The 144179-nt window shown below is 37.4% G+C and overlaps 2 protein-coding genes across 5 annotated transcripts in view; one reads left to right on the forward strand and one right to left on the reverse strand.

Annotated features, from left to right (window-relative positions):
- Positions 1 to 5930, forward strand: part of arhgap10 (Rho GTPase activating protein 10) — an 87777-nt gene extending 81847 nt beyond the window's left edge. Inside the window, exons 21-23 of one of the 3 annotated variants that reach the window (XM_081362066.1) lie at positions 1 to 91; positions 3176 to 3267; positions 4775 to 5930. The exon at positions 1 to 91 is cut by the window's left edge and continues 14 nt beyond it. In XM_081362066.1, the coding sequence (XP_081218192.1) occupies positions 1 to 91; positions 3176 to 3267; positions 4775 to 4863 (272 nt within the window). In that variant the 3' untranslated portion in view covers positions 4864 to 5930. Of the gene's footprint in view, positions 92 to 3175; positions 3268 to 4534 lie in introns of all 3 variants that reach the window. The other 2 variants (XM_081362067.1, XM_081362068.1) reach the window with 2 other exon arrangements.
- Positions 5931 to 17973: 12043 nt separating this feature from the next.
- nr3c2 (nuclear receptor subfamily 3, group C, member 2) lies at positions 17974 to 101713 on the reverse strand. Of its 2 annotated transcripts, XM_081362073.1 has the most exons (10): positions 101418 to 101713; positions 99893 to 100026; positions 96850 to 98632; positions 52288 to 52415; positions 40898 to 41014; positions 37711 to 38028; positions 35488 to 35632; positions 33309 to 33439; positions 26557 to 26714; positions 17974 to 23756 (listed from the first exon to the last, which is right to left on the reverse strand). In XM_081362073.1, exons 3-10 carry the CDS (start codon positions 98610 to 98612, stop codon positions 23601 to 23603), a joined length of 2916 nt encoding a protein of 971 aa, XP_081218199.1. In that variant the 5' UTR covers positions 98613 to 98632; positions 99893 to 100026; positions 101418 to 101713; the 3' UTR covers positions 17974 to 23600. The 2 variants fall into 2 exon arrangements, with proteins under 2 accessions (XP_081218199.1, XP_081218198.1); XM_081362072.1 differs by lacking the exon at positions 99893 to 100026.
- Between the last annotated feature and the right edge of the window lie 42466 nt (positions 101714 to 144179).

Here is a 144179-nt window from a genome sequence, read left to right on the forward strand (position 1 = left end):
CGGCTTCATGGATGAATAATGCCTCCCCTGCCTCACTTACACCGGTGAAACCTGGATCAGTAGGAAAGGAAAAGAATAAACCTGAGGAAAGGTAAGATGTAAACACACTTGTCCCTGAAGAACATGTATTATACACACATCCATTTTCATAGAATCTAATTAATTTGTTCAAGTCTGTTGATTTAAGTGTCAGGTTGGCCGGTTTTGGCTCAACCTTTATCGCATATACTCTCTCACTGTCTCATTGATTCTTTCACTCGCACTCCAAGCTCACAGCCTCAGGCTATTAACTCAATCACACATGCATTCATGCAAAGACGCAAAGTCTTCATCTGTCATTGTTTAGCCTCCGACTCACACACTCGCCAACATCTCTGCTTCCTCAGCTCTATTTGTGACTCTACACCTGTACACACAAATGCACGCACACGCACATACTTTCTCTCAGTCTCACACTTTCCAGGCAGGGGCCGTTGCAATGATCTATAGTTCTGATCCAGACACAAAGATGCATTAACTTTCCATCGTATAAAATGAATGATGCCCAATGGCAGGTGATCAGACTCATTCAATTTAAAATCTTTTTAATCTGTTAAAAAGCTGTTGGAAAAAAATGACTGACCTTCAGGAATGACGTCTTTGTTATGTTGCAGTTGTATAGACCTCCTGCTGTAACTTCTGGATTCTGGGTGTCTGCCTGGGTCGTATATTAACTTAAGGGCACGTTGTTCTGAGACAATATATAAAACATTCTGCCGACTACTAGTGAAGAGAGTCTAGAGCACATTGTTGCTGTATCTTCTTCAATAACCGCACATTGTTTCCAATAAATGGTTATATTTAAAGGGCACCTATTATGACTCTTTTCACAAGATGTAAAATAAGTCTCTGATGTCCCCAGAGTATGTATGTGAAGTTTTAGCTCAAAATACCCAACAGATCATTTTTTCCAGCATGTTTAAATTGTAATTTTTTGGGGCTCAGAAAAACGCGCTGTTTAAGTGTGTGCCCTTTAAATGCAAATTAACTGCTGCTGCACGGCACAGGGGGCGGAGCCTCACGAGCTCGCACTTCAGTCAGGACAATCTCATCTGATAATATCAGAACAGAAACTCTCAGTTGCGGTGTTCATTTCGACCCGGGTCGGACAATAATGCCCACGGAGCCAGAGAATATATGCTGTATGGACATAGAACAGGTATAGTTTAGTTTAATTATGGTTATAACTTATTTGTCATCTGCTTTTATCGACTAATACAAACCTGCTGTAGCAAAACCCGTCCGAATGATGACCAAAATATACTGACGAGTTCAGTGAAGTTTATTGTACATCACACAAAAGATGAGCGTTAGTTTTACTCCAGAGAATCTCTGTAAGAGCTGAATAAACATAGTATAAGAAGTGCGCATTAAAATCTTATCCATAAACTCTCTCTCTCTTTCCCTTTCATTATCAACAACATACACAGCGAAGTACACAAAACACTCGTTACAACTAACAGTACACATATATACAAACCTTTTCAGTGGGTGCTAAATAAACTGGTAAACCTTATATCCGTAAAATGACTCGAAGAGCTGTCATAAAGAGCGCGCTCACACTTTCATTTCTTCCGTGTCCAGTCACGTTAGGCCTGTTTCTCCGGAGACTGTAAGCTTGATCACAAACAGTACAGATGCATCCTTGAGTAACAACAGAAGTAAATGAAGACTGCTATGTTGTTCATTCTTACATCCATCAACAACACACTTCAATCGCTTAGGAGACATTCTTGTCTACAGCTGCTCAAGCGTCGAACAATGGCGGACTCTGTGTCCAGCTCACTCAGGGCGGGTCTGGGCTCAAACTGAAGTGTCACTCAACAGTCGTGGGTAGGGCTGTCACTTTACGTTCGAAAATCGATTGCACAGTCGATCGGACCAACCACCGCAAGTTTCGAAAACCAAAATAAGGAATCGATTTTAACGGCCTTCTCTCGGAGCGCGTCCAGCTCGTCACGATACACACACACAACAGCAGATTATACTTCTGCATAATGTGTCTCTTTTTACTACAAAACTGTGAATTCTGCCGGTATTCAGACAGTCTGATGCATACAGACACAGATTCGGGCTACGGTCTACAATCGCCTTCGTAGGCGAAATTTGTTTGACATTTCTAACCGTAAACACAGCCATGCTGAATCCTGCAGTGATGTTTCTCATTGATGTTATGGCAGTCCACTCTGCTTATTGTTTTTCGAGAATGTTGCGCTCCTGTTTGTCATTGTGCACGAAGCTTCACAGGAATATTGCTGACTTGTGCGCGTCTCAAGTGCCCTCTTTACGTTTGTCCTAATGGCTGTTAGTCGTCCGTGGATTTGCCCATATTTGGCGTTTAAAATGGAAACGTCTTTAGACAGGGAAAATCGATTTTACAATCGATTCAATGAACACTTATGTCTAAAAAATCGAACATGATTTTTTCACAAAAGTGACAGCCCTAGTCGTGGGAGGGGCCTGCTCAATTCTACGTCACATTGCGCCGAATCTGAGAACAGCTCATTCTGAGACAGTGCTTATTATTTATTGAGATCCACTGGGTGGATTTTTATCATTCTAGGGTGGTTTTGCTCACACACTGCCAACACACATTTATGTAAAAGTGAATTTTGCATAATAGGTGCCTTTTAATAAAATCTCAAGTCATTACGTTTTTGGAATCAAAAAAGTCTTTAAAACCATTGCACATGATTGACTAAAATTGCTCTTTGTGAGTACAATTACAATTTGTATTTTATAAGATTATTGAAATTTGTATGCAGTAAGTATAAATGTTGTATAAAATCATGGAAAAGCCATTGAAATGCATGAAAAGGTGTGGAAACGGTTCTTTGCTTTGCAGAACATGCTCCAAATTTTTGAGTTCTAAATGGCAGGATATGCCTGGATGCTGCCCACACTTGCTTGAGAATTTCTCTCTGTTTGAATCATATCTACTCTTTGATGACTATCATACTTCTCAACTTCTTCAAAGCTCAGTTCTGGGATTTTTACGGACAGATGTTAATCACACAGACTTCTTTCAGTGATAACTTCGGCTGAGTCCACTTTACAGCTAGTTGGAAAGTCGTGTCCTAATCCCCACGCTTCCGAATAGCGAGAGATCCACTAACTGATTGCCTCCATTTTTCAGTGTCACCCTCATGAAAGCCAAGGCTGTGTACCCCTGTGAGGCTGAACACGATTCCGAACTCTCTTTCCAGGTTGGCGCAATCTTCCATGACGGTAAGTGTTAACGTTATCACTGCCACAGGCACTCACCCGAATCCACAGACATATTGGATTTGGTGGGTCCTACCAGCACAAAAAATCTGATCTTATATCGGCATAGGTGGAGGGAGGAAAGTGGGACAGGGGTGTAGCATCCCCTAAAATCAATTCACATTGAACGAGACAGAGCTAGAATGACACGAGGAAATAAAGGCCTTAATCACTATCAGAGCTCCTGTTTTCTGAAACTATTCTCAACTACTTCAGCTGAAGCCTCTCAGCAGTCTTGCTGAATTTGATATACAATTGAGTTGATTTTGAGCCAAATCAATGGAACCAATGGAATCAAGTGGTTTTTTTTTTTGTTAATTGGCTTCCCAAATGATATGACAGATTGCTTAAGTAACATTTTGTTACATTTATTAAAAGTTTGTAAAAAAGAAAAGAATATTTAACCAGATAAACAATATTGCTCAACTTTTTTTTAAACCAGCAAAAACATTGGTGGTCACATTATGGGCATAAAACATGAAAGCCAGGAAAGGCAAAAAAAAACGTAAATATATTTTGCTAGACATTAGTATTATACTGTACTCTTGCTTCCTGCAATAAAAGAATGAAAATATTGGATAGAATTTTTAATTCTGTCTATTTTCTAGTCAATTTGTATAATTTGTGATTGTAAATGTGATTTTGGTAGCACAGCATCCACATGTTCCTTTTTCATTTTTGTGTTTTTCACAATTTTTCTGTCATTCACTTGGACTTCCTGCACATCCAATTATTCATCAGAGTGTTCTAATACATTACATTTATTGAAATGATAGGTTGTCCTTCAACAAATAATAGTAACTAACTGTGCACGGGCATCCCGCTGTTTGTTCAAGCAGGCCTGCACACGTCACCGGTCAATTGTTCAGTATGTCTTTGCCAGTATTTCCTGGCTTATGTCTAATACAGCATTCAGCATCTTCAGTATGCAGTGATAATTAACATTCACAGTTATTAGTGTCCTAAGTTTAGACATAGACTTTCAAATTATTCCCAGAGCCTCAGTACCCTTGGATTGAGTCATCGCTGCTCTCATCAAAAAAAAAAAAAAAAATAATAATAATAATAATAACAATAAAAAATGAAAAACTTTTCACCCATTATTCACAAATCTCCCACCTCTTCTGTGTTTGTTTATTAACACTTTGGCTATTAATAAATCAATAATTCTATCAGCTCCATTTACCACAATGTCCCATTTGCCTTTTTTTTTTTTTTCTCCCCAAATTAGCACAGTAAATGCTGAAAAAGCAAACTTCATCAGGGCCTGGCTGTATCTCTCTTTTTTATTTTTATGTAAACGTTCCTAACTCCTACCCATCGTGGTGTAGTTGACATTCATCAGCCATGCTAACCATCCACATAAGAAATGCCTTCCATCCGATGAGGAATTCTTGCTTGTCTGACGTGCAATGTGACAGAAGAGCTGCAGTAAGACTTTTACCTGTGTGTCCGTGGTTTTGCTCTGCAGTGACACTCTCCAGGGAGCCCGGATGGCTGGAGGGTGTGCTGGAGGGAAAGCGAGGACTCATCCCTGAAAACTATGTGGAGATACTGTAACTTCGAAAAGAAAAACCCTCTTACTTCTCTATACATGGTATCCATGGTCTCGGCGGCTCTTTCACAATGGCACTGCTTGTCGCTCCTCCATCCTTCTTCACACTAAAGACATTGAGAGAGTATATACTGTATCCAAAAACACAGATGTTGCTAGCACAAGAGTTAAGTTCAAGTATAAGCTAAGAAGTGCTATATACATATAAAGAGCCTGCACTTTTAAAGTTTGGAAATGTAAATATAGTTTTGCCTGGGAAAGTATTCGTACATCATTGTGACCGTTTGTGTTGTCTTCTTTTAAAATGCATGTCGTGATTTTAGTAAAGTAGTTTGAGTTGTTATGCATTAGTTTCCTCAATACTCAAAGATACCTTGAATATCTTTTCTATTTAATATTAGTAAGGGCATGTAATGATGTATAGTGGTAAATATGAGGAAACGTGTCGAGTTATAAAAGTGCAGTGATCATTATCACTTTGAAATAAACAGTTTGGCTTCTTGGAACACTTACTAGACAAAACTATTGAATATTGAAATTGATATGTGATATATGCGTTCGCATCGAAGTGCCTTAAATTTATGCATGGCATGTGTGACGCTGTTCAATAACTCGAACAGAGCAACCTTTTTTTGCTATTCTGTACATAGGTTATAATGTTATGTTGAAGAACAGAGACCGGTAAATAAATAAAAAAAATAAAACATACAATGACTTCAAATTAAATATTGCCAAAACTTACATTGGTGTTGTGTACATAGAATTATGTTTGTTCAAGGACACTTAAAAGCAAAGCACTTTCCCTATCTTTTAAGTGGTTAAAAGTTTTAAAGACATCACTCACACAAAGACCTTTAAAATGGCAGGACTTCACCGATGTTTAATGAGACCATTTTCATTTTTCTAAGAGCCCTTGTTCCAAGGGTTCATTTTTGTGACTGATTGTAACGGCGGTTATTTAAGACAGTGATTTATGACCTCTGCAAAGGTCTTGGCATTGATGTAATTTTTGTGATGTTGACTCTCTTGTTGATCAATGTTAAATAAATAAAGTGTTTTATTCTTATATCTTGGTTTTTATTTCTATTTATGTGTCAAACTGTGTCTATAAATAATGTAAGCCATATGCTGCGCACTCTCTGGACCCCCTAATGTGCTTTCTGAAAAACAAACTAAAACATTTGTTAAATGAAAAATAAAGTAACATTGTGTGTAGTTTATTAATGTCAATTAACTTAATTGTGTGGATGTGCTCTCATCGAGGTTTAAAAGACTGTCTTTTTTTTAAGGCTTCTGCTGAAAAACTTTAGCTTGAATAAATTCAAAACTATTATTTTCTTCTCATAAATGTTTGCATTTGTTTAATATGAATATTGCACATATGAATGATAAACAATAGCCACTTTCACAAATGAAATCCGTTAAATTGCAGTAAAAATAGCTGGATATATTTTCTGGTAAATGTACCACATCTGCTGTTCACACATGCAGTGTCTTTCCATCATTTATCTGTTTTGCTACCATTTAAACAACAGCACCAAAATGCCATTAAAACTTGCTGATGCATTTGCCGGAAATCCATTTGGAAAAAGAAGCTCTTTCGTTTCAGTTAAGGTTGGTTATGTTTCGTTAACACATTTTGTTTTAGTATATGTCCCATTTAATGACATTTCTTTCCACAATATAAAGATGACTCCTTGGATATTGTGATAGATTTTTAAGGTCTTTGGGATTAGCTCAAACTCTGATAGATAGATAGATAGATAGATAGATAGATAGATAGATAGATAGAGAGAGAGAGAGAGAGAGAGAGAGAGAGAGAGAGAGAGAGAGAGAGAGAGAGAGAGAGAGAGATAGAGAGATAGATAGATAGATAGATAGATAGATAGATAGATAGAGAGATAGAGAGAGAGATCGAGAGATAGATAGAGATAGTGTCACCAAGTGTCTAATCACACTTTCAATATATATTTAATGATTTTGCATTGTATGTAAATTAACTGTTGTCTATTGCATTTAGGGTATACTGGCTTATTCTCTCTTCTACACACTTCTAGCCCTGGAGCTGCAGCTTTTACATTGAACCTCTCTCCATTAAGTGGATTAAATCCTCATTTCCTTGCATATTTGGACTGCCACCTCATATTGGGCTTGAACTGTAGCACACTCCAGTCTAGGTCTTTACCATACACTGGATGAAGTGCTTGAAAACAAGCTATTTGAAATAAAAATAGACTATTTTGTTGGAGCCACAGTGCAGTGGTTAGCACACACACACTGTGATTGGAGTTTCTGGGTCTGGCTTAGGTTATTTCCTGTTCCCGTTCCCTTTCATGATCGTACACACATGATATGTGGACATTTCCTGCAGCACAACTGTAGTTTGTTTAAGTACACTTAAAGGGATTTTCGAGGTTCTTGATCCTGTCAACATAAAATGGTATCCACATCTCATTTTACTTCTGTAATATGATAGATTCTTTTGTGAAACAGTATGTTTAAAAGTGTAGATCACCCAAAAAAATAAAAACATAAACAATAAAGGCATAATTTACAGTAAATCCTCATGTTGTTCCAAATCTGTATTACTTTATTTCTTCTGCGGAGCACAGAATATATTTTAAAGAACGTTTGTTTCCCATACAATGAGACTTCTATATATATAATATCTAAAAAATCTAAATATCTTATTTTGTCTTCCAGAGGAAAGTCATACAGGTTTGCAACAAATGCTGAACAAACCTAAATTTCAAATAGGCCATAAAATCGGTTTCATAAATGTTGTTTCTTATGCTAAAAAAATAAATATGCCCATGTGCAGTCCTAAGCACAAGTCTTGGGTTTCTATGAGAACCAGAGCTGACAGCAGCTTCAGTGATGAGATAACTTTACCCATTTGCTATTGGCTCTTTTATTTGGAAGGCGGGACTTGCATCTCTAGAGCCGCCATATTGCGTGTTGCAGTTTCTTCCATTCAACAACAGCACTGTCTTGGTGTATATATTGTGTACATGTCTTTGGATTAAATCCGAATCTGATTTCACATTCTGAAAGATCTGTTTATTTTATCTGTAAACATTGCAATCTGATTCACATATCCGTTTGCATGTGCGTTACATGTATTCCAAACAAAACAGTGCATACGTCCTCATTTGTCGTCTTCAGAATCGTGATAATGTCACCGGAGCTACCACAAGTATAATTGTAATTTTTGCCATGATGACATCTTATAAATATTTAGTAAATATTCAGAAAATAGTCAGATTTAATGGTTTACATGCTTTTTTACATGCCCTCCGGATTATTCGAGGTCTACACCACCCCTTTCAATCGGATCAAGATTTAATTCAGATCGAGCTCAATCTTAACATTTGACGTGTTAACAGTACTTGAAGACTTTTAGTCTGATTGAGCCATCAATCTTGGTTGCATGTAAATGTAGCTATTGAGAAATGTAAATTGAGTTACGAACAGTTCATTTTTGGGTAAACTATCCCTTTACTGAGAAAAAGAGGAACTGATTGGATTTTGAAAAGTGATCTCTTTATGCCAGGTGATCGAGTGAAGGGGTCAAAAAATAAGTTCAAAAAAGAGTTCTTGGTAACATCACCCATAAGATAAGTCATTTCAGAGGAAGATAAAAGATTACCAACTCAATTTTTGTCTTTGAAATTATGTGCGCTGAAACACAAAAAAAGTAAACAGGGTAATTTCTTGTAGAGTGAAGTATAGTCACAGCCTCTGTCTAATTAGCTTACAAAGCACCTCCGGCCTTTGCCGTGTGTGTGTGCGTGTTGTCACACTTCAGTGCACTGTACACATCATTAGCGCGCAAATGTCTTCCAGACTGCTGTGAGATGTGTGCCCCTGAATGGGTGTGTTTGAGTACCACGTATTACATAATTATCATGACATGGCGGAGTCACAGACATCCAATAACTAATAGAGCAGATGATAGGACGAGACATGGGAGCGGGCTAAAAATAGGCGATGTGTCGAAGAGCCGGGTGCTTACATAATCAGATGAGTCCGAGCTAATGAGATGGGCAAACTCACCCTCCTGCCATCCCTGTCTGCTTCATCTCACTTTCTCACCCTCTGGCTTTTTTTTTTTTTCTCCTTCTGTGTCTCCCTTTCACTTCTGTTTCCTTGGATGCCGTTTAACCACAAAGTTACCCATCTGTCCATTTTTTTTTTTATTTTTCTGCATGGTCATGAGACCAAATCACTATTTGAACCGTGTTGCCTGCTCCACTGTCTCTCTGCCTTTAAAGAGTGAGATGGCGCAATGCAGCACTGGATCTGATCTCAGATGTAGATGATGCTGTGTACTTTGGTATTATCCACCAAACTCTGAATGTTTTCATTTCGTTTCCTCCGGCGCATTCGGTTTGCGGCCAGCATCTCCTCCCTCCCCCGTGTTTTGTACTGTACCGTAAAAGATACTACACTTTCTTTGTGCTCTTTAAGAATACTCACATCATGCTGCCCTGGATGCAGCTATGTATGAAATATAAGCAAACTGTTATGTTTTTGTATCTCGGATGAATGAGACAAAGAAGGTGGGACATTGAAAAACAAAACTGAAAAGGATTGAATGTCTGCGAGCAGAGAATCTGGGGCACAGAAGCCGCCATGTGTGAAGCCACAGCCCTGAAATCTGCCTGATCCAATAGATTCTGTTTATCTGGCAGGACTACACAGCTTGCGCTATTGGCAATCTGTGAGAGATTTGGAGTGGGCTGCGGATTTGCGCAAAAGAGCAAAAGTAATACTGTCTACTCTCACAGTCTGGCAAACAAGCACATTTTTTAGATCGGGCTTCTAACGAGGTTAATGGCGAATTTTCTCTCTGGGGACGTGGAGGTGTTACATTGTTAATGCTTATGTTCTTTGTCAGAAGATCTTGCTCTCTCGTGCTGTTTTCAGAGGATTTTTTCCATCGCTGCTGCACCAGTAAATACAGACGAGACTTGCTGTTTTCCTACTCATATTACCATAATTACTTACTGCCTCATTCATGCTCACTTCCCCAGGAGAAACATAATTTTCTAAAACTGAAATCTGCCACAGATGTTTGAATTATGATTTGGTCACTCAAACTTATTCTCCTGTTTTAGTGTGTGTTCTCTCTCTCTTTCTCTCTGTCTCTCTGTTTTCCACTGGGCTTTGCCACATACTGTATCCAGGTATTTTTTTTTCTTCATCCATTCCCTTTTCTTCCTACTGCTGCTGTTTCTTTCCACTCACTCAACACCCACTCAGATGTCTGCAGCATCCCATGATCTAATTCACTGTATTTCTACTGTTATCCACAACAGTTAACGTCTAAATATTTAAAACATCTAGAAGAAAATACAGTAACACATAAAAATAAGGTTTAATGAATTAACATGAGTTAATGCATTAGACATCATCAACTAGCAATGAACAATACGTTGTCAGCATTTTAAAGTCACCATAAAATCAAAATTGTCTGTAGCGCTTTTGACCTTTTGCTTTTTAGATGCACTGTATAAGGGAGCCCCCTAAGTTCTTAATAAGCTTTGTATTTTCCCATTTGTTGTGAGCTAAGTGTGGTTATTTACTAACTGAAACTTAATTTTTGTAACTGTGATTGTTACTACTTTCCTTGGGTCCCTTAAGCTTAAAATTTATTAAAAGATCAATTACAACCTTCCATAAATTCATTCTTTGTAAATATTCCTTTAGGTATGTACAAATATTCCTAAATGTATATACACCTTTAAAGTTGAGTCATCCAACCTCTTTCTTAAAACTCAAAGGACTCTTTAACCAAATAATAAGCTGCCAATATGAGCTCACCCTTCAATTAACTCAATATGAAAGTCTCAAAGTTAATATTGCAGGCCTGTTTGATGCTGGGATGCATTGTGGTCAAAAAAATAAAAGAATGCTTTACTCATCAAAGCCCCCGGCTGAAATAGAAAGTAATACAGTCAGCGGACTAATGATAAATGACATCAGTGATCATCTTCCAGTTTTTGCATTGTATAAAAATGAACATAAAAAAAATAAAGAGGAAAACAAGTATTGGTTTAGAAGGGTAAAAACAGAGAAAACTATTGAAGCATTTAAAAATGAACTATTAATTCAAGATTGGAGTATTATATACAGAGAGAATGATATTAACAAGTCATATGATGAGTTTGTGCGAGTATTTCAAAAAGTATATGATAAAAATTGCCCAATAAGAAAATACTGTAAAAAAAGAAAGTGCAATGAAAATCCATGGATGTCTAAAGGGCTGCTGAATGCATGCAAGAAAAAAAATTTACTTTACAAAAAATTTATAAAGGATAGAACAAAAGAAGCGGAGGATAAGTATAAGATATATAAAAATAAATTGACAAGTATTATTAGAAAATATAAAAAGGAGTATTATAATAAATTGTTAGATAATAATAAGAATAATATCAAAGGCTTGTGGAATATTTTAAATAGTTTAATTAGAAACAAACCTAGAATGATCAGTTATCCACAATACTTCAAAGATGAGGATAAAACTATAAATAATATGAATGAGGTAGTAGAAACATTTAATAAATTCTTTATAGATGTTGGCCCGAACCTCGCGGCAAAAATTGCAAATGTTGATAGCTATAACTGTGAGCTAATAGTCACAAATCCTAAGACATTGTTTCTCAATCCTGTTGATGAAAAAGAGATACTGGATATTGTTAGAGAGTGTAAAAATAAAACCTCGACAGATTATTATGATATGGATATGAAGACCTTAAAAAGTGTTATTGAAAGTATCTGTAAGCCGTTAACATACATTTGTAACTTATCGTTGCATACTGGCCAATTTCCTGAAAGTATGAAAGTAGCAAAAGTGATTCCTCTGTTTAAGGTAGGAGATAAGCATCTCTTTACTAACTACAGGCCTGTTTCCCTTTTACCGCAATTTTCAAAAATCTTAGAGAAGGTTTTCAATTCTAGACTTGACAGCTTTATTGAAAGAAACAAATTACTCTCAGATAATCAGTTTGGTTTTAGGAAAAATTGTTCAACTTCGCATGCACTCTTTGATATAATTGAGGAAATAACTAATGCTGTAGACAATAAGAAATATGCAATAGGGTTATTTATTGACCTAAGTAAAGCATTTGATACAATAAATTATGACATATTAATTAATAAGCTTAAACAGTATGGAATTAGAGGGGTAGCACTACAGTGGGTTACCAGTTATTTAAAAAATAGAAAACAATGTGTGATAATAGGTGATTATCAGTCAAGTTGTCAAGAAATTGTGTGTGGCTTACCTCAAGGGTCCATTTTGGGCCCAAAGTTGTTTAACATGTACATAAACGACATTTGTAAAACTTCTCAAATACTTAGATTCATCTTGTTTGCAGATGATACAAATATCTTTGCATCAGGAGACGATTTACATCAACTGTGTCAAATTGTTACTTTGGAACTTAAACGTGTTAATATGTGGTTCAAACAAAACAAATTATCACTAAATTTGAGTAAAAGTAAAATGATGATATTTGGCAACTGTAATTCTAATGCTCAGGAAGCCATTCAGATAGAGGGTGTGGTTATGGAGCGGGTGCATGAAATCAAATTCCTTGGAGTCATTATTGATGATAGAATTACTTGGAACTCTCATATTAAATATGTAATCACTAAAATATCAAGAAGCATTTCAGTAATTTCAAAAGTAAAGCACATTTTAAACATCAAAGCTCTGCATACGTTATATTGTTCTCTGATCTTGCCCTATTTACATTATTGTTCAGTGGTATGGGGTAGTACTTATAAAAGCACATTAAAACCAATAGTAATGCTGCAAAAAAGAGCTATTCGATTAATTCATAAGGTTGGGTTTTTGGACCACACAAACTCACTATTTTTAAAATCTAAAATCATGAAGTTTTCTGACATTGTTGAGTTTCAAATAGTACAGATGCTATACAAAGTAAGGCACAAATTGTTACCAAGTCAAATACAAAGAAGGTTCCAGGAACGTACTGGTTATTATGAATTACGTGAAGAATTAAACTTTAGGATTCAGAAACATAGTACAACTTTGAAAAGTTTTAGCCCAACAGTTAATGGGGTTCAATTGTGGAATAATTTAGAGATAGAGATGAAAAAATGTCCAAACATCATTCTTTTCAAATATAAATACAAACAAAAGATTTTTGAAAAGTACAGAGAAGAAGAAATGAGTTGCCATTAGGGGTATTTCTAGTATTATCAGATACTGAAAGTGTGTATAATCCGTTTTTTGTTGTTGTTGTTGTTGTTGTTTTTGTTTGTTTCTCTCTCTTTTTTGTTGTGGTTTCCTTGTTGTTGTTTTGTTGCTTTTGCACTATGATTCTTTGTACTATTGTGAAATGAGTTTTTTATTGTATTAATTTGGGGTGTGGGCGCTTATAAGCTCTTTTGCTTCGGCCCACTCCTTTTGAGCAGAATGTTTACTGCTCAAATAAACTAATAAACTAAACTAATCAAGAAACAAACATACCTTAAAGTCTTCAGTAAGAAGAGCATGTTTTACCTCCCGATGTTAGATGTCCGTCGATCGCGGTGATTTCCTCAGAAAAGCATTCCCGTTAACTTAGTCAACCCTAAGACACCATCAACTCTTCCTCAACCTGATCACTTTTCTTCTGATCAGTACCATGAGCTCATCTGCAGTGTCATAAGGAGATATTTTCCTTGCCATTCTACTTTTCAACTACTTGTGCATGTATGCATGTATGACTCTGAGGACTCTGAGGAAGTGGTTTTGGGGTGTGTTTTGTCCAAGTTGTGTTTTCTTGCCTCTCCAGCATTCTCACAGACTGTCCAATGGGTAAGAGGTGATCACAATGAATCATCTTGACTCCTTCTTTACCATGTCTAGGTTTTACCTTATACACTGGCAAGTTGGGCGTTTTGTCAACCACAACATATTGCCGAGAACTCCATCGACTCTGAAGTTTGCATTTTCCCTCTCAGTCCCAGATTCTTCAGCAACACACTATCACCATTCTCCAAGATCTGGAATTTCACTCTTCTGTCAAATACTTTCTTGTTTCTTTGGTGCACTTTGTTCTAAGCTTTTGAGGCTAGTTGATAAGCTTATTTTAGATCTCTTTTCAGGTTGGCAACATACTGAGAATGTTGCCTTTCCTCTGTTCCATCAGCAGATATTTGAAAACAAAGATCAACAGGCAGTCTTGCTTCCCTTCCGAACATTAAGTAGTGGGGAGAGTACCTTGTAGCATCACATTTTGTGATACCAGATACCGCGCATGCGGACTCCACTGATGCATTTTCTCACTTGCCAAGGTTCCCAACATTGAGAGCAAGGTGTGATTAAACCTCTCAGGCTGAGCGTCACCTTGAGGATGATGCAGTATGGAGTGGTTTGCGGATCCTCAAGAGTAGCAAGAGCTATTTTATTAAATGACTCAGTCATGCCCTTTATCGGAATGGATTCTTGCTTGGGCGTACCTAGAAAATTGGTCTGTGACCACCAAGATGTTACTTATTCCATTGGAGTCAGGCTCAACTTAGGGCGCTTTCACACTAGCACTTTTGGTGCGCACCCGGGTTCGAATGACGTCAGAGTTTGGTTCGTTTGGATGATGTGAACGCTTTTTTTCGAAACTCGGGTGCGCACCCGCGAACCGTACTCAAGTCCGCTTAAAAAGGTGGTCTGGGGTACGGTTCATGTGAACTAGGGTACGGTTCGCTGCTGATATGAACGCAATCGTACCAAATCGCGGAAGTGAACCGCTATTGATGACATATAATGTGGTGCGTGCCTGCGTGCGTGTGTTTAACAACTGTAAAAGGGTACTCTTACCTTGACGAAAAGCGGGATATACGCACTGCAAGCAGAGAGATAATTTCTGCTTGTCTCCACAAAAATTGTCTTCGGCGGACATCCCACTGTCTTTAGAACAGTTTTAATACTTTTGCGGCAGGCAGAAGCAAGTGTGTTTCTGTATCGTTTCTTTGAAAACAAAACCAAAGGTTCAAAAAAAGAACAAATGTGAAGCGAGCAATTCTATCCATTTTGACGCCTTTTCATAGCGGTTACCAAGCAACACGAGTTGCACCAGCTGCAGCTTGATGACGCAAGCGTACCGCGGTTCAGATACAAATAATATAATGTGAACACAGTCCATCGGGGACAGGGGGAGGGGGGGAGCAATCGAACTCGGGTTCGGAACAGGCAATCGAACCAAGTGTGAAAGCACCCTTAGAGGAAATCTATGCAGATTAGATCCATCGATCCATTGCTGGTAGTTTGGTGCAAAGGAGCTGCTTAGTGTTTTGCGAGTAATGCACTCTAAAGACCTGCACGGGCTTCAAATTTTGAAAAACACAAGCTGCGTGCAACACAACACAAGACAAAATATAACAAGAAAGCATGAGGCCAATGTAAACATGAACCGCGTGCTACACAAAGCACAACACACGCGGACAGAAGAGCGTACTGCCCTAGCGAACTCAAAACCGCATGCTCACACAACAATACAAGGGCGCACGTGAACAAGCAAATATTCCCAGCAAAAAAAAAACGATATATAATCCCGGCACAAAACCGAAACCAAACTAGACTGAGGTGCCGAGATCAGAACACCACGCTCCGCACACAAAACAGCTCACATGGACAAAAGAGCTCACACAAGACAAGACAATACAGTAGAGTCAGGGCTCTGTCACAAAACCAAGAATAAACTAGACCGAAGTGACAGAGCCCTGACAGAGATTTTCAGGCCAAGCCCGGCCCTTGTCTGACAGCTTATCAGAATTGACTGGAGCCCATTTTTTTTTTTTTTTTTTTTTTTATCCTCTCCCATTACACAGCCTATACTGTTGCAGCCATTAAAATAGTTGTTTTGTTTTTAATGGCAAAGTAGTTATATTTCTTTTCGTTTCTTTATTAGGTCAATTTAGAAAAATGTTTGGACAGAATCCTCAGAGTCTGAGTGTGTAAGGTTCAATGTCCCGAAGCCCGGCCCTAGGGGTGTAAATAAGGTGGGCCCCGTCAGGCTTGGGCTGAAATGCAGGGCTCTACTACACTCCCCACAATTCTTGATGTATTGTTTAACCTCACAAGCCATTTTGGCCCAGTAGAATCTACTACCAGGGATCTGTGGTTATTTCTAAGGCCAGAAGACCCATGTTATTGTGAGTTCCATGGACAGGATGAGCTGGAAATCTTAATCTCCAGTGGGTATTTTACTGTTTCACTAAAGCAAATATTTCATTATAAGCCTGTTCTCCTCACGTTTCATGAGCCACAACTCAGAATTCACTTTCACATCGGTCGGCCATGTCCCTTTCTTCAACGCTTTACTCAATTACTTTCCTCAAGACAACATCATTCTTTTGGGCTTTTGCCAACTCGGCCATGGATTTCTGCTCCAAGAAGTCACATTTCAGTTGAACGGGGAAAGCATACACATTAGGAATGCACTCAGGTGAGGCTCCTTGTTGTTCCACATACCTAGGTGATTTGTTGAGCTTTAGGTCAATATGAACTCAGTGGCATATGGACCTTTGGTCTCAGACATGCTTTGCCAACCCACCAACCTACTCTTGTACCAGGTTTCGGGACAGCAAATCTGCATCAGTATTATTCTTGCCTGGCAGGTACAGCACATCAAAATCGTAGGTGGATAAGGCAGCCAGCCAATGATGTCCAGTGGCACTGAGTGATAAAAATGTATGTAAGTGAATTATTATCACTATGTGCGGTGAATTTGTCTCCTAATCGTGTAATTGATCTATGCCCGATTTCAAGACAAGAAATTCCAACTGGTGGATAGGATATCTCTGCTCTGAATTGCTTCATTTTCTACTGGCAATTGCCATAGGTTGCAGACCGGAAGAATGCTCCAGATATAATACAGCACCATAGCCCTTTTAGACAGGCATCTACATGTAAGATGTAGGATGTGTTGGGGTCTGCAAAAGCTAGGACTGGGGATTTAGTGAGACTCTGAATGATCTGCTGAAAGGCAACCGTGCATGACTGGTTTCATCTGTCTCCAAAGGGCTTCAGGTACAGTAGGTTTTGGATTTATCTTTGTCCAACTTTTTACCTCACTAGGTAGGTTCATAACCCTTTGTGAGCTCAGTAAGAGGTTGGACAATTGCAGCGTAGTTGGGTTTGAACCTACGGTAATACCCACAGAAGCCAAGAAAAGATCTCAAGGCCTTAAGGTCCGTAGGCTGTGGCCAGGCGCTCATTGCCTTGACCTTGTCAGGGTCTGTTGCAATGCCTTCAGCAGATATTATATGTCCATACTTTACTTTGGTCTGGCAGAATTTACACTTGTCCAATGACACTTTTAGCCCTAATTATTCGAATCTGTCCAGGACCTATAGAAGTTTTTCCCCGTGTTCTTCCAACGACTTTCCAAAGACAGTCAGGTTATCCAGGCAGACAAGGACCTGAAGCAAACTCATATCACCAACAGCTTTTTCCATCAAGCACTGGAAAGTCACAGGGACCCCAGTAATGCCCTGTGGCATACACTCAAACTAATAGAATCCTAAAGGGCATATAAAGACTTTTTTTTTCATTATCCTCTTCAGACAGAGCTATTTGGTAATTGCCACTTCAGAGGTCAAGGACAGAAAACCATCTACTCCTTGACAAACAGTCCAATGCATCGTCAATGTGAGGAGTAGTATACTGGTCAGGCACTGTTTGAGCATTAAGTGTGCGATAGTCTGTGCACATTCTTACGCTTCCCTTTTTCTTCCGGGCTATTACAATAGGGGAGGCGTAGGGGCTTTGTGATTCCTTGATGATGCTGACTTTCATAATCTCCTGAATGCATCTTCGAACATCATCAATATCTCTGGGAGCCAAATGCTTGGAACGCTCATGAAAGGGCCTAGAATCAGATAGCTAAGATGCATAAGGATGTAGTGTAACGACGCCCAGTTCCAGGAATGCACTAATATTTTGTTGGTAGTACCAGTTTGCAACAATTATTAGTTAACACTAAGTTGTTAACACTTCGGAAAAAATAATAATTTGTTGTTACACTACATCCTTATGCATCGCTTTCTGCCAGGACTTTTACGTGCTTTTCCCAAGTCACTGAAGTGACGTCGACGTCCGGGTTAGCAGTAGCATGAGCCGTTAGGCAACTGTTATTTAAATAAACTCCTGATGTACTTACAAACTTTCCAATGCCTCGTTTTATGAGTACAGAACCTATTTGTACTACTGTGTAAGTTTGGTACCATTCTGGGCATATTTAGTGGGGTAGTTTATGAGATACATCGTAGGATCCATTAGTGCCTGCACTAAGCCATCTGGCTGATTTCTCTAAATAAGCTCTAACTTTAATAATGTTCAACCAAGGGAAAAAAGGCTTCTGGGGGGTGTTTGGTTCGGGGTCATGGTGCAAAGGTCCCTAGGTTGATTGTACTCCGAACCATCCCTTTAAGTGTCCGTTCTCTAGTTGGGATTATCTTTTACATGTGTTCTCTGTCTTATATGTAGAAGAGTCAGTTAGTTTCGAAACTGAATGGTGCCCAATTGACAGATCATCTGATTTAGGGTCCTGAATGTTGATTTGGAATTTGGCTCTTTTTTACAGTCTGAAGGAGTCATTTCGCTCTGTTACTACATAAACGCTTGAAAAGGTTGGTATTGGTGTCCAAAATAACAGTTTTTTGGTCTGGGCTACATGGTCATGGATAGATCAAGGCTAAGACTGAAAGTGTTTCCTGAGCCCCTGTGATTTTGGCAGGGAATTCAACGTCTACCATCACATAACTGGAAGCCCCAAATGACCAATCCTGAGATGGGGTATATGGAATCTTCTGACAGATACTATTTGTACCAGGCTTCGAAGATGTTGCCACTGTCTAGTAAGGCATCACATGCCTGTCTGCTGACTTTCAGCTGGACAACAGACATTGTGCCAACCAACCCTTCTGGAAGTTGCCTTTGTTTTTGTATGTCTACTGCACTCCTCTTGACTGAAGAGTCAGTTGTGCTGGCCTTTGGCTCAGGTGAAAGCAAGTCTCTACCTTTTGCTTTTTTTCAGTGACTGGATTAATCTTCAAATGACTTTGGCTTGATTTTCAGAATTTCTGCAGCGAGTTGTCCACTTTCTCCACAGTGGTAGGAGTAATATTCATTCACATCACTGGACATAGTCGGCTTATATATATACACCGGGACAATTTCTGGAAGTCTCCACAGGTAAGGAGGCAACAGGAGCAATGGGCTTTTTACTTTGATCTTTCTGCTGTAATCTTTTGACCTGTTTTTTTTTTTTTTGTTTTTTTTTTCCAGTACTGTCACTACATGGTCAGGACAACTTTCTAATGTTGTAGCTTTCATGACTGGACCTGCAAACACCTCTACTTCTTTCACAGCTCCATGAGGGGTAGATGCCATGTAAAAAGTTTGTCAACAAGAGTAAGTTTGAAACTCAAAAAAACTGCTGTCTGTTTCAGAAAAATGCCTGACAACATTTACAACATTTCACATATTGACCTTTTTGTAAATAGTCCACTTTTTCAGTCTTTTTGGGTATATACCTGTACATTGGAGTGCTCAAACTCTTTCTTACATTATCAAACTGAACCTACGTGTAAAACACTTCACAATAAGTTAGTGCCCCACTAGCCAATTCTTTTGGCAGATTTGTATTGTCATTTACATACAGTAGTTGTTTGAGAATCAGTGGAAGTTAGTGAGTGGCTGCTGGAAAAGTACTTTCTGACAAGATCCATTGTGTCTGAAATTTTCGCCGGGAGTTGCAGTTAAAAAAAAATATCACAAAAGCAATGCAAAAGTATAAACTTAAGTTAATCCTGAACAGATGACCAGACTGTGTAGAACTTATAGACTTAGATTCAAATATATCAAAACTCAAATACACTTGCTAATACACTTGAAATACTTAACTTACTTGATGAACATTAGCAGATATTTTAAAGCCGAAATCTAATATATTTGTGTAGTTATACATACACTGAAATTCACAGTAGAATTAACACCAATTCCTGAAAGAAAGAGAGCACAGAAATGAATTGTTAACAGGTTTATTGGAATCCCTTGATGTTTCTGCAAACACAGTTATGGCAAGATTTGCAACAAGATATACAGTTTAGAGGAACTAATTGCATCTGTCTTTTGCTCACGTTGAATATTTCTGTACTGAGGAGATTTGCTAACAAATATTGTACAAAGCACTGATTTAAAAAAGGGAAAAATCAAAATATGAACAGGAAATGCTCTTTTGTCACAAAAGAGATATGGCTTTGTCACTTCAAACATATGTATAGCACACAGATTCAGGTTTATCCCAAAAGAAAAAAAGAAAAAAAAAAGAAAAGTCAAAATCCATTAACACATGAGTGTTAATGTTCAAACACAAAATGAGATCTGTGGGTTTTCACTAGTAAGCTGCATTTTATTCTGTTTCAAAATATTGGTTACCTTGACCATGCTTTGCCCTTATTTTGCACAAAGGTGCTGCTTGGTGGTAATGTGATTTGTACAAATGCATAGTTTTACATGTTAGACTCCCCAAAAACATCTAAAATGTCTTATGTAGACTGTCAAAGCTGAAGTAACAAGCAACCCAAAAGCATCCAGTGGATCCACACTAACTTTTAGTATTTCAAGCTTCATCATTTGGTGATTTAGTAACGCAAATTGCAAACATGCTGCAACAAGCATGGCATTCTATATTCTCTTTAAGTTGCTGATAGACATCTGAATTAATATCAGGCTGTTCAGGTTCAGTTGTGCTCCCTGCCCTAGTTCTGTCTTTACGTTTTTCTTACATAAATGTTGATTTTTTTGTATATTCCGTATATTTTTCATATACTGTTTAAATAATAATAATATAGAGCATTGCTAGTTCACAAGACATCAATGACTTGTGAAACAGATGGAAAAAAAATATTTTCTAACAGTGCAAAACTAAAGAGTTAATTTTCAATGTTTTCTTGCTTGGTTTGATTTTTCTGTATGTATTTACTTAAAAAATTCTGGGAAAAACATTTTTTGGCAACCACAAGTACTTTTCCTTTCCGCATTATCTAGCTAACGTCTGAAGTGAGCACTGTGTTGTGTTTTTTTTTTTTTTTTTTTTTTTTTTTTCGTATTTTGTTTTGTTTTGTTTTTTGTTTAGATTTGTATGCGAAGCGATGGGTAAAAAAACACAAAAACATACAATTAGTTCACATTACTACAGACCAAAATGACAAGTTTAAAGTTAGTGACATTCGGGGAGTAAACAAGTCTCTCTTGCTGTGAAAAGTAAATAAATGATGTGAAAAATAAAATAAAAATGTGTATCCATCATGCTCTCTGGGTCTTGCTCTGGATTCTGATTGACTGCGGTCAGTCAGTAACTGTTAAGGGGGAAATGTGTGACATCCCGATGGCCGACAAATATTTAATATAGAAATGTTCCATACAACTCAACATCATAATTCTGTGATTTATTTACAATAGATACTGTAAAATGGTAACTTTTGTGAGAAAAAAGGCACAAGTTTCCCTTCTTAAATACACTGTAAACATCTTTTCAAAAAGCATGCATAAACATTTCACTTTACAAAAGATCTCATATACTCTTTTTAGACAAATTACTAATATATTTGTGTCCAGCAAAATAGAATCTCTCAAAAATACTTCACATCCTATGAGCCTTTTAACATCTATTCTTTTATATTTATATATCTGTGTATTTAAAAAAGGGAAAGGTTGGTTGGGGTTGTGGGGGAGAGACTACTGTAAATACCTTTGCAACATCTAGTTTGAGGTCCATAAAAAACTTTCAACATACAGTGTATTGACAGGTCGGTGAAAATAGGGTTTGCCTGGGTACCACAGATTGATTGATTTGTTCTTTTTGAACTATTATAATTATGATTTTTGTCCTCCAACAGTCGCTTACCACCAACCAGCTACATCACAAAAGCAAACATCAAAAGTTATTGGACCTTTCCAGTTCACAAACCTTCCATACTGACCCCCACCCCCCACCCAAAGCATAACCAACACAATAGCAGAACATCAAATATACCAATCATCACATTATCGTGTCTGTGCAAATCAAAATCAGCCAATAGCATCATACTAATCCTATCACAGAGAAAACCAACAATGCCCTCTCAAAAATGAAGCTTTCTTGTGGATTTAGGGAATTTGAGAGAAACAAGAAAACAAATACACACACACACAAATGCACAAAACGCACACAAACCTTCATTGTCCTCAGACTCACAGCATTTCAGAACAAGCAGTACCTCTTTTGATTCCATCAGTAGCACAGTGGGGTTATGAAACATGAAACAGTGGTCCAAATTCCTATTTTAGATATAATTCACTCAAGTACTCTCAAGTCGAAGTCTGGTATTTTCCAAAAATAGCCAGGTTTTAATCGCAAGGTGGTTTAAATCAGAAACTTCCTATGTACAACGTTTGAAAAATATGCCTACAAGCCACAATTATAATCATAAGATACACATATATTGTGTTTATGAGCAGGTTACTGTTATTGTTGTTTACTAATATGAAAGCTGTATGCTTCAAAAAAGCTGATTAATCACATACTGTATCTAACTGTACATGTGCTGCTACTGAAAATCGTCTACTTTTTACGTTAAGAAAACAGAAGCACCTTGTTAGAAAATGGCTTCTAGCTGGATTGATTCTTTGAAACAAAACAAAAACTTTACAATCGTATAAAATGCTTTTCTCCTCTGGAACTGTAAATTAGTACTGCGTTTTCCTTAACGTCAAAAGGGAGCTGGTTTAGTAACAGCTTAGGTACAATTTACTAAATTTGCTACAGTCCTAGCTCGCACACAAAATGTGGCATGTGTGTCTGCGTGATCGTAATTTTTTTTTACAAGACGAGCTATAATATTTGCTGTATTGCAAATGTAAAAAATAAAATAAAATTCTCCTATCCAATAGCATTTTTGTCGAGCTGCCATTTTTCAGCTTATCAATTATCGGGCCACCACAGCACTCCATCAGCGTGGCCAGGTCTCTCCGTGTAAACACTTCAAGTCATCAAAATATACATTGATGCCATTTTTGCAGATAAATTTAGATTTGATTCTTTCTACAATAACTTTTATGCACCAATTAGTCACAATTCAGCTTAATTTAATGTATTGTAGCCCTTGATTATGTCCTTTCTCATTTCGTCTTTGCAAACACCCCAGTCGAATCTTCTGTTTCTTGAAAGTGATGCGGTTGTGGAGATATTTCTGTCTTAACCAGCTATAACGAGCAGTTTTGTTACTGAATCTTGAAATTTGAGAGAGTTATATAAGAATGCAATGGCATTTACTGGCAGATTGACAGGTCTGGGAGTCAAGGATATGTCTAGTATGTGGGCCCATATTACTGTGTGTGTGTGTGTGTGTGTGTGTGTGTGTGATGTATTAACATGTGACTGTGCACTATAGCTTTACCAAAGAATATGGCTTCATATCCATATAGAACATTGTCAGCATTGTCTTTGGGGGTAAGAAACGCTCAGTCACATGAAATATGAGTTCTTCTCTGTTGGCCGGGTACAGAGATCACTCTTTGCCTTCCCTCACTACGCAAGCCTTATATGGCTTTAAACCAAGCCTCACGTTACGCCTTGCTTTTGTGCATAGCGGGCTTGCTCTTTTTCGCTCTCTGAGGGCTGGGAGTCCTCTCTTTTTCCTCTCATTTGATCCTTCATTTTTCCCTCCTTTTGCAAGCTTTCAGTCATTTCTTGTGAAAGTAGAGGGTGTTTGTTAGGCCTGACTCCACCTTTGGTATCTGGTCACTGATAATTTCCACCAACATCTCGGGAAACTCGACTTTTAGAGCCTGGGATTCACGGAAAGTGTAGAAACAAAAGTCCAACAGGCTCCCCACAAGCTGTAAAGAGAGAGAGAGAGAGGACACTTCAGTCAAGGGAACTGTCATATTTAATTCAAGATGACAGTGCTTATCATTAATGCTCTGGTGAAACATGAGTCTGGGTAAACATGTATTGATGTATTAGAAAAGAAAAGACAGTATAGCGGCTGAGCTCATTTATGGATGCTCCGTCTAACTGACCAAAGCGCTTTTAGGCAGAACTTGTTTCTCTTCATCTTACAAATTAATAAATCAACACTGCTGTCAAGTGTTCTTCGCCCTCAAGTGCAATTCAGAACGTCTTTTCCAGTACTTTTGTGTGCTATTACAAAATGTTGAGCTGGCAGCAATGCAGAAAGTGATTAGAAATGAACAGCTCTCAGAAATGAACTGCGGCTCTCATCTCACAGTGGCAACATGAAGGATGGCAGTTTTTCATTTGAATGCACACTTGACATAACTCTTTAATAATCTGTAATATTAATATTAAAATAAATATGTGGAATATACTGTAATAAAGCTGTAATATTTTAACATCCAGTGATTTTAAACATTAATGTTTTTCAGCTTCTAATCACAGAAACATTTGTGAGTCACTTCTTGAGGATGCATAAATATCAGCTCATTCTGATTTTTTTTTTTTTCCTTTGGACAAATATTTGAGGTATTTGATTTAAATAAGAACAGATTTATGTATTTAGATGTCAATTTTTTAGTCAGAATGGGGTCTGCACTTACTACAGACACTATTAAAATAAAGCTGATGATTTCTACTACTAGAAACAAATTCTATAAACTGCGTCCCTTTTATTTACATCTGGGGTTTTCAAACTGAGGTCCAGGGACCCCAAGGATGTCAACTTAGGATATTAAATAAGTTTAGTGCAAAGAATGTATCTTGTCATAAATCGTGAGCTTAATTACAACCTATTCTATTCCAATGACAGCCTTAAAAACAAAGCTTAAATTTCTTAGATTTAATAGTGGGTAGAAAAAAAGATAGTCACCTTAAAACAAAGTATTTTCAGGATAATGATTTAATTTATTGTGGCTTTAGTGAAATGACAATACAAAAGCTGATTATTTAGTTTAGTTTAGTTTTTTTTTTTTATAATATCTTGCTTAGCATTTTTCTCACACAGATCTTTTTTTTTTTTTTCAAGAACCTTAAAACTGCTTTGCTTGAACGTCATTTAGAATTAAAATGTTCATAATTATGACAGACCTTCTGGAAATCAAATGAGGTATATCTTACATGACAGAGATTAGTTTAGGGAGGTATAGTTAGGATTTCTAGACGTGTATGAGTGCCTTTAAAGTGAACCGTTGTAAGAAACCAATGAGCTTAATTAGGGGTGTGCGATATGACGATTTTTGATCGTGGACGATTAAAATGTCTCCACGATCTGCTTTTGTAAAAATATCGTAGAATCGAGCATTAGCCTATCTGTTCTGGCGCCTCTGTCCCAACATACTGAACAACGCGACGTATATTCACATAAAATGTTAACACAGCGGAACGGGACACTGCAGTTCACAAAAGTTCATAATTTGCATGTGCTTTAATGCCTTGTCGGTTAAACATTTAATTAGCGTGCTGATGCGCTGTTCTAACGCATGCATTTCTCAGCGCGTAGCCTACATGTGAAGCTCACACACATGCACAACGCCTGTCTACCAGCGCCTGGATACTGGACTAGTTAAGTTATCTTTCGACACTTATTGTGCTTATACTGTTAAATACACAAAAAAGGTTTACATAAACAAAGTCGGTTATGTCTAAACTGAAAGTAAACTTGAGAAAACTGAGAGAAAATCTGCTTGTCAAATGCGTGTATATTAAACGCGTCGCGCGCAACTCTTAAAGAGACAGTAGTAATAGTAAACAGACACGCTGCCGCTTGTCTTTAAAGGGATAGTTCACCCAAAAATATCTCATCATTTACGCACTCTAATGTTGTTCCAAACCTGTATTAATTTCCTTCTAATATATTCTAATATTTTTCTAATATTTATATTTTGAAGAATGTGGCTATCCAAACTGTAGCTGGTCCCCATTGACTTCCATAGGAGAAAAATATACTATGGAAGTCACTGGGGTACATCAACTGTTTGGTTACCCACATTCTTCAAAAATAACTTTTATTTTCAACAGAAGAAAGAAACTTATTCGAGTTTAAAACAACTTGAGAGAGTAAATTATGATAATTTGAATTTTTAGGAGAACTATCCCTTTAATGTTAATAAAACAACAAAATGCAAAGAGAAAATCACTCACTGCTCTTGACTGATAACTTTAATAGTAGCTTTAATAAGTATCAATGTATAATTTATATAGTGAAATCTGTTCTGTTTTATTTTCATATTTGTTCATTTACTTTCTGCAATGCTACTGTTAAATACACCTACTGTAGCTGAAAACATAAAGCACTGTTAGCCTATTTAATTTTTATATTAAGTTGTTTATGTGTAATGTGTATCTTTAATCTTAATATTTAATAAAGAAAATAATGACAAATATTTTTATCTTTGCCCCTGTCCACCATTTTTTTATTTTTTTTTATTTTGTTACCTAAGGCATTTTTTTTTAGAATATGGACATTAGATTGGCTGTAATGCTCAATCACAAAATAGAACAACCAACATAAAAAGAATCGTGATAAAATCGTTAATCGTGATTTTCCCGAAAAAAATCGTGATATTATATTTTTGCCATATCGCCCACCCCTAAGCTTAATAAACTTACTCTGGATAATTAGAGCAGATTTGCATATGACTTTGATCTATTAGCCGATAACAGAGGAGTGTTTCGACTTACTTCATGCATGGCGTCCAGTAGCTTGGTGAGCTGGAAGAAGCGCTGCCATGTCTGGCCAGAATTGTTGGTGGCTTTCCCAACTGAGCGGCGGAGCTCCTTGATGTAATTCACCCGCATCTCCTCAAATGCCCCTTGGTTCTTCAGACCATCTTTGGGCACTGTCAATTAAAAAAGGATGTCACTTTGTTACAGTGGCCAGTACTCGCTATATGAAAGTGAAAATGACATGAAGGCCAAGTATGGTAACCCACTGAATAAGTCATTTAACCCATCCAAGTTAGTGCGCACACATTAGGAGCAGTGAGTAGTGAACACACACACACACACTGCAAACCAAGGACAGACACACACCCAGAGCAGTGGGCAGCCATTTTTGCTTTTGGGGGTTAGGTGCCTTGCTCCAGTCATTTCCTGCCGGTATTGAGAATCGAACCCGCAACCTTTGGGTTAACAGTCCGACTCTAACCATTAGGTTAGAGAGTTTAGGATAGCAGAGAGTAAAACAACACTATTTCCTTTAAGATGCCTCTGTCTCTATGTCAGTCTCTTTATTCATCCTTCCATCTAATCTGTCTGTCTCGCAGTCTACCTTCTCAGGTGATTAATGTTCCCTTGTGTAAAGTTATTCAGGATTAACTCAAAGTACTAAAAGGTACTTTCACTTTTGGCAGATGAGAGATAGAATCTCATTCAGGTTGAAGGGAGTAATTCTCTCCTATCGTGTAGAGAACAAATGCACTTATGGCCAACAGCCAACCACGTGAAATGACATTCAGCTTCTGGACAGCTGAAAAAGAAACAGCTCGTCCTCACCCTCTTTCTACCCACCCTTCAACAACTTGCAAATAACGTCTATTCTGATGAAATTAGTAGATTTGTTGCACCCCATTCTTTCATTTCTGTTTGTCTCAAAGTGATTTTGATAATAACAATACGGTTTTGCCAGCCCGTTCTCATCCCAAGGCGTCATATACTGACGCTTTTGACATTCCGTCTACATCGAACGCACATGGCACCCTTTAGCGTCAATATGAGACGCAGATAGATATGAGCCAGAAGGCGCCTCCTAGCGGTCTAACCCTAACCCTACACCAGACCTAAACCTACCCATAACCGAACAAAGCTCTGTGCGTGTCATATTGACGCTAAAGGGTGGTATGTGCGTTCGATGTAGACGAAATGACAAAAGCGTCAGTATATGACGCCCTAGGATGAGAATGCGTTGGTTTTGCAGACAAACCAGTATATGCTAAAAAAGCAATTACCTAGCAGCACTGTAAGGTTGTAGTGATAATTATGGAAATTATTAAAATGCAAGAACCAACATCATTTAATAATACTCAGTGTTGCCTTAAGGCACAAACATGTTCCCAATTCTTAGCACGGAACTAACTAAAATTCTGGCCAGTTGATAATACCTAGAATATCAAAATCAACTGCTGGCGGTAGATCATTTTCCTATTTAGCACCTAAATTTTGGAACAGTCTCCCTAACATTGTCCGGGAAGCAGGCACGCTCTGTCAGTTTAAATCTAAACTAAAAACGCATCTCTTTTACCTGGCATTCATATAGAACATTATACATTTCTATTATTCAAATCCGTTAAAATGATTATTAGGCTGCATAGATTACGTACCCGATCCTATAACACCCGATGTACACGTTACATCATAAGAAGAATGGCATCTACGCTAAAGTTAGTCTTTCTGCTTATTCCGAGTTTTACTGAAATCAGCCGGATCCGGGCCGTATCCAGATCAGGCGGTGAACCTGCGCCTGGACACGACCACAACGCATCCCTGAAGTACCAGCCTCATCAGCCCTGTGAAGGCCTAACGGACACCTCAACAAACCCGTCTCCATACCGGCGTGATGACTCTGACTTCCAACCAGATGGAACTGGATAAATATTGTGAATGTTCTGATCTAATCTGGCTTCTGACCTGTAATGCTGCCTGAATCATAATCATACACTGCTCGCTCATTGGCCAGAGGAGAACTGGCCCCCCGACTGAGCCTGGGTTCTCCCAAGGTTTTTTTCTACATTCTGTCACCTGATGGAGTTTTGGTTGCTTGCCACTGTTGCCTTGGCTTTTGGCTTACTTAGTTGGGGACATTTAATATTCAGCAATATTACTGATCTGTCTTACTTCAGGTGGACGATGACGCAATTTTCTTCTAGAAACAAACTTTGTTGTATTATTTTCATGTTATCAGTGTGAAGCTGCTTTGATACAATCTGTATTGTAAAAAGCGCTATATAAATAAAGGTAATTTGACTTGACTTAAAAAGATTACACATTTTGTTAACATTACCAAATTACAACAAGAAGTCCTTCAGGATGGTTCAAGCTCTCGACCCTGTGTGTTGAATGAAAAGCACCTTCGTTCATCAGCAGGTGTGTGTTAAACCCACGGTCACCTCCCCCTGTTTTCTTCTCTCCCACTGACCCACATCCAGCCTCTTTAGCCACAGGCTGCCATTTAGAGCCCCACTGAATACAATGTGGGGTGATTACGCCACGCTAATTGGTGTCTTGTCAAAAGAAATACATTCTTCTGCCAGTAGAATCTGTCATTTTGTTGACGTATCTGACAGGAAGAGTCAGTTAATGAGGCGACGATGAGTCAGTACACTGATTAATACACTGTTCTGTAGATTAACTTAAAACGGATGCTATTGATAGTAACAAATTTGGTGTGGAGGTACAATAAAATTAAGGTCAATCAACAACACTTGTGGCATTATGTTGAATACCACAACCAATATCTTTGATTTGTCCCTTTTTTACTTTAAAAAAATAAAATAAAATCAAGGTAATGGTGAGACACTTAAAATTGAAATGAATGCGGCCTTTTTTTTTCTCTCTTTTTTTTTAGGTTTTAAAAACAGAAATGTAAAGCTTACAATATTATAAAAATATTTTGGATTTTGTCATGGCAACACTAAAATTGCGCATATGTCTTTACACAGAAGATTAGTAAGCTTTTTTTTTCTTACTAAAGCTATGTGCATATTGACTTGCTTATTGTTTATGTCTTGATCTACTATTACACAAGTGAGTATTTTAACATTCGCGGATTGGCCACATTAACTGTAAATGTTTTTATTATTAATATTAATTATTAAATTCATTTGTTAAAATAAAAAAATAAGTGTTGTCGAATGAGCTAAACTTATATTAATTTAACTTAAAATTTGTAATTTCATCATTTAAAAGCTTAAACAGGTTGCCTGTCCTATCTCTTTCAAATTAATGCTACTTAATTTTATATTTTGTTGTATAATGCAAAGACATAACATAAAATAAATAGCTGTCCAAATACTTTGACGTACACGGTGTAATTGCTGATGAAAAAGAATGTAAGATTCACTCAACAAAAGACTTCTGTCAAGGAAATTAACACTGATAACAATACCATCACAATGACACCTTGAATTTTAGACATATTCTCACAGATGCTTCTTTTGTGCAAAAAGCAATATTTCTTTCCTAATGTCTGGGTCAACCACAAGCCAAAAAAAAAAAAAAGCTTAACTGGACTTTATTAAAAAAAAGAGCCAAAAAACAAGAGAGGATTTAGTTTAGTGACTTACTCTTTAGCAGGTCAACACTACCATTGCAAATAAGGTCATGTGAGAGCCTGCAGGGCTTCTGAAACCTTAGCCAAGGTCAAAGAGGAATAACAGTCTCTCTCTCTCTCTCTCTCTCTCTCTCTCTCTCTCTCTCTCTCTCTCTCTCTCTCTCTCTCTCTCTCTCTCTCTCTCTCTCTCTCTCTCTCTCTCTCTCTCTCTCTCTCTCTCTCACTCACTCACCCTCTCTCTCTTTCTCTCTCTCACTCACTCACCCTCTCTCTCTCTCTCTCTCTCTCTCTCTCACTCTCCCACCCTCTCACTACAGCACAAAACTACAGCAGCCCTGGAGCCCCACAGTACGAGGCATGACACAATAGCTTGATAACAAAAAAAGGTTGATAACACATTAAAAAGAACCAAAATAAAACATTTCTTAAAATGCTGCAATAATAAAATAAAAGCATTAAGCTGTAATCATACCATAAGATAACATGTACACAATACAACAGCATTAGTAGAAACAAAACATTTGCATATAAAGTAGATCATAACGATGCGCTCTAATCCACAATGATTTGTGTAATGGGTTGATTTTCCAGTGAAATTCAAATACCAGTTTATTTATAAAACAAAACAGCTCTTCCCAGCAGATCTCCTACATGTTGGACAGCACAGCATATGTCATTACCCCTTAAAACAGTAATGACATACATAAGCTCCATCAAGGGTGTAGTCCGCAAAGGACATCTACTGTAAGTTTTATTTTTTGATTTTGTTTCAGGAAAGCTTTTTTTTTTTTTTTTTTTTTTTAAGAATTGCTCCATCAAAACCCTCAGCTCTTCAATTATGTACCATCCCTGACTACACTTCTCCCATTCTCTCTCCTTCCATGAAGCTCTCTTTTTGGAGAGAAAAACACCAGCTCTTGGAGCAATGCCCATCTCCTGACTGGATTTTATTAAGTACAGCAGGGCTTTCTGGAAAGGCTCCAAGGGATCAGCAAGTGGTTGTGGATCCTAAAATCAGAACTCAAACTTTACCTCAGTCTCATATGCTGTAAGCCATGGGTGAGTCTACCTGAGTGTGTGTGCTGATCTTGTACACTATATGAGAGCTAAACTGATCTAGCATCCAAAAGGCTGTATATTATATTATATTATATTATATTATATTATATTATATTATATTATATTATATTATATTATATTATATTATATTATATTATATTATATTATATTATATTATATTATATTATATTATATTATATTAGCCTAGAAATCTAGACGCACCCTAGCGGCAGCAAATTTTATTTTGCAGCCAGTGTCGTCTAGCAACTCTCCGTTGGCTTGCGAGCTGGAAAAACCAAACTCTAGTCAGGCCAATCACATCGTGTATAGAGTTGGTGGGCGGGCTTAACATGATGACGGCAGAGCTGCTACTTGAAAACAAAGAAGATGGGTCTTTCGAATCGGCTTTGGCCACGACTCTGGAAGACTTGGAGTTAAAGGGATACTTCAGGATTTAGCATTAAGCTTTGTATTAGTAGAAAACCTGTAGTATTTTCGAATTACCATGCTTTCCACCCTCATATCCCCCTGAGACAAGAGATTTATGTATTTTTTGTCTGGAAAAAATCCTTCCTCCATCGGAGGATTTTCTGGCCAGAGGCTAAAGACTACAGCCAGTAGGAGGAGCTGTTCCGCATGTTTTCAGCCCGCCCATAGGAGGTGGGATCTCACTCACAGAATGTACACAGTGTCAGCGTCTTTCTTTGGAAGCTAAGCTAGCAGGCTCTTGTTCTGTGGAGAAAGCTGAATAGTAGGAGAAAGCTGAGTAAGTAGGGGTTTACCAATTACCATCCTCCTTTTCCCGGACTTGTCCAGCGGGCGAGATCGTTCAAAATGTACGGGATTCAGCTTTTGCTTTCTGCGGTCGCCATTCATTGTTTACATGCACACCTTTTGTTACAATCTAGCTGAATTCATTCCGATTGGTGAATCTGAATGTAGTGTTTACATGAACGCTAAACAAGTGATCGGTTGATGTGCGTTTTAACATTGCTAAGAAAATTCCTGCTCCTCCGTGAGCGATGCGAGACCCGGCGCGTCTCAGTAATGACGCCACCGGCCTCGCGCCGTTCTCCCGCGGCCGTCAGCCTCGTCCTGCTCGCCACAGTAAACATGATGAATGAATGGCGACTGTAGAACGCAAAAGCAGAATCCCGGACATTTTGGGCGATCTGTAAATCCCTGGCAAACTCATCACGTAGACTAGCTAGCCTTGTTGTTTTCAACTGTACACTCTTACCGGTAGGCGTGGCCTCCTAAGGCAGCGAAGCAAGTGCATTCTGGGAGTTGTTGTCTTTCATCCACATAAGCCAAAAATAAATTTTCTGGCTTTTCTCAGTCTAGAAAGCTCCAAATTCAAAAAATTCTTCACATTTCTTCTACTTAAATGACTTATTTTAAATACACATTCATCTTCCCAGAGGTGAAGTATCCCTTTAAGCTTTTCTTAAACTCCACTGAAGTCATTCTTAAAAAAGGAAGATGTGTTCGTAGTTTTGCCGACCGGATATGGCAAAAGTTTAATTTATCAACTAGCTCCGCTGTTGGGAAAACGCTCTGGTTGGTTGAAGCGCTGTCCTATTGCTTGCAGAGGGAATTTGAAAGACAGCCGTTTATCCCGCCCCTCGGATTGAGCCGTGACTATGGTGAGTTGCCAGACCTAACATCTTGATGTGGGTCTGGCTTGTCAGGTTAATAATCTATTATATTATTAAATAATAATTATCAATAATATAAGTAATAATAATCATTATTATCATTATTATTAATGAATTGATTAATTATACTTACTCTTACAATGTCCTCATTATATATTGTCAATTATAGTATATCTAATATGTGTGGAACACTTTTTATTCAGTATTAATTATGAATATGCCTAAATATTATCTCAGCCACCCACGCTTTAAGGAAAGAGAACTGTTTACAATTTGTTGTCTGAATTAATGTGATCCATCAAATGTCTCTTACCTCACACACCCACGTGCTCAGTTAGGGTACTAAAGGTATTCATGCGTTTGCTTATTTCCCTCTATTGTTGGCTGGCTCTCGGTATGTTGTGGCTCTGTTTGAAACACATGTGTTAGATCTGTGCACACAATCTCACCTGTGCTGAGCAGCAACAGAACCTTCATGGCAAGGAACTCCTCGTAAGTCAGCTGTAGACGGACAAACTCCTGGCTCACCTGCCGCATGCCCACACACAGATCGTACATGGCCGACTGCCGCATACGTTCCCTGGGAGAGAAATTGAGGGGATCTGTAGTAAACAACCTCATTGTCACATTTTCAAAAATTGCTATGAAAATAGTACCTAATATATAAAAGCTGTTTTCAACATGGATAATAATAAGAAATGTTTCTTGAACACCAAAACAGTGTTCAAAAAGTGAGGAGCATAGCATTGCAATGCCAAGGTCATGGGTTTGATTCCCAGGCAATGCTTTATACCTTGAAGTCACTTTGGATTAAAGCCTCTTCCTAATTCATAAATGTAACGAATTCTATCTTTGTGGCCTGAAATAAAGAAAACTATGTTCACAAAGGCTTCAATAGGTATATTTTACTTACAACTTTTGGTTTCATCTTGACACTTTCTTGGCTGGTTAATAATTGACTAGATAAGATTTGCTGATCTGCCAGTTTGTTTGGCTCTAGGTGTGTGTCTGTCATTCTGCATACCTGACTAGGTGAATGCATGTACAATATCTGTCTTCCAAAGCCGTCTAACCTGCAGTCATTCTGTGATCAGGTTTGCCAGAACTGATTCTGTCTTCCCATTCTTCTAGTCCAGAGAGATTTTTATTTAATATTCTAACCTTCTGTTTTCAGATGGAATGAGAAAAGAGTTCAGTTCCTCGTTTCAGCAGCTGTAAGAATCTCAGTTTATGGTTTCGTTACAATTGCTTTTCTTATTATTCCTTTTATTTACACCATACACATTCTCACACAAATGATCGATTTTGTTGAGAACAACAGAAGAAAAATGTCTTTTCTTCTTTAAGTTGCTATGGAGAGTTTTTTTATTTAAAATGATGTTAATGAATGTTATGAGAGGTGTGAAAGTTGGAAGCAGTGTGCATACACAGCAGATCACCATACATATGCGAACTTATATTTCTGGCTCCTTTTGACATACTTTTAGAGGACACTGAAAAGTGTCGCAACTCGATACCTGGAAACTTTTGCTTCAAGGTAGATATACAATGTTTTCAATCAATATCTTTTAAGGGCACTGCTGCGCTAGTCCTGCATTGCTTCTCAACTGGTTTTGATTCAGGACCTAGATTTTACATTGGACATTTGGCGACCAAAATGTCCTTAAAACCAAATATTAAAATGTAATAATAAAACAATGAACTGCATATATATATGCATGGTATTTACAAACCATGAATTTGTTTATATATGGCATATATATATATATATATCTTTTTTTTTTTTTTTTTGCAAATATTGTGGAGGGCTACACTCTGCTGCCTGCAGTGCATAGCTTAAATTACCTGGAGAACAACCCTTGGATTGTTGTCACAATCCCATATATAAACAGATTCATGTCAGGAGGCTGTGCTGAAGGACCGCTAATTGTTCAAGATTTAAAGCAACAGAGCTCGTTCAGAACTGTGTCAGCATGCCAGAAAATTAGTGTGACTGTTTGTCATCAGGATGTGTGGAAGTCGCACATAAGGTGCTGAGCATATATTAATATGTTTTCATGCCAATTAATTCAGTAAAGACAACTTTTGCCCAAGTTCTTTCCAAGTAATTTGGCAAATACAATGAAGTACTCCAATTTACCTGCAGGGGTCACTGTGCTCTATTTTTCCTCTTCTCACACTGCATTCAATAAATGGACATTTAGCTTTGAAAAGCACACAATCACACTCTTTCCACTCAACACTTCTTGTCGATTGTCCTGATTATGTGGCCCATTGACCTAACTCTGCCCTGATAAAATGTTATCAAGAAGCGTTTATAGGGAAAATGTATTTCCTAGAGGAGTAATTGAAGTGACAGGTTTGAGGTCACAGTCATAGGCCTGCTGGGAACATGCTTATTAAGTTTATCATTTTGTATCATTATCTTAACTTGTGTAACTTGAAGCACCAAATTCCATAGACAGGGTTAATCTAAAGCCAATGCTTGTCTGTGTGTTGTAGTTTATTGAAAATACGATTTTTTTTTTAATTTGGTTCCATTTACTTAAAATGTTTGGATGGATTTTGAATATTATGGAAATCAACATCTCTAAATGAAGTAAACATGCATTGTGTGAGTTAGCTTACTCGTTGAAGATGAGGTCAGGGGAGAAGTAGAGCATTTGGGCGTTGGTGTGTTTGTAGGATCTCCAGCTGAGGGAGAAGGAGGAGAGACACATCCAGGAATACTGGATCAGCGTGATTTGGTCCTCAATGGGTAGACTGCGGAAACCTGGGGAGGGGGGAGGAGGGCAAGTTAACACAGAGCAAAGAGACATATGGGATACTCGGGGGCATGACTTGCCCTGAAGCAGAGCTATTGAGCCATAACTGTAGGCTCTAAGAAACAAAATAGAATCTACTATCCTGTGCTTTTGTTATTAATAAAAAAAAACAGCTCTTTGTAACTATGAACGTTTGTTACATGGCAAAAGCTGCTTCAAAAATTGTAATTGTTGTGTTCCACAGAAAAATTACAGCATAAGGGTTCAGTATGATATGAAGATGAGTAAATAATGATAGAACATTCATACTGTTCTTTTAAAAAAAGACCTAGAGGGTGTGGATAGTAACATTATTTTTGGAAAGAGCAAGTAAAGTCTAATTTACTTATTTAGTTAATGTAATGCGTGTGACTGTTGAGGATTTAACAGCGTAAGGTCGATTCTAGAGCTGCTGAAATTTGTCCACAAATGAAAAAGTCTTGCACTCGGCACAATCAGATTTACATGAATCACTGAAGGTTTCCACTCATTGTCCTGTTGTCAATGACTGTTACCAATACAGCAGACTGGAGTCTTGCCAAGACTCACATTGAGAGCTGTGAAGTCACCCACAAGCTATAATTTTAGCCACACGAGGACACACTACAGTATAAACTCATCGGTGAAGCATAGACTATTTTTGGCTTGCCTGCAATATGCAAATTCAGTGTAATATTTCTTTTTTACAGTAACGTTCCAGGCAATCTCTCAGCGTCCCTTGTGTTATCCTTTCTTATAAATGATCATTTTCTTCCATTATCCATTTATAAACTGAAATTATTGTCAATGAAATTTGCACAAACTTAAACTTAAGTGTTGAAATACGCCCTATTTTTTTTTTCCCCATCAAATTCTCGTCCTTATCAGCTGTTTTTGACTCCTAAAGTGGATTAAAATCACATGTGAATCACAGAACAATGTGGAAATAGAACAAAATAACTAATAATGAACATCTGCAAGTCATCACTTGTAGATTGGCTGAGCGTGTGATGCATTTGACTGCCCAAAGCCTGACTGGGAAGTCTTTGAAAGTCAGTGAGCCAGTTTGCCCTGGTGTGTTTTCAGCCTTCTATTTATATATCCGGATATAGCAAGCAGACACCCTGGTATCAAATAATTGCAATACAGCAAATGACTGTCTTGTAGCAAGGTACCTTGAAAACTTCATTTGGAAAGGCAAAAACAGATTTTTATCAAATATTTAATATGAGTTGCATGGGATGTTTTGTTGCATAATATAGTGCGATTTAGGCAACATATGCTAGTGATTCTCAATCGATTACTGTTACCACAGACAAAATTAACCTTTGATTCCTCTATATGATAAGGCAACCTACTTTTGACATGATTTTAAAAATTAACTCGGAAGCTTGTGGACATACACTACCATTCAAAAGTTTGGAGTCTGCAAGATTTTTTACAAAATAAATTCATATTATTATTATTGTTCAGAAAGGATGCATTAAATTGACCAAAAGTGATAGTAAAGATGTTATGAAAAGATTTCAAATAAATGAGGTTCTTTGTAGCTTTCTGTTCATCAGAGAATCCAGCGTATTGGAATGATTTTGGAATAACGGCCAGCTTTGCCATCACAGGAATAATTACATTTTAAAATAAAATAAAAAAGTTATTTTAGACTGTAATACTATTTCACAATATAACTTTTACCGGATTCTTGATCAAATTATCACAGCCATAAGAAACTTTCAAAAGCATGAACACACTTTTGGATGGTGAATATAAAGGTCAACCCTTTCATTTTTCTCAAGTGTCAGTGCTTGTTAAAAGCATGAAGAATTAAGCATGGGCTCAAGACATAGAACTTCTTGATTTATGTAAACTGTCTTTTGAATTTGAAGATGACCACCTTACTAAACTATACCAAAGCACCTGACAGGTCAAGGATTGTAATAATGGTTTCTAAGCACATTTCAGAGACTAACAGCTCAACGAATACTTCACCTTGAATAACCCTGCCAATCTGAAAGTGCGGAAGACGAAGACGCAATCTGAGAAACAACCAAAATCTGCCTTGGAATCGTACCTGGAAGTACTTTGGCCCACTTGACGACTCGGATCATCTGTTTGCCGGCGAGCTGGTTGAGGCTGGTGAGCAGGTGGTCGGTTGTGTCGGGCTGTGTGTTGTCATATCCAGCGAACACAACTTCAGGCTCTATGAGCTCCAGGACGCTACACACGGTTGGGGACAGAAACGGCGCCACCGTGGGGACGTGGGGGACGAGAGCGGTGGATGAGCTCAACTCTTTCTCGGAGGTCAGAAACGGAGGCCCTTCCTTCGAGTTCTGCAGGGAAGAATCCTCGCTAATGCTTTTCATCTTTCCCAACTTCTTCGACTTCCGTGCTGAGAAATAACAAACGTGTATTATTAAAGCTGTTCGCTTCAGCAGCCTGATCCATTTTATGCATAATTACAATTAATGTAAAGGTTCTTAAAATGATTTATAAGAGAGATAAATAATTTGAAATGAACAAGATATTAATGAAAAGACCCCCAGTGTAGTCTGGGAGCAGGACTCTTGCAGTTTTTCATATCTGAAAGGAGCTGGAGCTGATAGAAGTAATTATTGAAGTAGAGATGGATCTTATAGCAGGGATCACAGTTTAAATCCCTGCTGTATAGATGTGACCTCTTATGTAGTTCAGCAGGATGCTGTTAATTGACTGTGTGTGTGTTCCAATTTGATATTAATTGCAAGATTCCTGTGCCAACAGATTTCATATCACATCAGTAAGTGAGACTGAAGGTGGCATATGTGCTAGTCCCAATAAATGTTCAAATTTGGTAACTTCAATCAACATTATTAACTAACGTTTTCAAATCATATGCTTATATAAGAAAAAAAGATATATATTAAATGTGTCAGTAAACTCCATAGGTATAAATACATATATAGTGTCATTAAACTGGTTGAAATGTTATTTGTATACCCATGTTATTTGTCGTCTATCCAAATAGGTAAAAAAGCAGAATGACCACTCTCAAGTAATGACATCAAAGAAACGCCACAATTCTCATTCTATATTGGAACTATATGTAATTTTTATTTGTATTGCTGTCAAGATGCTCTTAAAGGACAGGACATAGACTGCAGGAAATCTTGTTTACTGAACTAAAGCTATTTACTCTGTTATTCAGAGATGATAGCTGGTTTAAGATAAACTATATATGAGACACACACATTTTTTAAACTTATTTGTATTTTATTTTATTTATTTAAGAAACTTTTCCCCAACAAACTGACATTTAGCAACCCAACCATGTAGACACGTGGCTCTGATAAGAGCTGGCCAAATGACTCTACTTACAACTTTTTTGTTTCTCCTGGTCTTTGTGTTTTTGTCCGTTTCTAAATTTGGAATCACTAGTTAATCTTTACCTAATGTGTCGTTTTCAGGAGTTTACATGGCCGTAGTGATGTACACAGGAAAACCCATAGTTAGTTGGGTTCATACCTGTCAACACTCCCGTTTTCCCCGGGAGTCTCCTGTATTTCACGCCCATCTCCCACCCCCCTCCCGTTTTGTTATTTCTCCCGTACAACTCCCGTAATTTGTATGGCCCAAACGTCGTTATATGAATAATCAACCCGTTCCAAGGTTGTCCAGTTGCCAGATCTTGTATGAAACCCATCCTACTCGCGCAATCAACACATCATACAAATTTCAACCCATTTGTGAGCTCAATCTGGCAACCTACAACCCAGTTGTGCCGTCGATATCTGCGCAGGTAGTAGACGCGGGAAGTTGAATAAGCGTTACTGGTAGAAATGGGAAAAGACTCAGTGGTAAGTGAATATTTAACGCAATTAACGCAGCATCCGTTTTTTTCTGTCATCCTTTGGCTGCGTGGCGTTACATTATGCGCTTTTATTCTTACTATGCTTTTAAACCATTCAAGCCATATCTTACTTATTTTTTAAAACTTTAAAAGCGGAAAGCGCATCACTCATTCCTGGGAATACATTTGACATCACAGCCTGACCTTGACGGAAATAAATATCCTACGCCAAAAGTACCAGAGAAAACGTCTCAGCTGTGCTCAGATTTGTAAACCGTACAGTTGGTTTTTCAATCCGTACCCGTTTCGCCCCGTGGCAGGGACACAACAAAAATAGGGACACACGAGAAAGCCAAAATAGAATGCAAAATTTATTAACAAAATAGAACTAAACAGAAAAAAACCTAAGTAGGCTACAAGGTAACAGTGAACAAATTCATAATCCGTGCACGCTTTCGCAATCGTTGTTTTGTAAATCGTTCTTTCGCAATAGTTGTTTGTAATATTCAGTTCCTGTGAAAAATTGTGAAATACTGTTCCAATAGGTGAAGTTACACAACAATATGCTGATTGATTACATAACAATATTTGGATGTAATATTCAGTTCCAGTGAAAATCTGTTCCAGTTAATGGAGTAGGCCTATGCACAGGTGATGTGTAATATTCAGTACCAGTAAACTCCACCCGCTGGAACAGTTTCTTACAGTAACTGAATATTACACAACATCACCTGTTCAGTTTTGCAAACTGTAGGCTACTCACAGATTTGTGGCCTATACCTTATTTTAGAAATCTGATTTTCTGTATATTGATTTGTTGTGTATTGTTAAGATAAATACAACTGTCTTAACTGAATTTTTCTATGATTTGGCGACAGGGGTGTGTAATGTATAGATGACATGAAACCACATGTGGTTGAACTGAACCCCCCCAGGTCTCCCGTATTTTGGTGCCCAAATGTTGACAGGTATGGTTGGGTTTAATAATAAGGTGGCCCTAAGTTTTCAATAATATTCCAATAATAAGGTGGCCCACAGTGTGACCCTTGTCTAGCATTTGTTACACCAACAACGAAAATCTTTTTGAAATCAACCACACTATCAAAGTTTTAAACAGCTCCCCAAGTACACACTCATATTGTGTTGCAATTATATTGAAAACACAGATGTATGTGAAGTACTTTTCAATATGTTTTTTAAGTCACTTACCTTTTATTAAAAAAAAAAACTAAAAAAAATGTTTCTGTGGAACATTGTAAAGCTTTACTACAAAGGCAGTGCCTCTTATTATACCATTCACAATAATATATATTTTTTAATCTCTTGGATATGTTTTATATGTTTTAAGATTTATGATCTCAGGTGTGACGGTATGATTGTTTCATATCATTTCACAACAGATTTTAGTCCCATAGTAAGTAAATTCAGTTACCCCCAAGATTCATCCCAGCTTGTAGACACTTCCGTACTCTGCAGGCTGGGCAGTTTTTCCGCCGAATCTTGTCAATGATACAGTCATTCCTCCCAGCACACAGGTAGTTGTGCTGACCTGCAAGAAGAATAGAAAGTGTTCAAGATCTCTGTAAAAATCTCTGTCTGTATCCTTTTTTTTTCTGTCGGAATTGTTATAGAAATTAAGAATTAGTTCTCTCATGTTCAGATGAATAAATTTAACACCTTTTTAAAAAAATATATATATATATATATTTTGGTTAATTTGAATAATTCATCAATATAATATGAATTGAATTCAATTTATTATGGAACACAAAAAAGAAAGATGTCAGTTACATGCATTAGTCAAAGTGGGACCTTCACAAGGACACAGTGATGCATTCTGGTCATCTCTATGCAAGTATCAGACGAAAAGAAGACAGCTGTCCTACACTTTACGCCCCTCACTATTATCATAGAGCACAAATGAGCCATCCCAAATAGTGTTTTTGAGTGTGTCATGGGTTGGCTGATGTCTTGGCGCGGGATACTACGACAGAGACCGTAACAGCCTGAGAATCCCTCATGCGCTGCCTTCATCAGCCAAGGCCACAGCTCTCGTTTCAGAGCACCATTCCGCTCCACTGGCTCGCCGCACACCCACGCGCTCCACGGGCCGGAGCAGCGCGCCGCAGGGCCGCATCCAGGCACTGTGGCCATGTACATCTCTCTTTCATTCTCTTACCCATATTCCACCCCCTCTTTCACTCGTGCATCATGGGAAGGACGTGCTACCTACATGAGGGCACTTTCCTTTAGCGCTTATGCACCGTGTGGCTGCAGACAGGCACAATGAGTGTTTTCGGTGGTGGGGAAAATGCTCAGCGAGTCTGTCTAAAAGCTGCCAAAAAAGCCCAGGATCTGCAAACGGAGCAACAGCAGCTGTAGCCTCGCCACTATTTCTGGCTAAATCACATGACCCCTTACATAAGCCCATTTTTCTTGCTCTAAAAAACCGTAAACTGCGACACAGGAAACACAACGAAGCCCTCCTCCGCCTCACCACCCAAACACAGACGCAAATCAGACCTGAAATCTGTTCGGCCGACTCTCTGACCACTCTCCGCAGCTGCCCCACAAATCCTGTTAATCATTATCCCAACAGAAGCACTTACATAGACTGCATCGTGCTCTGTGTGTCTGTATCAGCGCACGTGTGTTCGTTAAGGTGTTTATGGACAAAGGTAGCAGAGAGACTGTTTGTGTGCCTGAGGACGAGAGAGGAACGTCAAGTATAGTAATAGAGTTTCAGCACACTGTAGGTTGTGGATCTGTATCTGTGTGGTGTTTATGTTGATTGCCTTAAAGAATCACAGCAAGTTTAGTTTAGGATTTTTTTGATTGTGTGCTTTTAGTGTTGAAAGTTTTAAGTTCTGTTTCCTTGGTGAGACAATACTAAAATTCAAATTGAGTTTGAAAATATCATATATCATTTACTATCATTTACCCTCATATCATTCCAAACCCAACTTTTTTTCTTTCTTCTGCAGGACATAAAAGGAAATATTTTAATGATTATCCGTTTGGGTGAATTTAAAGGTAGGGTAGGTAGGATTTTTATATACCAATACATAATTAAAATGTAAGTGCTCTGAAAAAGAGAGTATAAAAATCGAGTGACTGTAGACCTTTTAATCTGCAATAAACACAGCTCATTATCTCCATTCGGGACGAAACAATTGATTGGTTTGGGCGACTGTCACTCACTCTCGCAACCATGGCTACCACCCCTGTTGCTAGATCTGCCCATATGCGTGCGCAGATTTGAGAGGCGCAGAACCTAAGAAGAGTAAAATCATGGCAGAGAAAGAGCATTCAAAATTCAAAGCACCTGCATATTCAGTCAGCAAAGGCAAACAAGGCAAAAACTACTTCCTCGGACCCTGGTTGCCCACACTCTTGAACGACCTCCTCTGCTTCGCCCTCGACCCCGGACCTGTCCTCGAACCGACGATGCGGTACTTGTCACCGGAGTGTAACGTTAGTCCTCATCAGAGTCAACAATGTTTTCATCATGGAAACTCTTACATGAAAAACACCGTATGTTATGAATCTTACACGAAATTCACCTTCATCACAGTGTAACTGATGGTAATGGAAAAACGTGTATCAATGAATGCAACCTGTTTTTAGCTTTGCCTTATAATAGCTCGTTACCAAATCAAACAAAATATAATTTAAACTTTACCAGTATCGATATGCTAGCTTGATAGTGAGTACTAAAAGCCATCTTATTTGTTTATATTTATAGTGGTAAAGTTAGGTATTTTATTACATGTGATTCTGACATGATGTCACTGCATGCACTGCGCTCCTTCCTCTCCACTCGTCTCAGGTAAATAAATGCGTCTTCCAGCTGAGCCTGAGCGGTCGGTGTCGCGCGTTCATGTGTTTTGGGGGGAGTGGCTTTGGAAGGAGCTCAGAAGGGAGGGGGTGGAGTGAATAGCAATAATTAGCTGTGTTTACAACAGTCGTGAGAGGTCTACAGACACTCGATTTTTATACTCTCTTTTTCAGAGTACTTACATTTTAATTATGTATTGGTATATAAAGACAGTTTAAACAAATTTGGAATGTTTTTTTTTTTAGAAAAATCCTACCTACCCTGCCTTTAAGACAATGACAGTACATTGCGCCATAAGATTGCCTGTGCGTCAATTATCTTTTCACACTCCAGTCCAGTAAGTGGCGGAAATGCTCACCTGCTTCTTCTGGTGTTTCTGCACACCAGTGTAAAAGGTGCTTTTTACCACCATTTTTTTTTTTTTTTTTTTTACTGTTAAAATTGCTTGCATATTGGGCTGTTTTTTCACCAAAACCAATCGGAGCAATTGGAAAATGTTTAGCGAGCCACATACACTTTTCCTGAAATTCTTGGGTGCTTTATTAAGGGTCAAAGTGAGTCACAATGTACTATATTTGTATTGAATTAACCCAACTTTTTTCTTTTCTTTTTTCCTCCTTTGTGTGTGTTCCCCAGAAGAAATTAATGCAGGTTTGAAACGACGTAAGGTTGAGAAAAGTTTTACTGCTGATTTCTTTAGCCACTTCTAGCCTGAAATGTTGTGGATTCTTTAATCCAACAAATTCAACTCCTCATACACATTGTACCAAATGTCATTAGTTTCCACAAAAGTGAGTTTCATTTGTTAACAAACAAGTATTAATTTTTTTTCTGCCTTAAATTATTACATTTCTAAAATACATAACTTAGACAGTTACCTCTGATAAGAGATCACTCTAAATTGTAATGTCGATACATGCATTTTCTGTAAAGCTGCTTTGAAACGATGTGTATCGTGAAAAGCGCTATACAAATAAATGTGAATTGAATTAATATTAAGGCTGAATTTGGAATACTATTTCAACCATTTCAAATCAACCTAAGTGTGTGCATGTTAAATGCTAACACGAGGGTTCCTGTACAAGCTTTTCTACTTTTAGCCAATTACATCATTCATGATAGGGCGATGTACGGAAACCCTAGCCAGTCAGCTTATAAATGAAGCAGACATTTACAATGTATGGAATGGATTGTGAGACTCATATAGTGCAGTATTCACAACTTTTTTTTCTGCAGTTTTCCAGCTTCCGTGTCCTTTCTGGCTTTAACTTGGACACATTAAAGGGGGGGTGAAATGCTATTTCATGCATACTGAGTTTTTTACACTGGTAAAGAGTTGGATTCCCATGCTAAACATGGACAAAGTTTCAAAAACTAAGTTGTACGTTTGAAGGAGTATTTTTGTTCCAAAAATACTCCTTCCGGTTTGTCACAAGTTTCGGAAAGTTTTTTTCGAGTATGGCTCTGTCTTACGTAAGATAGAGCGGAATTTCCTTATACGGGTCCTAGGGGCACTTCTATCGGAAGGACGCGGGCGCGCGCGCACTCGTAGAACAGAGCAAGAGAGTGAAAGCAGTTCGCCATCAAAGCGCCCTGCCCGGCTTTAGGGAAGTCAATGTCACCAAAGAAGTGTGTTTTTGGTTGCCAGGGCAAGACAACCCTGCACAGATTCCCAAAGAACCCAGCGTTAAGGCACCCGTGGATGGAGTTTGTTTTCCTGAGCATAAACGGAGTTGTGTAAGACTGTTGTTCCCTGCATTTCGACGATGATTGTTTTATAAACAAAGCCCAGATCGACGGATTTGCAGATCGTCTAATGCTTAAGGATCGAGCAGTCACAATGATAAAGGTTCGCGGTCGTGCGTTGGAACGGTGAGTAAAACTGTTGAACAAATGTCTCTGTGTGTTGTTAGCTCGGCGCGTTAGCACAGCTTTAGCTCCGCCCACACGGCCCGCCTCCAGCCGCTCGTTTTTTTCCGGAAAGACTCGGTACAGCCTATCTTTCAATTAAAAATATAATAAAACAAACGACTTTTTGGAGATATGAAGGATGCAATATTACTCTATAGGTACTCAAGATTAACAGGAGATTGAGTGAAAATGAGCATTTCACCCCCCCTTTAACTTCTCCTTCAAAGTGGCTCTCCTTACGTCAAGCTTTCAGATCTAAATGTAGGCTAGATATGTGACACTGTATTACCATGAAAACTCATGGTAATACAGTGTCATATATCTAACCTACATTTAGACCAAGATGAATAAGCCGCCCCTTTTCACATTAGCCGTTAGCTACAACATGTAGCATAGAAAAACACAGGCCAATGAATCAGCATCTGTCTAGTTCACTTCAAATCTCTTCCAAACATGTGACTCACTGCATCATTAAGGAAATCAGGGGTGTTCAGACTGCCATTTTCAATGAGACTCAGTGACCTCTGACCTTTAACAACCGTCAGTGATGCGATAAAAAGTTTATCTGAGCTTGACTAGCAAAGGGAGTTAAGAAAATGATCCACCAGCCAATGCAGCACTTGCTTTAGTAGCTTATACTGTAGCAACCAACAGCTCCATGACCTCCACCGATTAAATAACAGTGTGAATCCCCTTTCAGTATATGGCATTACCAATTTCAATTTCTCAAGTAAGAGACTGACTTATTTCTGCTAAATGTTTCTTTTTTTTTTTCTTTTTTTTTTATATAAACTGCAGCTAATAACTCTTGTTTTCTGTGTTCTTCCAGCACGACCAGATTCAGCCTTCAGAGGGATTATTGTATGAACAGACACATGAGAGTTAAATTACAGACCATAGCGCAGCTGTAATCATTTATGAAAATACTTTTTTTCCAGTTTCCTCTCATCATTTGTTATTTCCACACGTGTACTTCCTGCACTTTGCAGTCCTCTGCTTTCCTGTTAGAAATTGTATCTGGTCCAAGGTTGAAAAGCTACAGCTTTATCTGTGTAGAACGTCAAACAGTGCTTTAATTTCCAGTGGAAAAACATGTTATATATTTGTACTGTACATGGAAATGAATCTTTTTTGCTGTGCATTATGCTTAGAGCTGCCTTGAGGGCAACATACAGATTAATAAACTAAGATTGTTCAGAATCAGAATTGGTTGTTGTGGTTGCAATGCTAAATTGAAACAGTAAGAAGCAGCTGTCATCAACTGACCAGAAAACACCCTTTTGTAACCTCAGACATATAAAAAATACAGGGTCATGACCTATGTCCTAAAATATATTGATGTTGGAAACACAGATGCCAATATGTGATAGCCGTCATCCGATTTGCTTAAACACAAAGGGTGTCTCGTTTTGCATTGATGTCAAAGAACAAAGGTATCACCCAGAAGACGGAAGAGATGGCAGATACTGAAAGCAGCGGTGCATAGGCAAACACAGAGGGTTATTTGAGGTGAGGAAAAAATGACACGTATGACCTGTTTAGTGGACTGTATTGTTGTTCGACCTGTTAACACTACAGTGCACGTCACTGACCAATGAAAGCGCTCTGAATTCGGCCATGTTTCAGTACGTATGTCTGTCAAACTCAGTTTGTGGAGTTTCAATTTTTGTCATTAAAAGCTTATTTCAGATTCATCCTTAGGGCTGTAAATTATGGAAGCCATTTCTGCTTTAAAAAAAAAAAAAAAACGATATCTCACAATTGTGACTTTATATGTGACTGCAATATACAATGTACAAAAGTTTGATTAATAAAGCAATGTATACTCCTCTATTTCAAATAAATGCTGTTCTTTTGACATTTTCTATTTATCAAAAAACCTTGAAATGTATCACATTTCCCCCAGAAATATTAAGCAGTATAACTTTTAAATATTGATAGTAATAAAGCATGTTATTTGAGCACCAAATCAGCATATTAGAATGATTTCTGAAGGATCATGTGACACTGAAGACTGGAGTAATGATGCTGAAAATTTAGCATTTGCCATCAGAGGAATAAATTACATTTCATTTTAAATTGTACTAATATTTATGAAAAACAGAAATATATTAAAATAAGTCACATTATAGTTTTCATATATATATATATATGTATATATATATATATATATATATATATATATACATATACATATAAAAACTATAATGTGACTTTATTATTAGCTTATATGGAAATTATTATTATTTCCCTTGCAAAGAAGTATCCTGGTAATTTGTACTTATTGGCATCATCAGGTGCTGCGTTTTGTTGTTATTGTTGTTGTATTTCCATGAGTTTCTCACTCACATACTGATGCATGTTTCTGTTCTAAATACACAAATAACTGTCATATATGGACCCATACATCATGTTAAAACCACTGAAGTAGATCATCAGTATTATAATTACAAAGTCACAGAAAAGTTTCAAAAACTCCTCTGAAATTAGGTCTCTTGTTTCATTATGGTCTACCACAGCGTTTCTCAAGCCTGTCCACCCACCACCACTGGGACCCCCTTTAATGGTCTAGCAAGTTCAATATAAGCCTATAAATGGTGAGTTGTGAAGGACTGACACTGAATATCATTAACATGATGACATGCCAAGACACTGATGGCTTTTGAATAATAAGCATCTGCTGAGCTGTCTGAAAAATAATCACTGCACAACCCATATGGAAATCACAGCCATGCTACAGACTGTGGTTTGCATGGGAGTTTGAAAATGGACAAGTGATGAGGAAGTGTGTTGATGGGAAAACTGTAGATAGAAAAACTGCCTTCTTTTTTTTTTAAATCGAGGAAGGACATCTCAAACATTAAAAAACCTTGATGGTGTGGCAGTACCTATATTTATATGTATGCCAATAATCTGATAATTGACAATTATAAGAATAAGAAATTACTCGCATTAAGATTTTACATGACTTGAGCAAACCTCTTTAAATCTGTTTACATGCCATTATTTTGATTATACTCAAATAAATGTGGTTGTTTTATTGGCATTGTACTGCAACTGTGAAACATTTCACATCCCACAATACTGTTAAATTGAAATGCAATAGACCAATTTGCTGCAAAAATTGCTTTCATTGCTTTTTATCCGCGCTAGGATATCGGGCCTCCTTAATTTTGTAGAAAATGCTTGAAGTGTATCCATTCTAAACGTTTTTGATCATCAATAATACGCATGATGTCCATGGCCAGTAAAACTCTTAAGCATAAGCTTTATTTCCTGAGCTCCCCAGTTTTCAAAGCATGTGCATTTCGGTGCACAGGTTTTTTGTTTTGGAAATGCACAGAATGGTTCCAAATTGGGTACTAGCTCTAACACCAGCACAGTCAAAAAGGGTTGGAAACATGCCTTTATAAAGACGTCTAACACCAGGAACAGCTAAAACACTATAAACATTGTACGTGGATTCCTTTCATTTAGCGGTTGTCCCTCTGCATGCCGGAGGTCCCAAACCCTACAGCTAAACCAACACGGTGAAACACGTCTATCCCTAGAGCCAAATGTAATTACAAATTCTTATAATAAAGGAACAAATATTTTAGTGCTCAGACTGAACAGCTGTAGAGCTCCTAATAAAAGTCTGTTGAGAATTAGCTAGTACCATATGGCCACTTCACACTATTCCCACAGAAACAAGTGTTTATGATGCTATTAGTTATTATCTGAACAACTCAGCAACTACACAACAGAGGTTGTTAAGTGGTGACTGCAATATTTTCCTTTTGCGGTTTTCTTTCGTACCAGAGAGAGCACTTCAGAACTTTTCACACTTCAAAAAAGTGTGAAGGGTGAAAAAAATGGTCTATCTACTTCCTCCCAATAGGAAGGCTATTCCAAAAGGTAGCCATCTTAATTATGCTGCCTCCTAAGATGCATTGTTTTGGCCAAATTCTAAAGGTGTGGTCACATTTAACATTGTTAGTTAAATTTTACCAGTGAAATCCAGTCATTTCGAAAGAAATCCATGCGATCTGGAATTTCATGTGAGGGGATTTCAGATTTCAGAACAGGCTGACATTGGTCACGCACATAATCTCTGTGTTGACCAACAGAAAAACTGCTTGGTTTAAAAGTGACCTCATACATTGCTACCACCATTGATACAAAGCGACAATAAAAAAAAATTAATTCACAGTTGTTTTTTTTTACAGAAATTTCACCAAAAGTTTTCTAATGTAACCACACTTTTAGAAAGCATCACGTTTATACTTTGTGGCAAATGAGGCAAGAGAAACTCGTTAAATACTAAAGTGAATTGTTAAAAATTACAGTGTAAATAAGATCTTCTTTTTTTGCCAGTATTTGTGTTAGCTGAGTATTTAGAGAATGTTTTTTTGAGGCACACCAACAGTACACATTTTCGAACAATTCCTAACAAAAATAAAAAAATAACTCATCAGCTCAGTAGTAGAGACTCCCAGGACCTTAAATGGATGGCTCAGATAGGTGAGACTTAATGTGTACTGTTGGTGTGCCTCCAGGAACAGGGCTGGAAAACCTTGTGCTGTTAGCTTAGCAACATGCTAATGACAAATTTCACTGAAATCAATTGCCTGTCGAGTCTCCCTTGTGTGGAGCGTTGTTTGTGTTAAATTACTGCCAATGTAAAGCATTCAAAATCTTTCTCTTATAACAGTTAGGATACTGCCTTAGAAGGCAGCTGCCCATTTAGGCATCAGGCAGCAAGGCTAGGTTTTAAAACAGACCTGTCTCTGTCTATTCCCTCACCGTGTCTAACGTTTTATCCGTTTCCAATCTTACTGCTCACTCTCCTTCTTCCCCTAGCTCACTCTTCATAATCGCTCTCTCTCTCTCTCTCTCTCTCTCTCTCTCTCTCTCTCTCTCTCTCTCTCTCTCTCTCTCTCTCTCTCTCTCTCTCTCTCTCTCTCTCTCTCTCTCTGCCTCCTCCCTCCACCCCCACTCTCTCTCTCTCTCTCTCTCTCTCTCTCTCTCTCTCTGCCTCCTCCCTCCACCCCCACTCTCTCTCTCTCTCTCTCTCTCTCAGATGGTAACTAGGCTGAGGTCAGGTAAGGTAATGGAGCGCACACTCTTACACAGCACTACCTCTGCTGTGGTGTCGGGAAAGCGGCTGCACTTCTGAATGCCCTTGAGGTGTGACCTCATTCAGGGCTCTTAGGAACAATCATGACATGAGAAAATGCTTGATATAAACACACACGCTTTTCAAACGTTTCATAACTTCATCTATTACTATCATTAACTAATAAATTACTAAATTTGTGTAATAGGGAATGTTACAGCATAATGTACATTCAGCCGGTCATTATCTCTGAATAAACCCTGACAGGATGAACAAGACACGACATGAAGAGTAAGGGTCTTGTATCACCCTGGAATGTTTATTTTGCAATAACGACTGTATTCATGCAGCAAGTTTTCATGCTGATTTACAAATAATAAATAAATGGACATGAAATATCTCACAGGTAATGTGAAACTAGGTCATTATACAAAACTATTTGACCCATCAAGAATTCCAGAGAGCCACGTATTGACAAAGGAATAGTGAATTCCCCTAGCCCCGCCCCCAAAATGAAAATTAATTTACTGATCCTCATGTCATTCCAAGCCCAAACTTTTGATAATCTTCAAAACAGAAGATATCTTTAATGAAACCTGAAATTTCTGTCCCTCAATTGAAAGTCCATGCAACCAAAATGTTGACGCGTAAAAAAGTTCAGAGAGAAGTTGCAAAAGTAATCCATATGAATCATGCAGTTTAACTGAAGTCTTCTGAAGAGACATGATCGCTCTATGTGATGAACAGATTTCATTTTTATTCACATATAAATATTAGTTAACACACATACAAATATGGAGCACATCAAATATGGTAAGCGGATAATCAGCTGTACTTGCTTGATGTACGATGAACAAACCTCATTGGTTATTGCAGAATTAAACTGCTTGATTCATATGGCTTACTTTTGCAATGAAATGTCTTTATGAAAATTTTGAAGCATGACAGTTTTGGTTTGCATAACCATTCGATGGACGGACTGAAATATCTCAGGTTTCATTCAAAATACCTTTGGTGTTTCGAAGATGAAGGTGGTTTTGGAACAACATGATGGTGAGTAATTGATGACAGAATTTTCCGCTAGATATAGCTTACTGTCTGCTATATGAAAAACATGGAATATTCAGGGTTATTTTCAAATTAACATCTGGTTGTTGTTGTCTGTGTAATCGGCAGCATGCCACGGATGCTGTCTTAATTTACACTTCAAATGAAAAAAGTAGAAGTTTTGACAAGGTTTTTACCTTTTTTCTTTAGCAACAATATCTAGAGTACACACAGGTGTTTCATAGACTCTAAAGATTTCTCTAGTCTGTTTGGCTGTTATAGATGCTCCGTGGAGTTTGGATGTGTCTGTTTGCTTAATCAGCAATTTGCACCTTTCTGAAGAGGCTGTGATAACAATGTGTTGGTGCTAATAAACTGAAAAGTCCACTGAAAGTCCCTGAAAGTTTCTTGATAACATTAACGCTATTTCACTCCTCTTATCATATGTGAATTATCCCATAGGACATTGTTACCTGAATTTAGAGGGATACAAATCCAGGCCTGGGTCTACTTTACCAAGTATTGTGCAGCAGTATATGGTTAATATTAGTTTATCTCTACAGTATATGGGATTTTTTTCCCCAGATATCCTTATTTTCATTTAGATTAACTATTAAAGAGTTGTATAGTACATGTATAATCTATAATTAAATGCATCTCTTATAGATCTAATATATATATATACGATTATTTACGATTACGAATTACGATTCAATTATATATATATAATTGAATTAAAACGCATATCTCGCCATCCAGAATGGTTGCAATCTCTAGAACTCTATGAAATATTATGCATAAACCAACCAGGAATTCATACTGCTTTAAACTGGCCTTTTCAGCAAGGATTCATCCTGTTAATATGACATAAAGACATTTCTCAACAGCAAGAGAGAAATATAAGTGAGAATACAGATGAGAGTCTTACCTTCTACGGCTCTTTTGAAGAAGACTTTGCAGCTTCCACATGTAACAACCCCATAGTGACATCCTGACGCCTCGTCTCCACACACCAGACACACTTTGGCTGTCGAAGACGTGTGTCTCAAAGACGCACTGAAACAAGAGAAAATAAAATGATACCTGTAAATTGTACTTGAGACATTAAGTGACAAACCACATTAATGATATAACGCAATGTTGTCATGATTAGAAATGCAGTAGTTATGTCGAACGTGTTGCAGTGGCAGTTCATGGGTAACTGTAGAAATAACCAAAACAACTTAAAGATTTTGATGAAAATCCGAAATAAGATAAATGGAAGTACTGTAAATCAACACACATTTAATCAATGAACTGCATATTTTATTTCAGACATGGGTAAAAAAAAAAAAACAAGATAGGTTTCCAAGATAAAAAAGGGATTTTTTTGTAAAACCTTTATACCATTGTAAAGATTCAATTTAATAACTCTAAAAGGTATTGTGATAAGTATATGATAAACATGTTATTTGACACTGAATACTGTACATGGGATGGTAGACATCTTAATCATTATTTTCAATTATTAAAAATATTGCAAATTTCAAGGTATTTTTTCTGCATGTTGGTTGCACAAAAATTATTCAATTATTATTATTATTACAAGTAGCCTAGTAGTAGGAGAAGTAACAGTAATAAACAATAAATTACTGTATATTATATAATTGCATAATTCTAATTAATAGATTCAATTCATAAATTAACAGCATAGGACAAAAAATAAATACCGCCATGTCATTGACCTGCCTATTTCAATAAAATAACCCATAAATAACACCCCAGGTTTGAGCTAAGTTTGTCCTGCTCTACAGGGCGGTTTGAGCCCAACTATTTTAGCACTGCAGAAATCACGTAATTCCCACATTGTTACTGGGCACCCAAAGGGCACGGCATATGTCACTGACTCATAACGTATGTCTCACAATTTTGCTCCAGATCATTCAGGAAGTCTGACTGTACAATATCTAACACAATTGCACCATATATAATATTCCGCTTTCAAAACAGTCAAATTATAAGTCTTAAAATACAGAAATAAATAGTGGCAGAAAATGGGACAATGTTGGAATCTCAAAAAGAGAGATTTTTATATCCACTGCCCTCCAAAATGAAATTGAAACATTGAAAATGAAGCACATACTCCAAATAGTCTGGCTGACTTGGCAGAAATCTGATTAAATTGCCCAGTGAAACCTGACATAGCCTGAGTGGGCAGAGCCTCATATAAGGATGCCCTGCGGAGCGGGTGAAAGTCACCCTTTGAAAGACTCCTAGGCGTGCATAAAAAACACACATAGCAGAGCTCATTTAAAACGAACAGTAAGGCTCTAACTATACGTTAACGACAAGATAGGCTTAGCACGTACCTCCCCCCGCCCCAACTTTGATAATGAGTGTGCTCTCGTTTTAATCAGTAGTGCACGGTAATTGTCTGGTTAGCATTCTGACAACATCCTTGAGTCTTAACAAGCCTCTGGGTCTCAGAGGCACGGCCCCTCTCAAGGCCTGGTGCGGGTAGTAACTTCACAGCGTCTTTCTGACACAGTCGAGAGAGCTGATCTAATTCTCCCTCGTCCATCTAAACACACATTAAATTTGTTAGCCGGTTAGCAGGGGTCTCCTGCGAGGGAGTCGATTGGCAGGCCCCGGTGAGCTAATCGCCCCGGCAGCACCGCAACGCTCGCTGTGCATGATGTGGAGAGGTCTAGCTTTATTAAACTGTTCAGCGAGCCCCTCTTTCTCTTGTTCTGCACCAAACGTTCTTTGCCATGGAGCAAAAAAAGAAAAAGACAAAGCAAAGGGCTGACAAGGTGACTGCTTTTGCATGAAGTAGGTCAGTGTTCATTGTTATAAAACAGAGCGCCCTTATGACCGGCATACTGCGAGACTGCTGCTGGTGTGTTTAGTGCTTAAAAGAAAAACACCAATTAATGATGACAAGTACTTTAGCTGGTGGATTTTTCATTGGTATAGATAATGAACTGAATGCCTGACCTGCCTCCCCTCTCTTAGAAGTTAGAGAAGTTTGATTCCAAACTTCACTTCCGTTTTCGCCGTCTACTCAAGTGTGACTGTGTGTTATTGAAGTAACCCTTTGTGGTCAGTGAGTGAGTTTACATGTACAACAAATGCTGATAACTATCAAAGACCTGCTCGATTAAGAAAACCTGACAAACAGAGTTTACTGTACGTTAGATGTTGAATGCTTTGAAGAATTCTTCAAAACATGAATATATTGGCCTTTCTTTGATAAAATTATAAAATGTCTTATATGTTATGTAAGATTGTGCATGTAAACAATGCTTGAAGTGATTCTCTGGAAACAGACAGGTAATAAGAAAGGTAATAAAAAAAAGGTCTGGGGTAAAGTGAGGACAGATGCAACTATCATTTCTCATCCATCGTATGTACAATTGCAGTCTAACTAGAGTAGGCTTACCATGAATTGAGATCATATGGCAATTTTTCTAGCTTTAGGTTTAAGGGTTTTTTTGTTTTGTTTTTGCAAGAAAAACAAGAAAAAAGCAGTAGATATGCCTTTTCCTCTTCAGATTTCATAAACAAAATATTCAGAGATACCTCTGTATAAGCGAGTGGTTTACTCAAAATACTCAAGGATTCCGAAGCCCTGTTTTGATTACATTATCAAATTGCCCTGCATTAATATGAAAACTGGGTCATTCCTGTTATGCAATGCCTTTTGAACACTGTAAACTGAATATATATATATATATATATATATATATATATATATATATATATATATATATATATATATATATATATATATATATATAATACACTCACCTAAAGGATTATTAGGAACACCATACTAATACTGTGTTTGACCCCCTTTCGCCTTCAGAACTGCCTTAATTCTACGTGGCATTGATTCAACAAGGTGCTGAAAGCATTCTTTAGAATAGTTGGCCCATATTTATAGGATAGCATCTTGCAGTTGATGGAGATTTGTGGGATGCACATCCAGGGCACGAAGCTCCCGTTCCACCACATCCCAAAGATGCTTTATTGGGTTGAGATCTGGTGACTGTGGGGGGCATTTTAGTACAGTGAACTCATTGTCATGTTCAAGAAACCAATTTGAAATGATTCGAGCTTTGTGACATGGTGCATTATCCTGCTGGAAGTAGCTATCAGAGGATGGGTACATGGTGGTCATAAAGGGGTGGACATGGTCAGAAACAATGCTCAGGTAGGCCGTGGCATTTAAACGATGCCCAATTGGCACTAAGGGGCCTAAAGTGTGCCAAGAAAACATCCCCCACACCATTACACCACCACCACCAGCCTGCACAGTGGTAACAAGGCATGATGGATCCATGTTCTCATTCTGTTTACGCCAAATTCTGACTCTACCATCTAAATGTCTCAACAGAAATCGAGACTCATCAGACCAGGCAACATTTTTCCAGTCTTCGACTGTCCAATTTTGGTGAGCTTGTGCAAATTGTAGCCTCTTTTTCCTATTTGTAGTGGAGGTGAGTGGTACCCGGTGGGGTCTTCTGCTGTTGTAGCCCATCCGCCTCAAGGTTGTGCATGTTGTGGCTTCACAAATGCTTTGCTGCATACCTCGGTTGTATCGAGTGGTTATTTCAGTCAAAGTTGCTCTTTTATCATCTTGAATCAGTCGGCCCATTCTCCTCTGACCTCTAGCATCAACAAGGCATTTTCGCCCACAGGACTGCCGCATACTGGATGTTTTTTTCCTTTTCACACCATTCTTTGTAAACCCTAGAAATGGTTGTGCGTGAAAATCCCAGTAACTGAGCAGATTGTGAAATACTCAGTCCGGCCCGTCTGGCGCCAACAACCATGCCACGCTCAAAATTGCTTAAACCACCTTTCTTTCCCATTCTGACATTCAGTTTGGAGTTCAGGAGATTGTCTTGACCAGGACCACACCCCTAAATGCATTGAAGCAACTGCCATGTGATTGGTTGATTAGATAATTGCATTAATGAGAAATTGAACAGGTGTTCCTAATAATCTTTTAGGTGAGTGTATATATATATGTATATATAGGGCTGTCAAAAGATTAATCGCGATTAATCGGATCTAAAATAAAAGTTTGTGTTTAAATAATATATGTGTGTGTACTGTGTATAATTAAATTTGTATATATAAATACACACACATGCTTGTATATATTTAAGAAAAATGTGAATTTTTTTTATAAAAAAATTATATTTATATATAATATAAATGATAAATAAATATATACAGTATATGTATGCAAATATTTCTTAAATATATACATGCATGTGTGTGTATTTATATATATAAAATAATTATACACAGTACACACTCATATATTATGTAAACACAAACTTTTATTTTGGATGCGATTAATCGCGATTAATCTTTTGACAGCCCTAATATATATATACAGTATATATATATATATATATATATATATATATATATATATATATATATATATATATATATATATATATATATACTGTATATAAACAAAATGATTTGCACAAATTATTTAGGAACTGCCTTTTTGGAATGCAGAATAACCTATCAATAGATAACAAAATAAAACAAATGGGGGGAAATTAAGAGATACGTGAAATATTTACATAATAGTTAATGCAAAGCCTGAAGGGACATGACAAAAATAGCAACATCCACTCAAAACAAGTTTTATTTCTTGTTAATTTAATTATGATGTAATGATAAGAGATTAATCTAGCACTTTCTATCTTTTAAATTTGTAAATTTCATAATATAAATAAACTGCACAGTAGGAATGACCCAGTTGCATTCGTTCAGCAGAAACTGTAGTTTATGTAAATGTCAGTGCAAGAGACATAATACAGTGCTTAATAACCAAATTTCAAGGACAGACGGGAAGGATTTTTTGTTTTTTTGTTTTACGATGCTACACCCTTATACAGAATTACTTATTGTTCCCTGTGCAATTATACAATCTAAATTATTTGGAAGGAAGTAATTGTGAATTGAAACTGTAGTGACCACTTACCGGTCATGTACGGAAATAAGCATAATAATAATTCAACATGTTCAAGCCCAACTTGAAAACTACGAGAAGACATGGAGTGCAAGGTTTTGGCATTTGCTATATTATTTGGATTGTGAATATTTATTGCTGCTTACGTGCTGCTGCATCAGCTGAGATCTGCAGAAAGATACTGGCAGGGTTGAGAAAGAAGACTGACAGATGGATCAGGAATGCAAAAATAACAAACCATATAACCGCTCGAATGCACTGCGCTGGAGCTGTCACGTATCAATCTCAACAGAGCGATAAAGCAGCAGTCTTTCTCCTGGCTCTATGCAGAGCAATGGGCAGAAATAGAACATGCAGCGATAGTTACGCTGAATCTCTATCAGTTAAGGTGGGTGTTAAGTTATCAGACTTCACAGCACACAGATGTACAGATGCTAACCAAAGCCAGAGAAAATGAGTCCTGCTCAGCTTCAAGAGGATCACCGTTCATTGTGCAAACAGTGACCGCTCTTACAGACAGCCACCTCCTCTTCGGTCTAGAGTATTTATGTAACAAAACTTGGAATGCGGCAAAAGCTAAAGGTAGATTAGGTAAAACAAACAGGATAGAGGACAAACGGCTTACATAACCAAAGTGAGACAGCCTAAACATTATCACCGCACCCACTCCACGCACTACGCAGAGCGGCCTGCAGAGAATTATGGGTCCCCGGAGTGCTATTAAGACCTGGACCTACCAAAAGGGTCAACTGCAACGTCAGTGAGTGCGTGTAAAATGCATTTACATTCTCTTAATATACCATGACCTGAATTAATATGTTCTTCATCTGAAATGAGTTGCCCAATATGGCTGCCGCACTAATTGTGTTGAAGCTGTAAATTATGAAGAAGTGGGAAAACTGAAAGAATCTGTGAAACAATTATGAAATAGATTTCTTGCAAAAAGAAAAAGAAAAAAAGAAGCTAATTAATTAAGGCATCCAAAAGAGCAAGTGATTTCTTTTAGGATTTTTTTAAAATGAAAATGAATACAATGTAATATATAGTAGGTCTATACTAGTTTGTGCATGCACAATTAGGAATTATATAATATGAATTATGCAAATCATTAATTACAGCAGGCAAATAGCACTGCTTTGTGAATCATAAACATCATTCTTAAGAATAGAATTCTTCTTAATTGCTATTTTCGTCTAAATATAAGTAAAGAATTGTACTTATATTACTTATAATATAATATAAGAATTCAAAAATAGGGTCAAAAAGGTAAATAACCTCTTAAATTTTGGATATCACACACACACACACGTGTTTTAATGTTTTAAGGGGACTTTCAATAGACATAATGAATTTTATACTGTATATTATATCCCCTTACACTAACCCTACCTCTAAACCTACCCATTACAGAAAACATTCTTTATTAATGGTGACATACAAATGTCACCACAAGAACAAGGATTTCAGATATTGCCATCTTGTCCCCATAATGTAGGGTTTACCAGGCCACACACACACACACACACACACACACAGGCAAGACACATGCACAAATGAATGCAACAGACCGCTTCATCTTCAGACAGGCTCTTAAAACATACCTATTTAAAATGCATGGTACATTAAAAAACACAACACAGAGTGCTGAACTCTCGTCAAGCCAGCTGCAACGAAAATAGTGTGCATGCTTATTATGATTATTACGGTAATCTGCAGGCAGAGCAGAAAAAAAAGGACTTTGATGTGTTTTTCATTGAGTTGATCAGCAAGTCTTCCGCAAGAACCACCAGATAACATCAAAGACAATCATTTTCTCCTTGAGAAAAACAAAAAGATGTTTCTAAGAAAATATTTGAGAACGTCTTAAGACTTTTTCAAGAACTGCACTTAGAATTCCTCTCATGTACTTCAATGTGCCTCATTAGAACAGAAAGGGTGTAGAAGCTGTTATTGCTACTATAGCACATTGATTATTTAAATGCATGTGCTCTGTAAGATGTTCAGAAAGATTTGAGTAATAATTTAGTAATATATTACTCTTAACCCAAACAGTATAAAACAGTGTTCATTTACAGTTAGTCAGATGCACAGTGCAAGTGATTTTCAAGGCATGAATATTCACCAAAATATGAAGCACACTTGATCTGACATTGGGTGGAGAAACATTTGGAAACATGCCGTTTCCTTTACAATTACAGTCTGTCCACATGAGCCCTGCAGGTATGGCAAGACTGACAAACAAGTAAACCATGAATCTGACATTTGCACTTGGACGCCAATTATTAAGTTGTGTACTTTTATTCATGTAAAAAAAATGAAGAGAATATAGAAGAACTGGATAGACAAGGATTGTTGACTGTTGACAGTGCCACATGTTTTATCTTCCCTAGGGCAGACAGCCTCAGTGAACTCAGTTTTATAACTTTGCTGATATCCAGTCTTCTTTTTATTCCCATCAGACACAACAGTGTAATTATTTGGTTCTGCGTCCTTAAGTGCGTGGTCCATATAATTAAACTATAATGGATTATTTGAATAGAAAAAAAGTGATTGCTTTGAGCTAATCTTGTGCTTGTTTCCAGATGCTGTACACTGGTTATTAATGCCCTCTATAACAAAAAAAAAAGGTTTTGAGATGTCCTGATCAATGACTTAGGGCAAGTTTATCTTGTGTTACTCACCTTACTAGTTCATCTAAATCAATTGATGTTCATTAGCATTAATATTATTTCCCTAGGCGTGACGAAGCCTGACAGAGAATGAACATCCATCTATTAGCAGAGTCACGGAGACAGAATCTCATATAATACCCCAGTGGTCAACACCAGATGTGACAGTCTGAAAACATCAACAATGATGCAATGATGTTTTCTGCTGCCAACTTTATCTGTCATTATCTCTATTATCACTATGGGCAACATTCAGTATATTAACTAAGACAACCACACAAATTTTAATCTTATATACAAATAAAAAGAAAAAAATCTTTTTAAAAGTCCTTTTAGTCCATGTCTGGCATTAGATTTAAGGTAACCTACATGACAGTTTTATCCAATCAGATGCTCTCTAGAATCACAATGCTCCTCTCACTAATACCACCAGTAGCCAACAACATGAAGTAAATAATTTTCAGTTTTTTTTTATAGACTAGCCCTTCAATATGTATCTTCCAAACTTCTTGTTTCAAAACGAAGTACATAAACACAGAACAGACTATAAAAAAGAGCTTTCTTCATCTATATGAAAGCCCATTTCATAAGAAATAAAAATATCATGCTTGGACATAAAAAGTTGAAATTATGAGATGCTAAATCATAATTATAACCATAAAAAATGGTTGAAATGATGATATACTTAGTAGTACATACTTGTAGCATACTAACTACAATTTTGAGCTAAAAAGTTAGGATATAAAAAGTCATAATGACATAAAATAAAAATTGTCATAATTATTAATTTTTATCTCATCATTTCAACTTTATTGATAAATAATTTAGACTTTTTAACTGTGACCTAGTATCTCATAATTTTGACATCTTATGTCACGATACTAAGCCTGTTTTTTTGTTTTGTTTTTCGTGGCAGAAATGGGCTTCCATACTTCACCAGAAAGATTAAAAAAAGATAATCAGTGTTATAAAACTAGTGTTATACAAAGCAACGATTACGTTTAAAATAATCAGATTTCTGTCTGATTCAGATAGGGGTTTACACAAATGTTAGGATCTTTCTAATATTTATTTTTTTCTTTTTTTTCTTCAGCAAATAGCTGAGATTCTCTACCAGCCGTGGCACCTAATTCATGCATTAAACCCCATATGAGGTCGTGTTTTCAGCACCTTTGGAATGATATGCTGCACAATTTACACTAATCTGGCTTATGTTGAGCCTGGAGATATAAACAGACCTTCGTGAAAGCCTGTACACATACAACTGTGCAAAAATGCCACAAATCCGTTGTGTTGGTGACATGGGTGAACTTGTAAACTCACAATGAGCTGTTTCCACTGAATCCAGTGGCCACCTCTTTGCCTCTGGTTGCCTAGTTTAGGCAGAGACTCAGAAACATGGCCCTGATTCACTAATGACCTCCAGACTGGGTTTATGTTGACTAGGACAAACAGGAAGCTAAATCTCTGAAGTGTGTTAGCTTACCTGAAGGAGACATACTGATGGTCCTCTATAACTAGTCAGTCACTAACAATAAAAAAAATGGTCTGTTATATTAAATCCAGACGGATTTATATTTCATTCTACTGAAAGCTATGCCAAAAATGTCCCTATAACAACTGTACAAAAATTATTCCTATAGTAAATAATGATACAAGTAAGCAGAATTAATTGGCCAAGCCAAATCTGGCAAAATATTTCGTTGTCTTTTAACCATTTTAATCTCAAATGGTCAGGAAATTATACTGCAAAAATGCTGTAGATAAAGTAACCTTTAAAATTTAAGCCATGTGGGCAAACTTGTAGACCGCTTTTTACAGGAAGAAGAGTGACCCTGTCCCAAATGGCACCCGAAACACTAGCAGTCTTCCACACTTTCATGACGTAAAGCCGCTTTGACTGTCGGCATATCGACACGCGCACACGGCAGCCATTGTAAGTCCACAAGACCGAAAGTGCTTATGAAGTGTGCCATTTGGGACAGGACAATGTTAATGGCTTCAAACAGTTCATGAGTAGTTGAAAAATGTCTCCCAGTTTGTTTGAGATTAGGTTCAGTAATTTCACTTTAATGGCAACGAAAAGGTTATTAGTCAGAATTTGAAATCTCTTATTTTGAAAAACGTCATTTTAGTCAATTCAATGGTATTTAACAAATTTGATTAAGCTAAGTCCATGTGTGCTTTTTTACAAAAACAAAAAAACTAAGTTCACCTCTTTGGACAAGACATAGTAAACAGTCTAACCTTGTCATGTGTAATAGAGCTGTTCTTTAATGTAGATTATGTCTGTTTCTGACAGTTACAGCAGCACAAAAAACACTGTTGTGTTTATATGCTACTCGCAAAATCATGTCATTGCCACTTTAATGGTTTTCTTTAGCCTTTTAGAATGGGCAGAATAATGATGTTTATGATTCATTTTGTCACTGAAACTACCACAGGTTCATCCATACTCCTCCATCTTGTTTAATCTAAAACAGGATAAAAACTTGCAGCTCGACAACTTAACGCATACGCACGCCGTCATTCATCTTGAAATTATATGATTCAATTTGCATCCTCTGGTTGGTTGAACTTAGAGGCTTTTGCTGGCAAAGGGAAGTGGTGTTTAGAGGTTTCTGCCAACGAACCGGTATTTCTAAATGGCCTGAGGCTAGAATTTAGCGGGTTTGAAGCGAAAGTATTTGATGAACATATCCTATGTGCGGAGAGCATTCGCGTTCAATATCGTTATCTCATTTTTGATGGAGGTGGAGTTTAGCGGCTTTTGCATCTGAAGTCTTCAAATATTCACTATAGGGTTCAAATCTGGACTCAGTCTGATGGACTTTTTCTCAAACCACTTCTTGGTTGTCTTTGCAGTTAGGGCAAGAGCATTGTCTTGTTGAAAAATATCATCTGATCATTCCTCTTTAGATAAAAACGTTTTAATAGTGGGAAACAAATCATTCTGCAATATTCTCCTGTACTCCCAATGCATTGAATGACTTTTCACAGTAAAGTAGCTAACCAATACCAGCAACTAAAATGACACCTCTATGTTTTATTGTGGTAGAGATACATTTATTATTATATTTTCGCTATTCAGCATCACCATGGAACTTAAGTTTCATTGTGATTCATCACTCCACACCCAACTTTCCATATTGCGACAAAAACTTCATTCTGTCTTTGAAGTTTTTCTGAGACAGCAATGGCTTTTTAAGTACAGGTAGTGCATTTGCTTGAATTCAGCTAATTTCCTTAGCAATAATTTGCGGTTAAGACCATTAAAAGCTTAGTGTTTATAAAGTACACTCCTGATCAAAAGTTTGGGACCTGTGATGGCAACGCTGAAATTTCAGAAGTCACCATTAGTCTAGTCTTCAGTGTCACATGATTCATAAGAAATCATTCTGATATGCTGATTTGGTGCTCAAGAAACATTTGAAGACTGCATTCTGGCTGCGTGTTTATGTTATGAAACAATAAACAATGGAGTTCAGGCGGGGCCATGACTCTGCTGGAGTCGTCTGACAGCCGGCCAAACGATTCAGTGCTGCATTTGGACAGTGTAGCAATGCAACATTCTGTGCGTGCTCACCGAAAACCGTCCGGCCGGAGGCCAAAGTCACACAGCTGTAATGACACACTCATTGAACAAGGCTTGCTCGAGGGCAGCAAGTGGACACTTCAACTGAGTTATGAGGTTGAGTTTGCCGTCTTACTAAGAAGAAGAATCAAAATATCATACCAGCCCTTATCAGCAACAGATGTGCTTTAGAATGCTTGAGTTATGAGTCATTTGACATGCTGAATATGTCTTTGCAGACATGACAGGTCAAGCTGTTCAATGAGATACTAATTAACACCTGCTTTTGGTGTTCACTCCTCAAAGAGTTTAATTCTGCCTATACAAATGAATGATTAGTCACCTGCTTTTGCCTTATTAACTCAAAGAAATAATCCTGGGTTCAGTACAAATTAAGCTTACTTAAAATTTTGATTACCACAAAAATAATTTTGATTTGTTCCTTCTTTGCTTTTTATTTTATTTTTATTTTTTAAGCAAAAATCTTGAGAAGTGAAGGAATTATAGAGTCTGTAAATGTTTTCAGAAGTATAGCCACAAGAAGTAAACAAAATATGTTAACATGATTTTAGTGTGGGAAAAAAAAAAATTGCCAACATTTTCTTTGTAAAGTTATATTCAATTTTACAATGTTTTTGCCGTGACAACGGTATGGCACAACCCCTTTAAAGGGACACAATTTAAATTCTGTCGTAATTTAATCTTCGTGGTGTTCCAAACCTGTATGGCAGAAAGTTTATGTGGAACATAAAAGAAGATATTTTAAGAATGTTGGTAATAAAAAAATAAAATAAAAAAAACCCCAAAGATTCTTCTCAAGATATCTTACTATTTTATGTTCAACAGAAGAAAGAAAGTCATAAAGGTTTGGAAGGACATTCGGGTGAGTAAATGGCTGAACTATTCCTTTAAACCCTCAAATGTCAGATCTTCTTTTTTTAAGCTAAGGGACGAGTCAATTCATTAAATTTTTCAACCAAATTATGCCACATTTACTGTCGATTAAGCTTGTATTATTGAACCCAGAAGAAGCTAAATTGAGCTCTATCTATATCTCAACCCTCTGCCAACTGTGTTTAAGGCATGCATAGATAATGATCAGTGCCTTGCTAAGAGTTACTGCACGTGAAACCATGACACCCCCCCCCACACACACACACACACACACATAAACATAGCCGTGAGAAGGAGCACCATTGGACTTAAGCCATCTAATTCGCAGCATGTGAGCCAACTGGCTGTGTACAGTCTCAAGTTCGACTGTACTTGACTATATAGCCACTGGGGCGAACAACCAGAAATAAAAATGTGCCTGATAACCAGGTTTATTATTAAAATTGGAAATAGGATTTGGTCTCACAAGTTAATAAAAGCATGTGTGGATATCAGTCTTGCAGAGATGAATATCAGCTCTACAGATGTAAAACTATAATTTATGTTTCCCTTTGTATATATTTGTCCCATGAGTTATGATTTTTCTCATTGCTGTCTATATTTAACACAATTTCAGTCTGTAGCAAGATGCATAAATCCTAATGGGGTATTGTTTGAGTCGAAGCACAAAGGGTTCTGAGATTACGGTACAAAACGTAAAAGAACATTATCAGAACATCACACACACATGTCACTTTAGACCACCAGTGTCCTTGTTTCATGACCTTTTTCAGATGTAGTATGTGCATGATGGAGGATTACTGCACCATATGGAGGTTTAAAGAACAATGCTACACCTGCACAAGAAATCTCATGAAGCATATACGTACAGACCACTAGAAAATCTCAAAATAGCTCTCGTTGCTTACTAACAACAATAAATACCTTTTTGGTTTAATTAAATCCTGTTCAATAATCATTATTTTGAGGACAACATAATTTGAAACCGAAATCTTACATGGAGAATCAACATCATTGGAGATTTCATTGGATCCGAAGGACTTTTTACAAAACATTCAGTGATATCATCTAAGACAATTTGCAACAAAAATCATTTTAAAGGCTAACGTAGTTAATGTGTGCACTACAAAAAATATAAATGATATATGTTTAACAATGATTTTCTTCACCAAACTGAATGATACTTCTGTTCATTTCTGCTTTTTAACAACTGGCCAGAAAACATGATGATTTTAATTATCTTATTCTATTAAAAAACATCTGAATATAGTTCCCTTCGAAAGGGAACTCGCACTGCGTCGATGACGCTATGGAGAACGCCCTCCACGTGAACCGGTGTCTGAAAAGCTATCCAATCACAGCAATCGATATTAACCGGCGACAGCCTATGACGTCACTACTAGTGTGACCCGGAAGTATAAAAGGAGTGCCTAGAGAACATGTCATCCTCTTTCCGTCTTCAGGGACTGTTTTGTTTGTAAGCTTCAACCTGAAAACTTCAAAAGGAAACCATTACCAGAAGGACCATAGATCCGTGTCTAAGATATTGACACTTGATGACACAAGCACAATCAGTTCTTGTCGGGTACCGAACACGGGTATGTGTTGATGCCTCAATTGACGAGAGGTTTGCGAACTATCTCGTGGTTGGAGAGGCATCGACATTCTGAAGTGCTCTGGCCCTGCCTTTTAAACAAACATCACACTTAAATGGGCTATGCATACCCTTCCCATAGGCCTCCTCAGATTTAGAATCATCAGGCTTGTATAGTGGGTAGTGCCAATCTGTGGTAGTGAACAGGTTGGCCTTATTATACGAACATTTTTCTAGTCAGGCCACCATTCATCCGAGCATCAAACAGACATTTCTGAGTGAGATGGCTTCCTCCCTATTGGGAGTTTTTTCTACTGAGGTCACCGCTCTGTCAAGCTCCAGATAAAACTACAAAATCAAGCGTTGGCCTTCGTCAGGCCACCGTGAAAGCCACCTTATACTAGAGCAGTAGTTCTCCTCTCACTTTAGAAAGTCGTTTTGAAATTATAGCACTAACCTTCAGACATATAATATTCGCGTGCCTCAATATCTGGCTTAGGCTTAGTATCTAGGATTTTAGGTGGCGGTCTGCTAAGCATTCTTGCCTCGAGCCTCTCAGTATCTGAGTGTAGGTTCCTTAGACCATCAGGATATTTAATTCCTGTAAATCTAGAGGTCTGTTCTAAATCTGTTTTTCCTAGTACTAGCCTCCTCTTACTCAAGAGTCGTCTGGCCAAGACCCGCCTTTTTCATTATGCTAGTGGTGTAACAGGGTAGCTAGCAACATTCGAAAAGCCTCCCATGCAGATTTATATGGGTGTTGTCAGGTCTTTCTCTCTACAGAGTAAGAAGGAGTGTGCTCAGGCCTCCGCTCTTTACAGCATCGAAAGTAGTAGCTGGCAGCAAGGCCTTTAGTTAAAAAGGATTTTTCTTCTGAGCCGCTTATATATAAGAATTCAAGTCATAAGGTCGAATGTCGTTGGCCACTTACTGAGGCCTCCCTTGGGTTTAGAAGAGAATGTAAAATCTGTCTAGTAAAATTACAAGATAATAGGCCTCGACCCTGGTACATCCTTCAGGGTCATGCTGATAGTGCTCCCCTTGTTAGGGTCACTAATTAGAGTACTTTGCTGCTCGTACGTTATCACCTTTCACCACCCAGGTTCAAGTAGAGACAGATTGGTTGAGTATGCTCCCTTAGAGCCAAAGCACTGCCTGGGCTGACACCCATGTCATTCAAAGCTGTAGGCCTTACAGTAGGCCTTCTCAATACTCCGGTAGCGTAAGATTGTACTCTCCTTGCTTTAAAGGATCGATAGCACTTCTGCTGAGTACACTGCCTGTTGGCAGTATAACCAGGCCCATAAAAATGTCTGTGAGAGCACCTAGGCCTCTGAAGGCTAGCCCTGCTAACATCCTCGCTATCAAGTAGTTAGGCCTTAACAGGCCTCCTTGAAGGCGGCTACACAACGAGTTGGATGCTTAGCATTGCAAAGGGCTTAATGCCTAAAGGCCCCATGGAGCCTCCCTGATTTTAGCCCAGAGCCTGGTCGGTCAATTTGACCAGGTCAGCCTCCCTGGTGGCATGTGGAGTTGACTTGAGGTCCCCCTCAGAAAGTGACTGGACAGGACTCCTTTCGGACCTCCTGGCCATATTCCCTTAAAGGAACCCCTTCCATGGAAGCTGTTGGTTCCAATCCTTTGAGCGGCCTTGGTAGGCCTTCCGTTGTTCGGAGGCCACTTTGAGGCTTATAGCTTGGGCAGTGACCATAGGGAATAATGTCATTGACACTGTACTGTATGTGACCCGAAGGGGGAGTGTTTCTTGGCATTTTCAGTGAAAATACTGCTATTTCTGACGTTTCTGTCACAAGCCATAATTGGCATGCACTCCCCTCAGCATGGTGGGATTGTATATCGTTCCCCATAGCGTCATCGACGCAGTGTAAGTTCCCTTTTGAAAGGAAACGTCTAGGTTACGACTGTATGAACAGTCTCTTCAGACAATGTCTGAAGTGGATGACATGTTATCTAGGCGCCCCTTTTATACTTCCGGGTCGCACTAGCAGTGACGTCAAAGGCTGTCGCCGGTCAACATGAATTGCCGTGATTGGATAGCTTTTCATACACCGGTTCATGTGGAGGGCGTTCCCCATAGCATCATCGACGCAGTGTCTCGTTCCCTGTTCTCAGGGAACAGAGGTTACAGTCGTAACCTAGACGTTTTGTAAAAAAAATAAATTCTCACTCAGATACGCTGTCAACTTAAATATCTTCCATATTTTAACAGTTTGCTTTAGTACAATATAAAAGCTAATTATTCTATTTATTTAGTTGTCTTTACCATGTGACTCTAAATATTTTCCCTCACATAGTATAAATGTTTTGTGTTTATGCATAAAAATATAGCTGCCTTTGTATTTTATGAAAGATAAAATCATATTTTGCGATCCTTGGTATCTAAAAGTGTTTTCTGAATTTAGAAAATGTTAAAGTCTACTTGCTGCCTTAAATTTTTTATTCAAATAAAAGTGGGTCCATCACCGACTGTGGTGAGTTCATTAGACTTTTTGACCACTTTGATTTTAATGCTTTTGATTTTTGATTTAAACAAAATGAGTTGAAGCCAGTGTGCAAATTATACCATGACTTTCAACAGGGTCAGCTGTTTTAAAAGATTTTTTAACGGCATTTAAATTACATGTAATACATGTTTTACCATTACTGAACATTGAACCCCCCTGTTAAAATGTAATACAGTACTTAAAAAAAAGAGAAAAAAAAAAAAGATTTCACCAGGACCAAGGTTTATATATTACCACATGAACCACAATTTTACAGTGAGGAGAAAATAACAGAAATTACTGTGGCAAGTTTAACATTAACATTAAAAAAACTATAGCAGCGGGAGATCTGTCCTCTTGCAGCAATGCCACCCAGTCTGACAGGCACTAAGGTCAATGCCCCATCCAGTGCCCGCAGCAAACCAACTCCACCTGATGTGTCACGCTCTGCGTCACACACTAAGACACGTGTAAGCCATGTGCCTGAGACAGAATCTGGATGCTTTCTAGGAACATACTTGCTGCTCTCCCTCATTTTTTTCACTCTGATTTAATGATTCTGGTTTATTTTTCGGTGCATCGTTTTCTCTCCTTCTCTGTCTGTTTTTCTTTCTCTGTTTGAAGCATAACTCTCATTCAATCTAAAATTGTAAAAAGTAAAACAAGTTACACTGCCAGTGTAACCTTGAACCACCTTAAAACTCGAGCCTGTCGATGTATATTTAATAAGGTGAAATATTTGCGGCAATGCACTATCTGCCCTTTGCTGGGTAGACATGTCACCTTGGATAAGCAATTTCTAGGTGATGTCAGCACCAGAGCGCCACTAAATCTGAGCATGCTCACTGAGCCCCACTCCATATAATGCCTCTGTAGGTCAGATTGCACCAAAACCTACATGGACAAATTCACATTGATTTTGCTGTGAATACATGGTTGACTTTCCGGCACATTTCTATAAATCATGCACCCATATAGCCAGCAGTAAATGGGAGCTGTAATGAGAGGTTGCATGTTTAAATGCTTATACAGACATCAGCATCTGCTAGTTAAAAGTGACATATTATGCCCCATTTCACAAGATGTTATATAAATCTATGATGTATAGGTGTCCCCAGAATGTGTCTGTGAAATTTTAGCTCAAAATGATGTGAACAAAAACGCGCTGTTTTGTGTGTGTCCCTTTAAATGCAAATGAGCTGCTGGTCCCCACCCCCCATTCAGAAGACAGCCGATCCTTTACACGAGCTTCGGATACTCCGGCAATAATAAACAATTAAATATCAGTCATCCAAAATCTCAGAAATAACCAGTAGCAGAGTGCAGCCTTACGGGGAGACTCAGGAAGAGGTTGCAACTTTTAGACTGCACCTGGACGTTTCTGAATGGTTAGTGGATACATTTTTTAGTTGTTGTGGAGTTACATTGATTAATCTCATGGACTTGCATGGACCATCATGTTTAACTTTTACACAAGTTGACACAATTCCCTGATGTCTTTCTAAGACAGCTGTGACATTTTTTGGTCAAATAGTGTTCTGTGCTCGTCTGTGCAGCCAACGACAGAACTGTTTGCATGCTTTTGCTCAAACTTTTGTCATTGCGTAATTTGCGTTACACTGTTGTCGCTTTTGAAAACCAAATGGCGGCACCATGGGTGGACAGATATCGCAAATCTGACTTTATCACACAATTCCGAGTTTATATCTGGCAAATCTGACTTTATATCACGCAATTTCGAGTTTATATCTCGCAATTCTGACTTTATACCATGTAATTTGGAGTTTATATCTCATAATTCTGACTCTATATCTCACAATTCCGAGTTTATATCTTGCAATTCTGACTTTATACCATGTAATTTGGAGTTTATATCTCGTAATTCTGACTTTATATCTCACAATTCCGAGTTTATATCTCGCAATTCTGACTTTATTTCTTGCAATTCCAAGTTTATTTCTCACAATTCTGACTCTTTTTTTTCTAACTCAAAATTATGAGAAAAAAGTCAGAATTGGGAGAGAAATTCGCAATTACACTTTTTATTCTGTGGTGAAAACAAGCATAGCCCACCAGCTACTACTACATACAACGTTTCTTGTCAAACCACATTTAACAAGAGCAGGATGCATTACACAGGATATTTTCTTGCGTTAAAAAGTAGACAGAGCAAAAACAAAAAGGGGTCTTGAGATGCAAGTCAAACTACTTTTGCAAATGTGTTCATGGTGCAACATGTACGGAGCCTCGCACATGACATGCGGTGGGGAAAAAAAACTTTTCTTGTGGCCATGAATTAACTAAATTAAAACGAAGTAACAAATTAGTACAATGCGGCCATGATTTACATAAAATAAGGGAACAAACAATGCCACAAATGAATTAGTTGTGGGAACAAATTCTTAATTCATGGCCACGGTATCTATTTTTTCTTCAGCATTTCATGCGCGGGACTACGTAACCGTGCACTCTCAGAAAAAAAGTACAAAAGTAGCCTTTCTTATTTAAGTACTGTTATGCACCCTTTAGCAGTAAATAAGGTACAAAGGTGTACCTTTGAAAGGGTACCGCCCAGTGACATCTTTTCTGACGATAAACCACAAATAATGCAGATGGAATGCAAACACACATTCTGTTTTAGCATCCCCTAAGTCTGCTTCAGAAAGACTGACAACTAAATTGCTAAATGGATTATTGTGGACTTTGTATGCACTTATTCACTTAATTAATTAATCAACACCGACACGCCTTATAATAATTTAGCATGCAGGAGTCTAAGAAAGAGAGAGATACAAATGGTTAAGATCAATTTTGAGAAATATTAACTACAACTGAAATGGCGGCTGAAAGTAAGCCGATGTTCATACTAAAGAGAGGCAGTTAGCTCATATACATTGTGGACTGAGATAAGTTAATGCAGTAATGTTACGTAATGTTAGTGTCCTTTGCTCTACATCAGATAGGACAGGTAAATGATCAGCTAAATATACTCAGATGGGTTGGTTTACAACAAGGCTTTATCATTTTGAAACAGTTTAATAGTCTCTCAGTACCTGTACCTAATAACGTTGAGCAAAACTCACATGTGTCGTATGTCAACATGATAGAAAGGGGAAGGATAGATAGGTGGAGAAGCTCTGGTTGCAATAGCACTCTTATCTGACTCTAGACACCACAAATAGACTGAGTCAGAGAGACCACAGGAGGGCCGGTTACATAACAGAGAAGGGAGAGATGGGATAGCTGCAGATTGCCTCTCTACCCCTCCATCTTCAAGGATGATTCCATCGCCACATATTCACTCTGAATCACGCTGAACTTTTAATGAATCCTAACATGGGAGCACACAGCTCAAACAAAGAAGAGCCCAACCAAATACACTCCAGACTTTTAAATATTTCCCCATATTTTCCATCCTGGAGGATTGTGGGATGACCTCCAGCCTAGTATAGTATACTGTGCTAACACTGTGCCTCCTTGTTTGAGGTATACTAAAGCAAGTCTGCCAATGAAGGTAAATACACAGCATCATCCGCTCCTCTCATAAATATTTAGGCACCGGGACAGGCCTTTGGTACGTTTCGCTTTGTTTTAACAGAGTGGAGGAAAATAAAGCATGGGCTTTGCTCTAGACACCCAGCACCAGGCTTTTAAATTCCAACCTTTTTAGGAAAAGGAAAAAAAAAAAAAGAGGAAGAAAGTTCCCCTAAAAAAAATTAAATCTTGTGGTGTAGTGGTTTATGTTTCTTTTTTATTGCCTTTGTAATTACCTTTTGAAGGTTTGGAGCTATTTAAAGTGCTAACATAAACAACAATAACGGGTTTCTTTATTTGATGGTGTATATTATTTTCCTATATATTTTCCCTTAAGGGTAAATTCCCAGTGCGAAATGAGGTTTGAAAACAAAAACACCACACATTTCTTGTTATCTCCTTGCATGCTGCTTCTTGTATACTGTGAAATCCCCTGTTTAATTAGTAGTTGTACAACAAGGTGAGAAGTATCACTATTAGACCAATGCTGTAAACACACAAAAAATGGGAACATGAGACACTTATCTTTATGCAGCTGTTCCCTAACCTTACGCCACAGGCTTTTTAATGTAGAATTAAAAAAATATATATATATTTTTTTTTTTTTGCACAGTTGACCACGCATCAGTCTGTGGACTCATTTTTGGTGTATTTAGCCTCATGGGAGCTGCCCACACCCACAGACTTTTATAGGAAAACCTAACACATTTCTTGAGGAAAAACAGCCAATTTCTCTGTGAGGTTCCCTGCCAAAGAACACACTGGTAATGACCAGCCTCCAATGAGGTGAGGCTGCCCCTTGGAGCACATCTCCCTTTGCCAGTCTCCAGGGATCAGACGGGAATTCTTTTCATTTAGCACCTCCAGACAAGCTTTTACGTTAAACCTCAAGTCTGTCTCATGCATACGGAACTGGCTGTCAGGTCTTAATCTCTGTCTTTGGCTAACTACGGGAGTCTCCTGGGATATGTCTCTAGCATATGTGACAGCAATTCAAAGGCAGATGACCTGGTACTAGATCTTTGGGTACTCTCTAAAGCTGGGCTGTGCACAGGCAGCCTTAAAGCCAGCCTGCAGGATCCACTGCAGTACCTATTGTCATAAATAAATAACCAACTGGCTAGACAGAGTCAGAAAAAAAGAAGGAAAAAAACAGCATTGACTTTCTAATTTCAGTCCAAAAATGATATATAAGAATTGAGATGCGATGTGAAATGCAACATTATGTAGTTCCTTAAAGCAGCACTCAGTAGCTTCGGGATTTCTTCGCTGTATTCTCGCTTTTTGCTCGCAGGTTTCTCTCTAGAGCTCCCTACACAGCTTCGGAATAGATATTTGACAACACTGTTGTAAAAACTCGTTGGTGATTCTCAGACACCAGAGGCTATAGATCAACGACATCAAAGCAGATGGGACATTCTTTAAAACGTCTTCTTCATTCGGGTTCGGACAGCGTGAGGGAGCGCAATAATGACAGCATTTTAGCAGATTTCTTTTGGCCGTAAAGCAATTGTTTACATCGCCAGACCTGATATCACGCGAGACTTCCTGACGCGGCGGCCCGCCGGCTCAAAGTTGCAAGTGCGTATTTTCCGCTCTCGGGCACCAGGGGGGTGCGAAACGACCACCATTCAACCCGAAATAAGTAATATAACCATTCCAATGACTCCGAAGCTGTTCAGTTAAGGTTAAAAAGTTACTTAGTTCACCTTTAAAATTGACATGAAACGGAAGTTGTGATAGTCTTGTCTTCCCTATTGTAATGTATTGTTATTAGAGAGAAACGGCTTCTTGAACAAGAAAAAATGTTGGACGGGACTTGGTTTTGTCCATCGGGAATTGATTGGATCGTAGTGGTTTGCTATTGCTGATTCATGTGAGTGACAGGTTGTCAGGGTTCTGTCACTTCTGTCTAGTTTATTTCTTGGTTTTGTGACAGAGCTCTGACACTCCTGTTTTGTCATGTCTTTGTTGTCTTTGAGCATTCTCGAGCCGTGCGCTCTTTTGTCTGTATGCCTTGTTATATGTGCGGGGTGTGGTGTTTGGATCCCGGCACGTCAGTGTAGTTTGGTTTCGGTTCTGTGTCGGGATTCGGACATTCATGCTCCGCATGTTTGCATCCTGTTTTGAGCGCACAGGACGAGCTTACGCTCGTTCTCGTACGCTCTGTCTTGTCGTGTGAGCGTGCGGTTTCAAGTTCGCTCGGACCATGCACTCTTCTGTCCCCGTGTGGGGTTGTGTTTTGTGTAGCACGCATTTCGTGTTTACATCGGCCGCATGCTTTCATGTCATGTTTTGTCTTGTGCTTTCATGTTGTCATGTTTTGTGTGAACACGTGGCTTATGAGTGTTCTCATTGGCTGCGTGTTCATGTCATGTTTGGTGTGAGCACATGGCTTGCCATGTGTTTCCTTGTACCATGTGCTCTCCTGTCAATTTGTCTTGCCCCGCCCATCTTGTTACCTGATTATTGATTAATTTGCTCCATCAAGTCAAGTCAAGTCAAGTAAAGTCTGTGTTGTTTTCCACCTCGGGGTAGTTTTTGTTTGTATTTTGTTTTATTTTCAATATTAATAAAAAAGCCCTTGTTTCCTGCACTTGAGTCCTCACTACTTCCACCTACCCAAAACCTTACCTGACACAGGTTGCATCATCGGAAAAAAAAAGAGAAGAGATGACGTTGCAAATGTGAGGGAAATTATTTTGATTAAAGATTACTAGGGCACATGAAATAAATAAACAAACAAAAAATAAATTAATAATGATGTACACAATTATATACATTGCTGTCAAATATTGGTCTTTCAACCTTTGACTCTTTAAGGGTGATATGGGAAAAGGACTTGGGGTCTATTTTTAGTGATGAGGAGTGGCTATCTGTCTGCTCAAATATCTATCCCAAAAGTACTTCAATTTCGGTTCATGAACAAAATTATAAATGTATTCACAGGATTTATCTAACCCCAGTTCGCCTCCACAGAATATTTCCCAATTGTTCTCAGCTATGTTTTAAATGTAAGGTAGACATTGGCACAGTGATGCATGTATTTTGGGACTGCGACAAAATCAAAATGTACTGGAAAGAGATCCACAAAATTACTCAAAAAATAATTGGAAAGACTTTTGTTTCGTCACCAAAAGTATATCTTCTGAATTGTACAGTGGAACTGTGTCTTGATCGTGATAAAGAATGTGTATTGAATTTTTGTATATATTTAGCCAAAAAATGTATACTATTATTATGGTCAACTGCTCAGATACCTTCAATCAATATGTGGCTGAGTCAGGCGGCAACACTTTTACCACTGGAAAAACTAACTTATGATTTACATCAAAGATCCGAGGTGTTCTGGCGCATTTGGTCCTCCCTCTGGAACTTTCTTAAGGGTACTCAGTGACTATGTCTTTCTAAATTTGGTTTATAATTTCCTTTTATTTATGTCTTTGTTTCTAAGCATTTGTATGCATTTGAATGTCTTACAAAAATTGCTGTACTTGTTGTTATGAGATACCAGTACCACTGTTGTTTTATTAAAAAAATTAATAAAAAAAAAAATAATAAAAAAAATAAAAAAAATAATGATGTACACAGATAAATAATTTTCAATAAATAATGCAATATTCTATAAAAAATTAAGAATGGTCAATTTAGATTCCATGTTGACTTAAAATTGCATCTTTCAGTGCAGCATATTAATAGTTACAACAGAGTAAATTTGACACTAATTGATGTTCCTTCTAATGCACTCCAGTATATAATAAACGCTGACCTATAATACCAAGTGCATGCAGTTTCTCATTTTATTTTATCTAAATAAGGGTCCACTGAATCTAAATCTGTATCTGTGCCTGATAAGTCATGGCTGAACTATTTTAAAACCTACATTCTATTGATTCTTCCATTTTTTTTTTTTTTCATTTCCATTAAAGTGCCAATAAAGTTTTTGTTGAGCAACTACAGCGTTTCTTCCAAAATGTGTTCCACTTCTTCGCTCCAATTTCTACCCTCTCCAGCTTTGCTGTTTTGTGTATGTTGCATCTGTTTTGACTCTGCCGCCCCTTTCAACCCAAAGTCCTTAGATATAGCACGACTAGCATACAGATCTTCTTAAAGTTGCTTGATCAGACCAGTTTTCATTTTTGCATTTAACTCTTTCCTTATACTAAACTCACTGAAGTGCTCTGAATCCTTTCATAGTTCATTCAAACTGCTAACTTAGACCCATCCGACCCAAAGCATCAATAGCATCATACGAGATCACAATAAATTAGCGGTCAACTCTTGGTCAGATAATAATGGTGAAAACTCCATTGAAGTGAAAATCAATGGTAGGAATTAACTGCCTTGAGTTAATTTGGTATAAATAAACTCGCTGATAAATCATATTCCAATATATTAAATACCTGCAATAATTTTTTGTAAGCGAAAAAGTTCAATTTCAATGGCCATCATAGGAATAACAGGCAGTGTGATGATGTAGTTAGGGCAGGGGCAAACTATAGAAACTAACCAAGCAAACTATTTGTTTCCATTCTTCAGTTCCTCTCTCTCTTTCTCTCTCTCTCCTTCTCGGCCATTCCCTTCCGTCTCTTTTTCTCTTTGCATGCTAAAGGAGTGCAGATTCTCACGAGAGCCGACTAAAGAAGGTATCAACTCTGTAATTGGTTTACATGCATAATCTGCAAACAAACTGAATAAGATGGAAGACAAGGATCAGTGTGGAATGCTTGTGTAATTAACCTGTGTAACCTGAAATTTAAAAAATGATAAAGATAGTTTTATGTTATATGTTAAAGACAGTCACAATTTCCATGTGATTCATACCAAATTTCTGTTTTAGATTTATGTTGAAAATGTTTTACATTCACATTTTATCAGCCAACAGAAATGAAAATGTCCTCAAATTTGCATAGAAGTATCTCTCCTGAGTTGTATAGTTTTGCATAAATACAGTGTGCACGAGAGCAGCACTGAAGACAAAATAAACAGTCTTACATAAACACTTTAAGTTAACAGGCAATAATAAAAGCTAGTTTCTTCAGCATAAGTGTAAAAAGTGTAATGGTCTTCTATATGAATATTTCCTTTAAAAAATGTTTTGTGTCAATTAAGAACAGCACATATTGATTATGATCTCACATTTAACTCTGTCTTGTAGCGCAAATGCCTCTAATTTGTGATGCACTTGTAGATTCTACAATGATTTTTGATGAGACTAGACGTGGAAAACAGCAATCTTCATGGTGGCACCCATTGGTTGTTCAAAAAAAGGTGTGTGTGTGTGTGTGTGTGTGTGTGTGGTCCTGGTAAACCCTACATTATGGGGACAAAATGTCCCCACAAAGATGTCAATATCCAAAATCCTTGACCTTGTGGGGACATTTTTTGGAGTGTGTAAAAGGCTTCCAGGCTCGAGGTTTAATTCCACTTTGTTGCGTTCCTCCTTCCTGGCTAATTAGTTTGCTCATACCCTTGATAAGAGATTATAATCTCATTTCATAGTCATTTCAGTGCTGCAACTAATCTATTCCTAATCTCCTCAAACACAGTAATCTAGACAAACACGGCAAGCCCTTTCATGTGATAGGTTTCAAATACTCTCAGCAGCCAATCTTCATACAGCCCATTTTTACTGTGATTCATGCTTAGAGTGAGAGGAAATTAAATATGTCTTATTGAAGGCCAAAGGAGTGTCGTTTCTTTCAAAACTCCTGTAAGGTGGATTTTTTTTTTAGGTCAAGTGAATAAGTATTGTCTCGTTCTAGAATACCTTCAGATGAAAGAGAGAGTGAAACTGGATAAAGTTTCCTTCCTTGAGTTGTCGAAGAATCATTAAAAAAAAAAAAAAATCTCAGTGCAAGTGAGTAAGGAGAAAGTCAAGGCGTTTAACAGATGGAGATAAAAACACAATTGACTCATCAACAAACGCTCTGACAAAGTACTACAGCATCATTCTGTGGTTGTAGCCCACCCTCCATCTTTTCCCAAAGCCCTTCACAACAGCCCGATGGATTTGAGAGCTTAAATGTCACTCATCAGATCAGTGTCATTTGCATTAAGCGTCCTAAGCACAAAACAATGCGTATGTAGGCCAACGAGTGGGCTTCACTCAATCCAATTAAGTGCAATGAATGAAGTCTCAAGATATTTGAGATTTGTATTTTCATACATTAAATAAGAACTGGCACCACTGGTGATTTGTGGAGCTATTTGTGTGGGCTTGGCACATCTGGAGCCTGGTAGCATTTTTATTGATAATGTTGTGCATGGTTCTTTTCTCTCAAGGTATGTAAGTGACTGCAGGTGGACTAAAGTAATAAGACCCTCCTTGTCTTTGTCTTATTATGTATTGAAGTGATATGGCCATCATGATCACTTCATAGGCCTGTCATATGCAGTGGATTCAGAAAGCAGAAAGGGTTTTTATTTTATTTACTTTTTTAGGTACTTCAGCAAAGTACTGAGTTAAGGGTTACTTAAAGGTCCCATTCCATGGATTTTTTTTATTATTTTATCATGTTTCCAGGGGTGCCCTTATAATGTTAGTATGTTTTTTAGATCAAAAATTGTTATAATTTAGAAATAAAAGGCATTTTTCCTAGCCTGATTTTAGCCTCTGATTTGAACACTCTAATTGAAGGGGCGTGTCTGCTGTGAGACTTCAGTGTAAACGCCCTCTGCTGTGATTGGCTGACATGCTTGCATATGAAATATCTGGCATTACATGTGGAACTATCTGGAAAACTTTTACTATTACAGCTATTATACGTTTTTACTATTACAGCTATCTGGATTAACGAATCGTGAGAAGTTTTTTAAGTATTTAGATCTATTCCCATCACATAAAAAATTGCAGTGATAAGCATTGAGCAGATGACAGTGTGTTGATCGTGTGAAAAAAGATCTTATCATTGCAACTCAGTTTCTGCACTCACTAATGATTTCACCAATGCAAACATGAGGTATATAAATACAGTAAGAGATTCGTTGTGCAGTGTAACAGCGTCATTGATTTCAAAACGAGTTTTGGCAAGTGTCCAGATAAACTCGCGCTGTGTGATTGACAGCTTGGGCGATTGGAAAGGGGTTGTTCTGTGATCGCTTTCTGTATATTAATCACAGTTTAAGTAAGATTATTTTCATCCTACTAAGAGAAACGTTGTGAAGTTGATCGCTACTTCCATATTAAATCACTACTTACCGCTTGCTGGAATATAGTTGAAATTGCCCCCTTCGTCAGTATGAAACGCTGAGAGAAGCCTGCTTGATATTATCCCAGGTTAGAAAAACAGTCCGTGGTGAAATGGACAGAGCAAACTAACAACTTCAAATTAAACTTTTGCGGTATCCGATTATAGATAAACATCAACCACGTCTCTTGACATTTCGCCATCAATACGCCTGTGTTCCTGTGGGCGGAGGTTAGTCTAAACACGGTTCTAGTGACGTCATTAAAGAAGGAAGTAGAGGGATGTAGTCCAAACGGGCCGTTCGATGTAGGCGACTTCTGTTAAATAAAATATCTCGCTTGGCATTGAACTTTGAGCTTTATAATTTTACAGATATTATTTATACTCTAACAACAACATTGCACACTAACTAAAGTTTGAAACATGGGATCACGAAGAACGGGACCTTTAAGAATAAGAATACTTTTGTCAATGTGATAATTTAGTTTTTATATACTGTATGTAACCCCTCCACCCAGGTCCCACTCTCCCTGTTCTGTGTGGGCCTCGAACCCGGGTCTCCGACGTGAGAGTCTGAGGCTAAAGGAGGCTAAAGAGTGTAGCCTCTGCTTTTGTGTACAGGGTGTAGCTTGATGTGATGTGTAAATTGCTCGTACGTCATACTCCGGGTTCCCTTGCACATTCATACACATGCACACTCCTCAAAATGGCACTGATTGTTGACATGGTAAAATGTATACAGGGTGGGCCATTTATATGGATACACCGTAATAACATGGGAATGGTTGGTGATATTAAAGTCCTGTTTGTGGCACATTAGTATATGTCATGGTCACCACCCATCTTGAGGAGTTTGCCCCCTCACATACTAATGCCACAAACAGGACTTTAATATCACCAACCATTCCCATGTTATTACGGTGTATCCATATAAATGGCCCACCCTGTAGATTAAAATGTATTGATATTTAAATGGGGTGAAAAATATTGTGTCCAAAAGCATGATCTATTTAAGTCCACATGTAATTTCACCTAAAAACTATGTTTCTAACCACAACCCAGTTTGCGAATGTTCGTTGGAACTATGGTACCAACATTCTTCATAATATCTTCTTTTAAGTTCCGTAGAAGAAATAAAGGTTTTGAGATGACACAAGGCTGAGCACATGATGTCAGAATTTTCATTTTTGGTTTTGGCCTTCTTGGATTTTTGTGACTGACCTTGATCAAAGTGAAATTGTATGATTGTGAGTGTAAGGATTGTAGTTTAGCACCTGTTACTAAGGACTAGTTAAAGTGGATTATCCATTGACTTTGACCTTTATCAATGCATGACTCAGCAGTTGTAATTTTATATACTTTGCAATGCTATTTCTATTCATGCCAAACTATTGTTGTAATGCTGCTGATAGACACACACACAAAAATGTTCCTTCCAATTATTTAAAAAAAATTAGCCATAGACATAATCTATGGATGAACAGCAGCAGTATAGGCACATTTCATCTCTAGTGTTCCGTCTGTTGGGCATTTGCACTAGATCTAATCTTGTTAGTGCAGATTTAATGAACTGAATGCCCAGATGGTTGCTAAAGAGAAATGCGAACAGTCTGATTTGCTCACATAAGGCAAGGATAGCTGGCCGTACTCTTTATTTCCTGGCTAAACGTCTTGTTGATTCTATAAATAGATTTAAGGTCTGTACCACACAGGTTAGTTAGAGATGACTTGCATGTACAGTAATCCATGTCAGGTTGTGAATGATTATGTATATTGTGACACGGCTAATGCTCTAAATTTCATTTCCTTCCCTTCACCACATTCACACAGTATAAAAGAAAAAATAAATAAATAAACAATCCTTTCTTATTTTATAACAATTATAGGCATAGGTTTGGGAAATAGAGGTTCAAAAACCTTGCCACTGCTTCCTATGCCTCAACCATGGTAGTTTAGTTAACTCATGTGTGCACCAGGTTGACTGAATTATTATGAGATATTAAATGATTATAATATTTCAGTTCAAATTTATTTTTGTTTTCTATGCAAATGCCCTCCCTTTTTTTTCCCCCAAATAGAGCCATTCAAGTCATCTGTTGAAAATTCCAGCATTTTTTCATATCGTAATATACTGTTTATTGCAGAAAAACTAAATATTGCAATGTAATTTTTTTCAATCTGTACAGCAGATACTGCTGTTAAATACCTGGCAAACTTGTACAGTACTTCACTTTGTATCTTTGTTTTTGTTTCGCATTGTGTTGCTTGTTTTTTTAATTAGGCTACTTACTTAAAAATTACTATTACTGAAAAAAGTTACCTGCCATTGTCATTTATTTATTTATTTTTATATTTGTATCTATATTTACCTTTTCTAAAAAAAAAGAAAAGGAAAAAAATGAGTGTTTAATTTTAGTTTTTGATGTTACAAAAAAACTGGTATTGAGACTCCTGTATTTTAACTGGTATTGAGATTGACTACTGAAATGTGACAACCCTGGTCAGGACTACCTAAAGTAAACATTAAATTTAAGCTATTTACACTATAAAATGTCATTTTTTTAAATGGCAATTTAATGGCATGATTGAAAACAGATTATGCTGAATTTGTTGGTCTAAAACAGCTACCATAAATCTTATCCACTGACTGAGGCTAAACTAAACTGCTCCCTCAGCTCTTTGTTTCTGCTTTCTACTCTCAGTTGAGAAAGGTTACTTTCGCAGAGCCTTATAAATCAACAATCTTTCAATGGTGTGAGTTTAATTTTTAAGGTTTCAAGAGTGTTATTCATCTCTTCGGAGCAATAAGGAAATTTCGATGATAGTGTAAATCAGATCATCAATTTTATATTGCCATCCTAATAAAAAAAGGAAGACACACAATGTCGTATAACCATCACTATCATATTCGGCAAATAAAACACACATTCATAAGTGTCTTTGTATATGTTCCATCTCTGTACACAATCTCTTAGTTCCCATACGTAGGCCTGCATGGTCGACCAGTGCAGGACACTGGCAGTAATGAAATGATGGCAGAGTGAAGACCTCTAATAAATGTTTCTCCTCTTTTCTCAAGTGCAGGCCAATTACCTTAATGTGCTGCCATAATATCACTTTACAGGCATCATGCTGCAACCATCCCAGTGAGGAGATGATTAAATGTTGCCAAATTCCAGTAATTTCACTTCAAAACTCCAAAATCTGCAACCTGCAGCCATGTTCAAGCATATCATTCATTCATAGGATTCGTAAGATTATGTTTTTTTGCTTGAAAACAAGACAAAAATACTGATTAAGAAAATTATGTTGTGCAATGTTCAAAAAATTCTGATGAAATGTATACATCACCTTAGTTTTCAGTTTCACTGCAGTTGAAAAACACTGTGCCCTGAACACGACTAAAAAAAAAAGCTTACCAAGCATATTTGACACCACTAAATAGATCTGACATCCATGGCTTGACAACAATTGCATTGAAAGAGTTAACATCGCAAGAGAAAGAGATCATGCCTAAACAGCACACCAACTGCGGCAACTATTATGTCTCAAGTGCGACGTTAAGTGCTAAAGAGAATTTTTAAGGGCTCCTGAGGGACCGCAGCCCCTTCTGCAAGATTCCAACATGTCCTCGTTTCCAGTGCTGATGATTCTCAGGGGGGATCGAGACCGAGGGATCCAAACTCCTCAGCGTGCTACAACCCTTGGACAAAATCCGACTCCCCGATATCTAGTGACTCAGCATTCAGACAGGGCAAGGCAAATTCCAAGACATATTTTTCAATGCATCTTGTCACTACACCACTAATAGCAGGTGGAGTGAGCCTGATTATCCATGAAGCCCCTTCTCAGGCCTGTGTGTCATTGCCGATGGTCTGTTTTCCTTGCTCATTACAAAGGAAGTTTGTTAAAGTCATTAAAAACAGCCTCAGGTGCAAATATAGAGGCACTTGATTAGACCCAGCATGTCTGCTCTTAGCTCCCATGCTAGTAAGGTGACTTTCTTTTTTCTTTTCTTTTTTACCTTTAGTCTTAATACTGCATCACATTTTATGATTCCATATTCAAGGAAGATAAAGAGTCTCTGTTGTTCTTCTTTATAGTAACAAACAGGGTCATAGATCCTAAGACCTCAGCTGCTCCAACTCAATGGGATAAAAAGTGTAATTCACACAGTGCTTTGCTCCTTTTTTGCACCTTCCCAATTTAAAAAAATGAAATGCAGCTTTGTGTCCCACTGATGAAGCACAAATTTGATTAGTGCATGTCTAATACAACCACAAAGAGAAATCTAATAAACATTATAGCACCACAGAGAAAACAAGATACTGAATGTGATTGTGTTTGTCTAGCTGAGGTTTGCAGAGACAAATGGGATATTATCTGATGATCTAACATAAAAGAGTGCACAGCTGAGTCTGTTTGAGAATTAACCTGCAACTGTGAATCCCAATGGTTTTGAAATATTGAAATGTGCCAAGAGACTGAATGAGATGCAATATTACTCAGCTTCATTTAACTGTTCTTGTGTCATGTGTATGATATATAGTTTATGAGCGTCTGGATAAAAAAGAGAGCTTGTTCATTTGGCAAGGTCCATGAAGTACTTTAGTTTTTACTTTATATAGGCTAATTAAAATAATGGTTTGCCAAAAAAAAAATCTGTCATTATTTACTTGCATTGCCTATATAGCTTTCTTCTAGACAAGGGGAATTTAAAATATATATATATATCTAGGCAGCTCTTTTCAATATAATGAAAATGGGTCAGGACTGGGCTTATCAAGCTCAAAAAGCGCCATAAAAGTATCATACAAACAGACTCATGATTCAAAGTCTTCTGAAGCAGTATAGCAGTTTTGCGTGATAATAAACAAACCAGTAATTTACTGAAAATTTTGACATTTACCCTCCATCCAGCTATTTTTGGTAAGTTAATGAAAGCTAATGAGAGAAATTTAAATGTCTGATCAATTAATATCATTCCTTCGAGTCTAATCTTTTCAACGGAAAATGGATCCAATTCACAAAGCCGGTCTGAATGATTCATTAATGAATCAAACTGATCTAATTCTTCAACTCAGTTATCTGGTTGCAAGACTGTCAGTGAATAAAAATGTACATTTCAGTCTCTTCCTCACACAAAGCTATATTGTATGTCTTCAAAAGACTTGAAATATAGCACAAGATTCATATGCTTATCATATACCTTTATGCTTTTTTGTCATTTTTTTTACTAAGGCTGAGTATCCACCAAAGACTTTTTCCCCAAAGCTAGCATATTTTTCCAATTGTTTTCAATGGGAGCGCTGCGTTTTAACTAATTTTTCCGGTCGCCGAGAATGTTCAACTTTGGGTAATATGCAGCGCTTATCACTGTCACTTTCTTACCCAGCCGTCCAATCACAGTGGAGGAGGGGTGGGACAAATACCACACTCTTTTACTTAGAAAGCGGGATAGTTTATTAATGTATATGAATCTTAGTTGATTATAGGCTATTAGAGCTGGTTTGGTTGCTGAGAGACGGAGACACGCAGAGACGGCAATTAACACGCTTGATTTGTTTGATTTGTGATCATGCTGTGCTTATTCCATTCATTCGAGTATCATATTGTACAATGCTTAATTCATTTAAATACAATAATATACAAAATCATATCGTAGAACATGCATATGATGTAGTAGCCTATATATTCAAGTCACTGATTGACAGTGATTTAGTTAACTGTTATAACTTGACTAACAGTTTATATTACTCTTGTCAAGCTCTGATTTCTGAGAGATGCATAGACAGATTTGCGCTCATTTCATTTTTACTCTCACTCATTCACTTCACTCATTATTGCATAAAGATTTTAGATAAGGTATTTGGCTTTCGGGAACACCCCTAATCTACTCCAGTAAAACAATTCTGGAGGATGACCCACCCACATTTTTTTTTCTTCTGACGCCCATGTATTCTTCTAAAACATTTGTGCTCCACAGAAGAAAACTTTTAAATACCTGTAGGTTTGGAATGAAAAATTACTTCTTTTTTTGTGATCTATCCCTATAACTTTGGCAAATTGTTGTCACTCAAAAAGGATTGTTTTATATCTATGGACATCTTTGTGATGGATGGATATGTTGGAGTCTCTACTGTACTGTACATTAAAGGCGGATCCAGCTCAACCATTCTTCCATGTTTACTGGCAAACAGACATTAAGAATGGTGTGCTCATAAACCACCCTGACACACATTCCCAAAACATGGCGCATGCTTTTTAGGTATCGGAATGGAGGAAGCACTTGAGGCATGTGAAACATGTCAATAACAACTCGGACAGAGCTCCTTCTACTTCTCAAAAGACTTTAGCTTTGCCAAACACGGCTTTGCAACAAAGTGCAGGAGAGTAGAACACACTGGCTGTGGGAATACAAAAAGCCTTATTCAGATGACTTGTGACATCAATAAAGTGGGTTAATGGGGAGGCTGGACACTGTGAATTGCCATAAAAGCAGCACTTTTTGTCCTCAAACGCCCAATCGTTTATCGTTCGGCTGATGAACACTGGTGGGGATTTGACCCAACAGTTGCACCACTGGCCTTGCTATTGCTCTACAGAACAAAGTAGGAAATCTAGGTCATTACTGCAGTCTGGGTAGTGAAAACCCCATTACAAGCATTCATAATTTCTGATGCAGTGAAGTCCTTTTTTAAATAGTAGATGGTACACTGTGATATATTAGGTCCTCACAATAATTTTTATTTTTCTCATATTTTTGTGACTGAAGTAACTGCAAAAACATATCCTGGTACTGGATCTGAGCATCACATCATCAGATATGTGCTTCAGTGATGCATCAAGCATTTATTACAGGTGCAGTAAGGGATTTCTGAGAAACACTGTTGATATTTGAAATCAACCCAAACAACCACACCCCTCCCTTCATTGCTCCACCCCCTACAACAGCATATATTGGTTTTGTGAAACTTAGCAAAAACCAATGTTTCTACCGTATGGAGCAGAAACAACTCAACCTCCGCGTCCATTTTCAGGCCTACCCGCTTAGGTCTCTCCAGCGCTGGAAAGCTTTTCTAATAGTCTGTTAACGCGGGTCCTAAAGCTTGTGGCTGATCATAACTCTTATTTTTATATCAGATATTCCTCTGAGCTTTTCTCTTTTGTAATGTCTCTCTGCCATCTCTCTTTCTTTAAATCTCTCTCTTGCTCACTTTCTCTCCTCCCACATCACGAGTGGACACGCCCCCTACTTCTGATTGGCTACAAGTGTGTTGTGGCGCTTGGTCTGATCCACATTCAACAGTGTTTTTCTGAAATTACTTTAATCTCATTTAAAATCATTTACCTTTAAAGGATAGTTCACCCGGAAATTAATATTCTGTCAGCATTTACTCTTGTTCGAAACTGTCAATAGAATAAAAGTTGATAGGTCCCAATGTAGTTTTTGGGACCACAAAATTATTGATTTGACTGCACTGATTTTATGTGCATTTTGAAGTATCGCATCAGAAACGAGTGATGGAAATGGCAAATTTCAGGAAAAAAATCCCTTCATTCTCAAAAAAAGTTTTTACGCTCACTTGAGGTGGTTTTTGACTTGAGCGAACATTAAACCCAAGTGACTAATCGGCTGTTTCTGCTGATGGTGTTTCATTTACTGTTGGTCGGTTACTAATACCATTATCATCCACTCGAACAACTTGATGGAAATGCATCTAATTCACGTGTTTTTTTATTTGTTTTTTGCAAACTTTGAAAAGATTTGCTTCATGTTTGGATGGAAACCCAGCAAGTGACACTGTTTTCTTTTATAACTGCTGTGCAGCCGAAATGAACTCTATTTGAATCAAGTATGTTTCCACCCATTGTATTTTGGGATATTGCATTAAAAAAAACAGTGGATGGAAACGCCAAAATGCGCATAAAAAAACCCTTTATCCAATAAAAAAACATGCGCATAATTTATGATGGAAACACATTTACTAAATAAATTCCTCGATGTGCATCAAAAAAGAAATGTGACTTTGCGATAGGACAGCATAACTAGTCCAACTAGCGGACCGATCTTGTTGCACAGCATCTGAAATGCTGTTTTGGTTGTTCTGAAATGCCTGAGCAATGTCTGTCATCAAAATGGTTCAGTATAATTACCTCCCAGTCCCAGAACTGTCTTACTGCATTCCCAAACAGCAGGCATCTGCCTTCGAAAGCAAGATAACTTTATAAGATAACATTTCAACTGTGTGCTCTGAAGCACAAGTAATTTATTATATATGAAATTATATTATACAATGGCTTTTTCTACTGCTGCAACTTCCATTTTCTTAGTGATATTTAGCGCCAGTTTGTCAGGAAATTACGATTTTGTTCTCTTTGGCTCACGCACTGAATGGAAATGGTGCTTTATTCGCAAATGTTTTGTGCGATATTCCAATTTTGCACATACGTTAAATTCACAACTTTAGATGGAAACAGCTGTTGTATAATTTTCTGTAAAGCTGCTTTGAAACAATCAGTATTGTATAAAGAGTTTGATTTGACTTGAGCCCCACTGATTTCCATCAAAATACCTTTTTTCATGTTCTGCAGAAAAAGGTTGTACATATCTGAAACAATGTGGCAGTGAGTAAATTATTACAGGTTATTAATTTTTTGAGTAAACTATCTCTTTAAATGCTTAATTAAATGCTTATTAAATATTCCTTTATTTTAACACTGGAATTAAATACTCCATTTCATGATGAAGATGTAGTCCACAGCAAGGGTATTACCAGCAAAGACATACTTTCCCTCCTTGACAGGTCAGGAGTTTTGAACTGCTGTAATGACGTGCAGATTTTTTAAATCACAAACTGTGGTCTCTGTTTTTTCTGCATTGCTCTCCAATCCTCTTACTTTTCTTTCTTCAAACAAGGAATTTATATCTAGAACATTCCAGTTTGCAATGTTACAAGAGACTGGCTGCTTAATTTCCTTAAGACAAAACAAACCGCCACACGTTTCTCTCTCTCTGATTAGACAAATACAAATCTCACACAAAAGAGAGAGCGCTTGTCCCTAAATTACTGATGACAGTAGAAACAAAGGCTGGCAGTAAACAGAATGTGAACTTGCCCGAATACAGTGTGGTGAAATGTAGGGGTTCGGCATACTCAGCCCCGGGCAGCCTCAAAGCTGCGTATCAGGTGTTCAGAAACAACACAACATAGCCACAGGCTCTGAATACACTCATGAGTATGAGGTTCAACATACAGGTGGTTATATACAAAAATTAAGTTTCAGCATCAGTTCTGCCAGGAAGACTTAATTACTACGTCACTTATTACCTTCACATCTATCCAATCATGTCCTTATACTTGCTGTATAAAAGATCGGTACTTACACATGTTTGAGTTCGCAGATGCTGACGCAACAATCACGTCCACCCTCCCCACCACCACCAGGATGGTCCTGTCTATACCTTCCGGGGGGGTCGGCTGCGCCCCTGCCTTCGTCTTCAGGCAGGAAATGCAGATCCGCTACCCTGGCATTATGCACTAATGACGGGGCCTACGCCAAAGAACTTTGTAAATAACTGCTTGCTGTGCTTTCAATAAATTTATGCTTTGTTACATTATTATTTCTCCCGAGTCTTTCTGGTAGAACTATTGCTATGGACAGAAGTCGCTAATGAGATATTGAGGCAAACTTCATACCCCATACAATCACATGATTCACCTTAATTCACTCTCCATATAAATTTGTTTTAAAAATATAGATTATTACCTGACTCATTTTCCCATGATATTCTAAAATGCACAGAAGTAGTTTTCTGCCTCAGAGCAAAAAACAAAAAGTTTAAAATAAGATAGTGAACTGTGCAATATTGGGACGTACAGTGAGCTGCAATTGTGTGAAATCAAATCGGCGTTATCATGAGAAATACATTTTCAATTGCGAAACAGTTACATTAAAAGAAATCATCACAATTGTTTAAAATTAGAAATAGTCCAACTGCGAAAAATAAAGTTGCAATTGTGAGATGTACAGTGAGTTGCAATGCGATAAGTCTTAATTATGAGAAATAATTTTGTAATTGCTAGTTACATAATGAGAAATAAAGCCGCAAATGAGAGAAAGTTGCAAGAGTGAGATATTAATTCACACTGTTGCAGCTAGTGAGATATAAAGTTCCAGTTACATTTTTGTTTTACTGTAAACCCAAAAGTATACTTAGTTTTTTTTTAATGCATTTTTACTGTTTAGCGCCTGGCCTTTCAAAATATTCTCCATTTGATGGCGTGCGCGAACGCAGGCGGCCGAAACATGCGCTCTAGAAAGTTTCATCTTTGTCCAGCAGTGTCTGTGCTATTTTTCTCCAGAAGTCATGACCGATAAAAATATCTTTTATAGTATTATTTTAAACTAAAGTTTCGGCTATCTCATTACTCCCACACACAAGAGTTTCTCAATGCAGGCATATCTTGTTGTTGTTGTTGTTGTTGTTGTTCTGTCTCTTTAATTTAGTTTCTACTGTGAAACAACAGCCTGCAAGGGCCAGTGTTGCCACCTTGTAAAATAACTGATTGGTGCTAAACAAATTCAATACACATGTGTGACCTGAACAAAACAAAACAAATTTTTTGTTACGCACACTGTACGCGAATCCTCGCTTAAGCATGAAGACCAAAGTAGCCTCTATACTTCAGCCGTGTGTGCGAGAGTGAAACACAGAAAATGAAGTTAACCCGGGGCTTAAAAACCAAAACATACATTGGGCTTAAGGCAACAGGCTTCCATAAGGCTGTGCTTAATACCTGTAAATATTCACACGGTGCTGATTTAACCCCACATACCATTTTTCTTTTCCTGTAATAGAAGCCACTGAACTTCCTGCTGAGGTTTACTCTTGTATTTGAGACTGCACTGTGGATGTGTTCACTTGATATAGTGTCTTTTCTATAAAGTGCCACCTGACACCTCCCCGTGTCTTTTTACCTGCTGGTTCTGTGTGTCACTGGCTGTCTCCAGGGCATGCAACGTTTATTTGTGGACCCAGTGCCTTATAGCCCAGTCACGTCAAAAAGGCTTTTCATTTTCTGGGTGCAACTCAAGACCCAACAAAGCTTAACGGAGCTTGTGTTTGTTTCCCACAAATGCGCTCAGAGGGAGGTGGGGGATCTGAGTTTGCTTTCTAGGTCACGTCTGATACCACAGTGTTGACCGTTTTGAAAGATTTATCAAGCATACAAAAGGTGTGGTCAGTCTATGCGAGTGTAGTGTGGTAAAATGCATTTAGACAGTGTCATTGCTCTCCTGCTCTCCCCTTTTTAACTGAGCTTGACCTATTTTGTCAACAGCTCAGGCTGAAAAATTAACAAATTAAAGTGCTTTTTGATCAATGGCTGGCGAATTTGCCAAACAATCCGATCTATATGCCTGATTCACCTGTTTCCATCCACAAACTTTTGACAGTGCTGAAGCTTTCCCACAACACTTAAGCAACCTACAATTTGATGTGAATGATCAAGTTACTCTTTTGTTTGTGCAGTCATGCACAGCTAACAGCAGAAAACAGCAGCGCTGTGACGCTCCGTGAGAAGTATTAGAGGTCACATGACCTGCCTATGCAGCGCTATTGATTCAAATGAATCAAAGAATGCATTCAAATAACACTTTGGATTGTTTGTGATGGGTCTCTGCTTGAAAGATTTTGTTTGTACTCTCCCCTGAATCCTTGTTAGGAACAATCTTGTGTATAGTTTCTTAACTCAGATCATATTTTTTTATTAATTAAAGATCTGACATTCACATGTATATTACAGAATTTACCAAAAGGTGCATTATGTAATCTGTAGACAGAAACTGTTTTCAGTGGTGTATAAAGACCTTACTTAATGAACCGTTATGGTTTTATTACCTTAGAATGAGCCATTTCTATCGACATACACCGCGGGTCCCCTTACATTGAAATGCGCCGACATGTTTCTACAGTGGCCCTAAACGGACAAACACGTTTCGTCACTATGTTGTTCTTCTTTGTTCAAAGTCAGCGAATAAAACACTGACGCAATGATGAACAAGTAACAATAATATTCGCAATAACATATCGTTTTACTGAATAATAAAGTAAACATCATTTCTTAATTTATCTTTGTAAAGAAACCTCATTGCTTAACTGGCTACTCTCTGCTGTCTCAGACGAAGACATATTTTCCTGTCGGCCACCGTAACTTTTGATGGTTGCAAGTCGTAACCTCACCACTAGATGCAGCTAGAAATCACACACCGCACCTTTAATGCACTCTATGACATATTAAATTAAGTCATTCTGAATATAATGGCCCATCTGCCTTAATATCCCTAACCTCAAAAATGTTTACACAATAATTTATAGATGCTTATATATACACATAATAATAATTAGGATGAAAGATACAGATGATTTACTTCATGATTTTTCAAGGGTTTGCTGTATTATTTATAGTGTTGCTTGGCCACATGCTAGTAAATAATAGAGATTTTAATCAGAATGAAGAATTGGTACTGTTGTAATATGGGAAGGTACGGCTACCTTGAAGAAACCTGGCCCAACAAATGCTGTTTAAGGAAGAAGTTCAAATGAGGACAGCCATTACAGACCCAGAATCCCAAGCATACAGTAGCTGCACTTTTAATAGAGTGCAAAGAAACCTTGTGTGTTCAAGAGAATTTAATTTGCCTTTTCAACATCTCAACTTTTAGTTTGCCATTGCCAACATTCTAATGGAAATCAATTCAAGTAATTGGAGAGCAAACTCTTAATTTTCTACATGTCACCATCAATTGTGATACACTATCATTGTTTAGAAAAACAGAAGCAAGACGGCAAAAAAAAAAAAAATTTATAGCTTGTTTGTATTACATATTTAAAATACTTTGTGACTAATATTTGATTTTAAATGTATACTATTGATGGATATAATACAATAAAACCTGTCTGTAAACATCATACTCTAAATTCAGGCAAAGCAGAGATCCGAACACTTTCTGTATCAGTGAATGCATTTGTTTTATTTACCCACTGTTATGATATTAGGCTAAAATGAACCCTATAGCATGCTTAAAGGGATAGTTCACCCAGGTCAATCCAACCCTGATTACATTTCTTTCCTCAGCCTAACACAAAAACATATTTTGAAGGATGTTGGTAACCAAACAGACTTATGTTGTATGGACATTTCTCTTCATGTTCCTCAGAAGAAAGAAAGTCAAACAGTTTTGGAACGTCATTATGTTGATCACAGAATTTGAATTTTTGGGTGAACTATCCCAAATTGTAAGGTGAACTACACCTTTTTAAAAGTTGAAAGTCTTTTTATTAAAGTAAACAGGAAGTTGCTGAAGTGGTATTTCTTGGGAGTCAGAGGAACACGTAATGACTTGACACGTTTTTAAGGTTTGGGATTGAATCGACGGGTAGAACTGCAAAGCAGTATTCATCTCCACAGGCATTTGTTACTCCCAAATAAGCAGCACATAGTTTCCAACGCTGTTCTCTCAGGCGCAGGACTCAGAGGAAACTGTCCATACTCCCCAAACTTCCCACTTCCATTTCCCACCTCTTTCTATTCCTGCTTACCGTCACAAATGAACAGAGGTGTTGCCCCTGTCAGCAGCCCATCGTGCAAAGGGGCAGCTTTTGTGAGGTTGGGATTTAATTGGTTTATTAGTATCCAGCCACGTCCAAATTTATCAAATCTATGCTGGCCATTAATTTTGTAGAAGAACATACAATTAAGAGCTCATTAGTGCTCTCACAGGGATATGCCCTTTCATCTGCTGGAGGAACATTAAGAGTTGGCCCAACTCCAGAGCAAAGACCTCTCTTCCTCCTGTACTGCTGCTTCCTTAACATACCTCATCTGGCATACTCAGTCCGGCCATATGAAATTCTGCTGTATAAAGGATTTTTTTTTACCATGGTCTTTCAACACATAGAAGCCCATACATATAATGTATGGACAATGTGATATTTGATAAGTTTTAATTGTGTTTCTTTTACTTGAATGACTACGCAATATGGTATAGAGAATTTCAGCTTGTCTGCAGCTGGAAATAAAACTGCATGCATACATTTCTGCACTCAAAATGCCCTAAATAAGCTAGAGCAAGTTTTGTAGAGTAAACATACATTCAAAAATAATTAATTGTACACATGGTGAACAATATATTTGTATATTATTCATATAAATATTGATTTATTATATGCATATATTTATATATTTTATGTGTGTGTGTGTGTGTGTGTGTGTGTATGTGTGAGCGACTGATCTGCTCTAAGTAAGTGTAGCTTGAAATTCACTGAAAATGTCATTGCTAGTGGTGTGACCTGCTGCCCTATGCTATGCTGCATCACTCAATTGCATTATTTTGGTTAAAGGGGATTTCCATTCCTCTCTATTAATACTCAGTGTCAATTTTCCTTATTGTATTCAAACAACAAACGGCTTATTCTTTCATTCATTATTTAATAAAATGCATTCTACTGGTTGCATCCAGCTACCAGCCGTAGCTACATTGTAGTTGTTTTCATCATTATTAATTTTACTTATCAATAATTGTTATTTCTACTTTATTTGATAGGATGTCAGTTTCAGCTAGATTGTCAATATCAATAATTAAATTCAGAGTGGTTCAAAAAGTTGTAACAAACGTATCACTGCAGGTTGTCGTTTTGGCAGCACTTTTTACAGTGTAGGAATAAGAAAAACAAAGGCATGAAGAGATTTCCCTTACACTACCATGCACAGCTTGAAGGCTCCAAAAAATTCTCTCTCCCCACCCCCACTTTTCTTCCTATGTCATTTTCTCACTTGCTTTTCTCTTTCAGCCCTTCTGGTTGATTATATATATATACACATATTTTTTAATCTTTTAACGTGTAATTGATTCAATAATGGATTATAGTTAATGTGGATATCAAAGATCTGTGTGAGTACCATAAGGCTCCTATGAGGAACCTAATGGCTTATGAAGGAGGCGACAAAAAAACAGATACACAGAAAGACACATTAGAGAAAGACTAAAAGAATATAAAAGTAAAACAGAGAGAGAGAGAAAAAAACAGGCATATTGACTGACCAGGCGTAATGCATGATGTTGAGGGCCAGCTGGGGCCAGCGTGGCAGTGAGCCATCCCACCTCTGACTGTCATCTACTCTGACATTCTGGCTAAGCTGGATCTCATTAGGATGAGGGTGACTTTGATCCTGTCTGCAGTGATGTGACTCCCTCTATATAGGTTGCCTTCAAAGTAAACCGCTGTATCATTGTATCTTTCATACCTAGTTATCTATATTTGTAGTCCTTTTTTCTCTTACCTGACTGATATCCCCCCAGAACCTGAATATTAACCTTTCAGTTACAAATGGAAAAATAAGGTTTTAGATCAGTCCCTCTCACCTCTGTCAATCACTCATGGTTTGTTCGGTGTGTTATAGATTTAAACTTGGTGACAGCACGGAACCACTGAGGCAGCAGAAAAATTGAGAAAATTTCTAAATGTTGCTATACTCAAAGGCAATATATGTAAAGGTTTTGGGTAAAAAATAAAAATGGGTTTCTCTTGATCAGTGGCGTGCAGTGGTGTTCTGAAATGAGGAGGCAAAGTCCTCACTGTTTTTTGTTTGTTTGTTTTTATGTAAATTCCTGTTCCATTTACACTTAATGCTGATGCTTTTTTCATCATTACTTATGCTATCAAGAAAATAACAATGGAGAATACTTTTACAGCATTTATTAATCTTTGTTCATGTTAATATTTACATTTAAAGTTGTATTAATTAAATGTTTTAAATTAAAATAATGTATTGTGAAAGTAACATGAATTAACAAATTAATATTAACTTAGATTAATAAATGCTTTAAAACGCTTTTCTTTCTAGTTCATCTTACCAAATGAACTAACTGAACTTTATTTTAATGTTACCCCCCAAAAAATCCATTTTCTTGACCACACCTCCCGTAACCTCATATCTAAAAAAAAAGACCTGTACACATACATTAACAATTAAATAGCAGTAAGACAGTATGCTATGTAAATCATAAACTTAAATAATTCACTGCAGCCTAGTAGCCAGTCAGAAGGGATTGCTCCATAATAGATGGTGCTACAGTGGTGAGCTCAGCTTGAATCTGCACTCTTAAGTAAACAGACTTTTAAAAAATGACCTGTTTAAATGAATTATGGAAGTTAGACTTAAAACGAAAGCTCTTTAGCTGAAAGATACATGACAGAAAGCTACAAACCTATAGACAACTGACATTTACTGTATCTCATTAGCCAACTTAGCGTTACATATTTCCTGATATCATTAGCGTGGTTAAAAAAAATAAGATTTTGAATGAGTGCTTGGCTGACTGTTTCAGAGGACATCTGGGATGGGGTGAAAATCATTAGCTATACTGCTAGAGCTCGGCTAGCTGTAATTGCCTCGTCTCAGAATAGCATCAAATGAACACATTCTGAAAAGGGGGTTTAATGCATCACTCAGTTAACTCAGCAAACATCTGACCCTTATAAAAGTTTTGCCTGTCAGATGGGATATGCTTTATAGATTAGAACTGTTTAGGGCTTCCTGCACTTTCCAAGCTTGTTAAAGAAATTATGCAACCAGATAATATAAAGTCTGGTAAGCAAACATTATGACTTCAGTAACTGGCGAGTATTTCCTACGGCCTGTTGCGGTTGATTCAGCGTTCATATTGCAATGGCTATAGTGACTATGGTGGCAATAGTCACAATCTCAGTTTCATAGTTTCGCCTTATTGGTCATTGTACGCTACATATCCAGTTCAGCTTTATTTGCTTTATTTTATTATTGAGCATTAAGCACTGGCTTAAAATCAATCAGTTCCTTGTCTCAAATCATTAATTAAGCAACTTTCTGTCTTCTTCAATATCTCCCATTGTTTGTTTAAGAGCCTTTCATAAAAACTGCTTGTTTATCATTGTTTTTGAGAGAAAGGTACTTGACCTACTATTAATTATATATGATGCTGCTGCATAATGACTGGACTCAATAACAAGTTATATTTCATTGCACAATATCTGCCAGGGCCTTCTGATAACAACACAATAACTTATGTTTATGTTCACAATCACAGAAAAAAGCCTGATAAGAAGGAAACTTTGCTTCCCTCCTATAGTGGATCTTAGTAGAACACTTGCTTTGTAATGTTGGGTTGAGATCAGCTTCAATTTTAAGTGAAGACTTAGTGCATCACACAAGTGGCAAGCCATTAGAAAAAAGAGGATGTTTCAAATGCAAGCCATTTGTCTGTCAGTTAATATTGATTGTTAGCTCCCAGATAAAAGTCATTGAATTAGCCTAATTTTAGCAAATTGTCTCAAAGAGATTGCAACTTGGTGGTTTCATGTTTTTCTTTTACTTTGGTACTTTTTGGGGATAGGATTAAACTAATGTTTTCGAGAACAAGAAAATACAAGGCAAAATTTTTAAAGCACTGCCTCAACATCTTGTTGCATAACACTAATAAAAACTCCCTGCTGGTGTCTTACCTTTCCATGTTTTCAGTAAGGCAGACTGGGCCTGGATAGCCATCCCCCCTGGCAGAGAGAGGCCCCTGTGACAACCCTGGGCGAGTTTTCCACGTCTCCATTAATCCAGTAACTGGAGAAATTAGATTCAACAAGGGGTTCGTCTGGTCTCTCAAATTGTGGCGTGAAAACGACATTGTTCCTTGCGCTCCGATCTGGTAATGAAATGAATGTCCACCTGAATTAACGCCAACAATAGCCGACGAGGGCACATTATTATTCTCTTGGTAATAGCTGCCATCATTGGTTTCCTGTTTAATCCCCTTGGGCAGGCCATTGTTAGGAAACACACCAGGTTCATAGTTGCCATTCAGAGAAGAAACAGGAGGTCCCAAGATCCCAGAAAGACTATATTCGTCAATATTATCCCTCAAAGACAAGTATGTGGTCTCTGCAGATGGAAAGCAGCCCAGAGAGTGCTGCGGCTCAACAAAATGGAGGTTCGAACAAGTCACCTCTCTGTTTGGCTCTGTCTTAATGTGAGTCACGAATGGAGAGTGTGGCATAGCACTCTTGCTGCTGCCTAGGCACATGCTCCTGTAATCAGTGCCAGGTTCATTTTTTATGTATTTGGCCACTCCCATGGCATCCAATCCGATGTTAAATATTTCCCCATCCACGTTCTCTACCTTCGGAAACTCGAATCCCTTGAAGTCATGCTCTCGGCTCTCAGGGCTGTTGACGTCATTTTGCACTAGGCCCAATCCACTGGGAGGGCTAGAGACAGAGAACCCCCTTGATGAGTTCCTGGGACTGGACATGGCCATGCTGCCAACAGTGGGTGGACTGGAGATGGATGGTCTAATGTTACAGGTATTGCCTCCATTTGTAGTTGGACTTGAGACGGATGATCTCATGTTGGTGTTACAGGAAAGTGGTGACCTCACACTACCTATACTACGAGGGCTGGAAACCGGAGACTTCATAACACTGAGTGGACTAGCCAGTGGAGGTGACCCCACCATGCTGGATTTTACAGGGCTACAGGTGTTGGGGCTGGTGTGGTGACCTTGGGTCAAGTTGGTGCTGGCAGAAGCCAGCGACGGACAATCAGAATCAAAGTAGGTGGGGCTGGTAGTGGACGACACCATGTTGTGTCCTGTAGGACTACACATGGGGCCAGACCCATCAGCGCTGCAAGAAAGAACGGAGGCCATTCCAGAGGGCACTGAGGCAGAGACCACAGCACACTCCTGAGGGCCACCATTGGGTTGTTGGGACCCAGGTGCAAATGAAGCTGGGGGAGCTTTCATCTTTGGGCTCCCAGTTGTTCTGGGCTGGCTGTCTTCATTTGCTTTCCCACAAAGAGGATACAGTTTCCCTGGGCTACCCTGCCCACCCACAGTACCATGTTGGGAAAAGCCAAAATCTGCCTCCCTGGCAGCATTCATGTACAAGCCCATAGACTCAGCAACCGTTTTGGAGAGCTCCTTTGAATCTGTTTCTGACTTGCGGTTGTGGAAGGAGTTGTTGAAGGAGGGAAATGGTAATGGTTGATTCTGGTTAACTCTTAGCACTGTTGTCTCGGTAGTTTTAAAGTTGTTGTCCTTGCACACAGACGGCACATTAGGGGCATTGCTCGAGTTTACAATATCCATGAGCACATCACTGTTTGTCAAACTCTCTTCTGCAGAACAGCAATACTCCATGGTGTTTGGCATCTGTGCCCATTTGTTTTCTGGAGTTGCCCCTTCGGAGTAACTTTGGTATCTTTTAGTCTCCATACCTGGATCATTTGATAAACCTAATGGGCCAATAAATTAGAGACATTTAGACATTGCAGTTAAAATGGCACTGTTTTGATTAGTACAAATAAATCTCATTAGTTAGACTGTCAAACCAAATAGCACACATAATCATTACTGGTTTAGTCTGAATATTTTTGGAAAATGCATTATAGACATCCTATTTTAATAAATAAATATTAGCATTTTGTGATTACAAAGAAATATATAATTTATTTATAGGATTCACTTGGCTTTTAAAATGTCAAATGGTACATGTCCTAATCATATTATTTTTTTCACCTTATACATTCATTATGTATATATATATATGTATATATACATATATATATATATATATATATATATATATATATATATATATATATATATACTGTTTTTCATGACCAATTTCTATCCTCAGATTTAAATGGGCCGCTTTTTGCTGTTTTGTGCAATTGACCTCTTCTTCCTAAATGCGGGGGCCGTGCTGTCTCTTGTCAATCCACGGTCAACCCCAACCACAACCCCCAACCTGAAATGTTTTCTATTTGACAAATTTATTTTAGATTTCCCATGTGCTTTACTATGTTTTCACCACCACGCTGTGTGAATCCACTAAATTAGTAAATCTGTAAATTAACTATGAAACTCTTTTAGCAGTGCTGGATCCTGGCACTGCCTCCGCAGACATCAGATGCAACGCTCTTCATTCGAGGTAGTTTCATGGGATCCACTCACCCCTCTCATTGAATATGAATTGTGACCTAGCAGGTAACTTTTTCTCAGCAACTCCCTGTGCTTTACTTTGCCGCCCCCTCTAACTTCAGCTACTATTTGTCTGCACCATAAAAAGGTACTTTACCTGCTAAAAGACAAAAAATGTAGGAGGGATGATAATACATCCACTGACATTGCTGTATTTATGCTTACTCTGGATTTGAACCTGAGACTTCTACCACTTATTCACAGTGTTCACGGCCATGTGTACTGTCAGGCAGTCTCATTGCTGGTAATAGCTATCTTTTCTACAGTATTTATAGTTTAATATAGAATCTTGAATTCTTTGTTTCTGGATTTTAATATTATTTACATTATTATTGTTTTGTATTTTATGTCTAGAAAAGTAGAATGGTATCAAAATTAGTTATCTTCATTATATTTATACATTTGGTAGCCTATATTTTACAAACAGAGACTCCTTTTGTCCTTCAGATGTTAACGATACAACACAAGCACATTTTAGCAGATTTAGTTAGTGAAATGACAAATGTTTGCACCTTCTGCAATTCCAAATGCCCCCTTAAGTAATTCGTCCTGGTGCTGGCATCCTAAACATGCCTCCAAAAAAGCAATAGTGGACTGAGACTTGCAATGCAGAGACGGAGTGAATGCAAAAAGAACTGGTTTGAATCTGAAAACAAACGACAACAGCTGTCAGGATTCAATGCATTGTGTATTTATTCATGTTCCCCACAAATAAATAAAAATGGCGAGCACAAAAACAAAGTGGCTGATAAATTTCAGCAAAAAAAAAAGTTAATTTCCCATCCTGTTGCAACAGGCACCAAGAGGAGAAAGCAAAGCCGACCGCTGTGAGTTTAAACTGTCATTCAGGCCTACAGACTTATTTCACCATCCACACCAAGTCAGTCATAAGTAGCCTAGCTCTTCTCTAGCGAGATGCAGTAAGTTCAGGCATCGCACTTTTAAAAGCAAAGTCAAATGGCAACGATAATGTTGCTTTAAACGTTTGACGTAGTTCTTTGTTTATGTTTTGTTTTTCCCCCCTATCGTCCTTCTTCCCACGATACCGTGCTTAAGCGCGCAACCATTGGACAGAAGCAGACACACTGTCGCCAAGAGTTTATCACGCCACTCACGGATTGGTCCCGTCGCTCTGTCAGTCTTTTATTTATAAGCTTTGTAGCCACAAAACTGCTGCGACACTCTTTGTAGAATTTAAATGAAAAACTTTGCTCTATGTTTAGCCTATAAAAACTTTACGCGTTAGTTCAGGCGCGTGATAATTAATGCTGCATTGCAAAGCTAGCGACCTCCAGAATGATGCGTGTGACGCAGTTGATTCTTTTGCAAAATAACTCCTGACTAAATATCGTTGCGATGCAGTTTATTCATCAGATGACGTAACGTGAATCAAGCATGCTTAAAAAAATATGAATGTTTGCATGCATTTTCACAAGAATACATCTTACTCGCCGCTGTTCTCACTGTCTAACCAGCCAGAACATCACTGGTAATTATTGTGCCCCATCTGTCTGACTTCAGTTTCGCTCAACTCTGCACTGTACTTTTAGCTCAAGTACAGTAAATAAGATGATGTTAACGTTGCGCGAAATAAAACATATACGCTAATAAGAACTTGTCGACGGAACGAAAGAGATCATGTTAAGCTTTGATATAACAAGCTATACCATATTTTATATTGGCTTGATTTGATATTTGATATGCGTTAGCATAAACGACACTGATGAAAAGTATACACTTGCATAAATCCAGTCGGTTGTGGATTTATCTAGTTTAGCCGAGAAAACGTCAAACATATCTGATGCAAAGGATGTTTGTGTAGGATACATTGATAACTGTATCATTGTTACAATGCAGTTGTAATTATAGGCCTATTTGTTTATTTATGACATGTTTCTTTTCATCGCTTTAAAGTGGAAATGCACTGTCAAGTTAAACATCAAGTTTTAGACAAGTTTTTTTTTAACGCGTCTGCATTTGCAGTAGTTCATACAGTTTGTTCTTCAGTGAGATAATAATAATATTAAGACATCTTACCGTAGTTATGACATCCAATTTTGACAGTTATCTTTACTGCTGGCCACTAGTAATCCGATGGACAAAACGGAGAAAATGACACTAAACAGTGCCGTTAAGTTGTGTTTAGAAGTATTCCCAGTGTTGCGACTGCTTGCATACTAGTTTCAGTTGTGACAGCTGAACGCATCGCACACTGCCGCGCGCATGACGCGAGATCCTTAACGACAGCGCACTGTACGCGTACAACGGTCGACAGCGACTTCACCGAAACGTCCTGTCGACAGTTTTCTGTTTACGTGCACATTGCTGCTAGATTGTTGAAGGCGCCCAACTGAAGACTAATACAAACAGCGGAGGACTCAGACAGACTTGCGTAGCGACGTCATTGTGTGCACATGGACCCTCCTACTGCAATGAGAGCTCGAGTAGGAGGGGGCGATGAATGCGCTCAGGTATATACGGCTCTTGGTCCAGAAGTAGGGCAAGGTAGTTTGATTGCGCAGGCGCTAAACTGTGCATCTAGGACAAATGGATGATGTGCAAACATTTAAGTGCATGACCTTACTTGATAAATCTTATTCAGTGGTATATCATTTAATCATCATTATAATCTAATTAATCCATGTAGGCTACTGCAATCCCAGACTTATTATACATATATATAGGCTATATATATATATATATATATATTTTTTTTTTTTTGCAGAATTAAGGGGGAAAAACTGTTTGTGTACAGATTTAGAGTTGAAGAGCAGATAAGTTCAATTATAAATGTTGTCTTCTGTAGATATTATGGAGCATTGGATATTGACTAAGTATTGGGACATCAAGCATTAAATGACAAATTGTTGGATGCGTATGCAAGAAATAACAATGTTGGAGGTGTATGCAAGAAATAATGTTTTGGTCCCCTACTCTCATGTCATCCTCCAGTGGTCAGTTAAAGTTATGCAATTTTCAGATTTTTTAAAAATTTAAATAAACAGAAAAATAGGTACTTTTTAGGCAGGTTAAGTCCTCTGATCTTGAAAACTACTGGATAACGTCCTTGAGACTGTCCTTTGGAAGTGGTGTTTGTGAATTTCAGGCTTGAGATGATCGGAATGAGCATCTAATCTGCTTAATGTGCAGTCACTAACTTTTTGACAGGCCTGGAACAAAATATGAATGTCTGTACTAATTAAGCAGTACATGAATATAAAATAATATTTGTATAGGTCCTCATTTCTACCAAGCATTGATTTAATATAAAGGCTCCTTTTAAAAAGACCTACCACAAGGTGGTGCAGTTTTTGTGATTTTGTTAGAATTTGGTGACATGGAAATGGTCTTTAATAACCCCGTGCTTATGTAATACTGATGAAGGGGTGATCATTTCACTTATATTCAATACCTGTAGTATGTAATATACAGTTACAGCAAAATATGTGTATAATTACAGTCCTTCTTATTCCTGTCAATATATGACAATTACACACTAGCCTCAATTGCATGGCCTTGTGTTTATCTGATTATGTTGAATAAACTCTGGCTTCATCCTTCTTAAGTTAGTAGCGGAGACGATTTCTGTCAAGTAGAGATTTGTGACCTTTGAGGCTATAATGTTACCAAACCTCCTGCAGTGCTTAACTTGTAATCTTACATGGTCAAGCACTTGTTTTAAAAACCTGAGAGCTGAGCTGAGTTTTCTAGAACCAGCAGCTCATAGATTTTTCCGGAGAGTGATTATTAGTCAAACTGTCAGATCTGTTTGGTTTGATCATAGGGCAAATACTTGTAAAGTAAGTATTTGCTTATTTTTTGATTCACAGATGTGTAGAGTAACAAAAAAGCAGTAAATTATCAGCTAAATATTATATTGAATACATTTCTTATTACTAAGATTTGATCAAAATAATAGGGTTGTCACAATGTTACTTTTATACTATTAATTCAACAACAACTTCAGCTGATGTACAAATATATAGAAGTGGGTAGATCCCACAGTGTGACATGGCTTACAGTGGGGATTGTGTTGTTCATACAGTCTGACAAGCAACAGTTGTAAAGGACTATTATAAATCGTACAGTGGGCAGTGTCCGTTTTCTTTGTCACTATTTGTCTGAGTTCTAGTCATTCATGTTATTGTCGTTCATTCTACGTAATGCATCTCTCAACGTGGATTTAACCACACGCAACGTCTGACAGAACACAAGACTTTTTACTGCGAAAATGGATACTCCCGCAGTCGGCTTCCTCGTGCTGAAACTGGGGGATCGCTCCCTCGAAGATCACACAAGAGATTTTCTCAACCTGGCATGCCTGACCCACAACCCGACCACTCCCTATGTGTTTTCTATCACACCGTATTAGCAAGTGGTCGAAGGCACGCCTGCCCATGGATGGTCCTCAAAGGAGATTCGCAGAATATGTGGAGTGGGTGCTGGTGCAGTGCGATTCACTGTTCACCATCTGCATTGCCACTCCACTCCAGACCCAGAGCCCACCCAGCCATCAGCCATGCCAAGGAAGAGCCAGAGCACACCATAGAAACTTAGCAAGAGCAATCGCCAGAGGCTAATTTCATCCCAGAGCCCTAGCCCAAAGCAGAGTCTGTCCAGGTGTGAGCCGGCATCAGCGTCCGTCGTTGATGGCATTTTAGTGGAGTTCAGTGTTATGAATTGGAGCCCTGCCTACACTCCCAAAGCTGTGGTGCGTAAACCAAGCTGGAGTTTGGCTGATTTAATACTGGATGAGGAAGTATTATGTGATGTGCTGGATGAGCTCCAAGTCGTTACTGGTTAAGCACAGCTCCAAGTCTTCTTCTTCATCCAGCACCAAGTCTCCTTCGTTGTGAATGGTCCCGCCCAGCCTCCCTCTCCCTCCTCCACTGGCAAAGCCATACAGTTCCTCGGCCTTGTCCCCGCTGTCTCCCTTCAGCCCCTCGGCTCCTCCAGTAGTTCCACTCTGCTGCACAGAGGCTGGGGCTTCCCAGTCATCAGCTCTGCCTTGACTTGACTTTTCATCATCGTCTTCTCCCTGGTCATTGTCTCGTTGGTGTCTTCCTCTGCATGCTCCTCGTCCTCCTCCAGAGAGCCCTCCCTCCCTTCCACCCTCCTCAGTTTGGACTATGGTTACAGCATGAGGATGTGCTTTTCTTTTCTTTTATGTCACAGTCATTTTCTGTTTCACTGTCTTGTTTCATTTCTAGTCATTCATGGTTGTCATGGTTTCTCCTTAGTTCCCCTGACAAGTGGCTGGTCTGTGTTTGCAATTCCACAAACCTAAAAGACCTTCTGAATCTAATTAGAAGTCTATTTTATTTAGAAAGGAATAAAAAAGATTTTTAAAAAAATGTAGTAGGGAGGCAATGAATTATGCATAATTTACAGCCATTGTGAGAATAACATGTAATCATGTAATAAATAAAAAGTAACTGTAGTGTGATTACAAATATTTAATGACAATCTAATTACTAGTAGTTTATTTTTGGAATCTGATTACATTATATATGTGTATACACACATCACCAGTTTTTAATGGATCGTTTAGCTTTTTTTTTGTTATTTTATGTTAGTTAGTTTTATAAGGCTGCACTTTTAAATTTGCTTATTTGAAAAGCAGTGGTCTCCAACGTGGTGCCTGTGAGTTGCCCGCTAAACACATTCTATAATAGCCCCAACTTGCCGTCGGGGTTCCAGACTTCGAATAAATGGTATAATTTTGCGACCTTTTCAACTAAACGTTTCAATTTGAACTTTTGCCTCTACAAAATTACCCAACTCTCTTTGATTATACGCTGTCATTTGCGTTGCGTATGAGAAACATCAAATGGCAAACGCTCAAAACGCGAAACAAAACTTGTTTGATCTGAGCAGCGGAGAGCATTATCAGCTCGGCCCAAAAAACAGCGATCGCGGCCAAAGCAGCTGTGCGGGCTGATCTCGATCACGCGAACATTAGGCTATTACACAGAGCTGCGCGATCCACTGAGAAACATTTAAATTCAGCGCAGAATTATCTATCTCTATTATAAACCCACAATGACTATGTGATTTAAGCTTGTAAAAAGCCAGATGAAACAGCGCTGATATTCTCAACATATTGACGCCCAAAAAAAAAAAAAACATTGTTCCGAGAACAAACCAGCTAGAAGACATTTCACACCAAAACTTATGAATTAACTTTAGTAAAACAAACTTTTTTGGCAGAAATGTGCCTGTATTCATATTTAAAATGCTGTTATATTAATATAGTCATGTATAAATGTATTAAATGTAGGCCTAATGCAGTTATGTTTTGTTTAGAAGTTATTATTTTATGTTTTTTTTTTTTTTCATTTATATTTATACTAAATGTTTGGGCTCCTGTTTTTGATAACACATACAATAGGTTTATAGAAAATCAACAAAAAAAATCAATAAATATTTTCATAATTTTTCAGGAATTGTTGTTTTTTTTAAACGCTTGTAAGTCTGAACCAGAATATCAAGATATTTTATTATTTCCCATATGATGGTGAAAAGTAAAAAAACTTCATGTTATGTATAATAAATATTGGAGTATAACAAATAAAAATTCCTTCTAGATTATTTTATCCCTTGAGGTAGCCCTCGCACACAAAAAGGTTGGACCCTGGTATATAGTAACTATATGTTTTATAATTACAAGTTTGTGTAATTTGGGGTTACTGTAGCAAGTGACATTTCATTATTTATGGCATTGTACATTTTTTGTTTTTATTTGAAGGCACAAACCCCAATTATCATCATTTGTTTTGAGAAGTTACTTGCTGTGAATACCTTGTCTGATAGGCTACAGTATTGTGGCATATATAGCATCAGGACATCCTGGCTAGTGTCTGTCGCACACGGCTAGAGGCGAATGGCCGGATGATGGGCCTATTTGGGATAAAGTCCAGGGCTGTTTTTTAGCCCCAGTCCGTCCCTGGTACTATGTTCCACAACTTTAACCCTTGTGCGCTGTTCGTTTGCGGTTTACAGTCAGGCTGTTTGGGATCTGAGAGACCCCAGGCAACAAAATGTAATTTTGTAACAATATATATATATATATATTTAACAAATTTAATTTTACTCAGTTTATTAATGTTTTTACTCCACATTTCGCAGAGCTCTAAAAGTACTAAAAGTTTCAAACTAAAAGACTTCTTTTCACAAGTTTTTCCAGTTAGATTCATATCTGCATATAATGAAATCACAATTATAACAATAAAAGTTACTTTTTGTCAAAGTTTAGCAGTTTTTGTACTGAAAAAAAAAATCAGTTTTTCAATAATGTTACATTATGATTAGAATCAAACCTGATCAGGATGTTACAAAGAGAAAAGTTGGAGTTTTTAGAGTTTATCATTTATTTCAAACATCTGTTTTTCATATAATTCTACAAATTTAAAGTGTGCCACTTCATTTATGTCTATGTGTGTTCTGTGTTGTTTCTGATTTTGAGGATGAATTTTGTCCAGTGATAAAATTCATTTGATTGTAATCATAATATAACATTACTGAAAAACAGATTATTATTCTTTTTCAGTACAAAAAGTGCCTAAATTTGACAAAAAGTAACTTTTATTATTATAAATGTGATTTCATAATATGTATGAATACAAAGGGAAAAACTTGTGAAAAGATGTCTTTCAGTTAGTCAAATAGCAAATAGTTCTGCAGCCATCTACTGGTTAGTGATAATTTTTTACTTTTAAAACAGCATTTTCCAAAAGATGGGCAAAAATCATACACTACTAAACCATTAGCCTAGAAATCTAGATGCACCCTAGCGGCAGCAAAATGTATTTTGCAGCCAGGGTAGTCTAGCAACTCTCCATTGACTTTCGGAGCTGTAAAAACCTAAATTGGGTCAGGCCAATCACATTGTGTATAGAGTAGGCGGGGCGGACTTAACATAATAACGACAGAGTTGCGAACTTGCGACGGTTCCCTGCTACTTGAAAACAAAGAAGAGCTGCTGCTGCTGGAGAACAGTCTTTCAAATCGGCTTTGGCCGCGACTCTGGAGGACTTGGAGTTAAGTTTTTCTTTGAGAAAAGAGCAAAGAACGGCACTTAAGTAATTTTTAAAAAAGGAAGATGTGTTCGTAGTTTTGCCAGCCAGATTCAAAAGTTGAATCTACTAACGTTAGCTCCGCTGTTGGGAAAACGCTCTGGTTGGTTGAAGCGCTGTCCTATTGCGTGCAGAGTGAATTTGAAAGACAGCCGTTTATCCCGCCCCTCGGATTGAGCCGTGTCTATGGTGAGTTGCCAGACCTAACATCTTGATGTAGGTCTGGCTTGCCAGGCTACTAAACCATGTCAGATTATCCATGTTATCCCCATGAATGAAAGTTAGAAATGTGGGTCAAAAAGACCCTGAACAGCACACAATGGTTAAGGCAAATGGATTTGTTGTTTGTTGTGTTTTCATATTCAAGAGATTATAAGCTAGATGCAGTTTTTTTGGGTTTGCATCAAATGTTCTTCGACTTTTATACATAATAAATTTGTTTATGAATAAAGATTGATCTGTTGAAAGCAGTTATTTTGAGATAAATGCCAAATGTTCTCCTCCTATTCATATTTTACATTGAGGGGGTGCATACAACATATTTGCCCACCGGCACATTCAAACATGATTTTCAAGAAAGAAAAGAAAAAAAAACCTGGGGAAAATAAATGCAGAACATGTTCACATAGGACACTATTAACACGATTATATGCATGAAACCATTCAGAAAAATTTGGGCACAAATGGGTTGTTGAGCTATATAACATTGATTTTTTTTTGTACATTTGCTCACCTGTCTAATAAAGTACATACAAGAGCATCAAGTCGTGACTCGTGAAGCTCTGTCAAGTCCAAGTTAGTCGTGGACGTGAAGCTCTCGGCATCTCGAAAACGCCACGCTGATATTGATCCTCATTTTAGTTCTCCTTTTGTCCCAAAGTCTGCTTGCCATGATCCATAAAGTTTGAACAAAACATAAAAAGCATGCCGCTAGACGTTATGCACTATGCAGTTGTCCATGTCTGTCGCCATAGTTACTACAAGCGGAAACCAGGGATAACACGGATATTGCGTCATTGACAGGCGACAAGTGAACAGGGACGGGCACTTTTTAAAATTGTGAATTTCTCTGAATTTACAAATTCTTGGAAACATTTAGGATAATGGAAGTGCACAATGGAAAGAAATATATAACAATGCAAGTGTTTTTTGGATATTTTGATACACATTGTACCTTTAATTTTAATTATGAAATAAACAGGTAATAATAACCTGTTAAACGTAAAACTATTATGCAATCATTTTAGACTAGGTCTTCAACCCTGCACCTGGGGACCCACTGTCCTGCAAAGGTTATTTCCAAACTGCTTCAGCTCATCTGGCCTGTGATTTTTCAAATGATCCTGAAGACTTTGACCAGGTTTGATTAAGGATGGAGCTAAACCAGCTAGACGATTTAAGACATTTCTCCTATATAGAACCTTTTTGGTATAAAGGGTTCTTTAAAATTGAGCCAAGAGATATAGAAACCCGTCAAACTTTTTTCACAAAAAACAAAACAAAAGATTTTTCTATCATTGATTTGCTTTGCAGTGTCAAGTTGATTTTTAATTATCATTCAATTACAATAATCACTATACCTGAAAATATTATGCATCAAGGTGATGCTGGCATTCTGTAACAAGTACTTTATGTCTTTATCAATTTCATGGCATTCAGTGGTTGCACTATATCATTTTGATGTTTATTTCTGGAAAATATTAATATTTCCCAAATTTTGGTAAAAAGGTAAGAAAAAAACAGCAGTAAAAATAGCTTAAAATTATCTAATGAATTGCATGGCATTTAGCAACACAAATCATCCAGCATTTATTAATATGATAATCTAATATCGATCTAGCAATAAGTGTCTCATACCAGTCACAGAGATAACCCACGTAACGTTATAACACAACTTTCAACACATTCAAATGATTCTTTTTTTAGTATGATTATTTTGACCAAGTAAAGCAGTGCTGTATTACCCCGCAATTTTAAATTGTCCAAATAAAGTGACCTGTAATTCAGCGCTTACAGCTATATTTCATTAAAATGAAATAAAATAATGTGAATTTAAGTGATCAAATGTAACTGTAACAAGTTTGTTATTGTTTTAAATAAGAAACCCTGACAAGCAGTGAAACTTACTGTGCCTTTAAACAATTACCAGTTAAACATAGCCAGGCTTTCTGGTTGTATATGTTTAAAAACAACAAATTAAAAGGGATGAAAACCAAATACAACTTCAACATGATAGACCAAGTATGCAAATATCAGCTACAGGTTTCTCTCTCTGTTTATGTCTCTCTTCTCCCACATATCTGACCTCCACTTCCTTGCCACACAATCTTTAAACACTAAGATTTACTCTCATTATTTAGAGGCTCAGGCCAAGACCAAAGGCAGACTTTTAGTATCACTTTAGCACACTCTTGTACCCAAAGCATAAATGCAATTGTCTCTCTGCCTTTTCATCAAAGGTCACAAAAAGGGAGAAAAAAAGAAAGTACCCAAGCGCATAAATGGGTGAAAGTAGTATGTTCATGAACACACAGTTTACATACCTAAATAAAGAACCTTAGGTACACCATGCAGCCACTTGTATTGAATAATGTGTTTATCCCATTAACGGCTCTGATGCATATTCAGTAGGAACACTAAATATGAGCGATGGCCTGACTCCACATCAGCGCATTACAGCGGCTGCCTTTTATCATAGAATAATGTGATGTTTGACGAAATTGTGTCAAATAGATTACAAATTAATATGCTACGTGTCTCCTAGCACACATTCTGTGCAGCCTCGCCAGTTCCAGATGCCAGGGTAGCATTTCATTCGGATGACAAAAAACGCGATCCACGCTGTGTGAAAACAAGTGATCATCAAGATTTTGCATATGTCTCTGCATTGACCCATTAGGAAAGCTTATAGATCTTTGCACAGCCATTAGTTGCTGTTCTAGATTCTGATTGGCCGAGCAGTGTTCCAGCAGTATTGCAAGTAGAATTGCAAGTTATAACCTCTCATTTGAGAGAAAAATTTTGTCATGGTTGCGACTTATAAAGTCTGAATGGCTAGACATACACTTGCCAATTTTTCCTCAGAACTCAGAATTATGAGAAAAAAGTCAGAATTGTGAGATATAAACTTGTAATTGCGAGCAAAAAAGTCAGAATTGTGAGTTAGAAAGATGCAATTACCTTTTTTAATTGTGAGGTTATATTTCACTGAGAAAAAGTCAAAATTGTGAGAAACTTGCAATTAAACAAGCCATTAGATTCCTAAACAACAACACATGAAACACTAACTTCCCATTATGGTCACTGATACTTTGATTGTTGCACAATGCATATTTTCACTTTTTTGTATTTTTTATTTTTTTTTTGTCTGTAAGTATATTTTGTGTAATGTTGACGTGCAAAGTAAGAATTTTATTGTGTGATCAAACCATGGTGTTTTTACTGTGCACATGACAATAAATATCTTGAATATCTTGAATTGCAAGCAAAAAAAAGTCAGAATTGCAATCAGAATTGGTTTATATCTCACAATTTTATTTTCTTATCTTGTGAAAAAATGTTAACAACAAATGGTAATTCCCTTTCGGATGGGAACTTTGACTAGCCTGGCTCCGCCCTCCTACGTACTTCCGCTCAATTTCATTTTCCTTCAGTACTACGTCTGGGACTGCTGTATATTCTTAGGTTTCCAGAAATCAATTTTTTGTAGGACCAATCAGCGAACAGAGGGAGTGGCTGAGAACGATGACGTTGATGTAGTGCGTCAGTTTGAGTTGGAGTAATGGCAGCGGAGAAAGATGTGAGAAAAGCTATTCGGTCCGTTGTTGCAAAACTGCCGAATATACAGAAGTTAAAGCCGGAGCAAGAACAATGTTTGCTAAGTTTTGTTGGTGGCCATGATGTTGTGGCCCTCCTCCCCACGGGGTTCGGGAAAAGTTTGATTTTCCAGCTCACTCAGCACTAGAAGTGCCAGAATTCCATAACTACTAGAACTGCCACAAGCGGTCATTTTGATCGCTATTCAAAACTCTGTATCTTTAATGATAAATCCCCAATTGAGAGATTAATGCATTTATTGTATTAGGATGTCTTTTAAAAACAAAACAACACCAAACTGTACATTTAAACAAGTTTAATTATAATTTATAAATAAATAATATTCGTAGATGCCCTGAACAAAATGACGGAGATGTTTTCATGTTTCCACTGTTCGATCGCGCCCGCCGACACACACACCATATTCCAGCATTGCAGCCTGTTCATTATAGCCATAATAAAATATAATAATAAAATAGTCAACCTAACATATAAAAATTCCACTGCTCTGTTTCTCAGTACTGGTAGGCTACAATTCGTACCATTTTATGCGTGTGAAGAGGATGATTTTTTCCGTCGATATTGGAACGTGAGTGAAGTTCAAAGCCTATATGATAAAGAATAGTTTAGCATCCAAATACATCGCAAATGTTGAAACATTTTGATTCTAATTAGAGAGTTACGTGAGCCCAACGCCGCTTACTTTCACTTTCGCGTATAAAGCATTTCATTTTGGCTTTAGTTATTTTTTCATTCTTGTTCTGTTCTGAATATCATTACATTTAAATGATTTGTTGTTGAATATGTTTAGTGTATTTTTTACCACATTTTATTGTTGCGTATATTGGTATAATAATACCGCGAAATTCAGTGCGGTCAATATGACCGTTTATGGCCGAAATAGGTAAATATGTTCATTTGTTTTTTTTTTTTTTTGCTTTATGTGTAATTTACATAGGTAATTTATATGAAAAACATTTTAAATGAAAATACAGACACTTTTAGGAAAAGTCAGGTACCAACAGGATTGTATTTATTTTTTCAACAAAGTTATTGCAGATATAAAATTCAAAACGGTAAAAATGACTGGCAGTTCTAGTGGTGAATGTGTTAGCTAAGGCGAACGATAGGGATGCAAAGCCGATAGTTGTTGTCTTCTCCCCTCTTGTTGCACTAATGGAGGACCAAGTGAAGGAGGCAGAAAAGTTGTTTCCGTATCGCGCAGTAGCCGGTGATCACTGTACAGCATTTGCGGCAGATCCGAAACGACCGCAGCGGCGTATTGTTAATGATTAGACCCAGCTTCGACAGTTGACTGAATACATCACTGTCCTTATACATTTTGAATTTGTAAATGTTTCCGGCCGGTTTCGGCGCATGACATACGTCACGACCACACGTTAGCGATTGGCTATGGCAGATCCTGAGTGACTCTGGGCAGATCCAATAGTTTTGAACTTTAACAGAGAACCCGCCTACAAGGAAGTAAACGTTTCTCAATGGAGAGATTCCAGACTCTCTGTACAAATGAAATGTACGAGAGTCTGGTAGAACCAGGCTAAACTTTGACTGTGTTCAAAGACACTTTGGGGAATGCCTCCGGCATGACGATGTTTAAAGTACGTGTTTTAAACGCGACAATGACCTTGGCCTGCGACAGCCCATGACGTCACCCTAGCGCAACCATAAGTATAAAAGGACACCTGGAATACTTGCATCAGCTTTTTATCTTTAGGTAACCGCTTGTTTTGAAGCGTGTGAAGGCGATTTACTTTGGAATCCTCTTCTGGCAAGCACTTCAGGGAAGTGTGTTTCCCCCGTGTCCGCGTTTTCTGACACCAGATGATACACACAGCACCTGTCCCTTTTCTTGAGGGATTTAGGACAGACGACCTCACCCGGTGGTTCAGGACCTGCTGCAGCTGAGGCACAGAAGAGACTGAGATCCTCGGGCTCACAGGTCAAGCTGGGTGAGGATTTCAAGCAAGGTAAGTCTCATTCTCAGTCCTCTGCCACCGATGCAAGTGCTCTGCCGAATGAGGATGTTCTTTCCCTTGAATCATCCAATCCAGTAGATAGTGCTCTGTTGGCTTTGAGCTTGAGTACATTAATGTTGAAGACTCCAACCCTGCCATCAAAAAAATTAAAGATGACATCAAAGCTGGACGGCAGGGCGTATCTGGCCGCCTTGATTAACTGTCTTAAGGGCTGAGTATGGTTGGCCTCTCCTTACTTTTGAGAGTCTTCCTGCTGAGGCCTCCGCTTACCTAAGCTCAAGTTAAGCAGTGTCATCAAGTGATCAACACTCTGTGAGGCTGCCGTGATAAACTGTCTTTAAGGTTGAGTTTGGTTGGCCTCCTCTTGCTTTGGAGAATAATTTTGCTGAGGCCTCTGCTCACATGAGCACTTAGACAGTGACACCAAGTGTTCTGCCCTCTGTCAGGCCGCATTTGTAAACTGTCTCCGAAGTGTGGTTGGCCTCCTCTCACTATAGAGAGTGGTTCTACTTAGGCCTCCACTCAGCTGAGCTTTAGTTAGACAGTGACATTAGTCTTCTGCCCTCTGTGAGGCCGCCTTTGTAAACTGTCCTTGAAGTTGAGTGTGGTTGGCCTCCTCTCGGTATAGAGAGTCATTCTACTGAGGCCTCCACTCACAGAGTTCTAGTTAGACAGTGACATCAAGCGTCCAGCCCTCTATGAGACCACATGGTAAATTGTCTTTGATTAGACCCGTCTCTTAGCCTAGAAATCTAGACGCACCCTAGCGGCAGCAATATTTATTTTGCAGCCAGTGTAGTCTAGCAACTCTCCGTTGACTTTCGAGCTGGAAAAACCAAACTCTAGTCAGGCCAATCACATCGTGTATGGAGTAGGCGGGGCGGACTTAACATAATGATGACAGAGTTGCGATGATGTTCCCTGCTACTTGAAAACAAAGAATGGCGGCTGCTGCTGGCGAACAGCGGTCTTTCGAATCGGCTTTGGCTGCAACTCTGGAGGACTGGAGGACAAAGAACGGCACTTAAGTCATTCTTAAAAAAGGAAGAAGTGTTCGTAGTTTTGCCGACCAGATACAGCAAAAGTTTAATCTATCAACTAGCTCCGCTGTTGGGAAAACGCTCTGGTTGGTTGTAGCGCTATCCTATTGCGTGCAGAGGGAATTTGAAAAAACGTTTATCCCGCCCCTCGGATTGAGCCGTGCCAATGGTGAGTTGCCAGACCTAACATCTTTATGTAGGTCTGGCTTGCCAGGCTACCCGTCTCTGGCTCTATTTTAGAATATTGGCCAAGAGATGCTGACTTCGAGTCAGGCAGTGTTGAGCATGTTTTAAAAAATATATATTTTTCTCTTTGCCAGTATTCCCTTAAAGGTAATGCCCGTCATGGAGACTGGCATTACCAGACCTCTAGCTCTGCCCTTGGGGTGGGCACTGTTCGCTTTCCCCGGTAAGGAGTGATTTATGCAACAAATAAGTTTCTTCCTTGCATAGGGCATGGAGCATGGAGCATGGAGAATAGGGTCACTGACAGTTCCGTGTTGACCTGAGAGAGGGATTGGTCTCCAGCATCTAGTTCCATTGAGCATTTTTTGTGCTTGTCATAGCCAGTGTGAGTTCCCGAAAGGGAACGTCTCATGTTACGCATGTAACCATGGTACCATAATAAAGGAAACAAGACACTACGTCTCTCTGCCATGTTTCGGGCTTCAGTCAAAATGCTGATGACATGTACTCCAGGTGTCCTTTTATATTCACAGTCGCACTAGAGTGACGTCACAGGCTGTTGCAGGCCAATGTCATTGTCGCGTTTGATACACGTACTTCAGACATCTTCATGCCAGAGGCATTTCCCAAAGTGTCTTCAGATGCAGTGCGAGTTCCCCTTCCCAGGGAACCATGGTTACATGAGTAACCTGATATGTTTTGTTAATTTTGTCTGTTTTTTTGGTCTGTAATTTAAATATCATATTCACACATGTACATAAATGGACAAAATTTAAACTCTAATTTATACCTGCATGTTTTGTGAAATTATTGCAAGTGTACAAATACGAATAGATGGAAAACCTATGCTCTTCCATGTCAAAATATTTACTTTTTTAGTGCTGTCCTGATTTGCATTTTTACATGAATATTTTTCATTTCTTTTCAAAACTTGCTCATTTATTTATTTATTCTTTGGTAAATGTGCCTTATGATGTCGGTATGCTTTCTGTCTTGTGATTTAAATAGCCTACTGTATGTAAAAAAAGAAAAATGGGAAATAAATCATTATGCTGATTCATTCAAAACACTGATTCGTTCAGTAAGAAAACAAGTGACTACTGTCTTAATGAGGGAGCCATTAGCAAATTCGGCTAAATTTTGCAGGTAGAAAGGGTCAATCGTCTATTGTCAATATTGTAGCTACGTATAAAACACAGCTCACACAGAAGTTAGTCACACCAAGCAGTTTTCTGTTGGTCAACATGGCAAATTGGATCGACCAACTGAACCTGATTTGAAATCTGCGCTGGGAAATCTTTCAAATCTCTTGAAATGACTTGATATTGCCCATGAACATTTGTTGAATATGACCAAACCATTATTCCAAGATCTCAGAAAGGCTCAAGCTGTCATTGCTAGTTCTAAAAGACTAGGACATCTTTTAGACTAACGGAAGATCATAGAAGTGTGGTATTGCTTTATTATGGTCACATTGGCTTGGTGTCCTACATTTTAATTTATGCACCTATCCAAAACCGAATTGCATTGCATTAAGGCACAGTATACATTTTATTAGTTCATGCATTCCCTGGGAATCAAACACTTGTGATGAGGATTTTGTTACAAGCTAAATATGTATTTTAGGATTTATAGCTTGTTGTTTTCACCACTAGGTGAAATGTAGTCACAATGATGGTAGCAAAGCGAGGACTCCTGCTAATTTAACACTTTTTTTTTTTTTCTGTGCATTTGAGAATACAGATGCCATGTTGGATCAGGACTGCCAGATGTAGCCACACAAACATCCATGTGTGTAACTTTCTCTTCTTGATACTCTCATTCATCCAGCACAACACCACATACACTAACCAATATCCACCCACACAGCGACACGCTCATCCAAACACACCTTTAAAACGGAAACTTAAAACTAACGCGATTAGTGTGGGCGGCTTTAGTGGGCTATTGACCCCAGCTGAACCATGCAGAGCCCGCCAGTGGTGAGCAGACTGCGAGACAAAGTGGGTCAGTGAGAGTGTGATGTAATGTTAAAGCAGAAGAGAGGGAGAGAGGATTGAGAGGATTAAAGCAGTCTCTTTTTCTCTCTATCTCTTTTTCTTTCATTCTCTTTCTTGACTGTCTGTGTGACTGATTCTCTGCGTAGTGTTTGCCTATACATTTGATTATTTATTTTTATCTTCTACTTTATGTCTCTTTAACTCAGTATTTATTTATTAACTCAGTGAATGGCTGGAGAAAATTTGAAGCCCACAAAAGTGCATCCATCCATTATAAAAGTAATCCATATGGCTCCAGGGGGTTAATAAAGGCGTTCTGAAGTGAAGCCATGCGTTTGTGTAAGGAAAATACCCATATTTAAAACTTTATAAACTATAATCGCTAGTTTCCGACAGACGCATCAATTTACGGTAAAAGACTACACTGTAAAAAATGTTCGTAATTTTAACGGTAAAAAACTGTAAAAAAGCAACGGAAAAGAAATGTTAATTCCTTAACGGTATGTACCCTTACTATATACAGTGAAAAACTGTAATAGCTCTCACGGGACATTTCAAGTAATTTTACAGTAATATACTGTTAAATGTACGGATTTCACTGTAAAAAAAAACTTACCATTGCATTTACCGTACCTTACCGTAAAAAATACGGTAGCAATTGTTTACAAATGTTCGTAATTTTAACGGTAAAAAACTAAAAAAGCAACGGAAAAGAAATGTTAATTGCTTAACAGTATGTACCCTTACTATATACGGTGAAAAACTGTAATAGCTCTCACGGTACATTTCATGTAATTTTACAGTAATATACTGTTAAATGTACGGATTTCACTGTAAAAAAAAAACTTACCGTTGCATTTACCGTACCTTACCGTAAAAAATACGGTAGCAATTTTTTACTAATTTTACAAAGTTTTACATCATCGAACTAAAAATTACGGTAAAAAACAGTGAACTAAATATTACGGAAAAAAACTGCACTGTTAAAAAAACCTGTGTAATTTACGGTAAAAAAATGGCAGCTGGTTGCCAGTATTTTACCGTAAAAAATACGGTAGTAATATTTTAGGTTTTATGGCATTGAACTTCAGTTTATGTAAAAAAAATAAATAAATAAAAAAAAACCTGCCAGCTGTGGTTTCCTGTAATTTAAAAAATATTGTATTACAAACCAATTTGTCATAATAAAATTTATTATTGAGAATTACCAGAGGTTCAGACGTTGATGTTTTATTGAAAATAATAAAGTTTGAAGTTACCATTATGTAGATGAGTGTTTGCTGTAGTTGGGCTCTTGACCCTTGACTTTCTAACTTTAGATTTACTCTGGCTGCTTTAACTGTGTGTTTATATAACACAAATGTTATGGCATGAAAATCAGAGAGAAAATGTGACCAGGTGATGTTAGCAGGTTAATGATGACTTAATCATCATGTAGTGGCCTGATTCACTGATCTCATAAAGAGTCTTATCTCTCACTTTATGAGCAAAGTTATAATATTAATATATTTTACATTTTAGAGTGTAATATCTCTGTGACCCCACACGTGAGCCAGCAGTGACCAACGGATAATCTGAAGAACTTTAAAAATACATGGTGTAGAAAAAAGGTTTTGAACTACTGCAGTATTTAAACCAACACATACATCAAGAATCAGCGTATGAATCTCAACAACGGTGACAATCAACAAAATAATCAGATAAAACTCTGAACATCACAAAACAAGCTACTAAAAAGCTGCAACAAAAACAACATCAAAAATAAAAACAGATATAATAATAAAAGAAAATACTATGGCAATTCAGCATAATTTATTCCTGCTGCAATGCATGCTGGGAGATACTGATGAGTTTTGATTGGAGGCTTCATCAAGTGCACTGCACTTTTATCATCACCGTTGTTGAGATTCATACGCTGATTCTTGATGTCTGTGTGTGTCTGAAAGACACAGTAGTTCAAACTTTTATAGTGCACAATGTTTAAAAAATTCTTCCGATTCTCACAACCCTGATGGATCACATGCTGTAGATTCATAGGGCTATTACAATCAATAATGTAAAATTAATGACACATATAATCAAAGATAAGACTCTTTAAGAGTTCAGTGAATCAAATATGGTGATTGCCATCATTGATACACAACCAACATTACATGATTCATTTTCTCTCTGATTTCCTAGCCATAATCAGCATGTCTTATAAACACAGAGTTATACCAGGCAGAGAAATACTAATGTTAGAAAGTCAAGGGTCAAGAGCCCAACTAAAGCAGTCACTGATCTCCATCATGGTGACTTCAAATGAAACAATAAATCATCAACATCTAAACCTCTGTTAATTCTCAAACAGAACTGTAGACGTCTGACAGAAATTAAGTCAGTCTGGTCAGTAATAAGTGAAGCTGGTAATGCTGTTTGTGGAGTTGTTTAATCCTCCTCTGCTGAGATCTCCACAGATTTAATGTTTTTTATCTTCAGTTGATTTCATCTAAGACTGTGGCTGAAGTCCGTTGTAGTTGTGTTTCTGCTCGTCTCTTTTTTTCTGTTCTTGTTGTTTCTCTAAATTGACATTCCCAGAATTCCTTGCGTGACACTTCACATTTGATGCTATTTCATTCAAATAAGTATGTTTCTTCTTGGTTTTTGTTATCAATTATATACATTTGGGGTTTATATTACATCATATATTTTTTAATGAATGTTTATGGCATTATTTGGAGTCATGTGTGTGTCACCATGATGGTGTTTTGTATTTGTGTGTATGACACTGTGCACCTGCTTAATATTAACATGTGCTTCAGTTTGTGGAAAACTAATGGTGTACTTTAAATCATCATGAGCTTTTCTTTTTAACCATTTGTATTATTATGATGGTTATCAGTATATTACAAAGATATAAAGCAGGCTTTAATACTTTAGTGAAATTAAATAGTAACATTTATTGGTTTATGAAATATAAGTGTTGTCCCGTGAAAACTAAAAGTTTACTACTGTATTTTTTATGGCAAAGTACTGGGAACCACAGCTGATGTTTTTTTACCACACATTTAAATCCTGCTGATGTTTTTTTTTTTTTTTTTTTTTCAAAGTAAGGTTGCTACCATTTTTTTTACGGTAAAATACTGGCAACCAAGCTGACGTTTTTTTACCGTAAATTTCACAGTTTTTTTTACATTGTGTTTTTTTTGCCCGTAAATTTAAATCCCGTAAAAACATAAACGGTTGCCACCATATTTTTTACGGTAAAATACTGGCAACCACAGCTGCCGATTTTTTACCGTAAATTTCACAGTTTTTTTTTTAACAGTGTAACCCCTGACCCGATGCAAACATAATGACTAACGCGGAAGCTCAGAGGAAATAAAACACTGGTCCCAAATTAGTAATTTTTAAGAGAAATGTAGGAGGATTTCTATATCATTTGAAGAGGAGCTTCAGTTTGTTGCACAGCCCTATTTGTTTAAACCGCGAGAGGCGCCTAAGCTTACTATACTTCTACATCGTAAGTCATACACACGACACGGGTTACTCTTGTGGTGCAAGTCGACTTGTGTAGTATGCGTACGGTCGTCTGGCCGAAGCTAGTTATTTTAGATTATAAAGTTATAAATATGTTGTTTTTTTTTTTTTTTACAAAAACCCATGGCTTCGCTTCAGAAGGACATTGTTATCCCACCGGAGCCGTGTGGAGTATTTTTATCATGGATGGATGCACTTTTTTGGGCTTCAAATTTTCTTCAGCCATTTACTCCCATTATAAAGCTTGGATTAGCCAGGACATTTTTTAATATAACTCTGATTGTATTCGTCTGAAAGAAGAATGTCATGTACACCTAGGATGGCTTGAGGGTGAGTAAATCATGGGGTGATTTTTAATTTTTGGGTGAACTATCCCTTAACTGTTATATTTTAAGAGCGTTGTTTTGGTTCTCTGCAGTATAAAAATAAAAATGCATAAATAAGACAGAGGTTTAAAGGGACAGTTCACCGAAAAACTGAAAATTCTGTAAACACAAAAGATATTTTGAGAAATGTCACTGTTTTTTTCTTTTTTCCATTCAATGGAAGTCAATAGTAACCAAAATTATTAAAAAAAAAAGAAAGTCATACAGGTTTGAAACAACATGAGGGCACATAAATGATGACAGAATTTTTTTTTTTTTTATGAACTTTAAAATGACTGCTTTAAGCCCCTGCAGAAGCCTCTGTCAATCAGATGTGTGTCGATCGGTAAGTGCTAATCCTAATGTGCCAGGCTCACTTGCTTTTCAGCAAATCAGTTACAAGTACTATAACCTAATAATATGTATGAGCAATGCCAATAAGGTTCACTGTTAGAAAAATCTGTAGAAATTACAGTATTACTGGCAGCTACTTGCCAGTAACTTACTGTAGATTTAAATTGATGTTATTTACTGGCAACAATTTGTTCAAAATTAAATGAACATTAAACATTAACAAGTCTTTATCTTTACAGAATAAAACTAAAATAACATCCTCATGCAAAGCATTCTGGGAACCAAAATCTGAAGGAAAAAAACAAGAAAAAGGTTGATGAAGATTTCTGGTTCCCAGAATGCTTTGCATTAGATTGTTATTTTATAATTTAATTTTTTCAAGACAAAGACTTGTTAATGTTTAATGTTCATTTAACTTTGAACAAACTGTTGCCAGTAAATAACATAAATTTAAATCTACAGTAAGTTACTGGCAAACAGCTGCAAAACTACAGCAAATTTTTTACAGTGTTTATAATGCACCCCCTCACTTCTCAAACTGAAACATTTCTGTTAATATAAAAGTATGAGCTAAGACTTAGCAATCAGCTAAAATGAAACCACAGATGGAATATGACAGATTTGTGTGTGTGTGTGTGTGTGTGTGTGCGTGTGCTGTCTTTGCGCTCCTTACCTGACATAATGTTTTCTGAAATACACAGAGTGAATCAGACATCAAACCTAATTGTTTTTGACAATGTTTGACTGTCTAACTGCTTTGTCATCTAACAAGACATGCAGGAGTTATTTATTTATTTATTTATTGTATTGCAAGATGTCATTTAGATGAAGCATTCGTGCAGATCAGTGTTTAGCTGGAGAGGCAGAAACCTGCAATTTTCCAATAAGTTGTTTGGGTCTTTGTGCCAACTGAGACATAATGTTCCTTAGGCACTGATAGCTTTAATTAATCAGTGCTTTATTTGGTTGGCAGCACCGTCTGTTTTCAATGTCAGAGTATACCTGGCTTATCTGTCAACTCACAGCACGACCTTGTCTGGTGTTGTATTGATTGTTTGTTATATTTTTATAATACTTCAAAATTTCCATAAGAAGCCAGGCTAGGAATTCTAGACTACAAATTCCATTGCACCTAAAGCTCCTATTGAGCCCCTAAAGTAACGATTCCCACTTTATCATTTCTGATCAAAATCTAATAAACATTTGTAAAAAAAAAAAAAAAATCACCTATACTAATTTGCAAACAGCAATACATAACAACAAACTGTTTATTCCATATAAAAATAGAAAGATCTCTATGGGAAACCAATTTCTTTTCATCTTTATTCTGCTGCATGTAATAAGAGCAATTGACTCTTTGATGCCTTTCCAGGAGATAAACTGCTTATTTTAGACATTGAAAAAAGATCTCCCCCTTCTCGACATGTAAACATGATTTGCCCCGGGATTTAGTTCTCATTAAACAAAGACTACATGTCAAAGCAATTAGGAAAGCAATGGTCACAGTGTTAGGATTTAGAGCCATTTAAGACCTTGTCAGCCAGATCTCTTGGCACAAAGATGTGAACGCAGGTTCCTGTATTCACTGGTTATGCTGCCTTTGATGACACACCATCTTGGATCATTATTAATATTTTTTTAAACCATGACACTGACAAATTTGTTAATCTGTGAAGTATAGGATCTCCGAACATCAAATCTTACTGAGATACAGGTATATCAAAATGCAATCAAGCATTTCCAGGATGAAGTAATATATGGTTTTAGACAGACAAAAGACAAAGATGTATTTCTACTAATCCAGACAGCAACTGTTCATAACAGTTAGAAAGACTTTTCATTTTATCGCTTGGTATGGATTACAAAGACAGTCTGCCAAATATTTAAAGCTGATGAGTGAATCATTTCACGGGAAACATTTTCCAAAGTGTCACTTGCAATTAGCAGCCAGCGTTGCATAACATGCCATTCAATGTGTCAAAGTGGGTGACACCAGACTCATCGGAATCTTATCCAGCCCACAAGGCCATTTCAGATTTGATAGAAGAGTTTGTGATGAATTATTAGCACCTTTCTCACCTGTTTTCTATCAGTGAGAATGCCCTGTTGGAAATTATTGTGCAGATCTCACAGATGGATGCGTGTTTACTTTGTTTGTTAAGTAGACTTGTTATTGTGATAATGACTAAATAAGGTACTTGTCATGATTAAATAATACTTGTTTGATTTTAAATAAATATAGAATTTTTATAATATAGAGTTGTGACAATTTAAATATATAAGCAAATTATTGTAAATAATACTACAAAGAAGTAGGGTAAACGTACCTATTAAGCTCACCAAAATCTACATTGAGACATTTTTAGTGCACAAGATATTGGTTTTAGTACAATAAGTTATTTTAAAATAAAATATTAATCTCTCACACTATAATATTTCATTTTATTTTAAATGACAAAAGTATTTCAATTAAGATGTACATCATTAAATATAAAAAGTCTGGCTGTGCTTAATGGGTACGTTTTGTACCCTTTAAGCACACCCCTGTTCCCAATAAGCTCACAGCAAGTTTTATTAAAAATTCTTGTTTATTTTAAACAACCTTTTTAAGGAATAATTGAAAAAAAGTTTTATTTGAAGGTAAAGAGTCAATCACAAAAAAACAGAACACTAAAATCAAGCAACAAGGCATTCAATTTGATCAGGTAGCCTATCCTATTCATAGTGACGTGTCATTCAAACTCATTGCAACATCTAGACTAGTCCACGTTCAGCTATGTAACCCATATTGAAAAATCAAATAACAAAACAAACCAATGTGCTCCTTAAAGGGATACTCCACTTTTTTTTGTAAATAGGCTCATTTTACAACTCCCCCAGAGTTAACCAGTTGAGTTTTACCGTTTTCGAATTCAATCAGCCGATCTCCGGGTCTGGCGGTACCACTTTTAGCATAGCTTAGCATAGATCATTGAATCGGACAAGACCATTAGCATCTCTCTCAAAAAAAAGACCAAAGAGTTTCGATAATTTTCCTATTTAAAACTTGACTCTTCTGTAGTTACATCATGTAATAAGACCGACGGAAAATGTAAAGTTGCAATTTTCTAGGCTGATATGGCTAGGAACTATACTCTCAAAATCGCACCTTTTCATTTTTCGTCGGGCTTAGTACATGATGTAACTACAGAAGAGTCAAGTTTTAAATAGGAAAAATATCTAAACTCTTTGGATTTTTTTTTTTTGAGAGAGATGCTAATGGTCTTGTCCGATTCAATGATCTATGCTAAGCTATGCTAAAAGTGGTACCGCCAAACCCGGAGATCGGCTGAATGGATTCGAAAACGGTAAAACTCAACTGTTTAACTCTGGGGGAGTTGTAAAATGAGCCTATTTCCAAAAAAAGTGGAGTATCCCTTTAACTCTCTGGGCCAGAGCTTTCCTGTCTACTCCAAACTTCTTGGACAGATACGACAGGTTTCTGATGGCTCCTTCTTTGTATGACATGCCTCTTTCATCTTTGGGCATACACTATAGTTTCGTCTAGCTTTTGTCATCTTAAGACTGTGAAAATAAGTTTATTAATCATTTTTTTGAAGATTAACATAGTGACAACCATCAGTTAATATTTAAATTCTGATTATTAAGTATTTACATAGACGTTTAATGTGGGTGAGCTTAAAGGGAGCACACACTGTGCTTAATTGGAGCAAAAACAATTTTTAATTAATAAATATTAAATTAAATTTAAAGGAAAATATTTAGCTAAATTAATAATCTAGGTAATGTATTAAGTTTATACCAATTTTAATATGAACAACTATTATTGACAATATCTATGAAATTATGCTTTTTCTAATTGATGTCACACTGAAGCTGTGTGATTGTCATAGTAGTGCACCCTTTAAGCTCACCTAACAATAATATGAATTCTTTAAAAATTACAGCAGTTTAAAACCACAGACTATCAATAAAATGTAAAATTATAATATTATGGATTTAAAAGTACAAGCCATTAATGCCTGTGAAGTAATATATTAATGTAGCACACAATCTTATACAGCTAGTAAGCTAGCTATGTTCGTAGCATCTGGGCTATGTTGCTAAAACTATCTTTTAGATCTAACTGTAATTATTTCCCACATCCAGGTTCCAGGTTATAATATGCAAAAGTCTAAACATTAATCTCTTAATTTTGCAATTAGATGATGTACTTCTTCAAAATAAAGGCTTAAACATATAAAAAATGCACATTTGAGGGGCTCCTCTTCTGGTGAAAGTTTTCAGACAGCTTTGAAAATAGCCGCCAGACAGTGTGAACACATGGACACACATATCTCAGTGTGCAATGGTCTGATTGGTTTAAAATTACAGGAGGTATATAGTAACAAACACATCAATTGGTTAATACATCAAATAGGATAATGCATTGCTATTTCTTTTTATAATCTGAGCTCCATGATGGTAGTGTGCTTAATGGGTACTTGAGCTTAATAGGTACGTTTACCCTAATACTCAGGGCAGAATAGGAATGAGAGGGGACTTAATTGTTCCAGTTCGTAAAAGTACTTAGTCACTCCACTTTCTTTATAATGGCTTCGAAAGAATGGAACTCTTTGCCAGAGAAATTCTTATCGTCTGTATACTGTTAAAGGGGTGGTTCACTGCCTTTTTTCTTTGCTTGATTGTGTTTATGGGCTGCAATATAACATGTCTTCGTGTTTCGTTTGTTAAAAAACGCCTTATTTTTCATAAATTTCACCTTTATTGTAAGCCGCTTCCTCCTCTGTCATTTGAACGACCGGTTGACTTCCTGATTCTATGAAACCACTCCCTCAGAAAGAGGCAATGAGCTCAGATTGGTTAGTTCGGCCGGTGTGTTGTAATTGGCTAAACTGCGTCCGGAATCTTCACGCCCATTACCTTTACGGGCGACAGTTGCATGTGCTCCGGTCAAATGTAATGGTGTCAATATTGCCTCATCAGTTTGAGCCAGAATCAGACCCAGAGAGCGGTGATGAAGAGAGTCAAGCAGAACCTCCGCAAACACGGCTCTTACTAAACGTTTCTGAATGGTAATTTATTTTATTTTATTATTATTCTCTCAAAGAATTTCCATACGCTGTTACTTGAAAATGCTACTGCTGTTTGTTAGCTTTTGAGATACGCTTTCCCCCTGATTAAACATTTAATATAACTGAATACATGACTGAGTAATACCGTTTTTTAAAGATATTGTTTTATTGATAGAATGAACAACCGTTTAACTATTCACAAAGCTTAGTTTACTCAGTTTGTCGTTTTCTTTAGGTGTACATGTGATAGCAGCTGAAGTTTGCTGTTGCGATAATTTTTTGAAGTTTGTACACGTTTGTCTTATACACACAAAAAAGCATCGAACTAACTAGCTACTATAAACAAACAGCTTTGGCATTGGTTTGCGTTCTTGATCAAATCAAAAAATTACGTCATCAAGTATACATGGAAAATACGTTTACAAAATTTGTACATATTACAAATTCGGGTCCAAAATGTTTGTACGCGTTTGTCATATACTAAAGCCAGCGCTGGCATTTTTTTACATCCTTGATAAAACTAAAACATTACGTCTTAAATTATACAGGCAAATACATTTAAAATGATTAAACCTTACTTGCAGGTTGTGGCCTCTGGTTTTAAAGCTGTAACTGCTTCATGTTGGAGTAATAGTTTCTTGTTGAATCCGGCATTGAACTCGTGTAGATTCTGGAAGCTGTCTTCCGTAAAATGTGCAGCACAGAGAGCTAAACTACGATTGTAATTGTCAGGAACATAACCAAACTTAAATTTTAACCATTGTTGACGAACTACAGCGTCTGTAGGAAGCCTGAACACAGAAGACCTGACAGCTACAGCTCTCCACTATAACTCCTCCTCTTCGACAGCAGAACATGTTCCGGAGGGAGGGTTGATGTAAATGTATGGGTTAGTTACGTATAAAACCCGGGAAGTATCTCGTTGTAGTCCCATTCGAGACGTTTTTGTAGGCATTAAACTTCCTGATTTTTAAAAGACAATATCTCCGCTTACGTTGAACATTAAGCGCAGCAACTTTGCAGATACTGTTCATGCACCAACAGCAACATTACACAGTATTTAAAATGAAAAAAGTGAAATAGCAATCAACCACCCCTTTAAATTGAACGTGTGGCTTGTCAACAATCAATTATGTGTGAGGAGTGGTATTTGTCTGTCATCTTTATTTTTATATTTGTTTTGTTTATCTTTATCCTTTTTTTTTCACCTTGATTATATTCTGTGTTAAGTGTTAAATTTGTGATAAATCTTGTTTTTTTGGTTGCCTTTTAAGGACTGGCCAGGCCCTTATGGCTAACTCCAGCTCATTTACAGTCTTGTTTCTGTTGATCAATGAGCACTGTCCCTGTCTTATATTTAAGTCAAGTCAAGTCAACTTTATTTATATAGCGCTTTTCACAATACAGATTGTATCAAAGCAGCTTCACAGTATTAAATAAAATAGTACATCAGTGTTTGTTTCTGGTGTAAAACATCCACGTTTGGTAATGCAGATCAATAGCACTGGTGAATCGATTAATCAATTTAAGCATCCCCAACTGAGCAAGCCAAAGGCAACAGTGGCAAGGAACCGAAAAACTCCATTAGGTGACCTAATGGAGAAAAAAAAACCTTGGGAGAACCCAGGCTCAGTCGGGGGCCAGTTCTCCTCTGGCGTTTATGAAGTAGAGACCGGATTTAACTGTAAGATTAAAATATTATATGAATGCCTGGCTGAAGAGATGCGTCTTTAATCTAGTTTTAAACTGGGAGAGCGAATCTGAGCAACGAACAGTATCAGGAAGGCTATTCCAGAGTTTTGGTGCTAAATGTGAAAATGCTCTCCCTCCTTTGGTGGATCTGGATATCCTAGGTATGACCAGAAGCCTCGAATTTAGTGATCTTAAAGAGCGCGATGGATTATAGGGCGATAGAAGATCCGTTAAATAAACTGGAGCTAAGCCGTTTAGAGCTTTATAAGTCAGTAGCAATACCTTGTAATTAATACGGAACTTTATAGGTAACCAATGTAGTGATGATAAAATTGGTGTTATATGGTCAAACTTTCTTGATCTAGTAAGAACTCTAGCGGCGGCATTTTGGACTAACTGTAGCTTGTTTATTGAGGATGCAGGACAACCAGCTAATAAAGCATTACAGTAATCTAGTCTCGAGGTCATGAATGCATGAACTAGCTTTTCTGCATCAGAAACAGATAGCATGTTACGTAATTTAGCAATATTTCTAAGGTGAAAAAATGCTGTTTTTGTAACATATGAAATATGATTTTCAAAAGACAAGTTACAATCTAATATAACACCCAGGTCTTTTACTGTAGAGGATAAAGTAACAGGACACCCTACTATGTTAAAGTTGTATTGTAAGAGGTTTTGTGGGCGGTTTTTTGAACCGATAAGTATTACCTCTGTCTTATCTGGATTTAATAAAAGAAAATTGTGCGTCATCCAATCTTTTATATCTTTAACACACTCTGTCAATTTGGATAATTTAGCGTTTTCATCCGGCCGTGATGAAATATATAGTTGAGTGTCATCAGCATAACAATGGAAACTAATTCCATGTTTCCTTATAATATTTCCAAGTGGCAGCATATATATTGAGAATAATAGAGGGCCTAACACAGATCCTTGCGGCACTCCATAGTTTACTGGAGTTATGATCGATTTTTCTCCGTTTAAATAGACAAAATGGTAGCGTTCAGATAGGTATGATCTGAACCAGCTTAATGCTTGTCCTTGAACACCGGTATAGTTTTGTAGCCGATCTAAGAGTATTGTGTGATCTATAGTATCGAACGCAGCACTAAGATCAAGTAAAACTAGTATTGAGATACAGCCTTGGTCAGAAGCTAAGAGTAAATCATTTGTGATTTTAACGAGCGCAGTTTCAGTGCTATGATGCGGCCTGAACCCAGACTGAAACTTTTCATAGGTGTCATTTTCTTGCAAGAAAGAGCCCAGTTGGGCAGACACAACTTTTTCTAATATTTTGGACATAAAAGGAAGATTTGAAATGGGTCTATAATTTGCTAGGTTATTTGGGTCTAATTGTGGTTTCTTAATGAGAGGTTTTATAACTGCCAATTTAAATGTTCTTGGAACATAACCTAAAGATAAAGACGAGTTAATAATATTGAGGAGAGGCTCTTCCACTATAGGTAACACTTCTTTCAATAGTTTAGTTGGTATGGGATCTAATAAACATGTTGTTGTTTTAGAGGAAATGATAAATTTATTTAACTCTTTTTGTTCTATAGTTGTAAAGCACTGTAATTGTTCTTGCGGGGTGATAATCGAGGCTGAATTATAAGGCGCGATTGAAGATTGAACGTTTACAATTGTGGATCTGATGTTTTCTATTTTCTCAGTGAAAAAATTCATGAAATCATTACTACTAAACTGTAACGGAATATTTTGTTCAGGAGACATCTGTTTATTTGTTAGTCTCGCCACGGTGTTAAATAAGAACCTAGGATTGTTTTGGTTATTTTCTATTAGTTTGCGGAGATGCTCAGCCCTGGCCGCTTTTAGGGCCTTTTTATAGCGTGACGTACTGTCTTTCCAAGCGATTCTAAAAACCTCTAAATTAGTTTGTTTCCATTTACGCTCTAAATTACGGGTTTCTCTCTTTAGAACACGAGTAGTATTGTTGTACCATGGTGCTTTAATTTTCTCTCTGACCTTTTTTAGTCTCATAGGTGCAACAATATCCCATTTTCCAGAGAGAACGGTGCTCATAGTGCTGGTTAGTTCCTCTAGTTCATCTGTTTGTTTAGGTTCAGGCAGCAGCTGAGACAGATCCAATAAGCTATTTGAAAAATGATCTATGGTGGATGGAAGGATTGTTCTGCCTAATCGATAACGCGGCGCAGCATGATATATTACCGGGGTACGTAATATGCAAGTTACCATGTAATGGTCAGTTACATCATCACTTTGCGGAATGATATCTAAATCGGTTGGATCGGTTCCATGTGATATAATTAAATCGAGTGTATGATTAAAACGATGAGTTGGTCCGGTAACGTTTTGCTTAACCCCAAAGGAGTTTAATAAGTCTATAAACGCAGCCCCTAACGTATCATTTTGATTATCTACGTGTATGTTAAAATCTCCAACAATTAATATTTTATCGACATTGACCAATAGATCTGAGAGAAAATTTGCAAATTCTTTCAGGAAATCAGCGTAAGGCCCTGGTGGTCTATATACGGTAGCCAAGGCTAAAGATAATAGGGATGTTTTTCTAGCATCTAAGAGCGTAACATTTAGTACAAGTACTTCAAATGAAATAAACTTATAACCCGTTTTCTGAGTAACATTGAGAATATCTCTATAGATAGTTGCAACACCGCCGCCACGACCAATCAGACGGGGCTCATGCTTATAGGAGTATCCTGATGGAGTAGACTCATTTAGACCGAAATAATCATTTGGTTTAAGCCAGGTTTCAGTAAGGCAAAGTACATCTATGCTATTATCTGTGACTATTTCATTTACAATAACTGCCTTAGGTGTGAGTGATCTAATGTTTAAAAGACCTAGCTTTAGAAATTGTTTTTGTTTACTAATAGCAACATTTTCTGTTTTAATAACAATTAGATTTTTCCTAGATCCTGCAGTAGATTTATTATTTGATCGCACTAAACGAGGAATAGACACAGTTTCTATGCAATGTTCTACACTAGTATTTATATCAGTTAATTTGGTGCAGCAGAGACTATGATTTGGACTTTTGGTTACTAGTCAAAAGGTATAACATTTTTGAGATGTTATCTGACAGAAGATCCGATCCGAATCTGTTTGGGTGTAAGCCATCAGCACGGTATAACCTAGGACGCTCCCAAAACAGATTCCAATTATTTACAAAGAGCAGTTTCTGCTCATTGCACCATGACGTTAACCATTCATTTAGCGCGAATAATCTACTAAACTTGTCATGTCCTAGACGGTACGTGGGAAGCGGTCCTGACACAATGATCGTTATATCAGGCGATGTGCTGCGTACCGTATCGATCAGATTCCTGAAGTCTTTCTTCAGAACTTCCGTCTGGCGCAGCCTGATGTCGTTCACTCCCGCGTGCAATACCAAAGTTCCGACGCGCTCGTTATCGTTCAGAATCTCGGGAACGCGAGCAGCGATTTCAGAAACACGAGCACCAGGAAAGCAGTGACTGTGCACCTTATTTTTACCTGATGTAGCATGGACGTGCCGAACAATGGAATCACCGATGATCACAGCATCGCGTTCTGTTTCGCGAAGAGGGGAGAAGCGGTTTTGTGTGGATAACTCGAAAACCGGGAGGGTCGGAGAGGGTCTTGGTCTAGACCTGACTCGCGTCTTCCGCTGCGGAAATATCCAGGCTTCGTGGTGGCGTGTTGGAGCCGGAGTGAACGAGACCATGGCTGATCGCGACCTTGGCGCTCGGGACCGATGCCGAGTAACGCACGCACGGAGTAGACGAGGTCGGAGTCAGCGGGTTAGTAACATTAATCTCTGATTTGTGAGCATCAGCGCGTGATGTTTCAAGAGCCAAACGCCGGTCTCTCAGCTCGGCCTGTCTCACTAAAAGGTCGTGGATCTGTTTCTCAACAGCTTCCAGCTCAGACTGTACCGCGTGCAGCTCAAATGTGTCCTCACCTGCACCAAAAGGTAGACTATACTTGCATCTGATATATTCGCCATTTTAACAGATGGACAGTAAGTTAGCAACGACACTACCAGTGATGCTATCAATTAATACTAATTTCTGACAAGCGTCTTAGATATAATCCGTCTTTTAAGTGGTGCGGGTGTAGAGTAGACGCACGATAGGTGAAAAATGTTTGTAAGTGAGTGTTGAGAAGACGCGTTCAGCCGTGATCCCCGGGAGTAACCTATAAGAGTATCCAGCGTAGAATCACTAACAGGCTTGAGACACGTCTGCTCAACAGTCCGCGTTGTAGGCTAACTATGAGGTTTGAGCAGTAGTGCTTCTCAGTGAGGAAAAGTAGAAAATGTTTGTTGTAAGTAAGTTTAAAGAGTAAAATCAAGAATTATAAATCAAATCGATAGAGCTCCAAAGACAACAACGCGTTCAGACGCGACGCATGCGCATTCCAATTGACTGTCCCTGTCTTGTATATAATATATATATATATATAATAAACACCCCTTGTTATCAAAAACTTCTCGTCCTTGTCTGAGAACACTACAATATATAAAAAAGTAAAAAAGACCGTAACAAATGAGTTTGGATTAGAGTTTTATTCAATTATTAATTTGGAAACAGATCTTGATAATATACTTTAAGCCTTTTTGAAAACTGCATGACTATTTTTAAAATCGAGGGATAAAGTTTTAATACTAAATGGGAATTTGAATTTGATTATGTCTGTGTAACAATCTAAAATGATTTAAAGGGGACATATGGAAATCAGACTTTTTCCATGTTAAAGTGTTATAATCGGGTCACCCAGTGCATCTACCAACCCAGAAAACATGAAAAGTGACTTTGTTTTGGTAAGCCTTTCTCTGCAAGCATGTCAAAAAATAAGCCGATCAGATTTCGCTCCCCTTCTGACGTAGGAAGGGGATCTCATTATAATATTACCGCCCCTTAATATGCACAAAGAACTTTGTCAAAACACTATGCTGTTTTGTTGAAACAGTGTTTTTTTTTGTTTTTTTTTTTGGATTTAGTTTTGGATTCCCTGAGTTTTCTTTGTTTAATAAACTACAAAACTACAAATTTTGAACCCTCTTTGCCTATCTTCATCATCGTTGGACTAAAACGCGACAATTATCTTATTGGTTTGATGATATTGCTAATTATAAATTACAAAAATATATGTGCTTGCAAAGATAATGTGGCCTTATGAGTTTGGGTTTTTTTTGTTTAGCCATTTTGTTTCCAGATTTCTTGCACGTTGAGATGTATCACATGTTTTTTTAGAAAGACATTATAGGCTATAGAAAACGTCCATGATGTGTGAGATGAGAATAAAATAAAATACATAGAGTACAATAAACATTGTTTTATGTTCTAAAGCATAAATCCTGTTTTCTAAGGATACTGCAGATAGCTGAAAACAAACAATGAAATATAATACAGTTAAATGAACACAGATTCAGATTTGATCTGCTTGATGGCTAGACAAACAACAATCTGCACAGAAAGCATGCACCAGGAGCAGACGAGGACGCCTATTCTAGGTCAGATTTGGTAAATCTAGGACAACCCAGACTCTCCCAGAGCCTCGCCGCTAGTGCTGTCATGTTTTAAACCATTTTCATTTTCATGAGGAAATGCATGCGGCTCTAGCACAAAACTAGACATTCTCCTTTTCTAATTTTTCCATCCTTTCTACCCTTTTGTAAATTCTACTAAATGTCTTTCTAAATGTTTCCACAGTCCATCTTCCTATGATCTTGTTGTAGATAACACCATTCAGGGCTTTACTGAGCTTTTAAATCATTTACTTATTCATGTTTGACCTAATAAATATATCTAATGGGCTACCATGATTTCTATTTCAACTTTCTATGCTCTTTGCTTTGACATCACCATGCACAGTTTCCAAATTCATACTTCAGGTAGAACTGTATCCTGTATATTACATTAAAGATGAGTTGTGCTAATCAGTGACTTACTTAAAAGTTTTAAAACGGCAATCTAAAGCCCATCTTTCCTTTACTCATTATTCATAACAGTAGTCTCCATCTGGGATAGTGGCAGTCTTGGCTGCAGTCCTTGAGTGTCTATGGACTCTGTTTGATTGAAGATATCGTGATATGTGGCCAAGGTGTAAATTTGTCTGGCAACCATGTTCATCTCCTTCCATTTTCCTTTTTTGGACTGTTGGTATTTTGTATTATTATTATTATTATTATTTGTTTGTGTGCATTGAGTTCATCAAATTAGCATGACCCTTAAAAAAAAAAAAAAAAAAAAAAAAAAAATATATATATATATATATATATATATATATATATATATATATATATATATATATATATATATATATATATATATATGTGAAAAGATCCATGCTAGCCAGATTGCAGGACACAAATGATGTCCTGTTTGTTTAAACCATTTGACAGTGTTCTTGCACTTGAATTATACTTCATTATACATAAAAAGTACAGCCTGGTCACATTGTTAAAACGTAGGCATTAATACATAACATTTACAGGTATAAAACATACTTTTTTAGTACATTTGGATTGTTGCTGAAACTTACAATATTGACATTTTGGCAACATTTAAAGGGAACATATCATGAAAATCTGACCTTTTCCATGTTCAAGTGTTATAATCGGGTCCCCGGTGCATCTACCAACCCAGAAAACGTGAAAAGTGACAACCCAGTATCTTTGTTTTGGTAAAGTTCCTTAATGTTGGTTTAATATGCACATTTCCACTCACGTTTCCTCACATTTAGTTTTCGCAAGGGACAACAGTGTAACCAGTTCTAACGCAATGGCAAAAGTTTGAGCAAAGCATGCAAACTGTTCTGTCATTGGCTATTTGACCAAGAAATGTCACAGTTGTCTTAAAAAGACCTCAGAGAACTGTGTCAACATTGTGTAAAAGTTAAATATACATGCAAGTCGATGAAATGAATCAATGTAACTCCACAACAACTACATAAATGTATCCACTAACCATTCAGAAACATCCAGGTGCAGTCTAAAAGTTGCAACCTCTTCCTGAGTCTCTCCGTAAGGCTGCACTCCACTACTGGTCATTTCGGAAATTTTGGATGACTGAGATTCACGTGTTTTGTTATTGTATCCGAAGCTCATCTAAAGGATTGTCCGTCTTCTGAACAGGGCCAGGGAGCAGCAGCTCATTTGCATTTAAAGGGACACACACAAAAACAGCCTGTTTTTGCTCACACTCAAAAGGGGGGAAATTTGACAAGCTATAATAAATGATATGGTCTGTGAAATTTCACAGACACGTTCTGGGGACACCATAGATTTCTATTACATCTTGTGAAAGGGGGCATAATATGTCACCTTTAAAACGTAAACATTATTACATTTTTACAGCTAAAAAGCATAAAATATTTCCAAACATTTTATATCATAAAAATATTTGTATAATTGCCATTTTACTATTTTAAAGACCATTTTTTTAGATCCCTATCCATACTCTACCCCAAACCTAAACACAACTATCTTATATAGATAATACAAAATACAATGTAATGGACAGAGCCCCTAAAGGGACATGGTGAAGGACAATTTTTTGAGATAGAGGAAAAAATATCTGTCAATGCTTTTGTGTTCTCTCGCAAATGTTTTACCCAAGAAACCTTTGCTCTTCGAAGCAATGTAAAGTTTCTCGGGGGGAGAGAACGCAACAGCATTGATTTGTTTTTCCTTCGATCTCATGTTTGTTCGTTTTTTCAACCGATAGGCTACACGACATGTCCCAAAGCAGGTCGTTTTTGAGAATGGAGATGAAGATCGCAGGCCTGAATTTGGATATTTTCCTCACAATTGTATGGACTGTACATTTCTAAAGATTTTAACTTGGATTTCAGCAAACAAATAAAATTTGATAACTTTTGTGAATTTATGTTGTGTTTTTTTGTGCATTTTATTCTAGTGTCTATACTGAGAAAACACCTTTTGTGTTTAAAATGTTATTTATTTTAAGGTGTATTTTAAAGTGTAGTCTTGCTTAACATTATGTAATCCTTTGAAACAAATTTGCAGCAGTAGTCTCTAACAGAGCAAAATTAAACTGCGTTTAATAAATGCTAAAACATGTCATTATTATGTTAATTGAATGCAATAGAATCAAAACATTAATAGGCTACCATGAATTTAATATTCAGAAATAAGAGTTCGCACACATTTGTACATATGTAAAGCTGCCAATATGTAAATAATTTATGTTTTAGTGCTGTCAATATGTAAATATTGTATGTTTCATTGAAAACGCAAGTAAATTTAAAACTCCATAATTTTCTCTCATAATCATTTGTTAACAAACAAGTGTTCGTTATTTCAATGAGCTCATTATTTCTGCCTTAAATTATTACATTGTTAAAATTAATAAATTTTTAGTTAACTGTGTGATTTGTACACTGTAAAAAGTGAACAGTTGGATCAACTTAAAAAATTACTTCAATTGGTAACACCTAAAGAAATAAAAAAAATTTCAACTTAAATTATCACATTTTAACGTGATAATTTAAGTTGAGAAAACTTCATTTCTATAGGTGTTACCAATTGAAGTATTTTTTTTAAGTTGATCCAACTGTTCACTTTTTACAGTGATATATGCACATTTCTGAAATGCATAACTTACCTCTGATAACAGATCAGATTGTAATGTTGACATTTTCTGTAAAGCTGCTTTGAAACGATGTGTATTGTAAAAAGCGCTATTAAAAGGAAATGAAGAACTACAATTTACGTAAAAATACACTCGAATACTCATGAGATCACGTTGCAATGTCAGACACAAGGATAAACAGTGCCCATAAGTATGTATTAAAATTAAAATGGTAACTACAATAATTCATCTTGTATCGAGGATGGTAATTATGTAGTTTTATACAACTGTCTAATTAGTTTTCTCCTTCAAATATGTAAATGAGGTTTATCACCACAGCAGTCTCTCCAGACGCACCCTGAACCTTACCTTGTGGCCCAGCAGCCACATTAGATTACTTACAGAGGGGGAGAGCTGTTAATATTTCACTCCTCACTGTAAAGAGCGTGTGTGAATGGCCTGGAGTGTGAGACGGCACCTTCTGTTCGATGTGAGGCCTTACAGTAAGCAGGCTTCTCTCACACAGTTCCCACACGACTCCACTGCCTAGAAGTTATATAAAGACCGAACTAAACTTTTTGTTCAACTTTATATGAGTTTTAGATTTTCTTGCTCATCCTATAAGTCTGAGTGGCTGTAGTTTTTCCGTTGTTATCTACTAGGAATATTAGCTGAATTAAGGGTGCTAAGGAAAGCTTCTAACATATTATGTAACCATATGGAGAGATGAATCTCTTGACTATTTAAATATGAAAGCATATAAAAGTAGGTTAGGCTTAATTAGTAAACACTATTTTATTTTGCACAACTAAATTCCTCTGTTATTGCATGCTTCTTTTCTCCCTTTAATTTCGAAGTTAATCCCTTGCAACCTAAATGCATTTCAAACTTTTTTGTTAATTGTATCTATATATTTCTTACAATGTAAATAAGTAAAATAATATCCAAATATAGTTTACAATGTTGTCTAGTTAATTAAATCTCTTGGCATCTATACTTTTTCTTTTTAAAACACTACCATGCAAAATATTGGACTCTGTAAGAATTATATATATATATATATATATATATATATATATATATATATATATATATATATATAGCACAGACATTTTCAACATTAATAATAATTAACATTAGACTGTGTGAGTAATGACTGCTGAAAAATCTGCTTTACCAATACAGGAATATATTAGCTACATTTGAATACATAAAAAAAAAGGTATTTTCAATTATAACAGTAATTCACATTAATGTTTTTACTGTATTTTTATCAAATAAATGTAGTATTGGTGAGCATAAGATACTTTTTTCAAAAATATTAATATTTGTGTTCATAATGGCAACATTAATATTAAACATTTGTTAGTTGCACACCTGTATACATATTGAACTCCATCTCAAGGAGTCTTTAATACAAGAAAGATATGCTTTTAAACGTAGGGTAACAAGTTAGCTTTGAAAGCATGAGATCCCACCCTCCCTTCAGAATATCTCCAAAGCCATGCCTTCTTCAAAACACATGAACACAACGCACACAGCCGAGTCTGCAAAGTGCCACGTGACGAGAGACAGCGATAAACTACCTCATGTCTCAAAGCACATAACATTACAATAAAAATGAACATAAACAACTTAAAGAGCACTGATTTGTACCACCTGACTGCTGCGGATTCATTTTGGCGTTGATAGTGTTGCCATTGAAACGCATAAATTCAAATCAAGAACTGCTCTGAGTATAACATCCCTGGTTTCAATCTCTTCCAAATTACAGTAGGACCGAATGACATGTTTGGACGAATATTGTATGGTCCTACACCTTCCACAGATGATATATATATGTATACATATATATACATATAAATACATTTAGACCACTTAACTTATTGCTATACCAGGATGTAGACTTTCAACCAGCATAACAAAAATGCTTCTGAAACAAATTGCCTACCCTGCATTCAACATTCCTAATCATTTTAATGTATTAAAATATATATATATATACAAAATTAATAATAAAATGAGTTATGCCTAATTTTGAATTGTTTTCGATTGTTAGAACCAGGGGGTGTAGCTACAGCATCTACCAGCAGGGGCTAACAAGGTCATGATAACCAGTTTTGGCCCCTTGGTTCATCTAAACCATGGGTGTCCAAACTCAGTCCTGGTGGGCCACTGTCCTGCAGAGTTTAGCTCTAGCCTGCCTCAACACCCCTACCTGGAAGTTTCTAGAATGCCTAGTAAGACCTTGATTAGCTGATTCAGGTGTGTTTAATTGGGGTTGGCTAAACAGAAAGGGTTTTGTCTCAAAATCAGCCAATAACACAGACATTTCACTCGACCAACCATCAATGTTTGTCTTTAAAATCCAACAGCACATGCTCAAAAAAAAAAAAAAAAAAAAAAAAAAAACTGGTCTAATTTCCTGCAGCAATCTCTTTATAAACTTCGCTGTGTGAGACAAGAGGGACTAAAGCCATTGACTGGAGAGCAGAGAATTGGAAATTAAAAGCATTAAATCACAATTTGTTGTTTGTGGTGGCACATCCTTCATGGGCCAGTGGGCCACAGTGGAGAGGTCATCCACTGGCTCTGAGTGATGCGCTTCATCAAAAGGTGCTCTGGTACCGGATATTTAGGTTCACCGTTAACCTCCTCCAGATGACATGATGGGTTTGCCTGCACATTTGTTACTGTTGTGTACCAAACTGAGATTGACAGGCTATGAAGTTGTTTTTAACATAGGCTAATAGTTTAAAGGGCACATAAAGGAAACATATACTGTATAGACTGCGTCCGAAAGCGAAAAGAAAAGCTGCCTCCATAGGAAGGATACGGAGGTGAGAAGGCAACAAGGAATGTCGAAAATCCAATGATCATGTACCATCCTGTCTACTGAGATACCTTCATCTGATTGATTTTTGAAGGCATACAGATGTATCCTTCACTGCCTATGATATCCTACAATCCTGTGCATTGGATTCCATGACAGTGGAGCTAAAAAAAAAATTTGAATAAATATAAAGTTGCGGTTGGTCAGTTTGTGTAAATGCACATTTTTGACCAACTTTTTCCACTTTTGATGTCATTTCTAGCGATAAATTACTATTGTGGTAGGCTAATAAAAATGTGCTTAGTTATCACCAACACTCTCTCTATTTTGTTGTAGATCATAATGTTGCATCAGAAACCTGTTTGAAATCAGTTTTGTGAGGTACCTGTGCAAACGCTCCCTGCAAAGTCATTGCCTGATAAGGGCAGGCAACTAGTCAGCTGTCTAAGCTTTCAAACACAGCTTGGGGTGCGTTTCCCGAAAGCATCGTTGGCCAACTATGGTCGCAAGTTCCGTCGTTACCAATAGAGTTCAATGGACATTGCGATGAACTTGCGACCATAGTTGGCCAACGATGCTTTCGGGAAACGCACCCCTGAACGCTTTCCAACACTTCCAGAATGCAATGCGATAAGTTCAGTCTAAAAAGTCAATCCAGTATGGCAAAAAAAAAAAAAAAAAAAAAAAAAAAAAAAATCTATTTAGTATTGATAAAAAGTACTTAAGTTAAAAAGGTGCATTTTCAACCCTTGTCCCGCACGTCGCATATTGAGAAAATGTCCCACATTTTCATCAGTCTATTGGCTTTTAATTATCATATTAAGAAACCGTGCATGCGTTCTTTTACCTTTTTAAGAAAGCATTTTATTTATTCTTTTTGCGGTGTAGTTTTTCACCTATATTTAACAGCGCTTCGTCAGAAGTACAAATACAACAGCCTTTTTTAAAATCCTATCCAATGGTTGAAAAGAAAGGAGTAAACACGGTCACTAGTAGGTTGTGACAGCTGTCAATCAAAACGTGGACCGGTGATTCGTTCCATGTGTTTCCTGTCAGAAAACAAATGGATAATTCGGTGAATTAAAATGAACTTAATTGTTAAATAACTAAATAGTTAATAATTAATTAAATTAAAATATTTAATTTAACAGAATTTATCAACTTGTTGCCTGCTGTGGTTGTTTTAATTCACATCCTTTCTAAAAATATGAAAGTTTTTGGTTTAATACATTCTTAATATATAAGACTGTCAATTTCATGTTGTTTTATATTTTATTTGTTCATTGTTTATTTTGTTGGATTTTAATTGGACTTGGACAGAACTGTTTCAAAAACAGGTTTTCTGCATGATGCCTGCTGCCTTTGGGCTCAGTGATGTTGAATTTAAATGACATGTAAACATTATGTTACATTGTGATGTAATGATGTTTTCTGGAAGGGACTAAAGAACAAAGAACTTTTATCAGCTGAAAGGCAGAATATAAATGTTTTTATTAAGTTAGATAGACATTATATAACAGTTTCAGGTTATGTTTTAGTGTTGGTAACATGTCCCACATTGTCCCACACAAACTTATAATCATCCCACATTTTGTGTGTTTGATGGTGGTCACCCTATGTGTATGTTGATTTTTAATGTTTACGATTTATGTTAATGATTTAAATAGTGATTACTTTTATTAGCATCCACATACTAATTAATGCACAATGACAGTCTGTTCATTATAAGCGCATGCAACAGATATGTCGTCTGCCACTTTAAATGCTCAAGCTCTTTAAAATCGGATGAATTCATTAGCTGTCAATGTTTTCAGCTGAAGAAAAAAAGCGATTCCAATTTCCAACAATATTGTCTGTGTCATTTCCGTTATACGGTAGTTGTGTGGTGGACTTCTCTTTTCTCACAGTCTTAGAACAATTTTTAATTTATGGGTACAGTTATCTTTCTTTGTGTGAACAGCTCTTTGGCATGATGCCTATGTAGCTATAGTGAGGCTGTGAACAGAACCATTTTATTGATACAGATATTTTATTGCTAGCTCTTGTATAAATGCTACAGAAGAAAATTCCATATTCTTGAGTTACTGTATGTTACGCTGCATTAAGTTCTATCATGACAACTCTCGGAAGAGTTTAGCATGGTAATGGATATGATAATGTTAACCTGTAAACGCATACCTCGGGTCTTTAGTGACCTGGGACGCCATTCACTCCTCCTCCTCATTTTTTAAAGTTAGACATCAACCTTCCTAGTATTCCTCAATCATTATAAACAATACAACAAGAAAAAAACATTATACAATTATAAAAGAATGCCTGGTTTCCCATTCATTTTTTGTAAAACTTCTATAGGGTCACTAACTACCCAAGGTGTGTAACAGTGCAATTATATTTTTTTCTGCACAACAATAATTTAATCTTTGATGACTGAATAAGTGCAGTTCACCTTTGTTCCACAAGGTAGCAATGTCTGATACTGAATGCTGAATGTACTGGAAAATGAGCTCTGACGAGGACAGTGATGATAAAACATCTGCTCAAACGGAACGCTTACAAGCTCCGAAAGTTAACAAAATATGCTTTATTTTATTCTTAAACAATTGTTACTCCAATATCTACAGAGTTTTATACAGTCGTGAGAGGTAGAGATCCATCTGTGTTAGTTATAGATCGCTAAAGACCCAACTATGTAATAATGATTGGCGAAACATTCATGCAATTAAGGGTTAATGCATTTGGTCTTGGCGGAATAGATCTGCTATGCTGCTTCTGATATTGCTGCCGCTTCAGAGCAAATAAAGAGCTTGCTACTGCCTACATAAACAGACACGCTATTGTGAGCAAGTAAGACATGCTGCTGCTGTTGCACAAATAGCCTAAAATTGGCCATGACAGATCTACAGTATACGGTTGGACCTGGGGAAGGTGGAGGTGGAAATTGCTAGTGTTTCTGACATCACAAACTACCTTGTAACCAATCCCATAAACGTGCCGGCTGGCTTTATCATATAAATTAACAGCAGACTAGTAGGGGAGTCTGGAGAGTCTCTAACATGAGAGATTTTAGTCAGAAATAGTCGATCTCCGAATGCAGCGTAACCGGGAGGAGAGTAAAGATGGAAAGCTCCTAAAGCTTAGTTCCATATAAATTCACCGATAATTTGTTGTTTTGTCGTTAGTGAAAATCAATATTGATCTTGTATTTGAAAAAGAACCCTTATATAAGAAACAATACTAAAATTCAGAGTCAGTTCCGGCGGACGGAAACAACAACAGCTACAGTGAGTTGTTCAAAATCTTTCTTTTTAGTAAACTCTGTGTACACAAACAATGTTCTCAATGCTCGAGTTCATGTGTAGAGCCCCTGGTGATACTTAGAGCAAAGTTTCATGTTGTGTCGAGCCTTCTTAGTGTTTTAAAAATAGCGTTTTTGATGCTATCATAATCGTGCCCTTAGCACTCCCATTCAAAAGGCAATTTGACCGAAAACAAAAATATGGTCAAACTTAAAAGTGGCGTTTCCATTCTAACTTTGCTTTTAAATGAAAGTTTGCCTTGGGTAGATTAACAAAAAGACCCTAGGTTGCATTTTGGCGAGAGTTACGCTTTAACAATGTAAGGACCCAACATGGTATTTGTTCTTTAATTATTGAAAGTTATGTTAGATAAGTCAAGGGCATCTTTGAATTCGAATGAATCCAAAGATATTTTATCCAGCAACATATAACATATGCAAACATGTCTTACTTCTTTGCTGTCCCTGTCTGCCATTTAAAGTATTAACTTAGTGAAATTGTCATAGTTTGGATTCTCTTGCCAAGGAAAAGTGATGACGTCGCAATAAGCACGTGAAATCACTTGTTGTGTCTATTTTATCATAATTCACAATTCAATGCAGTGACTAATTCATGGCTCATTTTACCCCTCAATCCCTAGTCTCCTCCTGCACCAGACCTGCTCCTTTCAAAAGACAATTGCAGTCACTTTAAAGCAAGCACAAGTACAAAACCAACCTTTCACCATCACCATTATCTGATCTTCTAAGAGCTCAAATGAAAAATTATATCCCACCAGCACAAACCCCCTTAATTTGAACCTCTTATTAGCTTTAATTCCATTTAAAATGAACTCACAACCTGACTGAAAAGAAGGCAATTAACACGTGCTGGCCCAGTGAATGGCAGAATGGAAGATGTGCCGTTTTAGCTGATGTACTCATTCACTCCCAGCGGTGTAGACTGTTTGTGCCGTCCACACGTCCCAGGTGGGCACCCGAGAGGCATGCTCGTGGCACAGCGCCAGATCACCAGTTATCTGTTTAAACAATTAAGCAGCTATTTCAGGAACAAGGAACCACCATCCACCCACCAGTTGACTCCATGGTGGCTCGTGGGACACCATGGCAACAGCCCATTTTAGTCTTGAACAATAATCATGTGGTGTTGGATCTGGTGAAATGGTCAGTCTGCAACATGAAAGGTCAGTTTGCAGTTCTTATTTTTGTCTCTTTTTTGCTGGTGTATATACTCTTGATAGACAGACAGATAGATACATAATTATTGACAGACAGACATCAACAGACTACAGATATATTTTTCTTTCATTAAACCCCCCTCTAACGTTAATGATGGCTCTTTCTTTTCATAGAAAAAATCTTTCTGATAAATCAATAATGGGCAGTAATGTACATGCTTTTTAAAACTGTTTATTGCCATTAAAGTTTTCTTTGTACTGTACAAGTTTCCTTAAAAAAATTACAGTACATGGTTTCATACTTTGCCAGTTTTCCTAGGTTTATGATAACTTATTTCAGTTAGTTTCCGAAGAAATATTTCTAATTTTTGTTTAATTGTTTCTAGTTTAGGTTTTTCATCTAATAGTGGAGCGGCTAAGTGATATAATCGTTCAGTTTATGATACAAGCGTGCAAATTGGCATGAGCAGTCTCCATGGTTCACTTGACAAGAAAATTGTCCGAGCCACTTGAAATTTCAAGATTTTTCATTTTTCAAGATGGCCGACACCTTAGTGGAGCAGTTAAGTGATATAGTGGTTTATTTGGTGATACAAACATGAAAATTGGCATGAGCAGTCTCTGATGGTCACTAGACAATAAGCCACCCACAGCTACTTGAAATTTCAAGATGGCAGCCATTTTTCAAGATGGCCGACACCTTAGTGGAGCAGTTAAGTGATATAGTGGTTTATTTGGTGATACAAACATGAAAATTGGCATGAGCAGTCTCTGATGGTCACTAGACAA

Source organism: Scardinius erythrophthalmus (genome assembly GCF_964197995.2).
Source record: "Scardinius erythrophthalmus genome assembly, chromosome: 3".
Taxonomy (NCBI): domain Eukaryota; kingdom Metazoa; phylum Chordata; class Actinopteri; order Cypriniformes; family Leuciscidae; genus Scardinius; species Scardinius erythrophthalmus.

What these genes read in the sequence shown, in the direction of transcription:
- nr3c2 (XM_081362072.1), bottom strand. Translation starts at nt 98,612, where the DNA reads ATGGAGACTAAAAGATACCAAAGTTACTCCGAAGGGGCAACTCCAGAA. An exon ending in AGCTGGGATGAATCTTGGGG is followed by an intron (nt 38,029 to 40,897) that starts GTAACTGAATTT and finishes GTTATTTCTCAG; the next exon opens with CACGGAAGTCGAAGAAGTTG. An exon ending in TCTGTTGCTGCTCAGCACAG is followed by an intron (nt 26,715 to 33,308) that starts GTGAGATTGTGT and finishes TTTAATTGACAG; the next exon opens with TGCCCAAAGATGGTCTGAAG.